Genomic DNA, 144179 nt, shown 5'->3' with positions numbered 1-144179 from the left:
GTGTATGTAAGCCGTGCATCAGAAACAACTTTGTTTTCAGTTTTTTATTTCAGTAATATTTCCTTAAGTTAACTCTTCAATATATTCATAAAATTAATAAAATCCATGTCTTAATGAAAACATTTAAAAGCATTTTGTAAAGCTTTTTCTTTTAGATTTTTTCTAATCTTTTCAAATCTTTTGAAAACAGTATATTTAACCTTTAAATTATTTTACATAAAATTTAATGGTGATATTTTGTTTGCCTTGATCAGGATCAGTTATATAAACCAAGTTGTAGTAGATTTTCTTGTTATGTATCTTTTTAAACGGAAACCCCCCTCGTGGTTATTGTGATCATAAAGAATGCATTTTCGAATATAAATATAAGAAAGCGTAAGTATATTTTATTTATCTTGATAATTTTATTCTGACATTCAGCCTAAGGGTTCAGTGATATAAAAATATTCTGTTATATTTTTTTATTTTTTTATTTTTTTTTGAGAATAGCGAAATATCTTTCACATATGAAGAATGTCTCTATACGAATGTCTCTATGTATGTGGACTATGGTCCACAGTAATTTAATAAAGCCAATATATGCACTTTAAAAAAAAAATCAAAGTAAACTATATTTTTTAAACTATGAAGTAGATAAAATACTGCTGATTTGTTTTAAGATAAACTTTGAACGTGGAATTCAATTTAAAATCGGATCATTTCTAACCGGTATGAAATTTAATACTTCGGATTAGAAAGAACCTTACTATTTCTTAAATTGATAAATAATGATTATTAAATAAATCTTTTCTTATCAAGTTATCAATTTTTTTGACAAAAATATATCACAAACAAATTATGTCATTCAAATAGAATAGCATATCAGTCATTGATAAAGTCATCCGCAAAATTTACTACATAAATTTCATTATTATTGAAATTCAAATCTATATACATACATATAATAATATTTTTTTTTTTTTTTGCGGAGGGAGGTGGAAATGTTTATGCACGGAGTTTCGGGCTCCCGCTGATGGTATTATCCAATCTCTATCAGCAGACTACCGAATAAAACTACCCCCCTTTCTACCAGGACTGGACCCGGAACCGTTTAACATATTACTTCCGAGCGAGTCCTCCTATACTAGGATGATTAGGTGCTACCTAATTTTCAGGACTATTTAGGTCAAACTTTTTGGCCCTGAGAATGTTGCCGACGAATCGGGCTACACTTTTCCAGCTGCTCTGGTCACGAAGCATCATCGCAACCACGTTGTGGGGACTCAGTGCTCCGATATCTGCCTCTAGTGTCCCTCGATCTACCGCCCACCGAACACATTTGAAAAAGGTGTGCTCAGCGTCGTCCCTTTCACCGTGGCAATATAGGCAGTCGGGGGACGGCGCTTTATGACATGTAGATAAGCGCGGAAGTACCCGTGTCCCGTTAAAAATTGGGTCATGTAGCACTCCACCTATCCGTGCCGTCGCTTTGTCTACGGTCTGACCAGAGGGATAAGCCTTGCGGTCCATCGTCCTCTGGTCTTGTGGTCCCAGGTCTCTTCCCATGCGAGGAACGTGCGAGTGCGTTCCTTGTTGGCAATGGTCTCCCGGTCTTCGCCTGCCCGTCGCATCCTGTAGATCACCTGGCGCTCCCTCGCCAAAATAGTAATGAGTATGACGCGACCACTAGTACTGAAGGCTCGGAGACCGTCCGATAAGCGGAAGCGACTCGCAAGGTTGCAGTGCGTTGCACCTGCGCGAGCCGGTTTCGGTTTCTTTCAACTCTTAATACCTGGGCCCACACTTCCGACCCGTATAACAGGATGGAATGGACCGTGGACATCAGCATATCGCCGTCTGCTGGCCCTCGGTCCGCCGACATTCGCCATGAGCCGGCTGAGAGAAGTTATGGCTCTCGCTGCTTTGTCGGCGGCTCAATAATAATAATAATGATAATAACCATAATAATAATAATAATAATAATAATAATAATAATAATAATAATAATATATAAATCCGAAAGTTTGTGGTAGGTTCTTTCTGCCTGACCGTTTGTAACAGCATCACGCGAGAACCGACCAACAGATTGCTTTTAAATTTTCAGGAGACATTTGTGTTATCGCATGAAAGGTTTTAAGCCATAGATCGAGGCCCTAGCCCCCTTGGAGGTAAAAGATCGAAGGTTTATATTTCTTTTTTGTTTTAGTCTCCAGGGACCATCGTTAGGTACTGTTTCAGAGAGGATGATGAAATAACAATTTGTATTCTTTAGTTAATTAGTTACCAATATTCAGTCTTTTGTAATTTATTTCCTTTTTCAGGTATTTGTAAAGTCTAATACTTTAATTATTAATTATCAGTGTTATTCTAATAACCCCCCAAGTCCAGGGGGTGGAGCCCTTTGGGTAGATGGAAATGGCGACTGAAGCAAGCTCTGGCTAAACTGGAAAGGCGAGTGAAGCAATTTTAAAGCGGCGAGTACATATATATGTTAATGTGAAAGACCAATATCTGGCAGACGTCAATAATCTTCGGTGAATCTCTACATATACCAAATACGTCGGTGAAAGACCAAAATATTTGTTTATTCAGACATTCGCCGGTATATGTTGACAAAAGCAGATAAGTTGTGGTGGGGATCGAAACAATAACTACAAGGAAATAAAATAAAAACCCGATACCAGTCTCTAAGGTAAATACATTACGAGAAACCCTCGTAAAAAAATGAAATTTAAATTTAAGCCAGACATAACCTACGCTCGCTAATCTGGGTTAATTAACGTTAAATATACAAATTATATATGTTATTCTCAAACATTGGAGGAGATTAATCAAATTCACCGCATTCAGCATGCATTGTTGGTGAAAGTTGAATAAAAATATTTTTTCTAAAAGAATTGAACAAAGGGCAAAGGTTTTGATCATTCATTTGTATCATTATCGTTCATCCATGCAGTTAACATATTCTGTACATCCTGATTGGACCTTTCAACTTATAAAACGCTGAAAATTTGATTAAATGTTTTATGCGGTTTTTTTAAATGCGGTGAATTTGATTAATCGCCTCCAATGTTGGAAAATAACGTGTATAATAAGAATATTTAACTTATATATTGTGCATATTTAAGGGAGCTTAAGTTATGTTTGGCTTAAATTTAAACTTCCTATTTTTTGCGAGGATTTATAGTAATTTATGTACCTTAGAGATTGGTATTGGGATTTTTTTTAAATTTCTAGTTATCGTTTCGATTCTCCCCCAGAGCTTATCTGTGTATGCCAACATATACCGGCGAAGGTCCGAATAAGTAAATATTTCGGTTTTTCACCGACGTATTTGGTATGTGTTGACATTCACCGGAGAATATAGACATTTGCCAGATATTGGTCTTTCACGGTAAAGTATAAATGTATATTATATAAAATACCCACACCTATTATCATTAATTTCTTTTGATAATTTGTTTGCCATAAAATATATTTTTCTTTAAAATCTATTTCATAAACAATATGTTATTAAACAAACTGCATTATCTTACTAATTATACAGGCTCGGTTTTAAGTAACGAGTAAAACGTTACAATTTACTAACTAAAAAATTTTATTTAGATTGTATAGTCTCTTTAAAAACAAAAAAAGTTTATTCACTAAAATCAAAGATTTTTGTCCCACCCTGATGTAAAATTAAAAAAGAAAAACAACATACTCGAGGAGCAGCAGAAATGTATCGCACAAACGCTCATAAATTGCAACTGAAAAGCTATAATCTAAATATTATAAACGACCATGCAGCTTTCTGGATTCATGGCCCATAGGCCACTACATCTTTTGTTCGTGATGTATGAGTGAGATGTAGTTTTGTACAGACTCAGACCAACCGTACCTGAGAAGAATGGTTAATTGAAACCCAACCACCAAAGAACAACGGTATTCAGGATGTAGTATTCAAACTCGAATAAAGCTATGGACATGGACACAAGACAAAACTTATCAACCAAAGCACACTCAAAAGTTAATTAAATTTCCACAATCTCATCCAGTGCACACACACACACACACACACGCACACACACACGCACACACACACATACACACACACACACACACACACACACACACACACATATATATATATATATATATATATATATACACACACACACACACACACACATCAACTCAACTACATACCAGTTGGTGGACATGTTCAGACCTGAGGATTTTCAGCAGATAATGCTTCAGAGTGTGAAGCAGTGGACTATTATTGCAAATTGTAATAGAAAAGTTTTAGTACTTAGCAACATAGAATAAACTCATAGGAAACGCCGAGCATTGGCGCGGCCTGTAAGGGAATGAGGCGTCGGAGGGACAGGGGCGGGACATAAGGGTGACAGATGTACGTTTTAAAGTTAGGAATAAAGAATTTAGACAGTACAGTTATTCTGCAGAATCCGTTGGGAAGTCTAATGCTTAAATGAGCCAATATACGCTCAGTTAAAATTCGCAGTTTATTATGCGTGATATCTTGTTCGTGAGTGTAAACTGTACAGTTCGTACTGTGGCAATAACGGAGGTATCAAATCTGCGTGAGGAAAGACTGTATTCCAACGATAACTACATACATCTTTCAGTTTCCTCAGTTTAATTTTCGCCCATTATCACAGTGAAAGAGGAAACATTCATTGATTTAGTTCAGTTTTTATTCTGTTAAACGGCGCAGTTTAAGTGAACTTGTAGACTGTTCTTTACTGAGCGAATAGTTAGTAACTGAGATCGTAAGGGTATCCCACCACGTTCATCCTCGAAGTCCCATTAGTTTGAAGCCGTTTTTAAACGTTAAATTGCCAATGAATTGTACTAATTGGATATCTTTTGAAATTCTTTAAATTCAACTGAATCAAAGAATTGGCCAATGCGGACTTAGAGTATTATTCGATAAAAGAATATTATACATTACATTACGTTATATTTTACTGCCACTTTTACTGTGTGGGAAATACATTACGAAATTATATTTCTTCACAGCAACCTGTAAGCTTAATTAACTTAAGTTGGTCTCAATCCTCAGGTAGTGGTGTTGTTAATATAATTCTAAAGGCAGAAGCATATTAATAAAAATGATAGTAGAATCAAAATAAAGTAATTTATCCGTAAACTGGGTTTCCATCTAATTCCTCCAGCATCACCGATCGGAGATGGTGGTAAGCCGTCAATCAGCTAACGGATAAAGTGATACAACCTTTTTGAAAAGAAAGATATATATTGATTATTTTCTTATCGTATTAAAAACACCTCATAAACTTTTGAAATCACGATTTCTCTTGTTTTCTTTCAAGAAAAAAAAAGATGTATAAGTTAAAAAACAAATTAAGAAGAAAATGATTGCACTTTCTATATCTTTTTTAACTTTATATCTTAGAAGGTACAAATACTTTTATATTTTGCAAGTTTTTTTTTTTACTCTACGTATGGATTCATGATAATACGTATGACTGTGGTTGCGGGTACGCGCTTTGGTTTGAGAGATATAAAAAGAAGAAGGAGAGGGAAGAAAAACACAGTGAGAATGAAAGTATGTGGTGAGCAAATGTAACAGAGATACAGCAAAGAGAGAAAGAATGATCGAATGACTGAATGTGTGTCTTTCAATATTTTTTTCCTTTTTCTTTTCCTTATAACTCGTTCATTTACTATTTCACATTTTCTTACTCTTTGTATTTCGAAACGATTTTATAAGGATATATTGAATAGAAGATTGTTTTTTTCTTTTGATGTTTCTTTTTTATTTTTTATTGTTCCCCATTTATTTTGTAAAATTACATTATGTTCGCTTATACCCTCACATATTCGTATAATTATTCATTTTATTTATTAAAAAATAAATAAATAAAAACCCCTAAATATGACAACTCATAAAGACTTATTAATATTCTAAGATAAAAAAAAACTAGGATGAAAAAAGAGTTATAAATGTCTCAATATATTTCAGTTACTAAATATATATCTTGTTTAACATTGTTTTTAAAACATTTGAGATTTAATTTGTTAAACTAAATTAGCGTACAATTTTTTAATTGTAAGCTAACAACAATAATAACACAGGAATTAAAGAAAAATATAAAATCTAAGAAAATGCTAGCTTTCGTTCCCAATTTCAAAGTTATCAAGGCCAGCTGCTTTATTATACACTTAAAATAGAGTTAAAATCTTGATGGCTAATAAACTTCAGACTAATTTACTCTAGGAATATATATATATATATATATATATATATATCTACGATCTTGTATATATACGTATACAAAAGAATATGTCATGAGTGATTCATAATCAAAGTCCAGTAAAAACCACTGAAGATAAATTTGTATACATCTTCTTGTTAAGGTAAAATACTACCTAAGTAAGAATTTTTTTTAAATTTCGAGTTGTGGGTTAAAATGGACTAATAATGAGATTTACTATTTTTTTTTTTTTTTTTTAATTTCTCGGTAACAATTGAAGATATCAAACTGATTTGTTGGTGTGTATTAATCATCGTATGAATATCTAAAAATCAATTTTTGTAGATTTATTTTAAATTTGAACTTGAAAGAAGTTAAAAAAAAAAATTTGTTTAATAATTGCAAATTTTTCCCGTTTCCGATTATAGTAAACTTGACATTTAGTAGATTTGGGCTTGCTGATATTCTTAAGATAAATATCTAAAAACCATTTACGGTTTTTTTTTAAATTCGATTTTTTAATGAGTGTAACGGTGGTATAAACGCGGGGGCTCAACCAACACAGCGACTGCCACTGTAATAGTAGTAGGAGCAGTGTTATGTTTGACCACTGGTTAAACTTACCTCCCTCCAGTTACTAAACTAAAAAACGTAAAATAAAAAATTTTTGATCGTGCCGGGAAACGGAAGTAATCACATATTGCGAGCGAAGCCGGGACGGGAATGCTAGTTTATATATATATATATTTTTTTTTTTTTTTGTGTATATTGCTTTATTTACAATCAGTTTCCTGAACAATGAAACTATAAGTAAATTGTATGATGTGAAAGGGAGGCACCTAAGACAATAAAAAGATTTAAACGAAGTATACTACAATAAAAAGTATAAGGTATAATAATATAACTAAGCGTAACAAAGTTCACACAATTCGACAATTAATTGTTAAAAAAAAGAAAAAAAGAGTTAAATAGTAACACAACTTAACATAACTATTGAGAACAATAAAATTAATTGGTTAACAATACAGAACATGCAACTGGGTATAAAAAAAACTTTCACAAATCATACATGAGAAAAAATGAAACATATGAAACAAAGTCAAAACCATAAAACTTAAATAATTCATAAACAACAAAACAACAAAATTCTTCATGTTACTAAATTAAAATATCTCATATAAAGTATCAGGAAAATTTCAGTAATAATAGGATGATATTCAATGTGCAACATACACGCAGCATCTTTGGTCGTCTCACAGCTTCACTACTATCGAAAAGGTTAACAGCCAGACAATTTTCATGCGCGTTAAGCTTAAGTACGTACTTTGAACGTAGCCGTATCGATATTTTTCTCATTTATTCTAACCTATGTTAGTGAATTGATTGGTTTGAATGATTTTGTCGTTTTTTATTCAATATGACTTCATAATTTTCCTTAAATCAGCCACGCACTAGTCAAACATTATTTCCAAATGTTAATATATTTTATTTTTGATTTCCACATTCCCTTTTTATAAACAGATGAAACGGTTATCAGGTAACAGTTTATTATCTGATAAAATAAAAAAAATTATCTTTATTAATGTTTTATTCTGTTCTTTTATTTTCCCGCTTAGCGCTATAGTAGAGGTCCAATTTGGACTTATGCGATTTTCACCGATTTGACGTTTTGACCCCTAAGGAATCCAAAAAACAGGATCGAAATCTTCCGGATGTTCATTTGTACGCGTGAGTTCGGTTTTTTTTATCGCACCGTAAATCACCTTACATCTCCAGAACTACTGGACCGATTTTGACCAAGTTTGGTCAGATTACTTCTATAATTATGTCGTTAATTTTCAACTTAAAAAGTCAAGGGAGGTTGTAGAGCAAAGTCACTTTCAGTATATCGAGATTTCGCCTAATTAAGGTCTTATTTTTCTGTCACATTTGTTAATGAAAAAATAATAATATTTCAAAAAAACGTTTTTGCAAAGTCGCATCCCTACCCCAAAAAATGCTCTAAATGAACTATTGGCTAAGTAGGTATAGTGTGTCATTAGTTCCCTCTCTCACCACAAGGAGCGCTAGTGTAGCACTGATGTACAGCTGCAGTAGTTGTCTCTCTCTTTTCTCTTTTTTTGTTTAGCCTCCGGAACCACCATAAGGTATTACTTCAGAGAATAGTATGTATGAATGTAAATGAAGTTTAGTCTTGTACAGTCTCAGGTCGACCATTCCTGAATAGTGTGGTTAATTGAAACCCAACCACCAAAGAAATCCGGTATCTACGATCTAGTAATCAAATCTGTATAATGCTATAGTCATATGATATATTGATACGTCACAGGTGAACGGTAGAATTAAATAAATGAATAATATTTAACGTGTAAAATAATAGTATTTAAAGTGGCCGCTACTACCGCCACACCCGCTCATGAAATAGGATATGCGCGGGCGCTTTAGTTAGAATCATTGAATAAAATTAACACAAAATATTGTATTTGAATAAAATGATAAATATTTTAAATTTAGTTTTGTGTGTAAGCCGTGCATCAGAAAAAAGCCGCTTGGAGTAAATGTCTTAAATTAAAAAACTGTATTTTTTATGATATTTCATTAAGGTAAATTTGTCCGAAAGTGTAAAACATTACGCTATCGATACTTTCCTCTGGCCATCACAACCTAATGCATAGCCCTTATTTAGGTAGGATAAGATAAAGAATTTATCTTAAGAAAAATAAAACTAGCACTAACCATGAAAAATTTATCCCCCTCACAAGAACGAGAAACGAGAACGAATAAGAATTTTTTGAACACTTATTGTTAGGCAATTATATTATTATTATTATTGCAGGTTCAATATTTATTTGTTGAACATAAAAAACGAAATATCAATTTTTAAAACATTTAAATTACAACGGCTGTATATTGGTCTGATTAAAATTTTTTTTCAATTTTTTTAAGAACATAATGAAGTGTAACAGAAAATTTTTACAGAAAAAGGGAATAAAAATAACTATTTTTTTGATGAGTACGTTCAAGAAATAAATAGCAGATCAGTGATCACTTTGGTTTATAGAAGTTCTTATACAGAAGGAGGCAAAATAAATGGAAAGCAGTAAAAAGTGGCTTAAGGAAAAGTAAGATACGTTTTTATTGGACGATTAATTCGTCGCACAGTCGAGGACGAGAAGTAAAGATCAGGTCAGTGTTGGATTAACGGCCCACGTGACTTGAAAACCAACGTACAACCGCTCAATTTTCTTTTCTTAATGTTGCCGCCATTACACTTAGAAGTCATTAATTTATTGGGAAACTTTTGTTACAAAAGAAAAAAAGTTGTGATTTTAATTTACCTCGAATAACTTTTTGGAATAAATGAAATCTTTCACAAAATAGCTTCAGCATATTTTATTCAGTATTTTCTTTTGTTAAACTAATGCCAAATGTAACATCATAGGAAATTTTTATAGTACGTATTAATTAGATAATGTTAAAATATTTTTAACATATTTTATATATATATATATAGATATATATTTTAAAATGATTTTACGAAAAAGATTCCGTTAGGAATAAATAATTGTTTCTGTGAAAAATAGGTTTCTAATATTCAGCATATCCGTAAAAGAATCACCCGATGTTAAAATTCATAACTATTCAGCTTTAATCCATTTTGAACGAGAAGAGTACTGTTAGAAAGAGGGAACTCTCGAGTTTTTTTTTCCAGCAGGCCGGAGCACTACCTGATTGGATTCTGTACGTTTGAGAATTCTAAATGATAGGATTCCTTAACGATGGATCGGCCGTTTGGGACTAACGATTCAGCTTTACATCACTTTCAAGACTGCCAGACCTCAACGTGCGCGATGTTTACTTGTGGGGATTTTCTAAATAATTCCGCCTATGTATCTCCTCTTCAAGCTACAGTGATGAAACTGCGGAACGCAATAACACCAGCCATGGCAGCAGAGAATAGAGAAACGCTTACTGAGGTGTGGGACAAATTTGACTACCGTGTGGACGTATGCCGTGCATCCCAGAATTGGAGTCCTGTTCTCTATGAGTTGGAGCGCCGCAATGTTCCCGTAGCCCTACAGGTGGTAGTATGTGACTACTTGTCTAACCGTACGGCTCTGTTTAGGGACGCGCACATAATTTTGGAAAATTCCGTCACCAGGGGAAACCCGCAGGGTTCCGTTCTCAGTTCCTTGCTGTGGATACTCGTATTTGACGGATTTCTGTGATTGACATTCCCAGAAGGGGTCACGACCCAGGCTTTTGCCGATAACTGTCTCCTGTTCGTGGTAATTTGTAGTAGTTCGTGGTAACCTCAGCTAGAAGATTGAGCGCAGGCGGTTTTGTCAACCGCAGAGGGCTGGATGGACTTTCAAAATTTAAAGATTTCTGTGTTCAAGAAGAAGTATATGCTTCTCAAGAGTGCAGAAGCCCCCACATTATCGTACAGTCGAAACACCCACATTAAGTATAAAGGCTGTGTAACCAGCCGAGTGAGAGTTCATAAGTACCTAGGTGTTTTCTTTGATGAGAAGTTGCTGTTTAGCAACCATATTAAGCAAGTAGCGGCGGACGCCGTCTCAGTGATACATAAACTTAGGAGTACTGCTCGAAAAGACTATGGGTTATCGGGCCGTTAAATGTCTTCGAGGTGTCTTCGAAAGCATGACCTCTTACGCAGCGTCGGCTTGGGCGCATAGGTTGAATATGAATTCACTGCTTCAAAATTTAAGAGTCCCGGCGCAGAGCCTTGATAGTATGCACTGGTGTTTTTAAAAAAACAAACTCCTACGAGGCTGCCACCGTGTTGGGAAAGGCTCTCCCAATCGATTTAGTGATGAAAGTTCGGGCAGCCATGTGAAGATTGCGAAGAGGTCGGAAGGCCGAGGCATTTGGGATACGATTTCGAGTCGGGCCAGTACCGGAGCGAAACGGTGATCACAATGCACCGGATCTAAATTTCGTTCAGTTGCCCATCTTCCGCATCCGGATGAGGCTGCAGAGCCTCGTGATGGAAGCATGTCTGTTGAAATGGCACACCACGTCTAAGAAGATCCTTGTATAAGTTTATACAGGATCTGGGGAGATTGTATACTTCGATCTCGTTTTTAAGGGCAACGGGTGCCAAGTTCCTCACCAACCACGTTAACTTGAACCAATTTCTGTTTCGGTATCGACTGTCTGTTGATGAGCTGTGCGTCTGCGGGGAGGTCCAGTCAAATGAACAGCTGATGTTTGACTGCCCTGCTCTTGGGGGGCCAGAGACTGGGCCAGCCTGGAACTTAGAGATCAAAGGGAAAATTGGTCACTCACAAGCGGTGAATCAATGTGGCGAGAGCCGCATTGTCGGACCGTGTGGGAGTTCCTACATGCGGTTGCTTTGTTTAACCGGCATCTATAGTTTACTTAAGGGAAAGACTCTTACCGCATTGCCGTGGGAAGCTAACCCTGAACACGGTTGACCACCAGCATGTTATTATGGCTTCAAGCGTTATAAAATGGAAAATGGTGGACAGGTACTTGCTGGCATTCAGCGACCTAGGAGTAGCAGCCAGTTCCTGCCTAGACGAAATAAATTTTATTTATGGATGTCATATATATTTTTAGTAGGTGAGGGGGTGCGCTTACCCATTTTAGCAAATATATGACAAGTGAGCGGTTGGGACACGTAAGCCGGGGATGTATGAGACCGCGCTTTTTCTGCTCACGCTGTTAGGTAAGCTCTAGGACCTATGTTAGGATACTAGTCGCTAAACTGTTCGAGGCTCAGTTGCCGTTTGTGGCATAGACATTCGGTCTTATGCTTTAGGGTGACCGAATGGAGTGGTGGCTGGAGAAATTCCAAGCAAACCAATTACCATATACATATATATAAAATCTTTTATAATTAACAAAACAATTACAAAAAAAAAAAAACAAAACATAATGAAATGCAATAAAACCTTTACATTAATAATAATCAAAATATCGATACGACAATGCCTAACGGCTTGACTTATCAGGGTTTTTCTATGCGCATTGGATTCTAAAATTTGTGCGATCTGAACATCTATATTTCTCTATGAAATTCCAACGAATTCCAATACTTTCCATTAACCATTAAGTTAGATCTTTCCTCTGAACTTCTGCATCATTACGGTTTTAGGGCCTGTATTACGCCATTATTGTACAAAGAGGTATAAAATGAATTGTATCTTCTTTTACCTTTAAACACATTAAGAATTCCAGTTGGGTGTCTTCCCGTCCCTCTCTTACGATTCAAATCTGACAAACCCCGTTTAGATTTAAAAATTATACTTTTCTTCACTGATTAATTCATTACGAAAATGTTTATTTTTTATCCTAAATCTAAATTTAAATCATTAAACAGTACATGAACATGGAGATTATTTAGTTTCTTTATACAATCCATTTTTAATTGGACATTCAAGTTTCATCATATGGTGCAGTTTCATCATATTTTTGTAAAGCCTCAACATTACACATCCTTCCAATTTGGAGTATTCTGCTAAGTCTCTCCATCTGGCACACCTACGCGAATCCATTCCTTTTCTATCTTAACTTTTTCTAATTACATGTTTTAGTAGAATTACTTTATATATTTCTTCCTCTACTGAAGAATGAATTACAAGGTAATTGATGACACATGGTCCAGCAGTTATCTATTTGTAAATAAATATAATACGTGAAAATAAATGATAAATCCTCACAAATATAAATACTTTTATTCATTTATTCAATTAATATATATTATTTTTTTTTAATAGTAAATGCATAAAGATAATAGTGCCGGCAGCAATTTATCATTTTTAAAAAAAATTATGTTTTGTTTTTGTTTAGATAGTATATTTTTAATAAAAGGTTTTTAAATTATTTTATCAGATTGAAAACAATATGTTTACTTGATTGATTGTTTCTTTGTACGATTTTATCTAAAAATATTTTATGAGTCATTAATATTCATAGTGGATAAAGAATATTAAAAATAATTTTACAGCTTAATAACATATATAATACGAATAGATTAAATTAATATTCATTATCCTTATTTAATTTTTCTACGTCAGTATTATATATAAAAAAAATTTTACGGATTAATTATAATTAATAACCAATGTTTAAAATATGGCCGTACCTCTTTGCACGGCTTGCATTTACAGAATTTTAATATCATTTTTCATTATCTATGACAAAATGAAGAGATTTTAATCGAATAATAAGACTTTTCTTTAAAAGATCCAAGTACTTTTTTGGTAAAAATGTATAAAAAAGTAGCAAAAGTATAGAAGCAGTAAAAAACGTGTTTCAATATAAAAATATTCTATACTAGAATTTTGATTTAAGAAAATTTTCATTGAATAATTCCCGGCATTTTTCTGGAAATTTTTATACGTTGAGCGTACATCCTGACCCGTAGGACAAGGCGCACCTGTCTTGTGACGATCCGGTCGCCATTCACCACCCCCTCTTTTCCTCTTTCCTAGCCCTAATGAGCTTTACCGGAGGTGGTCTTTTAAAACCTCTAAACTTGAAAATACATGGTGTGATCAAGACAGAAGGTAAAAAGATGAGAACCGGCAAAGACGGAGAAGATAAGGACGGGCAAGCGAGGGAGTGAAGGACAGCCTCCTGCAGAACCGTCGCGCGTCCGCGCTTGCGTGGTTGGACGCCGGTGATAAAGCACGGGGACTCTGAATCTCCCGAGCTCGAGACACCTCCCGGGGATGAGTAATCTTTAATTGCAGATCCAACCCCAGGAGGAGAATCCGGTGAGAGCGGAGGTTTAGTCGGTAGGGCGCAGGCATAAACACGCACTCTTGTTAACATCTTGCGGAACCTGTCAGCGATCCCGACTTTCTGCCCGTTAGTGGGGTTCCTCTGACTCACGGAGAACAAAAAAAAAAAAAAAATTTGATAACACAACACAGACATCAGTTTGGTCTATGTCAGGATGCTACCGATGCAAATGCCTCGGCAGACATTTTCATCAGTATATTTACACAACTTACTAAGACCTTCGTATGGCCTCTTCCAATCACCACCACCTACCATCCGACTGGAACGAACACATGATGTTCGACAACCCAGCTCTTGGTGGATGGGGGGGGCAGAACTCTAGCCACCCTGGAACTTAGAGATGAAGGGGAAAAATACTCATAAGCGACGAGTCAATGTGGCGAGAGCCGCATTTTCGGACCGTGTGGGAGTTCCTTGATGCGGTGGCTTTGTTCAACCGACATCAGTATTTTACGTAAGAGAAAAGACTCCTACCGCGATGCTGTAGGAAGCTAACCGAGAGATATAGCTGGCTACCAGCCAGATTAGGGCTCCAAGCGCTTTAATAGTGGATAGGCATGGCGTTCAGCGCCCTAGGCGTGACTCCAAATTGCTGTTTTTGACGAGATAAATTTAATTATTGATAGTAATATATGTTTTAGTCGTTGACGGGGTGCGCCTATTCATTTTAGTGATATATGAAAACTGGTCAGTGGGACACGCAAGCGAGTGGTGTATAGTACCACGCTTATTCTGCTCACGCTTTTAGGTTAGCTCTAGGAGCTAGTTAGGACATTGGTCGCTAAACTGTTTCGAGGCTCAGTAGCCTTTTGTGGCACAGACATTCGGTCTTATGCTTTAGGACGACTTATTAAGGTGGTGGCGGGAGCAATGCCAAGCAAACCAAACCACCTACCATAACTTACAACCTTCAACTATCAAATCCCCGTACCTTCTTCTAACACTGAAGGTTTCACACAAAAACTCTTCCTTTATCTAACTTTAATTAGTCTATGCGTTCAGATCATTACTTGATTTAGTAACACCACAAATAATATCCTTATCCCAAAAAACAAGTGTTAATCAGAAAATTAATAACTTTATTACGTAATTCTATAGAATACAAAGAGGATTCGCATATATTCTAGCCGTAAATAAGGTACCTGAGTTTGAGTGGTTAATAAACATTTAATTATATAGAGTGGTTAACGAAGAATGCGGATCTTCGTGGCGGGGTGGTAGCGTCTCGGTCTTTCATCTGGGAGTCCAGGGTTCGAATCCCTCAAACAGGCATGGAATTTTTCATACGCTACAAAATTCCATTTTCATTTCCCACACACAAGCTTCAAGTTTATGTGGCGATATTATTAAGCACAAAAAATATATGTAAAAAACTTTAAGGACGTAACATTTAATCATAAAAAAGGCATTTCAACATTTAGCAAATTAAAAATCGAAATTAGTATCATTTTTACGACAGAAAACTGTAACTTATTATAAAATTACATAGAATCATAAATATTAAAACAATTCGGAAAATACAACTTTTAAAGTTTATTTGTGTGACTTTTCATTTATTTTTCGTAAAGGGAAGTAACTTTGAAAAGAAATTAAATGAAGTAACTACACTACTACTCATACGGTAGTCTAGTAATACAACCGTTTTAAACCAATTAACGAATACCATTTGAAACACAAAATACTTTGTTCATAGAAAGGGGAGTGAGTAGCTTGGTCACATTTTGCAACTTTTACAAATACAAGGAATATATATAATTTCAGCAATACTAATGATTTATAATACGAGAAATGTGAAATATTTAAGTTAAAAAATTACTTTTGTATTAAAAAACCTTACATTATCTTTCTACAGTTTCCTGCAGGACAATTTGCTGTAGTAGATTTATGTAGGTAAATTGATTTAAATCATGTTATTTTTACAGTGATAAATAAATTATTTTTAACTGTAATTATTATAATTTTTATTATTATAACTATTTGTTGTATAAAAAGATTATCTTTTTTCAGTAAACATTTTTTTATTTCGATTGCAATGAATAATTAATATACGTAGTGCCTTACGAAGAAACGGAGAAACTTTCAGGACATGTTCTAGTGGTGAAAATAATGAATAAAGTACATATAAACCGATTTTTAAAAATTTTCATTTACTTTTTACTGTTTGTATTTACATTAATTTTCTCAGAATTAAATCTCTACAAGTCTTATTACTAAATCTTCCGCATTTATTAGTCATTTAACAAAACTATTCTGTTACAAACCTAAAAAAAATTGGTTTTCGACACCGATTTCTATTTTACGTCGGATATGTGAAAAACTACTGGAGTTACAATTTTGGGATCTGTTTATCCTATTTCCCAGCTCGAACTACATAAGAAACCACCATCTTTACTTCTTAATTTCGATTCCAAAAATTACAGTAGGACTTTTTTTTTTTTATACCGTAACAACCACGTGCAACATTTTTTTTTAAATGATGGTTGAAAAGAATAGCCTGCACGTCGCGGTCGTACATGGATGTTAAAATTACACATTGACGATGATGTAAAACTATTAAACTTATGTATATATATATATATATATATATATATATATATATATATATAATCATTCAACGAAAGATATGTAGATAGAACATAAACCTAAGTTTAATTACCGATATTAGAATTAAACATTAAAGATGAATTAAATATCGGTAGGGGTGAATTTAAGGCTAATATTATCTGTGTGAGCCGATTTCTTACTTCACATAGTTTTTTTATTCGAATGAGGACGACAATAGCTCAGCGATTACTAGAAGTATAAAAAGATAAACTGAGAAATTTTAAAAATATATAAATTTACAAAAAAGGAAAAATTATTCTTCAGATCAAATAATTAATGCGGACCAGATACCGGTGACTTTCGAAATTCCAACGATAACAACAGTTAAAAAATTAAGGTGCAAATTGTGTTCGGATACGAACTGCCGGTTTCGAAAAACAACGTTACTCGGTGATGTTGACAATACTTTCAGAAGGAGAAATATGACCACCCCCTTAGATAATTTTTTAAAAAGAAGACATCTACCGAACGGTGAGAAATTTCCACCCGATATTGTCGTATGAGCACAAGAAAAGATAATTTAAAAAAAATTATTTTCCTCCTACACCCCAGTACCGGTTCTGCAGTCAGACATGACTCAGTCCAGGGACGTGTCCTTCCGATTCTAGCGGGCCTCCCCGCCTGCCGGCAGTAGGTTCGGCATGGCAGGTCGGCCCGCCGGTTCTCAAAACTTCTTATTTTAATTTGCCTGTCTCTAACTTCAGTGGCGGGGTAACCGGGCTTGACTATGCCGTTTCCGGGACCCTGCCCCATCCGCCGGGACTCGATCGGTCTTTTCTCTAATTTTTTTCGGGGGTTGGGAGTCCCCGTGCCTCCTCACGGTGGTACTGGTGCGTCTTTAGAAAAGGGTACTGGACTGGATTAAATGCGTCTGGGAGAGTCGACCAGACGCTTTATTACGAAAACCTTCCGTACTTATAATGGAAGTTTTAACGATCACACGACCTATGATTAAAGCGAAGACTGTTAGAAGTGCGATTTAGTTGTAATATTACTCCTGTTGGAATGATATCCATTTTTCAACCTCTAGATATCTACGTAAACTGACCATTTAAAACCAAACTCCATAACTGGACGGCCATCAAATATAACATACGAGAAATTAGGAAACTGTCTTTGATACAGATTCGTTAGTGGATTAATGCAGCTCGGTCAGAAATACCGGATGATTTGATTGAAAAATTATTAAGAAAAGAATGTTGTATTTCGAACATTCTGGATGGAAGTGAGGATGGTTATTTGTGGTTAAGAGATTATGAACATAATTGCAATTCTACGGATGCCAGAAACTCGAGCATTGATAACAGTAATTTTTATATATACTTATTATAATTTCTATGCTTTTAATTAAATATTTACAATATAGACTGAATTACAGATATTAAGCAAATACCAAATATTGTTTTACGTTCAATCTTGTATGATAATTTTGTTAATAAAATGCAAAAATTAACAAAATTTTTTTGCTGTTTTAAATGTATACATTCCTGATAGTATTTAACCGAAAAGGGACAAAAATCAAATATTCTTGCCGTTCTCTTCCACTATCAATCGTCAATTGAGCAAGAAAAAAGCAACACCAACCGATTTCTACCTAAAATTATTTTGCCACGACTTTTTACACGTTGCGCTCTAATAGGTGGGGGTCTCGTTTGACAAGTAACTTTCTTTAAGAAATAATATTCTACATAGTACTACTGCTCGATTCTTTTCCTCCTTCCATCATCACGTACACTCTACCAGAATCTTTTAAACATTGCGAAATGAATCTACTATATATATATATATAGTTTTATTAAACGAGTAATTTGATAAATAATTATGGTACGTGTTGTTGGGTAAGCGCCTTTATCTTTATATACGAATAAACCTGTTATTCATAAATGGTATGTAATGTTTACAACAAGACACGTACAAGTCGTGATTGACTTCTGGTGTCGGTTGATAAGAAAGATTTTCTTTACATCAGAACTTCATTTCATTCCCCTCATGTATACATTTATTCCCTATCATATAAATTGATAACTCTAATGTAATTTTTTTTTATTTGATTGAAAAACTGGCTTTAAGAAATACACATTTAATTATAATACCTGTAAGAATTTAAAATATTATATTAAATGTAATTAATTGGATAAACTGAGTAAAAAAAATTTTTTTTTTAACTTACTAGAAAAAAAAAGATCAGTCTATAGTTAAATCTTGTAAAATAAAAATATATTATTCTTGTTAAAGCGTTAAAATTTAAGCTGAACTAAAAATAGAGAATCAATAAACTAAAAAATAATTTAGAATAAAACATTAAAAATGCCGATCTCTGTGGCGGAGTAGTAGCGTTACAGTCTTTTATCCGGAGGTCCTGCGTTCGAATTCCGGTCAGGCATGGCATTTTTCATACGCTAAAAATTTCCATTCCCATAGGGTTAAATGACTAAAGCAGTCAATGCTTGTCATCTGAAAAAAAACTAATTAATTGTAGTTCTTATAAAATGTAGGATACAAAAATAAAAATTTATGAAAAAAGAGAATGATTTTGTTACCTCATCAAATCAGACTTTTATGAATTAATTTATTAAATATAAATAATAGAAAGATAAGGGTTTTCATTTATATTCTTTTTGGAATTAATACTTTTAATTAATGGTGAAATAAGTAAACGTTATTTATTTTGGTCTAAACTTGTTCATGAATGTAATGTGTCTCTACAGATGACATTTGTATTTGAAATAAAGTATATTTCTAGAAATTACATTACATTTACAATTTTACGAGAGATATCAAATCTTGGTTAACTATTAGCAAAGAAAAATGTTATATTCTACCAGCATAAATATTCCAGTAATTGCAGCATTAAAATCGTTACGAAATGCATATTAAAACATGAGAGAAACATACCAACACTTATTTTGATAAAATGTTAGTTTTATATAATTTGCTTGTTTGTAGATAAGAGTTCATGAAGTACATATAATAAATTATAAAAAAATAATAATGAAATTATTATACAAAACAAACGCATAAAATAATTCTATAATTAAATATCAATTAAAATTAATTATGAATCTAGTCAAGTTTTAAGAATGAATATTTCTAGTTTGAACTTAATATTATTTAAAAATAAACTATGCTGAACGGTTGTTGAAATAATTAGAAAACGAGATTTAGATAAAAGAATCGTTCAAAATAATTTTACTTAAAATCAAAATTTTTAATATTTTAACCTTTTTACTGTTATTATTATTTGACGAATGTAACGCACATCCGTTGTCCAAAATCAGTAATTATTTTCAGAAAAATAATTACTGATTTAATTACTGATTATAATAATTATTATCAGAAAAATTATTTTTAAAAACACATACTTGTATTTGTTTGCAAAATTCGTGACCTTTCTGCAATTGCCCTGTAGTACATTTTAAATCCGAGCATAAGTATTTAGGCATTATTTTTTTTCTTCTCCCCCGGGCCGGATTCTGCAGTTAAGTATTACACAGCTCAGGGGAGTGTCCTTTACTCTAACGGGCCTCCACGTCTCGGCCCACTGGTCGGATTTCACTTTTCACAGCCCGGCCATGCCATCCCTGGGTACCAATCCGAGAGCCGGGACTCGGTCTTTGTGCCAATGCCTCTAACGGGGACACCCCGTGTGGGGAATCCCCGCCGGGACTTGGTCTTTTTCGCTCGGGAGTACGAGAGTCCCGTGCCACATCGCTACTGTCCACTCGTGGAAGCCCATGCGAACGGCAGCTACGCAGAGGACTGTCCCTCATCCCCGAGCTACCCGATCCTTCCCTTGAAGAACCCTCGCCACGAACCCTGCAATAGTGTCAAAACTCTTGGGGCTCCGCAACATGGTGGCGATGATTCATTCCATGCTGAGCGGTCCGGTAATCGCCGAAAAGTTAGGCGGTAATCATTCCTCTGCGGGTACCAGAACAACACGTGTTCTGGGATATCCGGGTCGTTGCAGTAAGGACAGTAGGGAATATCCGCTATCCTCCTACAACACACGTAGGCGCGGAAGACCCCACGGCCGGTCAGGAATTGAGTGAGCCAGTAGTTTAGCTCACCAAACCTCCGACTGGCCCGCGGGTCTATATCTGCGATAAGGCAGTGCGTCCACCTGCCCTTGGTGGACACATCCCACCTAGCTTACCAATCTCGAAACATTATTTAGGCATTATTATTGTTATTGATGAATTTTTTACTTAAGAAAATTAGTGTTATTTCTACTAATAACAATGCGTCGTATACAATATAAAATGTATCATCTACAGTTTCGTTTTCCCAATTATGTTTTAAAAATTGGGTATTAGACATTATTTGAGTTAATCTTTGATACGGTATTACTAGTTGGGGACATGATGATGATTGTTATTTAAATGTAATCTTTTCATTCAAAAATTAATCTAAAAGCCTGTAACAGTAGACATATTCCAACAAATACCCAAGATTTTCATATAATCAGCAGACTTTTATCACCCAGAGGTCTGCTGTATCAAAATATTATTATGAATAACCTTTTCTCATCAAACTTTTTAAAAATAAAAAATATGAATTATGAAACTCGTAACACACCTTATTTTATCCACCGGACTCATAATAAGTATTGCTATATTACGTTGTCATATATTGTCCAAAAACGTTTTTCACATTTGTCACAGGGCACATTAAATTTTATTTATATGAAGTTGAAGGATGACATTCCTAATTTTTGTTTAACTATTTAATTAATTTTAAGTAACGTGAAGGAAAGAATTGTAGAGCAGAATATTAATGTTTTTAAAGATAAGGAGATTTTTTGTTGTTTTGCTTATAAAAATTATCAAGTTATGAGTTTTGTTTTTCAATGGAATTGTTTCTGTTTTTTGTTTTACCTCTATATTTATTATTTATGTGAAATCTCCAGACAAACTGCTGAGTCAGTTTAGGGGATCCTATAAAAATGTAAATTGAATGAAATAAATAAATTAAAAAAAAAATTAATATTATTATTTTTTTGTTTTACTCAAACATTAGATTTTGTTTGGTGATATAGTTGGAGCAGATGTTTTTCGTCAAACAATCCAACTATTCATTGTAGAAATTTCCTAACTATGCTGTAGGCACCGATGATTACACTTTTCTGTAATTAAAAATAGATCTACGGATTAAGACGCAAGTTTTTGATGTTCGCAAGTAATTTTATCTTTACCACCCCGTAGTCAAGTGTATATCGGCACTATGTGAACACACTGTTGTTACATTTCCTTAATGTCCTGAGACAACGGTGTATATTTCTCTATTTTCTCGCTATGCGTTTTGTACAAATTGTTGCTGTTTGGTATCGAAATTTCAACCAGGAATGTTTCTTTCGTTGTTTTTTCGATTAGTGTCTGTCCAGTTTTTATTATTATTATTATTATTATTATTATTACTACAGGTCACATCGAATGCTAAACAATCATTATCAGTAACGCCACAGAACTCTCTCTCTCTCTCTATCTGTGCACGCGTGCGTGTGCGTGTATGGACGAAAACGTTAAACAAAAAAAAAAACACCATATGTAGTAATTACAATAATGAGCCGGCCTCCGTGGCGCGAGTGGTAGTATCTCGGCCTTTCATATAGAGGTCTCGGGTTCGAATCTTGGTCAGGCATGACATTTTCACACGATACAAAAATTATCATTCATCAAACAAATAACTGCTATCGTTCTAGCAATCCTAGTAGGAAGCGTAAAATTATGTTTAAAAACACTAATAAAGAGTGTCCTTCACAACTTAGTGTACGCCTTTTTTATAGGTTGGGTAGATAAATTTATTTCAAGAAAGATAAAGACAATACGAGGTTTAAATCAGTAAAAGATATACCCCAACTGTAAAAAAAAAAAACAATTATGGGAGGGAATTAATGTTTAAAGGACTTAAACTTAAAAATTTTCATAAGAAAAAGTTTAACAAATTTAAGCTTTAAACAGTTTATTAAAATTAGTCTTCTATTGTTGTTAAGCAGTGAAGTTTCTGGTTCACTACTGATAAATTTTCCCTGTTGTAAAATATTTTTTTTTTAATAAACTAATTTTTTGAACAGATTCCAGGAAATGCTGAATTATAGTTGGTTTTCTTTATTTATAATGAGCCAAATACTTCTTTATTTTAATTTTATTCTTTCTTTCAATTTATCCTACTTGTCCTAAATTAAAATTATTCTCTTTAAAATTAAATTTATAAATGTCTGCTCTTAATTAATAATTTGTTGAATTTTGAAGAAAAATGCAGTCAAATTATTTCTGATCCCGGTCACGCCAGAATTATATTGCCTCCCTTAAATAAATAAACCAGAAAATGAAATTTGATTATTATTTCCGGAATAAATAAATGATCCAATATATTATTTAGCAAAATAATAATTTATTAGTTAAAAGAATTTTATTACAGCATTGTTTAATTGTTAATTAATATTATTTATTTTAATTTCTTTGTGTTTTTTTTTTCATTTACCGTTTCAGATCTATTTTTTTTTTAATTTGTACTTTTTCCTATATGCCTGCTGATGATTGTTTAACAATTGAAATGGTCACCTATATCTAGATTTTAAATTCAGTTTTTATAAACGATTTATGAAGCGTTTTCCAATTTTAATTAATACTACACTCAAAGCAAATCAACTCGAAAACATTAATCTAGAAAAAAAGCTATTGCTTAACTTCCATAACATACAACGGAAAATGTATTTTTACTTCCTTGTACGGAGTAAAGGAAGTAATGTAATTAAGAAAAATTTCGGTTTTCAGATTTCATCGGAAATATCCATTTTGACCATCCCTGAATCCATTTTGCTAGTTTCCGTGTGACGTCTGTACGAATGTATCTCGTATAACTCAGAAACGATAAGCTATAGAATGTTTAAATTTTTGATTTAGAACTGTGCACCTAGTTGTGGACCTTCCCTTATTGTTGCAATCGATTGGACCAAAAGTGTTCAAAAAATTCCCAAAATTAAAAAAAAAATTGATTTTGGAGTTTTTCTTAACTGCAGCAATAAGCCCTCATTGAGAGCTTTTCAACGATATATCTATCATAAGTGGTACTTATTTTCATTGGTTCCAGAGTTATGGGCAAACGAAATTTGAATTAATCAAATATCTGGATCTTACAAGGGGAAGGCACAGCGGTTCGAATTCGATTTCACTTCCGAATTTTTTTAAATTTAAATATTGATTTATTAATAATTATTAACATCTGATTATCAAAAAAAATTCAATATATATATAATTCAATAATAATAAACAAAAATCGAAGTAATTAGTGAAGTAAAATTTTATATACTTTTCATTTTAATTAAAAAATGTTTTACAGAGGTTAATAAATCAATATATTTAAATTAAGTAAAAAAGGTTAAAAAAATCTATGTATACGACGTCAGATTCGAACCGATGTGTGCATTGTTTCGTTCTCATTTACACCACATAACTACTTCAGCGGCGTGAAACAAAATTAATATACAAACTAATATAAAATGCTGATACGGACACCACAAAAAAAATATGATGCAATGTGGTTCCCATCACAATGCAGTTGTGTAACTGTCTACTTTATTAAAGAATTGGAGGAGAGTATCTCATTTTCAAATGAAGTATGTATAAATGAAGTGGAGCAAAAAATGTGTGTATGTAATTTAATAGGCGTACAAGGAAGTCATATGATGTCCATATTAGATTTTTTCATGGCTAAGGAATGAGAAATTCAGACCCATACAACTTAGCAATGTAATTCAGGATCTCCTTAATCCAGATCGGGAGTTAACTGAAACATTGTACCACAGCCAAGACCATTATACAGAGTTATTTATTGAGATTATTTTTGCATTTATCTGTTTTCATATGTCTTATTTGTTTCATTAACTCTAAGTAACCATGGAAAGTCTGGTCACGGATTCCAGCTAGACGAAGGAACTGGGGGCGTCCCAGGCAAGAATGGATGAAAGGAACTGTGGAGGCCATGGATAGGTGAGACCTAGTGGACGATGATGAGTGCTTGACAGAGAAAAATGGCGTTTTGGGGTTACAGTAAATGGCCTTGTACTGTAAATAAAACCGTTAAGTAGAAATATAATTCTAAGCAATTTTACTTCCAATCAACGTGGATTTATAAATCTTTTTTCCTAAATGTTTATTAATCAGTAAATTTATCATTATCACATTTCATTTAAGGATAATACTGGCATAAAACATAATGAATGTATTATTCAAATGTTATATTTTATTTGTAATCAATCGGAAATGTGTATTTCCATATATAGTAGTTGTTAACGTTCGGAGAAGAAGAAGAAGTTTATGTATTGTTTGTAAGACGGGAAATGGCATTGAATGACTGTAACGCTAGCAAAATTAATACGAGTTAATGATGCGAATGTGAAAATCCCAGCTGCATTATAAAGTTGTTTTATTGAAATATAAAACATAAAATATTTAACCTAGATATTACATTTACCCTGAGAAAAATTGCATAGTTATACTGCTGGCGCATGATAAAACATATAATGTACACTGGCAATTAATTCTAGAAGTTTCTTTTAATAATAATATATAAAAAGAATTTAAAAAAATTACATTGAACGAACTGTAATTATAAATTCAGGAATTTATCTAACACTGAAAACAGTGTCATGAAATTTTTTTAAGTACAGAGTGACTACTACTACCTCCGAATAGGAAATGCATAAACGGTCACGGCATACGTTTAATGTAATTGACTTCGTGGTGTAGTGTTGCAAAAATACGTGTATTCCATACTATATCTGAAATGCGTGTACAAAATTGGATTCATAACTCATATAAAATTATATTTATGATTTTTTTTAAAGAAAAATACAGTAACTGATAATATTCCGTAGATACGTGATAATAATATATAAGGTAAGGTATAATAAAAATAAGTAGGCCTTACTACCAAAAGTTTTGTTTTATTACAAGACGTAGATAATATGTACATTATGAACACGTAATAGGCTTGACAAATTCTTTATACTTGCAGGTTGAACTACATATAAAAATTGTTTATTTTTATCTATCACTGCATGAAAGTTTTACATTACAAGGATGGAACTATGATCTAACTGCTTCACATACTAAATTTAACAGTTAGTATAAAGAATGATTTTTTAAAATTACAATTTTTAAAAATAATCTAATACAAGGGATGTTTAATAAATAAAGAGAAAATTAGCTGTAGACAAATATTACTAAATTACAATAAAACTAACGATACTTTTCAACATAATCTCCGGCTATATTTAGGTTCTTGTTCCGTCTTTCTATCTTTTTCTCTTTAGCCTCCGGAATCAGCGTAAGGGATTACTTTAGAGAATGAATGACGGTGATATGTATTAATTTTATTGAAGTGTAGTCTTGTACAATCTCAGGTCGACCATTTCTGAGATGTGTGGTTAATTGAAACCTAACCACCAAAGTGGAGGATCCTGATACCGGACCTGTGACTGTGGTGTTTAAGAAAGTATGGTAACCTCGACTACTACACTACACAATTGTTCACAGGCTATGGGAACTCTGGAAGCTATCTACACCGTATTGGGAGACGTGACACCCCCAACTGTATAGGATACGATGCTGTCGAACACACCTTGTTTCAGTGCCCTAAACGGGAGGAACATAGGGTTCGTGCAGGGATTACCGGCTTGACAACTGGATCCTTACTGACTCACATAATTGCTTTTGCAGCTCATTGAGATGCGTTCAGTCTCTTTTCCCGGACGGTTCTTCGAGCTAAAGATGATGAGAAGCGGAAAGGGGCTTTGGACATGCTCAGCTGTAAGGACTGGTAAGCCTTGGTGTGCCAGCTCCAATGATCAGTTGCGGACTCCGTACATGACGTGTACCGCTATGACAGTTCCCTATTGTGATGAAGATCTTCAGAACCGGACATTCAATAGGGGGGAGTTAATACCAGAGTCCCGGTGGGGGATCCTCTTGGGGACATCTCATTTGAGGCATAAAGCACAGACAAGACCCGTCCTTCTGCGAGGGGATAAAAATTGCAACATTGCTGGATTCGGGGTCTCCTTGCTGAGGGATAGAAGCTGGCACAATAAAAATCCAATAATCCAGCCGGCGGATCGACCTGCCTTAACGGACGTACAGCTGGTGGGCGAGAAGGCCCGTTAGAGTTAAAGGGCACTCCTCTGGACTGGGTTATACTTAGCTATAGGTCCGGCTCAGGAGAGGGAAAATAACCACCAAAGAACACCGGTATCTACGATCTAGTATTCAAATCCATTTAAAGCCTTTACTAGGATTTGAACCTTAGAACTCTCGACTTCGAAATCTGCTGATTTGCGATGACGAGTTCACCGCTGGACTAACCCAGTGTGTTCCATCTTTTATGAGTTTTCTGATTATATTCTTGACCACTCGTTCTTGCCGATCTCGGTGCCACGTAAAATTTCTTTAAGAAAACAAAAAAATAAAAATAATAATTTGATGATTTGATAATAAGCTAGATGCAGCTGTACCAACCTATCCAACTTTTGAATAGCTTTTGAGCGATATGGAGCACTTTATTTTCTAGCAAATTACAATATTACTCGCTATTGACTGTACGTTCTTCCAAATAATTGCAATAAATTGGGCCTTTATAGTGCCAAAACACTGTTAATATCACTTTACCGGTTACTCGTCGACTTTGAATTTTTTCCTGGTTGATGAACTCAGATGTTTCCATTAAATACTTTGACGTTTGGATTTTAGTTAAAAATTATGAATCCAACTTTCATCAAATTATTATACTATCTAAAAAAGCATTCACATCTGATCTGAAAAATCGTTGTTTAAGTTCCATACAATTGCGAATTCGATTGTCTTCGTAATTTTGAGTCCACTATCTTGGAACCAACCTGAGAAACATTTTGTTGTAATTTAGTTTATCCTGGATAATAGAATGGATAGGGCTGATACTTGTACCAGAAATTTCAACAATTTCTCTAATTTTTGTCCAATTTTGATCCAACTGCGAATCTCGCTGAATCCCCAGCCATATTGGAATTTCAGTTAATGAACGCGCTGATAGTACGGCAAATGAGGCTTGTTTCCAGCCTCCTTTCACCAATCGCGTTGTCTCAAACGATCTTATCTGTTTTCTGAAGAGGGTGGTTCGTGATAAGTGGTAAAGTGAACCCACCGGGTTGGTCTACTGGTGAACGCATCTTCCCAAATCAGCTGATTTGGAAGTCGAGAGTTCCAGCGTTCAAGTTCTAGTAAAGGCAGTTACTTTTATACGGATTTGAATACTAGATCGTAAATACCGGTGTTCATTGGTTTTCGATTTGTTTTTCAATTAACTACACATCTCAGGAATGGTCGAACTGGGAATGTACAAGACTACACTTCAAATACACTCATACATATCATCCTCATTCATCCTCTAAAGTAATATCTGAACGGTAATTCCCGGAGGCTAAACAGAAAAGAAAGTGGTAAAGTGATTGGACTGCTACAATCAACAATAAACTTCGTATAGTTAACAACACTGTTACCGTGGAGTTCTTTGTGCAAAAATAATCGTCGAGAAGAGTTTATTATTTGCCGTTTGCGTGTATATTTTAGACTCATTCATGGATATTTGTTAACACAAACAGATGCATCCGCTTGTGTTTTCTGCAACTGCCAACTAACTATGCAAAACATTCTTGTGGATTGTACCTGTTATGCGGCATTGTGTCGCAATTTTAAACTATGGACTGACATGCGAAGCACGTTGGGGAACAATGAAACAATGTTATCTAATCTCTTACGATTTCTCAGGGCCGTCTGTTTATATTCAAATATTTGAGTATTCAGGAGCAGCTTCTGCTATTTATACCATTTGGCGTATAGCAGATGATAATTTTATTGTTTTAATTTACATTACTGATGTAATATTTTATTGTGATTTTATTTTAATTTTTAATATTTATTTACGTACTATTTAATATCGTGTTCGGTCGCTGATAACGATACTTTGTTGTGCGTCCAGGAAAAAATCTATGAAGTAGAAACATCCAGGTTTGCCCTCCAGGAACAGATACGCGTCGGCCCATAAAGTGATGCTAACTGTATGCTTTTTATCTATAATGACCAGATTTATTGCGAATATTTGGAAGAAAAATCTATGTTATTGGAAGAAAATATGCATTGAGACATAAAAATATATAAATTATAATTCCGCTTACCAACCAATGTAATTAATTATATGTTCTAGCGCTTTCGGAACTTATTTTTCCATCTTCAGGAACACCTGATAAACTTGTATATAAATATTCTCTTCAGATATTAATTTGATGTAGATGAAAATAAAAATAAAATAAGTTTCCATAAATATAACAATCGATCGTCGTTATAAAATAAGTCATACATTTGTAAGTCTAGTCTATAAAAGCGTCTCAATTACTAAAGCGTCTCTATAACTAAATAAAATTATTGAGATATGCTAGAGAATAAAGTGAAACCTACAAAAGATCTCGGTTTTATCTCAACAGTTGTAATTCTTCTGGGTAACAACTACCGTCTCAAAAAAAGTTAAAATTTATTCAAAAGTTGAATAGTAGCGTTGGTTTATTGAAAATAAGTAAACAGTAATTTTTCTACTGTCATTTGTCTCTTTAATTATTAAATGACCCTCTTAAATAAGTTGCATTACCTTTAATTTTGCTTACTTGTAATATGCGTTATCTGTGATAAAACAAACAGTTTTTTTTGCACAATTTTATTTATAAACATATAAGTAATGTGTGGATATGTTAAATACTTATGATAATTTTTAATAAAGACGAAAATGAAACGATTTTGAAAATGAAATTTATATGCAACTTATAAGATATAAAATGTATTAGAAAATGGAACACTCAACGCATATACCTTTCGTAACCGACATGTAACGCAACGTAGTAAATAAAACAGTCATACAATTGACTTGGAAGTTAAACAGAACTGAAATGCGTTTTGAATTAATTGTGTATAGCAGATACCGGACTGCAACAGAATAACCGGATGAAACTTTTCACGGTGCATTTACGAAACAGTTACGGAGCCAATCGTGGAACGGGTGATCGATCAAGCGAAGCGCATTAAAATCCAACCCTCACCTTTTCACACTATAGTCTCTCTCACTCGTTCACTCTCTTTCTGTCTTCGTTGTTCGCTTCTATCTCATCAACGGATTGACCGTTATATCCTATTTAAAATACAACCATCCAGCAGATTGCATACTAATTGCATAAAAAATATTATACTGCTCAGCTATTTTATGAAAAACAAATGGGATGGTGGATTTTATAGGATTTTGTCAAGTGGATTATACCTACAAATTACCTTATCATAGATTTATTTGAAAGCTTTTAAAAGTTTTATTGTTTTATATGTATGTGAATGAATATATATATTATCTATAAATTTATAATTCCTGCCCATATGTATAATTTGTGTGTAGTATATTTAATCATGCTTGGTAAGGTGAGGTAATATCATATTAATGTAGCAGAAACTTTTATATATACATCTCTCTCTCTCTCTGAGTGTGTGTGTGTTTATAAAGTCCGTTTAACCAACCTTTTAAATATTTAAATTTAAAGTTTTCTTAGTAAGACATATCCAATACCTAATAATCAAGTTCTTATTTTTTTAGTTTATAAGATTTAATTTACAGAAATTTTGTGTGTTAGCAGCTGATTTTAATTATCAGTATGTTTTTTGTTTGAATCGGTTGATTAACAAAATATCTTAAATGTTGGAAACTTTTAAGAGCTCAGAGAGTTTGAAAATAAGTTACTAGTTTTCCTTTTAAACTTTTTTAAATCTACGTCAGTGTTAGTTCAAAATTTGACGCCTACCATTTTTTAACGGATGAATTTATCCTTTTTTCCTATAAATAGGCTTTTAAAAGGTGTTCCACATTAAATATTTTTGAGCACCTCCCTTAACTCCCCAGCCTTTTAAAACCCTTGGTAGTTGGAAATTTTTAAATTTTAATAAAAGTTAAAAAGACTTTTGAAGACTTTGTGTGTGTGTGTGTGTGTGTGTGTGTGTGTGTGTGTGTGTGTGTGTGTGTGTGTGTCTTATTGAAACATAAAAGTTATAATCAAGGACTACGACAATAAAATTTAAACTTAAATAGTAATGATAGTTATAAATATTCATAATCGGATGACTAAAATAATAACGAATAATATGTGGTTTATTATGACTCATGAAAAGTTGTATATAGACGTGCGAGCCATATCTGTAATGAACCAATCGTGAATAGTTTGCAATGAGTTTCATGGTTTCTTTTTCACAATGAAACGTCAGAGAGCCGAGCCAAGGATGGATGGTTGGCAACTTTTTTAACAAAAACCAGTTTTGATGTCGTTTCGAGAGGAAAAATTGGCTGTTTGTCACGAGTGGTGCGATGTTAATAACAGTTTATATGGAAAAAAAAAACAACCTAGACATTAGTAGAGAACTGAGCTGTTAAAAAATTTGTTGATCGTGGGAGGGGGGCGGTGTGGCGACCAGAACGTCACTAGGCGAGTGTCTACGGGGTTGGGATGATAAAAAAATTTGCTGCGGGGGAACTGATGTTTGACATGAATTCACAATGTATAAGTAATTACAAAAATTTTACACAACGTTGACTTCTGATTTTGAGGATCTATTGAGGAAAAATAGGAATTACAGCTTTCCTTCCACACGTCCTCTTTAAAATTGTTTTTAATGGTTTTTACATTTCGAATCCCATAACAGGAGTTTGCTTTTGTAAATTTCTACGAGCTGAAGATGGAATTTCTACGAGCTTGAAGTAGATTTCTCTAAATTTTCTACCAGTGATTCCTCTTCTGTCACTTTGACATAATTAATTTTGTAACAGGACCAGTATAACGGACTAGGGTAACGTATTTCTTTCAATTAAGAAGGAAGAAAGAAAGAAAGAGAAAATAATAATGAAAAGAAAAATCCAGAAGGAACTGAAAGGAATTTTTTCTCAGAGTAACAAATCCGTTTAACAATTTTTTATTTGTATTATAGACAGTGGTACCTTCAAAAAGCTGTTTTCAACCAGAAGGGTTATCGCACCGGAATAAGAATTTATAGAAAAATGTAAGAGCGCGACGCTGAAAATTATTACGTTTCAACAATTAAAGGGGTGAGGCGGGTGCTGGTAATCCGGCCAGGAGATATAAATGCTCCCAGGGACCAGCGAAGAGAATCAGTAGTTCTGCGAGGCCGTATTCGGCGTAGTCGTGATAACAAGCGATAACAGTTAGTAGTTCGCAAATCCGAGTTCGACGCGGTTGCGATGACGGCAATATCAGTAAGCGTGTGGTAACGACGAGTGAAGAGTACGTCACGAGTATTCCAGCGTAGACAGTGGGTGAATACAGGAAGTTGTTAGGTGAGTTATTTGTAAACAATAGTGAAATTGACAGTATTTGGTTTATTTTAAGATTTTTAGTAAATTGGACTGTATTTTGGATTTTATCATTTAACGGTCATTAAATAAATCTTGTCCTGTTTATTGAAATTACTATTTTGTATCTTATATATACTATTGTCATTATTATTGTTTTTGTAACTATTATTTTTATTATTTATTTTGTATATATGTCTCCAGAGTAATAAATTTTATTTATAAGAAATTTTTATTTTGTTAGTCTTTCAATATCTTGGTCGAACTGCAAACACGAGATAATATTAATAAACTGCAAAACATAAAGAAACACTTATTAACTGATAACTGTAATTAAACTGCACAGAACGGCTCGCGAACACTTGCATACTACGAACCTGCCACAACGGTATCCAAACTACAACTGATAATCTTTTTTATATTCGTTGTAAAAATCGTTCCAGACGGATCGGTTCGAACAGTTTGTTCGGCGCCCTAAATACTGTTACGCAAATTTGTTCACAAATAGATCATTACAGGATGTCTAAATTGGTGAAACCTGATGTCAAGTTAAATTTATTAAAAGCAATTGTCATTGCTTAACATTATATTAAATATAAACGTGTCACTGATCATTTAGATATATGCTATGATAAATTAAAATTATTATAAGATAAAAGTTATTTTTATAAATCTAAATATTAATTTAAAACCCACCAGGTTAGTCTAGTAGTGTAATCGTCATCACAAATCAGTTAATTTCGAAGTAGAGAATTGTCAGGTTCAAATCCGAGTAAAAGTAGTTACTTTTATTCAGATTTGAATACTAGATCGTGGATACCGGTGAAATAATACCTTACGGTGGTTCCGGAGGCTAGACAGAAAAATAAATAAAATAAAAAATATAAATGTAATATTATACCTGCCGATCTCCGTGGTGGAGTGGTAGCGGTCTCTCATCGGTAGGTCCCGGGTTCGAATCTCAATCAGATATGGCATTTTTCACACGCTACAAAATTCCTCACTATTCATCAGTAGCTGAAAGTTTACGTAAAACTTGTATTGTTGTATAAATAAATAGATATTAATAAGAGCCAGACAAGTTGGGAAAATGACTATCTATTACACTGGTTACATACAGATTGGCAGCATTACATTAGTCATAAACAAACTCAATCGTTATTTACGTAATCGGCTGATTATGATTGCTTTTAGCTATTTTAAGATTTAAGTTTTTATTCTGTTGGTGTAGTTCTCTAGTCATGATGTTATTTATTTTATATTAGATTTATTGTTTTACTTTTCCGGAGAATATAGAAAAGCTATACTAAGGGGAAAATAATAAAAGAGGATCGCGCCAAAAATGGGGTATTAAGATTTTTGCAAATTTTTATGTTTTAAGGTCCAACTAATCATCTAGACCAAAAAAATATATGTATGAATGTGTGTACGTTTGTGTCGCACTGATTTTGGCCTTATAGTTCTGGATTGAACAAACCGATTTTCTTAAAATTTAGCTGAAATGTTTCTATAAGTAGGGCACTGATCGTATTAAAAATATAAAAAGAAAATTCTTTAAAGGGAAGAGGCGATATCGCGAAAAAACCAATTTCGATTTTCTGCAGAGGCATTATAAGAAAAAAACTTTATTACATCATAATTGTTACCTACAATGAATATATAAATAATCTAAATTTTCTTTTTCTAAACATAACCCAAACTTCTTAAAATTGAAATCGCACAACAGCCAAACACTAAGCCGCTGGAACTGTGAAGCTCACAGTTCCATACAACGATTTTTGTATTTTTTTTAATAAACTGAGGTGGCTACTGAGATTACGCTTAAGGATTATATATTGTACAAATATAAAGAAAGAATTAAAGAAAAAAAATACTCATTATATTAAAATGTTATCGATGATATCAAGTGGTAATAGAGGTGCTGCAGTTCCACAGTGCATATACGCGAGCCGCCACTGCTGACATGTGTTTAAACATTAACTTATCCTGCGTTATTAACACGTTGTACCTCTCACCACCAAGCAACATTTCTATCTTTCTATGGAGTCGAAAAATCAGGGAACACTTTTTGAATTGATAAAAAAAAATTTATTATATTATTTTTCACTAATAAATCACCTTCTTTGGTGTTACGTTTCTGTCAGACTGACAAACAAAATGTTGAATTCGTCGTATATATCGATTGATTTGAGACAGTGCATACGACAAAATATTTTGTAAAAGAAAGGGCATTTAATTTGTTGTCTTACATTTTTCTAGTCTTTCGTATGAGCTTTATGAATGTAAAGAACATAAAATACAGGAGGCACCAGTTAGAGTTACTTTTAGCATTCCAATAATTTTCAATAAGCAGAATATTTATCTTACAAATAGAGTTAAAATTATCAATAGTTAGACTGATGATTATAATCTACATTTTTGGGTGATTGGCATATTGATGCGAATAGTATATTGGTTCAGCTAAGAAGGCAAAGGCATACCTCACATTCCCATTACGTTTAGGATTGAATGTTAGTTATTCTTGATAATCGATATACCGTTTTCAGAATCGATTTGTGACTCGTGACAGCTCTTCTACATTTAGCAGTTTATTGCCAAAGCGCTTAATTGGTTATTTATTTATTTTTTTATAGGAAAAACGTTTTTTCATTTTATAGAATTGGTTTAAAAGTCAATAATTACGTAAAAATGTATGACTGAATTAAATTATCTATGAGATAATATATATTTTAAATATATAATCATTTTTTTGCTGAATTTATTTCACGTAAGCCGTCCAAACTCATACAGAGAGAATTGACATATAATAGAGACATGTAAGATTATCAACAGGAGACATTGAGTTAATGAAAGAGTAATTAGGCGGTCCAGAGATTCAATTCATCCAAGTCTATCAAAAAGTCATTGTGCAACTCACTGCGCTCAGCAAAAAGCAAAAAAATGGAAATTGTCACCAATACTGGGGATGACTTTTTCATGATGAACTCAAAGGACTTTGTTTCTTGACAACGACAAATTAAAAAAATTCTGTGTGAGACGCCAAAAATCTATGTTGGTTAATTTAAAAATTGCCCAAAATTTTTCAAACAGATATTTACAATATACGGATATGTACGTACCACTGGTTTTTTTTTTCTACTATCGGACAAGGACTCTTGCAGTTATACCGAAATATTAAAGTCAACTGTCGCAAAGGGCGAATCGCATAATTAATCCGTTGATTCTGATTAAATGCTTATAGACTTCGAAACTGCAGTACATGGTGTTGCGAAAGTTGTTTGGCCTTCAATGAAGATCAAGAGTTGTCGTTTTCATCTAGGGTAAAACTGGTGGAAAAATAAATATTTAAACTCTCGGGTTATCATCTGAATATAAATCGAACAGGGAAACCAGCCGTTTTTTGAAATTATTTTTTGGTTTACTTATTTATTACAAGTCCCAACACATAGACGATTGTTTTACAGACAACAATGCGATAACAAATGACAGCTGGTAAACAAATCATAAAAATATTCACAGATTACGTATTCGATACTACATTTCCTAAAAAATATAGGCGGATTTCAGCGTTTCAACGAATCGTACGACGAATAAATGAGAATCTTTTCACGGTCGATTAAATGCGCACTTCTACACTTCTTATCCCAACTTATACAATGTTGTTAATGTTTTGAAAAATTTCCAGGCTAATACATTGATCAAATTAAGAAGCAAAGAAAATATAAGGAAATATAAACGGATAGAAAAAAAGGAAATATATCTTCGGGAACAAGTGAATAAATTCACCAGTAAAATTTGTTCTAGAATGCAGTATGTAAAGGCTGTCTATGAAATTTTTAACAATAAATTAAAGTAACATAGCAGATTGACAAAATTATTTTAAACAGCTGGACAAACCGCAGCAAAAAAAAATAAAATATATAGAAAAATAAATAATAAAATAAAAAATTAAAATTGCACAGAAAATTGAAAACAAAAAAATCCTTTTTAAGTAGTTAGAAAACATATACTGTAATTCCTTTCAATGGAAATCTACAGCTGATGATCACTAATAAGTGTGAAATATGTTTTTACTTTTCACTGGGATATTAGAACCATATATCCTTTAAAGGAAGATACATTAGTATCTATACTTATTATTATGACCATTTTTTTTGGAATAGCAAGGTATAATAATTTCCTACGAGGAACGGGAGTTGACAGGATAAAATCTCCTTTGAGGGACGGAATTGACAGGTTCTTTTTCAGGCTGACGTAACTCTTTCTTTTTCCGGTTTATCCTCCGGTAATTACCGTTCAGATATAACTTCAGGGGATGAATTAAAATGATACGTATGAATGTAAATGAAGTTTAATCTTGTACAGTCTCAGTTCGATCATTCCTGAGATGTGTGGTTAATTGAAACCCAACCACCAAAGGACACCAGTATCCACGATCTTACCTAACTAGCTAATTGGTTAGCTTTAAACTTTAATTAAAAAAGTTACTAATCAATAAATTTGTCTACTTACTTACTTTACGTTTCTTTATTTATTAATTTTTTGTCACTTTCACTTTTTAGATCAGTAATAAAAATGTTTTATTATAAAATTAACATTTTCAATAATATCTTTTTAATATTTGTTTATAATTTATAATATTTTAGACCCCTTTCACCTTAAAATCCCATGAGGTATGGCATTACCTACGGCGTAAGGTGATTTTTTTAATCATTCCACTCTTCATGTTTACGTAATAAACTTATAATCTGCATATGCTTCTGTAATTAATGTAACGTCACGAAAGGACAGACAAACATTTTGAGCGAGTCCGTAGGATCACCGTTTGACCTTCACTAGAACGTCCCTAACATTTGATTAACGTGAAATGGTAAATCGTACCGGCAAAGTTACGTTTAATGTAATAAAATATTTAAAGAATTACCATCGTCCTGTATGAAATTGGAAAATATTAAAAACATGTAATTATTAACCGTAACATTTTACCATTTCATATTAAAAATTATCGAAAAATTTCAATCAATATTGAATATACGTTATTTTATTTAAAAATTAAATAGATGGTGTCTGAACTACAATTCATTTTATTAACTAATTCAAATTTAGATATTCTAAATAAAATTTAAATCAGTTGATTCCTCCTAAGAAAGACTCATTAAAATTATTTTACACTCGGTGAAATAAATTATGTAATAAACACAATTTTTTAATTTGTTTAATTTTGAATTAACACAAGCACATTGTTTTTAATTAGTTAACGAGTTAATTAATTGATTAAATATACCATGTAATTATTAATCATTAATATTTTTATTAAGTAAAAGACATTACAATTACAATTACAGTTATTACACAGAAAAAATAATAAGATTTCCTGTCTATTTTTCATCTGTTTTGCTTCAATAAAAAAAATTCGATTTTTAAAAGTTTTTATTTTTTACTGCTTGAATTTACATTAATTTTCTCAAAATTAAATTCTCTACGAGTTTTGTTACTAAATCCGTATAAAAATAACCGACTTTACTAGGACCTGAACGCTGGAACTCTCGACTTCCAAATCAGCTGATTTGGGAAGACGCGTTCAGCACTAGACCAACCCGGTGGGTTTTCTTTTGCTTGTTTTACCTCCGGGTCCACAGTCAAGCAATTCATTCCACAGAGGATGAGATGATGAATGTTTTGTAGCGTGTGTGAAAAATGCCATGCCTGACCGGGATCCGAACCCGGGACCTTCGGGTGAAAGGCCTAACCCACCGGGTTAGGCGGACGTAACTGACCGACGTCCATTATAACGGTAGATTTAATAAAAAAACACCTTTTTGAAATCTATTTAAAAGAATTTTTATATTCTAAAAATGGCATGGGAGTATAAATAATGTAAAGAATAATTACTTTATTAAAATAAAAAATAAACTGTTATGAAATGTAATGTGAATTTTCAATTTAGTAAAGAGTTAGACCAATTAAACGAATTAGAACATTTAAAACACTTCAATTTAACTAATTAAGAGAGACAACTTTTTGGAGTTTAATCATAGGGTTATCTATAAAAGATGAAATAAAATTATGGTAATGTAGATAATTAATAAAGGACACTTAATTACTCAGATTATCCTGATGTTCTGGGTATGAGTCTCGTACGGAATTTGTTCACATGTTATAAAAAAATCATTATCATTCAGAAGCAGCTGTTACAGGATGCCAGCCAGAATAAAACAGAATATAAATTAGCTAATTTTTATTGGCCTTTCTCTCCTTTAAGCCAATTATATATATACAATGTATCTTTTCATTGTTCCGAGAGAAAAGAGGGTAGATATTAAATTGCATCAGAAATTTTAGAAATGGAAAAAACGTTACAAATAACTTAATAAAGGGTTTTATTAAGGCGCGAATAAAAATTCGTAATATTTTGATATTGTGATATAGTTATACGTATTATTTTTCCATACTATGTAGTGTAATCTAATGGATACATTATTCGTTACTATCACGCTAATGTAGCAAATTGTTGCGCCGTACGAATAAATGAAGTTCGAGTGGATTTACAATTCTGCATCCAACTGAGCTTCGATTGAGCTTTTAATTATGAAGTACGAATTTGCCAGAATGAGGAAGACGCTACTGAAGCAAGTATTAACTATTATCTATTGAATAATAAGTTTGTGTAAATTATTTGTAGATCCGATCATCAAAAGTACTTAAAAGATTACATCTACATCCATTTTGACATAAACTAAATTCGAAAACAGATATTTTATCTTTCTTTAAATCTTAAGAAAAATCTCTCTATTACAAAAAAAATACAGGATGAGCAAAATGGTTATGCAACCCATACTGAAAAAACATACATGTAAACTGCTGTGTGAAAAACGTTTATTCAATTTTAAGAGAAAAATAGATATTAAATTATTTCCTAACTTACCGAAATTTTGTTACAATAAATGTTTGAAATGACTTCCACTTCATACACTTCATATTAGCCCACGTTTTTTATTGGTTACAACACTGATGTGGGATGTTCCGACTTCAGTGTTCCGTTAGAATTTATAAACTTTGTAACGATTATTTTTGTAAATATTTTTTCTTTTAATTTACCTCAATGAAAAAAATCTGTGGGAAATAAATCTGATAGGCGTCCGTGGATTACAGAACATGATTCTCTCCCTAAAAAACTCCAGTAGCAAATTGTGTTATTCGTTGTGTGGGTTGTTGCAACGTCTTGTTGCAACCAGGAATCGCGTTCATCTTCTTACAGCAGCTCTATTAAGTCAATTATAATCTGCTAGCTTTCAGATGTTCTATTTCTGTGAAAAAATATTCTCTTTCGAAAAATTGCACATCTAACTCCGACTTTATCAGGTTGTAATCTTGCTTCGTGGAAAACACGAGAGTTTTCTGCAATCCAATATCGGTTTTTTTGGCTGTTTACACAGTCATTTATATGAAATCATGGCTCGTCACTAAAGAAAATATTATTCTAAATCCGAATATTGCCGCCGGCGTAATTTATTAATTTGTTAATATATAAGAGCAACAGGCTAACACCAATAATAGACATTATGATTGATGATAATGAATTCTGTACCGTATGAAAGATGCCATGTCTGACCAAAACTCGAACCCGGAACTTCTGGATGAAAGGAAGAAATACTACCACTCCATGGAGATTGACTGTGGCGTTTAAAATGGTACGGATATGAAATTAATGGTTGTAATATGAACTTTACAGCAATAAAAAAATACTTCCTAATTTAAATGAACATAATGATTTACACTGTTTTTGTGAACAACTTCCGACATTTATTTAAAAAATTACTTCGTTTTTTATTATTATTATTTAAGAATTTCTTTTAATAGACCATTTATCCTTTGTAGCTATGTTATCAAGTTTCAAGTACTTTATAACAGGAATACATAGCTCTGTGAACGGAATACATAATAACACCTCATTTTAGTTATCATAAACAATTTTTGTAATAATTTTCATACTTTTTATGTTTCTACTGAAGATTTAAGAAGCTGTGCCAAAATTTTACAGAATAAAATTATCATAAACAAATTTTTTTTTTTTAAGAAAGTAAAAGGATTCATAGACATATTGTACAAAAAGTTACATCGAAATAACTTTGTTGTATTAGAACTATAAATGAAATATATAAATAAAAATCGAATTAAAAATGCGATTAATTTCCGAATCCGGGATCCAGTCAAATATGAAGTTAGGATCTCGGATAACTGGGCTAATGTGGTCGATATTAATTTCTCATCGTATGAATCCAATTCAGATTAAAAATCATATTTATGGCGTATATAGTTATGAAAATTTAATAAAGCCAATTGATGAACTGTGCTATAATTTAGTACAGATTAATATAATTACAGATTTTTGTTAAATTTAGGTACGGAACGGAAAGTAAGAATGTCGGAGGGTGCAGTACTTTCCTGCCTACTTCAGAGTCAATTTTAGGATGGTCAGTCTAAAAAAAAAATGATTAAAATGTAAAAAAAAGGAAAAAATATTAGTAAGAAAAAGATATTTGTATCTTTTTGAAACCTATTGAATATTTGTTCTGTAAGTTTTATGATAGAATTGGTTACAAAAGAAAGAGAAAAGCTTTGCGCCCAAATTTGTACGAGTATAATAAAGTAGGTCAGATTAGCAGCTGGAAGGTAAAAAAAAAGAAGTAGTTCCATATATGCATAGAACGTATTTATGATGATAATAATTTATTGGTAAAAATAAATAAAAATAAAAAGCAAAACTTAAAAATATATGTCGCATATAAAAAACAAAACTCAGGTAAAACCTTATTTATCTAATGATATTTATAAATTTAAACACAAACCTTCAAAAAAAAAATATATATATACATTATGAATAATGTTTATTTAAATACTTAAATTAAACACAGTATTGGTTCACGTGTTATTTCTCTGCATTTCTTTTTATATTTTTACCAATATTCAGAATAAAATAATATGAAGGTAAAATAATACAGTCGAGAAAATTTCTATTTAGGCTCTTCTAATTGAGGTCCCTTAGCCCTCAAATTTGTTATACCTCGTCCACCTATCTATTCGTATATAATTTCTAACATTATCATCTTCTATGATATGTCAATATTAATTTTTTTTTAATTCAAATTTTTGTTGTCGATTACCGATGGTTGGATTTTGCAGAGTGACCAATGGAGTTCATATTGAAACATTCTAAGGTATTTAAAAGAAAACATTTTGAGTTAGTGAATTTTAAAAAAAAATACTCGTTGGATTATCTCTAGTAATTTCTGAGATACGATTTTTTTTAAATGCTGCAACCTTTTTCGATGGCCCTGAATATATTTCCTCATTCCAAACAGACTTATAGATAACAATCTCTTTTTTGCCGTTTCTCTGTATTCCTTTACTTATTTTTATTAAGATGAAAATATTTCCCTTTTGTGTTTCTTATTTTCGTCTTTTTGTATTGAAGCAAATTTTGATGGTCTAAAAAAATAAATTAATAAAAAGTTACATAACGAAGTATTCTGACTGATTGATTCATTAACGTTCCGTAAAAACCACTTAACCTAAGTAAGCAGGAGCAGATAAATGTGAAGAATACAGAACAATTAGCTTAACTAGTCATGCATCAAAAATCTTCACTAGAATTCTGTACAGAAAAACTGAGAGTAGAGTGGAGGAAGTGTTAGGAGAAGACCAATTTGGTTTCAGGAAAAGTATATGGACAAGGGAAGCAATTTTAGGTCTCAGATTAATAGTAGAAGGAAGATTAAAGAAAAACAAACCAACATACTTGGCGATTATAGACCTAGAAAAGGCTTTCGATAACGTAGACTGGAATAAAATGTTCAGCATTTTAAAAAAAATTAGGGTTCAAATAAAGAGATAGAAAAACAATTGCTAACATTTTCAGGAACCAAATAGCAACAGTAATAATTGAAGAACATAAGAAAGAAGCCGTAATAAGAAAGGAAGTCTCACAAGGATGTTCCCTATTTCTGTTACTTTTTAATCTTTACATAGAACTAGGAGTTAATGATGTTAAAGAACAATTTAGATTCGGAGTAACAGTATAAGGTGAAAAGATATAGATGCTACGATTTTCTGATGATATAGTAATTCTAGCTGAGAGTAAAAAGGATTACGAACAATGAACGGCATGGGTGAATTCCTACGCAAGAACTACCGCATGAAAATAAACAAGAACAAAACGAAAGTAATGAAATGTAGTAGAAATAACGAAGATGGATCACTGAATGTGAAAATAGGAGGAGAAAAGATTATGGAGGTAGAAGAATTTTTTTATTTGAGAAGTAGAATTACTAAAGATGGACGAAGAAGGAGCGATATAAAATGTTGAATATCACAGCCGAAACGAGCCTTCAGTCAGAAATATAATTTGTTTACATCAAAAATTAATTTGAATGTCAGGAAAAGATTTTTGAAAGTATATGTTTGGAGCTTCGCTTTATATGGAAGTGAAACTTGGACGATCGGAGTACCGAGAAGAAAAGATTAGAAGCTTTTGAAATGTGGTGCTATAGGAGAATGTTAAAAATCAGATGGGTGGATAAAGTGACATGAAGAGGTGTTGCGGCAAATAGATGAAGAAAGAAGCATTTGGGAAAATATAGTTAAAAGAAAAGACAGACTAATAGGCCACAAATTAAGGCATCCTGGAATAGTCGCTTAAATATTGGAGGGACAGGTAGAAGGAAAAAATTGTGCAGGCAAGCAATGTTTGGAATGTGTAAAACAAATTGTTAGGGATGTAGGATGTAGGTGGTATACCGAAATGAAACGACTAGCACTAGATAGGGAATCTTCGAGAGCTGCATCAAACCAGTCAAATGACTGAAGTAAAAAAAAACCTAGGTAACGTAATTTTGTTGGAAAGTATATTGTTTTTATAATGCAGGTAACCAATAAGGAAGAATTTTGGAAAACTCCGTCTATAAGGAGGTGAAAGAGGGAGCAAATTTTTTAACAAAAATTCGACATTTTAGAAATCGAAGGTATTACAGTCGAGAAGATTTATATTTAGACTCCTCTTAAAAACAGATTAACACTTATCCTTTTTATCATTTGTAAACAATCCAATTTGGGGTGGTAAAGGGGGGTTTAAGTCATGAGAACTGGTATTTAGACAATCCGTTCAACAAATAAAATTATACATATTTACATTTTTTAAAAGATTTGATTTGGGAACCAAAATTTTGTAAGAGGATTTTTATTCTCAACGATATGTAATTAATAATGTTCTTATTCCTTTTAGTTCTATAATGTTCTTTTATTTTTTCTAGGAGATGATGCCGGACGCCCAAAGCTAAATCGGTTTTAGCCAAGAGGAATCTGTGTTTACTTCATGAATATATTTTATGCTATCAGATTATCTTTTTGAACTCAAAAGACTTTATTTTCCCCTAAACCTGTGTTTTGCCATACCATAAACAAGTTCCAGAGGAAGAATCAGAAAGCGGCATTACTTGACTTACGGGAGGACTGCTCTCTCATGGACACTTTTTAATCTGTTCCACACTGAGCTCATCTAATTCTCTGGGAAAAGTGGTATTACAAAGAGATGCGCAAAAACGGTTTTTTGTTGTGCTTTCTACTTCTTTAAAAAACTTGTCGTTCGTAAAAGCTAAACTTCGCTAGCCAAGAAAGGTTGCAAAGTACGAACATTCCCAGGATAAAGCTAACAGCAGTAGAAACAATTTGATAAGACTACAATTTTTGCCGTAGATCAATTTGTCAATATAATCATCATTAAAATATCAACCATTAATCTGTAGTAGAATTTAAAGAAAAAAATTTAATATTTCTTTTGAAAACTCTTTCTAAGTATAAATCCAAAATCCACGTGGGCGAAGCCGCGGACAACATGGTATATAATGAAATATACTGTTATTTTCCCATCTAGATAGCGATGTAGCAGTGTTGTAGCTCTAGAAGGGAAAATATTGTAATCGGTCCAACTTGGGCATATGCGGTTTTCACTGGATCTTGACGTTTTGAACCTGAGGGACAGGTAAAACAGGATGGACATTTTTCGGCTTAATGTTTGTATGTACGTGTGAGTTTTTGGTGTTGGCCTCTAAATCACCTTATAAATCTCCAGAACTACTGGACCGATTTTGACCAAACTTGGTCAGATTACTTCTATATTGGGGCATTGATGCCATTAGATTTTCAACTTAAAAGGTCAAGAGGGTGAGGCTGTAGAGCAAGGTAACCCTAAGGATATCGAGGTTTCACCCGATTAAGGTCATATTTTTCTTAGGCACATTTGTTAATAATTAGAAAATAACAATGTCTGAAAAAAAATTTGCATAACCCCACCCCCACCACAAAAAATCCATCTAATTTTTGTGACGTCACAGATGAGCGGAGGAATTAAATAAATGAATAATATTTAAAGTGTAAAAAAACTAACTCGGTCTGGCTGGGTCTCGAATTCGATCGCCCGGTTGATACGGTACTTGGTGCGTTAAGTCTTGGGCTACACCAGTCTGCTGACAGCACAAGTAAAATTCGTTCTATGTATGTTGAGAAGTTTAGTTAGTGCCGACTGTCGCCGCTAGTACCGCCACGCCCGCGCAAATTAAATACGGTATGCGCGCTTTATCATTAAATTATGTAAACGAAAAAATATTATATTTAAATAAAATTATAAGTATTTTAAATTAAGTTGTGTGTGTAAGCTGTGCATTAGAAACAACCTGTAACGGGAAAGTCCTACAACTTTTTTATTGCGTTGTACAAAGTAAAGAAGTATTGCGTTAATGAAAAATTTCGGTTTTCAGATTTCAACGGAAATATTCACTTTGACCATCCCTGAATCCATTTTGACTAGTTTCGGCGTGACGTCTGTACGTACGTATGTATGCATGTGCGTACGTATATATCTCGCATAACTCAAAAACGATTAGCCGTAGGATGTTGAAATTTTGATTTAGGACTGTTGTAACATGTAGTTGTGCATCTCCCGTTTTGATTGCAATCGACTGAACCAAAAAAGTCCAAAATCCAATCAAATTTAGATTTTCGAGTTTTTCTTAACTGATAAGCCCTTATTGAGAACTTTTCAATATATATCATAGGTGGTACTTTCATTTGTTCCAGAGTTGTAGCCAAATGAAATTTTAATTAATGAAATATTTGGATCTTTGAAGAGGAAGGCACATCGGTTCGAAGCAGACTTCATCTCCTTTTTTTTAATTTAAATTTATTGATTTTCGTAATAATTATTAACCTCTGAATGTAAAAAAAAATTTACGATGAATAATAATTCAATAACAAAAAAAAGAAAAAGTTATGAAAAAATATCAGAAGTTATTAATAAAATAAAATTTTATGTACTTATCATTAAAAAAAAAAAAGTGATATGTAATTTAATACAATGAAGTCATGTGGTGTCAAAATCAAATTTTTTATTTTAAGACTAAACCTCATTTGAAAAATAAAACTTTCAAATCATAAAATAATACATTTTTTTTTTCATTTCAAATTCAAAGTTAGCATATCGGTTTTTACTTAGGCGTCGAATTTAAACAAAGGTTGAAGAATGTAAAAAGTATATTATGCTTTAATAAAAAGTTGATTTTTAAAAATTATATTTTCCTTTATGGTAATTATTATAAAACTCTGATTAATTAATAATAATCAATTTATTGTATTACATCGCAATAATTAATTTATTATTCGGTTTAATGTAAAATAACAGAATAATAATTTCGAATTCTGTTACTGTAACACTACAGTAAGTAAATAAAAAAAAACTATAATTATAAATTTATGATTTAAATTAAGTAATTAAATTTTAATACTAAAATAATTAATAATTATATATTTATTGATCAGTTCTTGTATAGTCAATTTACTATTTCTGTCTATTAATTTTTCGCTTTAAATGAAGTGAAAAATCACTACATTAATTCTTATTTACAATAAAATCCAAATTGTTTAATGATATTAAAAATATTTTTACAATAATTTAATTTAAAATAATTAGATTTTATATTGTTAATACCGATTTTAATTAATTTTTTTTTTAATATAAAAACGTATATTTAAATATTTATAGATACACTTGAAATCTACAGACATAAAATTGTCTGAAACGCCTTCAGTGTATCGCATATTTAGATATACTGTATATTATAAGAACAAAATCATTTATTTTTGATAAATTATCAACTGTATTAATAAAGAGAATGTTTTAGTTAACATCTTGATTTCATACAAAATTAATTTTACAACGCGAGTTTGGATTCTGTTGATATACTCATTCGTTCATACTTCAAGAAAAGAGAGAGAAACATGGGTTTCATATTACATATTTATCTGAAGGCAGAAAATATATTAAATTTGAAAACAATCCTTTTATGAATTTTTATTTATACTTGAGATTTAAAAATATATGAATTTAAAAAAAGAGTAGAGTTTAAAATATACGTCGACTAACCCGTCAAATATGAGTTTAATTTAAAAGATTAAAATAAATTTTGATTTTTATTAATAAATGAACTGATTATCTTACGAATTGCAATTTATATGTAAATTAAAATAATTATTTTTTAAAAATATTTTTTCAAACACACGTTGTTTATGAAGGTAACTGAAAAATGTACTCTGCTTGTAACGACATATAGGTATGTTTGTCCCAGTACTTACTATGAATTTTTATGTTAAGTAGTGAAGTTTACCTTTCTTAACATAACTCTTTATTCACTTGACGCGTTTCGGAACCACTCCATTGTCAAAACTTATTGTACTACAATAAGTTTTTTATTTTTTTCCTTGCCTCCCGGAACTGGACCACCAATTACACATGAACACGGTTCCGGAAGGTACCTTTGGCTCTAGTCGTCAGACGAGGGAAACGCCAGGTCCGACTATGTCGTTGAAGTCCCAGTTAGAGGCGTTAGTCAGTCTTTTAGCTCAGGGGTTCGAGAGTCCCCGCACTTCATCTCCACCGCCTCCCGTGCATACACGGGCGAACGGCAGCTCCGCACGGAGCTGTCCCTCATCCCTTCGCTTCCGATATTTCGTTTGCAGTATTCCCGACAAAAACCCCGTCACAGTGTCGAAGTCCACCGAATTGCATAACATCGTTCCAACGATGGTCCCCACTTCGATATGTTCAGTTCCGAAAATACAATCGCGGCGTTCCTCGTCCCACTGCGGGGACTGGAATATCACGTGCTCCGGCGTATCTAACTCCCGACAGTAGGGGCAGAAGGGGTCTTCAGCTCTTCTTTGTCCACACAGGTATGAACGAAAGATCCCCATAGCCGGTCATGAATTGTGTCAGCCAAACTTCCTCTCGGCCCTCGGCTTAATGTGCGTGATCAAACGATGTGTCCACCTCCCTTTTTAAACTTATAGTACCTCAGTAAGATTATTTTATTATTGGAGTACAACAAGTTTTAGCAATGGAGTGGTTCCGCAACGCATCAACAAATGATAAAAAATGAAGTTTTTTTTTCTTTTTCCTGTTTAGCCTCCGGTAACTACCGTTTAGATAATTCTTCAGAGGATGAATGAGGATGATATCTATGAGTGTAAATGAAGTGTAGTCGTGTACATTCTCAGTTCGACCGTTCCTGAGATGTGTGGTTAATTGAAACCCAACCACCAAAGAACACCAGTATCCACGATCTAGTATTCAAATCCATGTAAAAATAACTGGCTTTACTAGGACTTGAACGCTGTAACTCTCGACTTCCAAATCAGCTGATTTGGGAAGACGCGTTAACCACTAGACCAACCCGGTGGGTTAAAAATGAAGCTAAGAGAGGTAAACAGTACTCAACATGGAAACTATAGTGATTTTAGCAGAAAAGATAATACTAATTATTATCTTAATAACAACAATTTTTTCCTTGTTATAATTTTAATAAATTGACTGCTGGCTTTTCATCGGTGTATTGACTCTCCGTATTGAATTATTCTTTTTTGTTTTTAACTCACTGAAGCATGAAATCATCTGATTTCAGATATCGTCGGCATCCGTGGTGCAAGTGGGTAAAGTCTCGGCCTTTCATCCGGAGGTCCTGGGTTCGAATCCCGGTCAGGCATGGCATTTTCACACGCTAAAAAATTGCCATCTCATCTCATCCTCTAATGAAGTACCTAACGGTAGTACCGGAGGCTAAAAATGATGATTTCATGTATCATCTGACATAATTAGTTTTTACTTAAATTTCTCTGAAAGTTTTAGAATAGATCTAATAAAGAAGTAAAATAAATACTATTTATGTTTTAAACATACAATGAAATAATACATTGTATATTTTTATGTTTTTATTTAAAAGAATAATATATAATAAAATAAAAACATTTATGTAACTTCCATTTTATTATAAAGGAAATAAATAATCGCTTAAAGTTATTAATTTAAAATGAAAATAATAGTATCTACTCGTATATATAATTGTAAAATAGAAGTAAAACATTATTCTTTAATCAATACTAACTCAATACAAATAACTTATAAAATAAATCTCTTTATTATAAATCTATCCTCGTTCAAAATTCATGAAAGTTCACACAAATGTAAAATTTCACTAAAATAATCCGGTTCAATGCAACTACGAACGAACTGCACAGTAACAAAATATATACGTTTCTGATGTCATAACGTACGATACCTAGTCAATAGCAATATGATACTAATCAGTAGAAATGGAAAAGTGGATTACTATCACGCGGATATGCGTGGTCAGCAGATGGCATATATGCAAAGACCCAATATATATATATATATATATATATATATATATATATATATGCAAAGCCTGCAAGTGTTCAGCACTGAATGTTTAAATGTTAAAACCACTAAACGTAGAAGTAGCATTACTTAAAGTTATTTTACCTGTTCGTTTTATGAAAAAAAACTGAATTTTTTAATAATGGAACCAGATTTTAGCTTCATTTTGGTGGACTTGACATTATGATGCGGAATATGTTGGGTGTATTCTACTCAAAGAAGGAAGTAATTTGGGACTATTTTAATATTTTCTTTCAATGATGTATCTGGCATGGGTTGTGTATTGATCTTAAGGATGGCTCCAACACGTTCAGTAGTATTTTGATGTTTAAGTCAAGTTATATTACTTACTTTATGATTTTTTATGTAATATAACTGCTTTAAATTTATTGTTTAGGAATCTGATTCATGGGTTTGGTTAAAAAGTTAATGTACTTGGAATCAATAGGATGCAAAAGGTGTTACGGTTTTTTTAAATAAATTTCTGGCTTCGAATAGATTATTGTTTTAGAGTAGAGTAAGGAGTGTTCTAAGTGAACGAAAATATGTTGGAGGATTCATCATCAGAAATTAATATACATTACCGTTCCAATTTTCTTTTACTTTTCCTGTAATTTTGGCCAGATATATTCTCAAATATTTCAGTAATTTTGTGTCATCTCTATCCAAACAATTAAAAAATTAATCTAAAATCTTACTTTTTTAAGGTTTATCGTATATATGTTTTAAAATTAATAAATGTGATGGTATGACCGTTCATGTCTAGATGTATATGCATTTTAATGCGTACTAAATCTACTTCCCTAACACTTAAATTTTTAAAATAAATTACCAGAAAGAGAACTTATTTTGTCCAACTATGAACGATCGTTTTCGACTGATGTCAATGAATGCATTCAGATTATAGATGGAAGGTATCAAATATTTATCAGTAAAGAACAGAGAAATATTTATTATATTTGCATATTATTTTTTCATGTTTTGGAAATATATATTATAACACGTTGTATTGGCCTTAAATAGCAATAATAATAATAATAAAAATAATAAAATTTTATTTACTTTATTATCAATACAAAGATAATAATGTTATTAAATAAACAGAATTATAAGGAACCAAATTGGTTGTCTGAAACCAGGGTTGGTTTTTGTTAATCGCTAACAAGGAAGTCTACTATACAATTCTTAAATAAATAAAATAAATTTAAAAAAATATAAATTCTACATTACTGTACAAATATTCATGATAGAAGCTTCACCTGATAAGAAAATTAGGCAATACTGGAGACGTTTAAAGTAGCAGTAAGTATATATAAACCAAACATGAATTGAATTCTTAAAATAAAATAAAAACTGGTAATGGAATTAAATGAATGAGTTATCATGCGTAGGCAATTCCATATAATTCTCGTAAACAAACACATAGTCATAGATAAAAATGAATTTAGAATCATAAATAACGCGATCCAAAACACACGCATTAATTCGTGTAATATAAATCATATCCTTACACGATTTAGAAAAACAAAAGAATTATTCCTAAATATATTACTTCGAAATACATAAACCAGTCGGTTAATTCTAAATCAATCTAATTTTCTCATGGTATATGCCCCAGGTAGCAATTTTATTCATATAAATACTGTGTCTGCGTCGCATACATCGCTACCATTTGCACCTATTAGCTGGGACCCAGAATGAGTGCGCGCAGACACGCATACACATATACACACACGCGCGCGCTCGCGCGCATACAATAAAGCAAGACAGATGAACATTGTATTCTTTTTCGGAGAATTGTAAAATCTTTATTATTATATGAAAAGGAAGGGGGTTTTGATTTTCGGAATAAACAAAAAACTACCCTATCAATTGCAACCAAAGATTTATCCATGTTTCTTGGCATAACTAAGAAAGTTTTTAGATACATTTCATCTCGAAAAAAAAAAAAAAAAAAATATATATATATATATATATATATATATATACCTAGTAATGGAAATTTGTCGGTTGAAACACAAAATTTAATGTTCTATGAACTGTGAGTCTCTATCATTGCGTGAGCTGGATTTGAATTGAATGATTCGAATAAATATTACAAAAATAATAGAATTAAATTTACGTTAAATAAAATAATATTAAATAAATTCTGTTTAACAATAATGGGCTTCCCGTGGTGACTGCGTGTAAGGCTAGAGTGATACGTACACCTCGTGGGAAGGTAGACTAGTTATCACCATCAACTTATAACAAACAAGGTGCTTTGGAACGCTGTTTTAGGAGGTGCAATGGAGTGTTCTTATAATATCTCTGCAAACAATCGTCCGATTTTCAAAATTCATACTGGGTATTTGTTAGTAGGTTGAAGGCTAACTTTTGTCATACTCTCGGTCTAACAGATCACGGTGTATATATATATATATATATATATATATACACGAGGGTTATTTTTTCAAGGTCCAATCGGTTGCGAAATAAAAACCCGCGCAAAAATCGGATGAACCTTTGCGGCATATGTGTTGCATAGCGTCTCTAGTGTGGGCTTCAATCACGCCGCGTCACTTCGTTTAGTTCTGAATTTGCAGCTAGCAAATAGCATCTGTCATCAAATAGTTCTGAAATAGGATTTCCCGCCAAGCGTGAATTGCGCGCGGTAATTCGATTTCTTCAGGCTGAGGGGTGTAATGAAACTGAAATCCATCGACGAATAAGTAATGTATACGGTGAAACTTCAATGAGTGACAGCAAAGTGCGACAATGTTGCAGGAACTTTAAAGCAGGACGTACAGATGTTAATGATGCAGGCGGTCAGGGAAGGAAGCGAGTGTCAACCGATGATCTCGTTGAGCGAGTGGATGAGGCGATTCGAGAAAATCGTCGGTTCACAATTTCTGTATTGAGTGATTCGTTTCCTGTAATTTCAAGCTCAGCTCTCTACACCATTGTGAGTGAGAGACTTCAGTACCGCAAACTGTGTGCGAGATGGGTTCTCAAGATGCTGTCCGATCATCATAAAACACTGTGAATGGACGCCTCTCTACTTTCTCCAGCGCTACCACAATGAAGGGGAACATTTTTTGAACAAAATTGTCACAGGGGACGAGACATGGATTTCGAAACTGAAGAAACAAAAGAACAATCCAAACAATGGAAGCATTCTCAGTCTCCCAGTAAACCAAAGAAGTTCAAGCGAACCTTCTCCAACAGAAAGTGTATGGCTATTGTGTTCTGGGACCAGAATGGAGTTCTCTTGGTGAAATTCATGGAACGTGGCACGACCATCACTGCAGCTTCATACTGCGTGACCCTTCAACGTCTAGAAAGGCAATTCAGAATAAGCGGAGAGGAATGTCGTCATCAGGCATTGTCTTTCTCCATGACAATGCTCGGCCGCACACTGCAGCTGTAACGAAGAAGCTCCTGCAGCGTTTTCGTTGAGAAGTGTTTGATCACCCACCATACTGCCCGGACTTGGCTCCATCCGATTTTCACCTCTTTGCTCACACGAAACGCTGGCTAGGAGGATAACATTTTGGCACAGACATCGAGCTGCAGACCATCGTAGAAACATGGCTGAAAACACAGGCGGCTCCGTTCTATGACGAGGGTATTGGAAAGTTGGTACCACGCTACGAAAAATATCTAAATCGGAGTGGCGACTATGTAAAGAAATAGCGTAACTATGTAAGTACTTGTTACAAATAAAAACTTTTTTATTTTCACTGTGGTTTTAATTTCGTGACCGATCGGACCTTGAAAAAAAACTAACTCTCGTATATATAGTTTGTCGGTTACCGCATTACGTGAGAATCAAACGACCCTATTACTTTCAAATTTACTGGATATTCTTATTATCCCAGGGGAGGTTTTAATCGACCGAGGCCCTAGTTTCCTTGAACGTTAAGATATCAAAAATATTCATTACTTCTTCGCTTCCAAGGAGAGTGAAGTTGTGTATTAAAGATATTCATTAAGGAAAAATTGATTAATCCTTTCACTTATGTTATGAATTTTTTGTCGTCAAAGGTGTGTACTTTAGTTACCATAATTATTATTATTCTATCTTTTGTAATTAAGTTACTTTTTCAGGTTTCTATAGAGCCTGAATACTATAATTTTTATTTATCAGTATTATTCTGACAACCATGAGGATAACGTACAGTGCAGGAGTTCAGGAAGTGCAGTCCTATGGGTAGATGGGAATGGAGACTGAAGTAAGCTCTACGAGTGTCCAGGACGTCGATCCCTCTTTCAAATTGGAATGGAGAGAGAAGCAAACTCTGCGGCCACGGGGTAGAACCCTTGGCCCCGGAAGGCCTGAGGAGCCCCTGAGTTGGCTCCGGGATATTCCTGGGTTGACTGAGTTCCGAGGGACCAGGTTTCGACTAGACGGGCCGATTAGTAAGTTACAATATCCGATCTCATTAGTCGTATTTTCTTATTGTTGTGTTTCTAATTCTTTTCTTTATATTTCCTTATTCTACGTGTTATTTATCCATAATAGACATGTAGTTAGTACAACTGTAATGCTTTTTTCCAGTAATTCTATCAACATTCGGCGTGTGGGACCAACAACAAAGATCCTAAGCAAAGCAGCTGCCTTCTTCCTGAATTTACTGGTTTTGAATAAAAGGCGAGAGCATTAATTTTTTAAAAGTTTTGTATGAGCCTGTAAAAATTGAAGATGAAGTGACTAGATTGTAGACCCCCGAGGTCTCCGTCAACTCGAAAAATGATATTCCGTGAGGGATTACATACGTTAGTCATCAGAAATAAATTACCAGAATATAAAAAAAGAAAATGAAAATTTGTAATTTAATAAAAAAAATACATTTATTTAGTTGTTAATATATAATTATCTATAATTTAATTATCATGTGTTATTCTACCAATTATTATTTAATGTTCTATTAAGTTATATTAGATGAAAAAGTATAACGTCAATTAAGTTTGTTCTCAAAACGCTTTAGGTGTTAACTGTTCATGACCTTGACCTTTTTATAGTTTATAAAGAAAAATTTGTTCAGTATAGAAAAAGAAATTAAAATTTTTATGTTAATAAAAAAAAAATCTGATGTGGACACCACATGACTTTCTTGTACGCATATTAAATTACACATTTTTTCTGCAATTCATTTAAGCTTATTTAATTTGAAAATGAGATGCGAACCTGCAATTCTTTAATATAAGTGGACAGTTACACAATAGCTAAAATATTAGTTTTTATTAACATCAAATATTTCCAAAATTATTAATACAATAATCTTACATGAAATATTAGGAAAGAGTAAAACTCCATTTATTTTTCGTATTACTAGATCAGTATTATTCGTATTTCCGTGAGTAGCTGATTAACAAAAGTTTCAAATTTCTGGTGCGTCGTATAAATAAAAGTTAATAATAATTAAACTATTCCGTTTAGTGAGCTATACACATTTTTTTTAAATGAAAAGTTCATAAAACTTTATTTCGTTAATAACTTTTGCTATTTTTAACAATTTTTTATTGTTATTATTGAATTATTATTTATTGTACAATTTTTTTACAGTCAGAGGTTAATAAATCAATATATTTAAATTTAAAAAAAAGATTAAAAAACAGAGATAAAGTCGAATTTGAATCGATGTGCCTTCCCCTTGAAAGATCCAGGTATTTCATTAATTAAAATTTTATTTGGCTATAACTCTGTAATCAATGAAAATATGTACCGCCACATGATATATCACTAAAAAGGTCTCTATGAGGGATTATTACTGCTGTTAAGGAAAAATCCAAAATCCAACATTTTTTGACTTCGGCGTTTTTTGGAGACTTTTGGTCCAGTTGATTGCAATCAAAAGGGGAGGTACACAACTAGATGTTACAACAGTCATAAATCCAAAATTTCAATATCCTACGGCTAATCTTTTTGAGTTATTCGAGATATATACGTACGCACATACATACATCCGTACGTACAGACATCAAGCCGAAACTTTTCAAAATGAATTCAGGGATGTTCAAAAAATATATTTCCGTTGAAATCTGAAAACCGAAATTCTTCGCTATCACAATACTTCCTTCACTTCGTACAAGTAAAAAAAAAAAAAAATTTCATTCCAGGCACTTAAATGGAAAGCCTCCCGAAATACAAGTAATATTAAATCAATTTCCTTTCTATTTACTGAAGAGACTAAATGTATTAATAAAAATCATTACTTTCAAAGAAAGTAACTCGAGTATCTCAAGTAGTGATTGAAATGAAACAAACTAAGGACGACAAAATAATAAATTAATATATTCTTTTCTTTTAAGAAACAATACGTTGTACAGACCGCTGTAAAAAATAGGGAAAAGGTTATTCATCATTAACTGAATAGGAAGATTTAAAAGTAGTTAAAAATATTGACTCGTGAATATAAAATTATAATATCGATGCAGGTACATACTAGTACATATATTATTTATAAATAACTATATTCATTATTTATATTGAATAATTATTTTTAATTACCACCATTTATATGTGATACAGGAAGATTACTTAAGGAATTAATAAATAACAGAGGAAATGAGTTGCGAGTCGTATTTAAAGAATCAGCTATCATCACTGGCGCCTACACTTAATGTAACGTATTACATTAATAATGAGAAGAAATATAATCTAACAATAATACTGTTTCAAATGCGTATATAAGAAATTTAATATTTATTTTGTTTAATAGCTAAAAAAAAAACATGACAAGCTGTCATGATGTGAGATCATTTTAGTTGGATATTTTCGATTACTTTTTCATTACTCTGAGTTGAAAGGGGAAAAATGATAAAAAGTTGGGTTTGCGCCATTAAAAAAAAATAAAATATTTTTTTACTTCCTTGAACGAAGTAAAGGAAGTATTGCGATCGCAAAAAATTACGGTTTACAAATTTCAGATTTCAATGGGAATATCCATTTTGACTAGTTTCGGCGTGACGTTTGTACGTACGTATGTATCTCGTAAAACTCAAAAACGATTAGCCGTAGGATGTTGAAATTTTGGATTTAGGACTGTTGTAACATCTAGTTGTGCTCCTCCTTTTTTGATTACAATCGATTGAACCAAAAGTGTACAAAAAAGCCTCACCCCCAAAAATTTGGATTTTCTACTTTTTCTTAATTGCAGTCATAAATTCTGATTGAGAGTTTTCAACGATTTATCATAAGTGGTACTTACCTTCATTGGTTTCAGAGTTATAGCCAAATAAAAATGGTTAATTAATGAAATTTTGGATCTCACAAGGAGAAGGCATATCGGTTCGAATCCGTCTTTTATTTAGTTTAAATATGTTAATTTATTAATAATTATTAACCTCTGATTGTAAAAAAAAAAAAAAAAATAATATGAAACTGTATCAGAAGTTATTAATGAAATAAAATTTATGTACTTTTCATTTAAAAAAAAAAATTATGTAATTTAATAGGCGTACAAGGAAGACACGTGTCCACATTCTAAATTGTAATTTAGAATCGTATTATTTTTATTTTTGAATTTTTTTCAGTCTACTTGATAATAAATATCGCTATAAAATTTAATAACCTTGTCCTCTTTCGTTTATGTTTACATTTTGTTGATGAATAATTTAAAAAACATAGTATTAGATAGATATAAGACTGAGATTTATTTAAAGAGTAATCAAGGGACTTTTACTCTAACCTAATACTATTTCATGTAAGATTGTTGAAATAAACTGTAATAGATACAGAGCGTTTCATAATGTTCTTCGGAGTTTCGAAAATTCATTAACAAAAAACTATTTTACTCATAAGAATAAAACAAGTACTGTACGAAAGAGTACTTCAAATATTTTTCCCCATGTACTAGGCAGTAAACCATTTGTCCGCTAGGCGTCGACAGTAGAGAAAATGGCTGCCACGGGAAGCGAGAAGTCGTTTTGTGTGTTAGAATTTCACTTGTCAAAGTCAGTAATTTCTGTGCAACGTGCGTTTCGGTTGAAATTTCATAAGGAGCCACCAAGTGAAAATTCAGTTCGTGCACTGTATAAACAGTTCAGTGAAACCGGTTGCTTGTGCAAGCGAAAATCAACTGGTCATCCATCAACCTCAGAAGTCAATGTCGAACGTGTGCGTGCAAGTTTCATTCGCAGCCGTCAAAATCGACTGCGGCTGCAGGCAGAGAATTAGGAATTTGGAAAACAACAGTGTGGAGAGTTCTCCGTAAACGTTTATTATGCAAACCGTACCGTCTTCAATTAATCCAGCGTCTTTCTGATGGAGATAAAACACGTAGGCTCGATTTTTGTTTACAGTTACAGGAAAAGATGTCGTTAGATGAAGGTTTTCTAAACAAGATAATTTTCAGCGATGAAGCTATTTTCCATATTAGCGGCAAAGTAATCCGTCATAACGTGCGAGTTTTGGGAACTGAAAACCCACACGCTTATGTGGAACACATTCGGGATTCTCCGAAAGTAAACGTTTTTTGTACGATCTCTCGTGAGGCAGTGTATGTGCCGTTCTTTTTTATGGAAACGACAGTACCTGGATATGTTACAATTATGGCTTATGCCTCAGCTACTCAACGACTTTATTGTCCAGCAAGATGGTTGTCCTGCCCATTTTCATAAAGGGATTCGGTAGTACCTTAACACAACATTACCTCGGCGCTGGATAGGACGTGCGTCTGAAGAAGACCAACACATTATACTGTGGCCATCGAGATAACCAGACCTCACGCCATGTGATTTCTTTCTCTGGGGATACGTGAAAGATAAGGTGTTTATCCCACCAATTCCGGACGATATCGCTGAGCTAAAAGATCGCACAATCAATGCGATCAACTCTATCGAAAATGACATTTTAGAACGAGTTTGGCAACAGCTAGACTATCGTGTTGATGTGTGCCGTGTCACCAGAGGAGCACATATTGAACATTTATAGATTTTACCAAAAACTGTTTGAGTCCCTGCATCACCTCGTATAACTTTCATTTAGTTAAGTGAAATACTTTTTTTGTACTGAATTTTTGTAACTCTAAGAACATTATGAATCGCCCTGTATTTGATGGTAATAAAAACTTATATTTAAGCAATTGTGTAACTGTCCACTTTTATTAAAGAGTAGTAGGAACGTATCTCACTTTCAAATGAAATAAGTTTAAATGAAGTGCAGCAAAATAATGTACCACAGTACTTCCACGTGCCTACCATCCGGATGATTTGTCATATATACAGATTACCCTCGAAGCCGAAGATAGTTTCGATGACTGAAGTGTGTTTGAGATAAGGATGACATCAAAGGATTCGGTTAGGACCAGAACCTCTAATTCCTTTCACCGATGAGTTAGGCCATTGATGTTGTACGTAACAATTTTGAGAAATCTACCAATAAGAATATTTAATTCTTACACACACACACACACACACACACGCGCGCGCGCGCATTCTTAGTTTCTTTTGGTAGAATAAGAAGAACGTGAAAAAAACAATGGATAACGTTTTAGTCATGTTATATCTTTGACGATGAGTTTCAAGCTTAACAAATCGCTTTAGACATATAAAAATTCCTAACTATAGCATTATAGCATTAAATAAATGAAATAATGAAATAGCATTACTTGGGAAGTGGCTGATAAGTGAAAAAAGGATTCTCCTAAAAATATCGAAGTATTATAACGAGAAATGATTACTGAAGAATGGATAGGTCTTTTTTCAAACGACAGCGATATTCTAGAAATTAAAGGTACAAAAAATCGTGAATTATCATTTAAATTACAGGTTCCTCTAAAAAGATTTAAAAGCCACACATTTTACACTGGTGTAATTACGAGTTAACAAATAATCAAAAAGAATACTTTCTTTAGTTTTTTCTTCAATATTTTAAAGAAATTTTTAAGTAATGTAACAGAATTATACTTCAGGAAATAAAATAATTTCGTTATCGATCTATGATTATAAAGTAAATACGACATTGGCAAAAATAAAGCGTACGTAGTTTAATGTTAAATATTTATAAATTAAGCTTAACAGTTATAATGAAAAGATTTTTTTATAGTCGATTGTTTTCGAGTAAATTTGTATATTGTAATGAACGCTAAAAGATCAAATTAATCAAAATCATAATGCGTATTTGTTACATTAATGTTAGTAAATGAAATTTTGTCCAATTTGAATACCTGATAAAATTGAGTTGACCTTATTAAAAGATGGAAATTTTGAGTGCCGGTCGTTGCCAATATAAACAAAATTTTATCTACTAACGTAAATATTTGTTAGTCAACAAAATTCCCTAATCAAACTGCTACAGCAATTTATGTTCATTCATTCGGTCAGAACCGGTGGCATATTTGTTTGATCTGTATTGTGGGCAGATCAAATTTTCAATTTTATTTCGCTTTGAAAACGTTTGTTGTAGGATATGGTACTGCAGTATATATTCTAATAATCCTTTTGATAGAGTGTTACATGGTTTCAGAGAAAAGAGGATTTTAAAAGTCATCGCTGTGAAAAAACAAATGGCGTTGTAGCTAAAAAAAAAAGTGGAGATATGATACGCAAGGGATCAAAAGAATTTCATATTGACCAAAAGAGAAACCATCTAATACGTTCGTATATAAATTTTTTGTTATTAATTTTTAACTACAGGAAAAAAAGATTAACCTATTACATACATACCATAAAATAATAATTCATTCAAAATATTTTTTTTTCTCTGAAAAAATAAACTTGAAATAATATATTTTTAAAAACTGAATGTAATGAAATTTAAAAATTATTTAACTTATCATCTCGACTAAATTAAAATTTAAAAAAATATATTAATTTAATTATTCTACCGCTATGATGTTTCAACATAGCTGCTTTCGAAGTCGAGAGTTCTGAGACTCAAATTCCAATAAAGGCAGTTACTTTTAAACGGATTTGAATACTAGATCGTGGATACCGGTATCTTTGGTGGTTGGGTTTCAATTAACAACACATCTCACGAATGGTCGACCTGAGACTGTACAAGACTACACTTCATTCATACATATCATCCTCAATTATACTCTGAAGTAATACTTACCGTGGTTCCGGAGGCTAAACTGAAAGAGAGATAGAGAGAGAGAGAGAGAGAGAGAGAGAGAGAGAGAGAGAGAGAGAGAGAGAGAGAGAGAGAGAGAGAGAGTTACTATTGTTCTATCTTTTGTATTTTAGTTTTTTTTAAAGGTATTTATAAGATCTATATACTTTAATTATTATTTATCAGTATTATTCTCACAACCATGAGGATAACGAACACAGCGAGACTCCAGGGGATGGAGTTCTTGGATAGATGAAAAGGTTCGCTTCGTTTACCCTTTTTTTTTAAAAGAGGTGGAAGAACTCCATTTACGGGCGCCTAAGCAGTGTCGGGCTCGCTAACAGTTTCCGCCAGTTATAACCAAGGGCGTATGTAAACCTGCGCACTACCGACTAAACCTCGACCTCTGGCTTCCCCCTTCCTGGAACAGCTTGTAAAAACATTTCATCAGAAGAAGGGAGAACCGCCCACACATACAGTCATAACAATCCAACAATGTCACACACCACACAAACAACTCTACTGGAAGCAATACATAAAGGGCGTCAAATACATACGCCGACAACAACAACACACAAGAAGCTGCAGAAAGCAGGACACGCTACTAATATCCACAACATCAACGTGTTACACACTCACACAGCCGTTAAGACAGAAAACTTAAATAGTCACACCACTTACCAGCAGAAAACATCAGACGCACGAGCAGAGTGTCTCCGGCCTCATCGCACCCAGGCAACCACCACACGTACGGGGGGTCCCTAGGCACTCAGCCGAGGATCTGTCTGCTCCCGCGCCCTCCGGCGCCATTCTCCTCTGCGGGACTCCTCATATAATCGGAACTTCTTCATGATCGTACTGATGAATCTTTTCGCAGACTTCCACTGTGCCTCACCTTGTAATAGGACTCGTAGGGTATCTTCAGGGCGAAACATGTGTTCACGTCTCAGGTTGGCGAGCATCTCTCTACGCTCTATGGCGAATCACGGACATAAAAAGTAAACATGTTGGGGGGTCTCTTCCACCTCGCACTCCGGACAATTTTCAGATTGATCGAGCCCGAATCTATACAAATAAGACCTGAATCCCCCATGATCCGCCAGGAATTAACTCAACACTCAGCGTGCCATGGGTCCTCCGGCACCACTCCCTGATTTCCCCAATAAGGCGGTGGGTCCACCTACCCTTCCTGACCCGATCCCACCACTCCTGCCATGTTTGTACGATCTCTTCTTCTAGTTCTTCAGCAGAACGCTTCCTTTCCTCCAGTTCTTAGTTCCCTAGTTCTGCTACGCCGCATTATCATCAAGTCTACAGGCGAGAATCCAGGAATCACCTCAACCGCCTCCCTGGACAACGTCCTATAGGCGGCCGCTACTCTGATGCCACACCTCCTAATGGATTCCAATTTACCCCTGTACTTGGGCAACTCTAACAACGCCCGCCCACAACTCGGCGCCATAGAGCAGGGCTGAATAGACCACACCAGTAAGCAATTGCCTCCTATGTTGTGAGGACGCTTCGCTTGTCCTGACCGGCTCGTTGTTATATTTAGTCCTCAATGATTGGATGTCACATTATGTTTCCGTATTTATTCGACTGGAAATATTATTAATATATTTAGAGACTGTACAAGACTACATACACTTCATTTATATTCATACATATTATCATCTAAACTAATACCTTACTGTGGTTCCGGAGGCTAAACAGAAAAATATAAAGACGACTACAGCCGCTGTACGTCAGTGCTACACTAGCGCTCCTTGTGGTGAGAGGGGGTTCTAATGACGCAGTATACCGACTTAACCACTAGTTTATTTTGAGCATTTTTTGGGATGGTGGTGCGATTTGCAAAGTTTTTTTTTTGTTGAAAATATTATTATTTTTTAATTGTTAACAAATGTGCCTTAGAAAAATATGACCTTAATTAGGAAAGTCTCAGTTACTGAAAGTGACTTTGCTCTATAGCCTCACATATTAACCTTTTAAGTTGAAAATTTAAAGGTGTCAATGACCACTATGTGGAAGTAATCTGATGAAGTTTGGTCAAAATCGGTCGAATAGTTCTGAAAATACATGGTGATTTAGAGGGCGATACCGAACATTCACACGTATATACGAACATCCGGAAAATGTCCATCCGATTTTTGGGTATTTTGGGTTCCTTAGTTACCGTAAAGATCCGCAAAACGTAAAGATCCGGTGAAAATCGCATCTGTCCAAATTGAACCGATTATGATACTTTCCCTTTTAAAGCTCTGCTATAGCACTAGACGGGAAAGTAAAAATGTAATTTTTCCTAATAAAAAAAATTTGGTTTTTTTAATTTTAATCTTGATAATAATAATAATAATAATAATAATAATAATAATAATAATAATAATAATAATAATAATAATAATAATAATAGTAATCCTTTATAAAGATTAAAGGACAATTATATCTTAAAATAATTTTAATCCTCCTTTAACATGAAAACTATTAACAGAGTATAGATCTTAAGAAATTTAAAAAAGAGGGGTATTCCTATGCAGTAACTACTAACATACAATTTTTTAAGAAAAATTTAAGTTTGATTGACCATTTTAATAGAAGGAAAAAAATAATTAAAATTCCTGAACAGAAAAAAATTATTTTTTATCGATTGATATTAATCACAAAGATCAGGAAGGAAAGAGGGTAGAGGATCAACCCTCTATTAATATAAAAAAAAAAATATTTCAGCTAATATGAAACAAATGTCAGTCGTAATATGCAGTAGAAATATGGGTGCGATATTGAAAGAGCTGTACCGTAGAGAAATGTAGAGAATGTAAATAGGAAAGAAACATTTCCAATACAATTTAATATGTAATTTATATTTACTGAAAAAGAAAATACTTGTATTAACAGAATAAATACTACATAGACTGAATATACAGAGTGTATCACGAAGTTCTCCCGGGATTTTCATAACCTATTCTACTTGTGAAAATAATGTAAAACGTTTATAAAATCATATTTCCTAAAATATGCTCATTTTCTGAGCTTTACTTGCACTTACTTCAAAAAGAATTGGCGCAGCTGCTAGAAGTTATTTCTCTAGCGCTGAGACGCCACATATACTTCCAGCATGATGGCGTGCCTCCCCACTTCTCTTATGTCGTTTCTACTCACTTAAATTACATTATCATTTCCATGAGAAATGGATCGGTCGTGGAGGTCAGTAGTATAGAAACTTGAGGTTCAATCGGGATTTTGCTGTCTATTAAATTAATGATTCTTTGGCGATTGAACTTCAGGTCATGTTTTCCAGGATGAACATGTGTTTCTAGTTAAATTTACAAGCTGAAAGAGTGAATTTAATGCAAAATATGTAGCAAAACACGGGTTTGAGATGCGTTGCAAAATTACAACAAAGAACCAACAATCAAATAGCGCTTGAACATCAGGGTCTCTTTTCACGGGTTTATTCGAATACATTAAAGAACGGCTACTTTCAATGATGAATGTGTGTTCACGTTAAATTTACATGTTGAAACAGTTGATTTACTGAATAATTCATAGTAAAACATACGTTTTAACTGCAAACAACATGATTAATTTTAAATTTATGATAATGATCATTACTTTCATCGATATGGGTGTTATATCATTCATCATTATTTAATGTATACAATGATCATTATTTACGGTTCAAAATTCAAAATAATTTTTGGTTTTTATAATCTACCAGCTATTCAGTTAACGCTGTAAATTTATAATGATGTTTGGCATCAATCAGTCATCATTAATTTCAGAGAAACCGGGTGTTGTGGATTTTTAATTTTTTATAGTTGTGTTAGCTAATGATTGACGGCTGATGTTATTCTTATGATGTAATCATTATTAAATTTATTTATTGGTTATTTATTAGATATTTATATCATTTATTTTTTACTTTTCAATGCATTTTTATATTTGTTAATATATTATATTTTTTTGTTTAAAATTCTCAATTTGATTTAATTCTAATTTTTTACTTTTTACAGGGTTTTTCTAATTTGTTTCCTTTTTTTGTTAATGTTAATATTAGTTAAATAAAAGCTTTTTTAAAAAATCATTTTTTATATGTAATCAAATATATTTTTGTAATTTTTTTTGTATTTAAAAAAAAATAAAAATATCTATTTTTACACATCGAAGTTAGATACGTGTACTAAATTTCAATCATTTTCATACGATAGTTCATGAGAAACGAAAATTTTCAACTAAATGCATGAATTTAGCGTAGGGTAAGCGTGTGGTGGCGTGGGGGGTAGGTCACATCAAATTCCGACACCGTAGTGCTGTATTGTCATCGAAGTTACATACGTGTATCAAATTTCATTGATTTTCATATGATAGATCAAAAGATATAGTAGTTGCAAGATTTGATTATTCCTAAAGCGAGTTAAATAAAAGCTTTTAAAAAAGAGTCAGTCTTTACACTTGCCGTCAGAGATCTGAGTTTATTTGTTTAATGAGATTAGTATATGAAGTTATGAATTTAAAAAAAATATATTTTTAAATCGTTAATAAATTACACGAATATAAAATATTGCCTTCTTAATCCATTTTCTCCTACGCTAAATTCCGTCAGATTACAGAAACTCATTCCCTCCCATCTTCTCCTTTGTAATATTCAGGTCAAAAAAAAAAAATGAAACAGAATAACAAGCAGAAAAAATATTTCTTTTACTTTTTCCTTCTAGATAGCACTATTGCAGAGCTATAGCTTTAGAACGGAAAGTATTGTAATCAATTTGTACATATGCGGTTTTCACCGCATACTGACGTTTTGACACCTAAGGAACCCAAAAAACCGAATGGGAATTTTCCGATGTTATTGTTCATATGTACATATGTTCAGTGTTGGCCGCTAAACACACCAGTTTGGAGACCCACAAGTGAAATTTATTTTATGTAAATTGTGAAATTACATTAGTTTAATTAGTACCTACCGTCGCCGCTAGTACCGCCACACCCGCGCGAATTAAATACGGTATGCGCGCGCGTTTCAGTTAGAATCATTGAATTAAATAAACGAAAAAATACTATTTTTAAATAAAATGATAAATATTTTTAATTAAATTGTGTGTGTAAGCAGTGCATCAGAAACAACCCACAGTTGTCTGGAACGTTTCCTAAACGCGGCTTAGCTGCGTGACAAGTTTTTTTAATATTTAAATTGATATTTTTAAAATACCTAATTGATATTTTAATTAGTTAAATGTAAAAAACAAGAATTCTAAAAATGTATTTTTTTAATGTTATTTCTAGAAGTAAATATACAAAGAAAATTTACTTTTTTCTATATTATTATTTATATTTTTTAATAAAGTAGGAGAAATAAAGGTAGAAGAAAATTGTTTTTCTTTTTAATCTTGATCCAGAATATTCGTGTGTTTTGTTATATTATTTTTAAGCCGTTAAAAGGGAAAATCCTTAAATGTAAGAAAATTTTTGAATAAAAATGCGCCTCAAGCTTTTATTCGTATTACAATATAAAAATTTTTAGATAAAAGATTTATTTTGATTTTTTCAGCTTTATACATACGAAGGCATTTTAGATAAGAATTAAATATATTATCCATTTAAAAAATAAATAATTTAGATCAAATAAAATGGATTTTAAACGCGCAGGATGCTTTAAAAGTATAATTTTTAAATATAATTAGTTACAATTTAGTTAAATTATTATTTTAAAATAAAAAATTTGTAACAAGATCAAAAAAAAATAACTTTATTTCTATTTTTATGTAAAAATGGAAGATAAACAATAAATTTATATTTGGTAACATATTATGTAAGAATATTTTAATCATCTCATTCCGGACGTAAAATGAAGTAACATTATTATTTTTTTTATATTTTATTTATAGTCGCATTAACAATTAAAGTCATAAGCGACTTATCAGTGTAATGCAACTGTACCGGTATATGTGTAATCTTGAACAAACTCAGGCCGACCATTCCTGAGACATGTAGTTAACTGAACCTCAATCACCAGAGAACACCGGTATCCACAGTATATTATTTAAATCTAAATAAAATCAACTATCTTTGTTAGGATTTGAACCTAACAACTTCGACTTCGAAATCAGCTGATTTACAACTAGATCAACCCGGTGGGTTAGTGAGATCTTATTATAACCCATATTCTAATATGGCTACGGGATTAATGATTAGTGCTTCTCAGGTATATTTAAAATAGTCTACTGTAAGACAAGTTTATAGATATAACAATGATTTTAGATAGGAATGTGTGTGGGGGCGCTTACCCCCCCCCCCTCCTGAAGTAATTATTTATTAGCGGTTTCTCATGAGATGTGGTCGCCAGGGGTGGAGGTTTAGTCGGTAGTGCGCAGGAATATATACGGATTTTCTGTAACAGCTGGCGGAACCTGTTAGCGAGTCTGACACTGCTTTGGCGCCCATAAATGGGGTTCCTCCACCTCAAAAAAAAAAGGAGAAAAGGGTGGAACTAATACAACTGTACGTAATTTCAAACAAGAATCGATTAAAAATAAAAGAGACCGATGTGTTTAAATAAATATTATTACAAAATGTAAATATAAATAATAATAATTTTTTATTTCTAAATGAATTGTACACTAATTAGTAAGAATTAAAAGATTTACGCACGGGCGAACCTAGAGATCTACAAAAATAATTTGTTAAGATTTCTAAGTGCTTTAGATGTAGGCCTGTATTACTCATTATATAAAAGCCTATACCGCAACTAACCTCCCGGATGTTCTCTTTTATGTTTTAGAAAATTGGTTACCTGCTGCAACGGAAAAAGCATTACAACAGAGAGAAATCCAATAAAAGAAGGAAGTTCGAAACTAAGCATGTTTGAAAGTATTAGTTTTGAAATTTCTCTGTAGGATCTTACAAATTTTCTTCAGTTTCCATGTTTTTTTTTTTTTTTTTGTTTAAACCATAGTTGATGGTATATCAACATATCTTTTAAAAATAAATCCTAGCCTACTAAAGGGAATTTGTCCATTCCCTTTAAAGGGAGTGTGTCCATTCCCCTTAGTTTAGCACCGGAATTTACAAAATGATCTCTAGCGGAAAATCCCGATTCGTTAGTACATGTCTCGTGGTAGTCAAGTGTATACTTGTTATATTATTATACATCGATATGTATGCGAAATATTTATTAATAATATATTTATTTATGCGATTGTTTTCTTCATAAAATAATGAACTATAACCAAAATGTAGGCGCCGGAATGTACCGATCACTAGCGGAAAATCCCGATTTGTTAGTGTCAATTTCTAGAGTTAAATTTCTAATTTATCTTTCGTTATATCAATCTTTATCTTTGAAAAAGAAAATATTTTACACAAGAGGTAATCAAATTTGAACATCTAATAATCCCATTTCAAGACGCCGCCCACCAGGGCTACCCGCCCGGAGGGTCTGGCTGCGGAGGGTGTGCCTATGACATCCCTCTGCAGCTAGTATATATATTACAATGATAACAGATCCCTGAATAAATTTTACGACATTGAAAAAAATCCATCATTAAATAAATGATCTTCCTTAAGAATTTCTAGTTAAAATAATTTTAAAGAACTAGAAGATTAGAAACTCATCCTATGTCACAAGATATTATTTTTCGCAATAAAGCAGACCTATATGTAACGTATTAAGAAAGAGGCAGTGTTCCGCCTCGTAAATTGTCCATAGTCAAGGGATTCTGTTGTAGCACAGACCAATACACTTTACGATGACTTTTTTCTCCTTCTTGAATACTGACCTGATTACAGCTTAACTCCTCCAGTTTTAGAATCTGATTGAACGATTGTATTTCATTTTACTATATCCTTCAATGGTTTTAAATTCCTGGAGGAATAATAATTTTTATTATAGAGTATACTTACACTGATGAATGAGTACTCACTGATGAATAATAACCTAAATAGAAAAGCCCTAAACTCTCAAAAGACTGTTGATAAAACGGCGGTTCTCAGCCGGTTCGGAGAAGAAATGAGGTTCCTTTGGATGGGGTTTTCCCTGTTTCGTACGACAGTAAAAATGAGGAGATTCAACTACAATTTACACCGGGAGCAATGGTGTTACCAGAATCTACGATCCTTGAGGAAGAGAAAATTACTACTAATGCTACAAAATATGTGGTGATTTACGACTCCAGCGAGGGTGAGAAGGCTATGGCCTCTCACATCATAAAAGATCTTCGAAGAGTGGTGGGAAGGACTGAGTCAGCGGTTTTCGTCGTGCCCACTGGCCCGTCGGGTATTCTGGTTAGAAAAATTGTTATATAACTCATGAGGAAAAATAAGACACTACCTAGAATGATACTCCCTAATCTGGGAGATCACGGAAGAGCGAGGTCCAGGTCTGCTTCAGCGAGAAGGGGAACCCCACCGGTTATAGAAAGTAAATCCGTGATAGTTAAGGCTCCGGGAAAATCTTATGCTGACCTCCTGAAGACAATGAAAGAGAAGGTCAAGGCGGAGGAAGCTGGTGAAATATTGTCTATCAGGAAGGGTAGAGATCAGCAGCTTGAAGTCAGAATAAATGGATCGCAGAAAGCGGGGGAATTTACCTCCCTACTAAAAAATAGAGCAGAGGACCTACAAGTTAGTATTAGAACAAAGGGGGACCGCAGAACGGTGGTTCATGTAAAGGATATGCTGTGCGACACCAAGGAATGTGAGGTCAAGGAGGCAGTAGAAAAAGTATTGGGTACGGGGGAAAGTTTTCAGATTACATCTCTCAGGGAAGCGTATGGAAACACAATGAACGCCACGGTGGTTACCACACAAAAGAATGCAGTAAAACTTATTGCATCAAGGCTAAGAGTTGGCTGGGTGCACTGCCGCTCATACATCAGAACGGATCCTGTCAAATGTCATAAATATTGGGCGCTGGGACACACCAGTTTTGAGTGCAAGGTCCTGATAGGTCGGCTTTGTGCTACAACTGTGGGGGTACAGGCCACTTTATATGTGATTGTAAAGCGGCGTCCAAATGCCTCGATTGTAATGGGACTGACCATCGCACCGGAGGCGTAAAGTGCGGCAAAGCCAGAAATGATTAGTATAATATTGTCCAATGCCATCAGGAGTATTCTGTCCCATGATTTAGTGGGAGAGACCGCCAGGGAATTGAATGTTGACATCGTGATTACTACTGAGCCGAACTTGGGTACTGCTACTCGTCATGACTGGCTGGCTGATGCTGTTGGTGATGTCGCTATAACAAACATCAGTAATAGGATCGGATGGCAGTTGCATCATAGAGGAGAGGGGATTTTAGCGATTATTTTGCCGAATTTTGTCCTTGTGGCTGGATACGTGAGTCCTAATATTGGAATTTCTGAGTATGAACTTTACATTGACGAAATACAACGGGTCATCTTACAGTCACCGAAAAGAGCCGTGGTTATGGGTGATTTTAACTGCAAGGCCACGATTGCTGGTAGCAGTTATACTAACAGAAGAGGGCAAATCTTTACAGAAATGATGATGGCGACTGATATGATCTGTCTAAATGACGACTCTTATACATTTGAAGCCAGAGGTCATAGATCTGTATTAGACCTGACATTGGTTGACAATAGTTGGGATCCTTCGCTCTATCAATGGAGAGTTTTGAGGTCAGAAACTGGTAGTGATCACTTTGCCACGTTATTTTCTTTTGACGGTATACGACCGGTGATCGGGAGAACATCAAAGCCGCTGAGATTGACTAAAAGACAGGTAGAAGTAGTGGTTGACAAAGTTGCTCGCAAGCTCATGGATGGCAGAGAGGTTACGCCTTTTGTTCTGCAGGAATTAATAGTCACGGAGATGGCGAGGATTCCCCAAAATATCAGGGGGTATCAACCCGCTTACTGGTGGACTGCGGAGATTGCGGACCAAAGACGGATTCTGCAGTACTGGCGAAGGAGAAAATTTAGACTCCGTAGAAGAGGCGGTGCTGTGTATGAGCATGCTGTAAATATGTTTGCTGATGCCAGGCGGTTACTAAATTACCTAATAAAATCTAGCAAGAGAGCACGTTGGAAGGAGTTATGCTTGGAGCTGGACTCGGACCCGTGGGGACGTCCTTTTCAGATCGTCATGGGAAGACTGGGTAGACGTTTGCCTGTCCTTACAGCTGAGTCTGCTGGTATACAATTGAGAACACTTTTTCCGGTGGCTGAATCGGGTCTATCTGAGCTGGTTGAATGCGATGCAGGTCGATTCACACAATGTGAAGTCACCTTGGCGGTATCTAGACTCAGGAACAAAAAGAGTCCGGGTCCAGACTGTATTCCTGCTGCGATCCTCAAGGGACTTATGATGAAAGCCCCTTGGGAAATGACAGATGCGGTAAGTTATTGCTTGCAGAACAGGACCTTCCCTAACTGTTGGAGGGAGTCGCGCACTGTGTTCTTGCCCAAGAAGACTGCTAATGCAGAAGTGGTTGGTTACCGCCCGTTGAGCCTCATAAACAATATGGGGAAAGTGGCTGAGAGATTGATCGCAGAAAGGTTACTGTTTGAGTTAGAGTCAGGGGGGGTATTCATAACAACCAGTATGGGTTCAGGCGTGGCAAATCGACGCTTCAGGCGATTGAAAAGATAACTAGCTGGGCTATAACAGTCAAGGCTGGAACATGGCGCACCAGGAAGATTCCTTTACTGGTTATGCTCGACATTAGATATGCTTTTGGGACCGTCCAGTGGGACTCCATCATGGCGGCTTTAGTCAGAAGGCGAATAAGCCCTTACATTAGGAGACAGATCTCCGAATACCTGTCTGAAAGATGGACTACGGTTAGCACGCTTGATGGTGACATACGATACCAAGTTCATGGTGGTGTCCCCCAGGGGTCAGTACTGGTACTTTGGCTACTGGTCATTGACGATGTATTACGACTACAGCTACCTGAAGAGACGGAAATAGTGGCCTATGCTGATGATTTAGCGATACTCACCTCTGCGAGATCAGAAGATGTCCTCGAACAAAGGAGCAATGATACTCTAGAGATCGTAAATAACTGGCTAACCGACAAAGGATTAACACTTTCAGTAGATAAAAGTCAATATATTATGTTGGCGGGAAGGAGACGGCTGCGAGATCTTGAACTTAAGATAGGGGAACATAGGCTTGAACGTGTCAATCAGGCTAAATATCTGGGAGTGATAATTGATAAAACCTTGAGTTCTAGTGCTCATATAGTATATATATGCGAGAGAGTCGAAGGATTACTACAAGCCCTCATAAGGCTATTAGCTGGCCGAGATGCCCCAAGATCATCTAAACGTAGGGTTTTAGTCTCCGCATGCACCTCGGCTTTATTGTATGCTGCACCTGTTTGGTATAGAGCCATATTCACGCAAAGGAATGCTAAACGATTGAGGAGTCTACATAGACAGGCTCTAGTTGGGGTGATGTTCGGATACCGCACAATATCTTATGAGACGGTGTGCGTTCTGGCGTCCACAAAACCCATAGAACTCCAGGTCTTGGAACGCTGGCTTCGCTTTCAGGGCATGGAACGGGATGATGCTTCTGAAGTGGTTATGCAGGCATGGCAGCGTAGATGGAGTCAACATGAGGGAGCTATGTGGACAAAAAGGTTGATCTAAGACATTAGCCAATGGGTCAAACGAAAGCATGGCGAGGTCAGCTACTATGTCTCTCAGATGTTCTCTGGACATGGTAATTTCGAGCAATATTTATACCGCTTTGGCAAAAGAAGCTCTCCACGTTGTCGGTACTGTGAACGCGATGACACAGCTGAGCATACAATATTTGAATGCGATAAATGGACAGCACATAGGTTTCGCACGGGAATACAAAATCTCACACCCGAGGATCTAATCGGCTTCATATTGAGTTCTAGACAAAATTGGAATAATTTTGAAAAATTCTCGTTTTTAGTTTTAAAAGAGAAAAATGATACTGAAAGACGTATGGGGTACTAATAAAGACTGAAGTAATTGTAGAACTAGGATATTCATGAGTATTGTCTCTTTATGAAACCTACGACCGCGAGTAGGCGTTACGAGATCGGACTGGGAATGTAAAGACCGAGTCCCGGTTTCGTAGTTGGTGGTTGGGAACGACATAGTCGGGCCTGGCCTACCTCCTGCGGGGTTAGAGGCAGGCAACACCAAAAGACCGAGACCCGGTTCCCGGGGCTGGGGCTGGGGACGGCATAGTCGGACTCGGTTCCTGCCCTGGGGATTTGAGGCAGGCAATCTATAGAAAACAAAAAGAAAAGATCCGACCGGGGGGGCTGACCTATCGTGCCGGACATACAGTCGGTGGGTGGGGAGGCCTCCTTTGAGTAAAAGGACACTTCCTCGGGCTGCGTATACTTAAATGGATAACCGGCCCGAGGGAGTAGGGGAAAAAAACAAAAAAAAAAAAAAAAACAATTAGTGGTTTTCTTTGTCTTTTTTTAAACTATTATTATTCTTTTTGTTAATAAGAATAAAAACCGTTTATGAAGTATCTAGAAATAATGAAAAATTAATAAAAATATATTTTTAAAAAAATGGGTAAACTGCTAATCCGAAAAGAAGAAAAATTCGTAAAATACTTGGTTGAAAAAAAATAATTGTTGGGCGGAAAACGTACAGGATTAGTTTAAAAAGAAGATTCCGTTTTTTCCTTATATTTAAAGAGCGTTTCTTTTATTACTTTTATTTTTCTTGATGAAAGATTAAAGTGTTCTTTTAAAGTTTAAATTTTTGTTTCTTTTTAAACATATTTAAAAACTATGAAAATAATCTGTAATATTAAAAAATAAAATAATTGGTGTATACAATCAATCATTAATACAATCTTTAAATAATAATTTTTTTTTTAGGATGGCCTCTACATCACCTCTTATAGCCACCCCAAGCTATACGTAGAGTACTTACTCTACGCCGATTGACTTAACTAATGTAGTAAGAGCAATAGGAGATTTGAAAGCCTTAAAAGTATTACAGAAGACCCTCGGGAATGAAATATATGCAACAAAATTATTCTACAAAAAATAAAACTATTCTCAAAAAACTCACTAACTAAAATACATAGAAATAACGAAAAATAAATTATTCCGTGCAATTTCTATTTAATTTATTTATAAAATTTCGTCAAGCAGCCTCCTCTTTGGCATGAAGAAAAAGATAGTGCTGATAGTTGTCGAGGGCCATCGGAATGATTTCTAAGGACCAGGAATAAGGTTTGAAGGAAGTGCCAGGGAACTTAAGATTAGAGGACATTGATGACATAAATTTAATGGTACAGCTTACGTTCTGAGGAGAGCACTGAATTGAAAAATGCAATTTCTCCTTTCTGTCTGAATGTGTTTTATTGCGTTTGTGTGGTGGTGAAGTACAAGTACATTTATTAGCGTGTGTATGAGGTGTGATTTAACCATACAAGACGGAAGTATTAGCGCTTATTCCCCTAAGCGCGATATTTGCAGCCCCGAGCGTGACCGCCCCCTATCGGACTTAGTCTCTTCACAAATTCGTGAAATAATAATAATAATGCACTAAAGGTAGGGTATAACGTTAAAACAACTTAAATTTCAGTTTCAAATTAGTAAAGATTTTTACATTCATAAAAAAAGGATAATACAAACCAATTTTTAAATTAGATTTTTATTATTTGAGTAAATGAAGAATGAAAAATTTGAGTACGTAACATAAATAATTATATTTCCATTAGTTAATGAAAAATATATGACAGATCCACAGGGTAAAAGAACACAGAAGTGAAAGTTGACGAAAAAGGTATTATATTAAATATAAAAGCAGAGAAAAATAATTTGAAAATTTTTATTATACAGTATTTCCTGTTTTTGTTATAACCTGTAATTTAACTGAATAAATTTCATTATATTTAGTTTTTATTATTAAAAACGTACTATTTTCTGGTTCAGTACATTTAAACTGCTTCAACTTTTCTGTTTATGTAATTTTTCTATTGGAATTTGAGACGAATTATTATATCAGCCATACTTATTACGATTAAATGAGCAAGACTTATAAATTTTTATTTGATCATGATACAGAACAATAGAATTTTATTTTATTTATTTCAGCATAATGGGACATTAGTAAAACAAAACTACTGCAAACTGGAAACAAGTTTTTCAATCAAACGTTTATTTACTTTTTGCCTAAAATTTTATATGTATTCGTTTCTTTATTATATAAAACGTCTATGTAACGAAATCGAGAATCCCGGGGGGAAAATGTGTTAAATACAGGTTTTCATTAAACACATGTATAATGCTAATTTTTTCCGAAACTAAGGCACTTCCGTTTTGATACTGTATATAGCACACTAAAGAAACAGTACAGTACAAAACTGTATAACGCGAGTAACGTAATCCAAAGATAGAGACCAACTGATTAATCCCAGGAAAAATTATTACTGAACTGTATGTATGCACTGAACAATAGCGGGAGTATGAGTTACATATTTTCTAAGAATTCTATTTGTTATGTTTACTTTATGTAGATAAATGTCTCGTTTAGTTAAATGAATAAAAGTGCTAGTAGTTTAATGTAATTTTAGTGCGTTAGTTAATAGATTTCGGGAAATTCTGTTACTTAAATGTATAGGTAGACATCGACAACAGAACACGTGTTTAAATCTTTTGTTAGAATTTTATTGTTAATGGGTTATAACAGATTTTTGGGAATTTTCACTTAACCAGTTCAATAAAAATAATCTGTCACTCTTGACTGCTGTGAAGAATACTTTATGTTTGTAAACTGGTATTTAGGTACGGAAATCAAACGAATAACTACCTTAAACTCACACAGATGTCCAAAATACTAAATTTAATGACATTAATTAAAAAAAAAAAATTTCGTAAAAATTACTGTGTTACTGCATATTCTATTATGTTAACGCAATATTTCACAGTTTTGTTATATGTAGATTTAAATACAATAAAAATATAGATAAATTTATACGTAGTTAAATGTCACGGTGCAGTAAAAAAATTTGTAAAATCGAGGTGTTTGTAATATCGAGGTTCGACTGTATTTTTAAAAATTTAGTCTTACGACAACTCAAATTACATTAAGAATAGTTTATTTAAATCTTTTAGTGTTTAAAATAATTCTTTTAAAAATATAGCCAACAAAACGAATGCATATGTTGGAATATAAAACAAAAAAGCTTATTTCATTAAATTTAACTTATATTTTTACAAATTTTACTTTCTCTGATTCAATGCATCAAACTGTATATCACTAACATTTCAGCAAAAATCGGTAGATCGAAAATGTTTTAGAAAAACATGATTATAATGGTACAATGTACATGATATTAAGATTATTAGAAATTTGTACTTGAATCTAAATGCTTCTTTTAGGGTAGATAATGAAATGCTGTTCGAAAGCATTGAGATAAAAAGAGAAAGTTTTGTTTAAAAGTATCATGTTTATTATCCATTTAACAAAGTTATTGTACGTCAAACATAAAAAATCTGCCTGCCTCTGTGGCGCGAGAGGTAGCGTCTCGGGCCTTTCTTCTGGAGGTCCTGGGTTCGAATCCTGGTCGGCATGGCATTTTTACATACGTTTAAATCATTCATCTCAACCTGAATCTGAAGCAGTATCTAACGGTGGTCCCGTAGGTTAAACATTAAAAAAAACCATGATGGAACCTAAAAATATGATGTGGGGACTTCCTTGTATACCTATAAAACTAGATATCACATTTTTTTAAAATTAAAGATACATAAAATTTTATTTCATTAATAACTAAAGATATTTTTTCATTTTTTTTTATTGTTATTATTGAATTATTATTAATCTTAAAAATGTTTTTACAATCAGAGGTTAATAATTATTAAGAAATCAATATATTACATTAAAAAAAGTTAAAAAAAAGAAGATAAGTCTGATTCGAACCGATGTGCTTTCCTCTTCTAAGATCCAGATATGTCATTAATTAAAATTTCATTTAGCTACAACTCTGGAACCAATGAAACTAAGTACCACCTATGATATATCATTGAAAAGCTATATATCATTAATAAGGGCTTATTACTGCAGATAAGAAAAAGACAAAAATAATTTTATTTTTTATTTTGGGCTTTTTTGGACACTTTTCGTTCAGTCGGTTGCAATCAAAAAGGGAGGTGAGCAACTAGTTGTTACAACAGTCCTAAATGCAAAATTTCAACATCCTACGGCTAATAGTTTTTGAGTTATGAGAGACACATTCGTACGTACGTACAGACGTCACGCCGATACTAGTAAAAATGGATTCAAGGATGGTCAAAATGTATATTTCCGTTGAAATCTGAAAACCGAAATTGTTTGCTATCCCAATATGTCGTTTACTTCGTACAAAGATGTAAAAACAGCGGTTTTACCACAATTTATTGGTTTTCACACCAGATTTCTTTAAAAAAATACTGCAGATACAGTTTTGGAACTTAGTTTATTCAATTTTTCAGGTCAAACCATAAGAAATCACTAACTTTATCCCCCTTATTAACATCCTAAAAATTTCTGTTCGACTTCATTTCACCGGGAAATCCCAGCGAAATCTTTCACTAGCCGTAACTCGCAAACGGAGCATTTTAGGACGTATATTTTTATATACTTACATGAATGAAGTAGGTTACGAAAGTTCTCGGAGAACTCGTGATACGTGATACACTCTGTATAGATGAATGCTTCGATTATCATATATGTATGATACGATCATAAATGAAGAGTTTTTACGTAGACTCGATAAGGAAATGGAATCTCTTACGAAATTGTCTCGAAAGAATTTGTCATTTTATGAAAGGATGAAGATACCAGTTATTAGGTACAATTATTCAAGGCAAAATAGTGGAAAAAAGAGTGTAGGCAGAAGTCAATATCAAAGTACTAAAAATATGACAATTTTGTTTTTAGTCACATAAAAACAAAATTACCAGCAGACTCATTACACTATGAAGAAAACATAGTTTGTTTTTCTTTCGTAAAAAATGGTTGAATAGTTTTCGAAATATATACGATTTTGTTTTTAAATAATAAGTATTAATTGAAGGACAAAAGTGGATTTTTGGTGTTTGATTTTTGAAAGTAAGCCTAGTAAGATTTTTAGGAAAATCTATTTATACATTTCACATTAAAAGACATATCAGCGTGATTTCTTATTCACTGATTTTGGATCTCAAAGCCATAAAACCAAAGAGAAAAAAGATTCTTTAAAAAATAAATTCTACGGAAAATAATTCAAAGCCGGTGTACAAGCTGCTTTGATCATTCTACTTGGAGGGTCGTTTGGAAAGCTTTCACCTTGACAAAGAAAATTACGATTTTTCAGAAATTTTCATTTTTAACGCAATGATCTTGCAATTCTATTCATTTAGACAAACTTTTTAACAGTCTCAGTAAATGCGATTTGTCCAACTCTGCAAAGTAAGCAGTTGCTCAGCTTTGATCTCATAATTTGAAGTGATTCTTCCAAGGAGATACTTTTTCACGTTTCAGAACGGAAAGTAATCGCTGGAAACCAAATATGGCGAATAAAACACCCGTGGAAGAATTCAAAGCGTAGATCATGGCGCTTTGCACAAAAATTCTAGACGTGTGTATGGTCGCATTAATGTGGTGTAAGAGCCACCTTCTTTCTGGTCAAATGAAGACGATTAGTCTGAACAGCAACATTAGAACGGTCCAGTAGTAAAACGTAGTATTCTTACGGTTATGGTCCTGCCTTTATCCAGATAGTTTATGATTACCACATCACGAGAATCCAAGAAAAGCTGTAGCCATGACTTTTCCTGCAAATGGTACCCATTTTTTTACCCACTTTCACCTGTTCTCATCCACTGTATGGCCTCTGGAATGTAATGGTGAATCCATGTTTCATCTACTACGACGATATAAGTCAAATATTATCAGCGCAATCGCGTTTAAATAAGTTTTAAACAAGCTTGAGTAGCGTTCATTCGAATGGGTTTTCGATCGACTCTTAAAAAACGCGACATCCATCGAGCATAAAGCTTTTTCATATCCAAAACATCGTATATAATGTAAGGATAATATATCGAGATGTTTGAAGTGTCAGAAAGCTCTCAAAAATTCAGATGACGATCATTTAATTCGGCATTGTGAATTTTTGTAACGATTTCGTCGATGTAGCCATTTTAGGACGTGGTGCGGAACTTTATCACCTTGGATGGGTGTACGATCACGTTTAAATTCGGCAGCACATTTTCTTATTAACAAAAACTAATTGAAATAATCCTTTAAGTGAAATTTAATTCTTTTTGTATGTCTGTTGGGGATTAAACCTTTTAAAAAAATTACTTTATATCAGCTCGTATACAGTTTTATTATTTTTTAAGGAAGTCACAAATTCTTTGCTTTACTCGCCCTATAAAAACAAGCACGCGTTACACACACGCGACTGAAACTTTACAGTACGTCATCTAAAGGATCATACTTGACAAATATCATAATTATATTTTCAATTTTCATACTTCCATCCGTCATCACAGTATGAGGCGAGGAACTTTCCGAACAACGTATTGTACGAGTACATATATATATATATATACAATTCTATTTATTTTATGCAATACTTATTTGTATAAAATTATGTATTAGATCGAAGCGTATCCATTCCGACTAAACCCCCAATAAATTTGTTGAAAACTTGGAAAAACCAAAATAAAAATATTTCGCTTCCGTATTCTTTTATAAAGTGGTTTTACACGAAATGACACTTGTCGTTTCGTGTAAAACTGAAGGAATATTCTCGCTCCCGTTTAAAAATTCTATTTTCTACTTCAGTAAAAGGATATAACTTCAATAATGCAAATAGTTCTACTGTTTTATATACGTTTACAAAAATTGCGCTTGAGAAATTTTTGTACATTACAAAAATTGCTCATCCAACTAATTGCTCCACCTATTACAAAGTTTCAACGAATGACCATTAATTTTGAACTTTCTAAAAGTAAAGATAATGTGACCAGAGAGAGAAAATAAAAACAGAATGCCTGTTTTATTCGACGATTCATCTGCAAGAAAAAAAGAACAGATACTATAATAAAGGAAATGAAAATTAAAAGGAACATTTACGTAATAGGTGGAACTAGGTAATATCCTGTGGATTCCGATTCATTTTATATTAAGATAGCTTCGGAGCTCCTATCGTTATAAAAACTTTCAGATAATACGTTTTATAAAAAAAAAAAATAATTTGTAATAGTATTTAAAAATATAAATTTAAAAAATTGATTGAAATTAAATTTATCACTTTTTTTATAAAATGTCATTTATAACAAAGGTTGCATAAATCAGTAACAGAAAAATGTCAAAGGTTAATATTTTTTTAAATAAAACTGTTCATTTAATTCGCCCTACGTTATTACTGATTTAAATCTATTTAAATTTAAAATATGTCACACAATGTGTATAAATCAACATTTTATTAAACCGAGTTATAACGAGATAAACTGAGTAATGACATAGTTATAATATTAACGAGGAATATTATTATCATTTCATTATTAACTGAAATAATTACAATTGTAATGAAAATGTTTACCTATTTATTTATACTTTAATTAATACATTATTGAAAATGTTCTATTTACAACCATAATAACGAAGGTTATTTAATTAATAAACAGTAAAAAAAGCATCAAAATTGTACTTCACTGCTTAACTACATATTGCAGACTGATAAAGCAATTGGTATCACGTAAATTCAGTAAACTATACTAAAGGGAACCATCTTTGCCCTTTAAACTTAGAAAATAATGGAATTAGGGAAGCAATTAACGGTGATTGGAGGGACGATAGCTTGTCAGTTATTCTAATTAGGTTTATATTAATCTAATATACGATAAATAAAGTCACTGTATGGTAAATTAAAAAAAAAGTATTGATTAAATATTTTTTTTTTGCCATGGGTAATTTCTAGTTAAATCTTTATTTGTGCTTAAGTAATGAAGATAACAGCGGATGATGATAAAGCAACATCGCACTTAAATCCTGTATAAAAACTTAGAATTCTAGTCATCATCGGTTTTATGTAAGTAACAGAGTAGATTAATATTATTAATATGAGTGATTAAATAAAAAAATTATTAGTATTTAGTTCGGTTTTATTTTCTTAAAATAGAGAGGTTAACATCAGTAATATCAATCGTAAGGTAAAAACAAAAATTAAATTTGAATTGAATTAAAAAAGGGAGGAAAAGTTAAGTATGGTTTTTATACGTTTTTGATATATTTATTTTAAATTAGAATATTAAATTTTACGTTTTTTTAACACCAACAAATAATTTTCAAAAATCTTTTTCTGAGAAAAATAAAACAAAGGATCAGTTGCTATTTTAAAAATATTAACTGGAGGGATTTCATATTATAATACTAATTCTTATAATGAAAATCTATTAAAAAAGAACCGGCAATGCTTGGTCACTTGGGATAGACAAACTCTTAGGAGGAAAATTCAGAGAACTGTTAAAAAAAAGTTGACAATATTGTTGGCTAAGCCGCGTTCCGGGAAAGTCCTACAGCTGTGAATTATTTCTGATGCACAGCTTACACACACAACTTGATTAAAAATATTTATAATTCTATTTAAATATATTTTTTCGTTTATTTAATTCAATTATTCTTAGTAAAGCGCGTGTGCATACCGTATTTAATTCGCACGGGTGTCGTAGTACTAGCGGCGGCGGTCGGCACTAATTAAACTAATGTAATTTCACAACTTACATAAAATAAATTTCGCTTATACGGTCGAAAGACTAGTGTAGCCGCAAGGCTTACTGTACCAGGTACCGAGTCAACCGGCCGATGGAATTCTAGACCCAGCCAGACCGAGTTACTTTTTTTCACTTTTAATATTATTCATTTATTTAATTCTACCATCCACCTACGATGTCACAAAATAACTGTAATTTTATGGGGCGAGTGCGATCTTGAAATACTTTTTTTGCAAATATTGTTATTTTTTAATTGTTAACAAATGTGCCTAAGAAAAATATGACCTTAATTAGGCGAAATCTCGTGATACTGAGGGTGACCTTGCTCTACAGCCTTTCACCCTTGACCTATTAAGTTAAAAATTTAATGGCACTCATGCCCCATATATAGAAGTAATTTGACCACGTTTGGTTAAAATCGGTCTAGCAGTTCTAGAGATAAGGTAATTTAGAGGCCAACACCGAACACACACATACATACGAATATTAACATCCGGAAAATTTTCATCCGGTCTTTTGGTTTCTTGGGTTCCTTAGGTGTCAAAACGACATGAACCGGTGAAAACCAAATATACCCAAACTGGACCGATTACAATAATTACCCTTCTTGAGTTAAAGCTCTGCTGTAGCGTTATTTAGTCGGGAAAGTAAAAATGTTACGTATCATTTGATAAAACTTTTAACATACCGGACCCATAAATATCTTCCTTGAGTAATTGTGAATAAAATTAAAGAATATCAATGCGCCATAACAAAAATCATTGTATCAAATTTCATTTAAATTGATTTAATCTAGTCTGGAGATATCAAGCTAAAAACAGGCCAACATGCATATAAAATATTTTTTAGATTATAGGACTGTCAAGAAGTTAAAAACCCCGAGATGAAAAATTTACGATTGATTAGCATACTTTCCCTTACGTAATATGCTGTATAGATAAACAGTATAAATATTTAGTTCTGAAAATAAAAAGTAAAAGAATCGCCTTTGAGTGGATACGAAGATGTATGTTCAGATATTCGTACAGATTTTCCCAGTGCTATAAAATGATTCAGGTAATATTATGCTGTTTAAATTTAAAGAAAGTCGTATTAATTTACTAGGCAGTAAAATTAAAAATCAATTACGAGATAAACGTGAGATAAAAAAACGATAAAGACAAAGAGAAGCAAGATGAACTTTCGTGGCTTGAGAAGATTCTCGATACTGGATTGGCTGAATTATTCAGCTACTCCAAAAATATACTAAAGTGACTGTATTTGGCTGCTTTAATAATATAGTTTGGGTGATCTTAAGTAAGACGTTAATTCCTCACAACTTGATAGTAACATTTGGAATATTTCATGAAGTGACATCCTGAGAACAAGGTAAGGTAAATTTTCAGCAGTCAAAGCCATGTTCAATGAACCAGATCTCATTTATTTAGAAGATATATTATCTGAGTGTAGTTTACAGTATACTTTTGGTATTTTTTTTAACATTAATGCCATTTTAAAAGACCCAGTGGTAGTGTTATCATATCACTTGCAATTAAATTTATTATTTATAAATTATTTTATCGATGCAATTATTGTTTTGTAATTTTTAGAGCATGCCTAAGTGAAAGTATCCTGTCTAAGTTAATGCAGTAATAATTATTATTAAATCTATAAGCATATTTCAACATAGGTCGTTTGGGCTATTAAATATTTATAAATGATTTAGGTCAGATTTACACTGAACGATTGATAACGTTCGAAATTAATATATTTTAAGAAAAGGAAAAAATTATATCAAAATGTGTTAAAACGAAAAACGAAGTTAGTGTACCATACATTTACAGTTAGATAAAATAGTGAATGGAGATGACATCATAGAACTAACTGGTTTCTAATACACAATATTATGGTATCGGTACAAGTTACAACTAAGATCGCATAACAAATTCATAGATTTCAGTATTTATGCACACGATACGTAATTAAAAATTTTATTGAGGAAAGTTACATGAACGTAATTGTTCATGTATGCTTAACTATAAAAACCTAGCATTATCCCTTCTTTCACATCGTAGCGAGATATCGATCATGTTTAATCCCAGATTAATAAGATACAAGCAAAAGAATTAAAATTCCTGTTCCGACCATAAATGCGCAAGAGAAGATTAAATAAAAATTTATTTTTATACTCGGACCGGATTAAAAATCTTTTCTACCCAAAAAAATAAGCTTTTTGAGAACAAAAATAAGCTACTCTAGAATACTGGAAAGGTGGAAGAGAAAATTTTGGCGAAAGAGGCACGACATTATGAGTTGGTTTAGACAAAAGAACCGGGACACCCTAGGAGGAGGTGGAGTGTTTGTTGAACTTCGGAGAAGTAATGCCTATTTCACGGTAGAGAATAGCAAAAGAAAGTAGGGTTACGCAGTTTCATACTATACGATATATAAAGGTGTATTGAAAAATAGAACAGTACATATAAGAGACCAAGTTTAACATTTAGTAGATAGACAAAGATGTAGAGAAAAGTACATATTTTGCAATTAAAGCTTAAATGCAAAAAAAACAACGGCTTCAAGAAGTGCATAATCCTAACATTAGCGAACTTATCTGATGTCATAATCATGAAAGCACGAAGGCTTTTTGCATCATTAAAGTAAAATAATCAATCAAAAATATAATATTTTTGATTCTGAACTTTCCTTCTGCACATCCTGACCCTGGTAAGGAAAGACACCCGCCTTGTGACAATTCATGTCATCACACCCCACTCCGATCCTAGCTTTTAAAGGTTCTACCTGAGGTCATCTTTTAGACTTTCTAAACCTGATAACACATCACAGTCATCAGTTTGGCCTCTGTCAGGATACCAATGATGTAAATGCCTCGGGAGACATTTTCATCAGTATATTTACACAACTTACTTCTCCTTCTTATGGCTTCTTTCAAACAAGACCACCTACCGTAATTTACAACCCTCAACTTTCAAAATATCCGATTACCGGAAGGGCGATCCCCGTGTCTTCCTGCAATACCGAAGGTTTTACACAAAAACTCGCTTCTTATCTAACTTCACTTGTGAATTCAGATCATTATTTGATTGAGTCTTTTTAAACACCAAAAATACTATTCTCATACTATCAAAAAGGCGCAGATCATCAATAGCCCTACACTTTGGATACAAGCCTGAATTAATCAAACCAAATCTGGCCAACCTATCTCGAAAAGCACCATGTCCAGAAAGACACTGTGTAATGTGCCGATTGGGGGAAATCCATCTAACTACCAGCATATTTCTCACATCAGGAAAAAATATACCATGCGCGGACGATTCAGTCCATCTGATCGCCCATAAATGAAACCTTGATCATCATTTCTTTTATGCGCACAGAGGTAAGTTGCACTTACCTTCTTAGCATCATAACGTAATTGGCGCTTAGTCGCTAGAATAACAGTGGGCTTAATACTAGAAATATCAAGGACCGCTTCTAGAGAGACAGTCCTGTAGATACAAATCACAGATAGCAATAGGAAACGTTGGGCTCTCAACATAATATTCTTGTAACATTTGTACCTCATTCGATTAGCCCAGATTTTCTTCTGCACAGTATAGAGGATCCATATTTATTAGTATTGGATAATGATCAAATGTTTCTTTCTAATAACAATTCATAAAAATTGTAAATTATACAATTTCATATAAAGAACTTGATATTATGAAGTTTCTCCAATCAATTTCTCTAAAATGACAATCGATATCATAACATTTTTAAACTGAAAAGGAAATTCTTCAAAAAAGTTTTTTGGAAATTGTTTACAGATATTAAAAATGTAAATAAATATAATATTTAAAAAAATAAACATTCATGGCGCATCTGTACTTTGAAAATCTGCAATATAATGGTCGTACATAAGGTCGTGCATAATAATGTGCATAATAAGGTCGTATAATGGTCGTGCATAAGTTTTTAAGTTCAGCTTAAACCGCATACCGCATACAAACCGGTCAAGTGAAAACAAGTAATTTTTACTAATCAGACAGCACAACTAATTTTGATTAAGAAATTATTTTTATTAAGATCTTCAAGTAGTGATAGGAATTTAATAGAATATTTATAAACTTATTTTCGCCTTTATCATCATTTTAACCGGACAAACTGGTCGAATGAATAAATGTATCGAAGCATGTTTACTTTGATTAAATAATTAATTAATTACCTCTTTTATAGTTTGCTGACAACAAAGAGCTTTCGCTTCTGTGCTTAAATCGTTTTCTAATCTTTCTGTTATCTAATTATATTAAAAAAAAAACGGTTTATATATTTTCAAAGTTATACTGAAGAAAAATATAAAATGTGAAAAACAAAGAATTTATTCATAAAAGAAGCAGTTTTTCCTTTACATTGGACTGAGCAGAGTAAAGGCAAAAGCTCTTCTCGTCTATCGAACGCACGTGTCAAAATTTTTTTCAAATAAAAAATATTACGATAATCAGGTCATATTGAAATAATGATGTTGAATAAAAGTTTCATATATATATATATATATATATATATATATACTAGCAAACCCGACAGAGGTTGTCCTGACGCGGCATTATTCTGTAATAAATGAACACACATAAATATAAGTAACTTAATTAAGTTAAAATTAGCAGGAATGTGTTCTAAATTTCATTAAAATGACTATTAATATGATATTATCAGTTTGTGATTGTTGTATTATTGTAATGGGTTTATCGATTAATTATGTGTAGTATATGGTTAATATTTATTTTTTACTAAATATTGAGATGTCCGATGAAAATTGATATAAATTTATATCCACATTACTACTAATTTTCACTTAACATCATTCTAAAAAAGTACCTCCTACATATATTTTTTTTTATTTAATAATTTTGATGTATCATAACCATGTAACAGCTTAATTAATCAATTAATAAAAAAATTAAAGCACTGTAAAAAGCAACGTAGTTAAAATTTTAGTAGAAATTTTTCTCATTTTTTATTTTAACACCTATTTTACCAAATTTTAGATAATTGTAAATTAAAAAAAATTTTAGAAAACTTTTTATAAAATTAAGCAGCTAAAACATTATAAATTTAATTTTTTAAATATACTTTAAACTATATTATAAGTAACTTATATTTTAATTTTATAAATGTTATAATTTATTTTACAAACTTAAATTTTTTTCAATACTTCATACGTTGCATAGAATCAAATGAGAACTAACAATTTAAATTTTTAGGTTAAGTTGATTGTTATTGAATGCACGTGTATACACCATGAAAATTAATGATAAATCATGTAAAATACTCATTTCAATACTGCACCTTACAAATTTGCACAATGTACATTTTTTAATTAAACTTTAAAACGTTATTTCAATAAATAATAATATAATATAATATTCTCAATAAGCGCGCAATTCTAGCAGACTCGGCAATGCTTCGCAATTGCTAGATCTGAGTATACATACAGAATAAATGACAACAATTGAAAGTTTCATAAAATCTTAAAAAACTGGACATTAGCAATTTAACAAAATTTAACCTTTCACTTTATAAAAGTCAGAATGTAAATAAATCCAAATGGCAAAAGAACAGCACTACCTATCGGATTTAATTCACACCACTCTCTGATCACAGTATTCGGTGGAAAATAATTTTTTAACGAAATGTGTTGTGGCTGCAAAATCATTACAATTAATACTGAACATTAAGAAACTTACAAAACATTACGGAACCTTATAAAATTTCTCCTTTAACTTTATAAAATTCAGAATGTAAATAAATCAAATTGTCAGAACAGCACTACCTATCGGATTTAATTCGAACTATTCTCTAAATACGAATTTTAATGTAAGAACAACACTAAGCTACGATGCAAGTACCTGATATGCGAAAAAGCAACAAAATAAAAAAAATTCCTAGAATCCGATCGCAGCACCAACTACCGGGTTTGACTGATAAACCAAAAATTAAAAAAAAAAAAAACTTCTAAAACCCGATCGCAGCTCTGCCTACCGGACCCACACGCTGCCTACCAGACCTAATTATGAAACTTAACAATCCCAGGATCAACAACACATAAATAAATTAAAAAACCATTTGCACTTCAATACTGTACCTTACAAATTTGCACAATGTATATTTTTTAATACACTTTAAAACGTTATTTCAATAAATAATAATATAATATTTCTCAATACGTGCACAATTCTAAACGCGGTCGCAGTGCTGCCTACTTGTTACTTAATCAGTTGTTATTTTGTTTACATTGGTAACGGCCATACGGGCTCTTTGTGATGGGTCGTTGTGTTTGACAGCGGCCATATTGCATTGATCTGATTGGTTTACCTTTGTTTACATTTCCATCTGATTTATTAGCCTCTTATTTATTAAAAAACTGTTTTCTCGCGATTTTTTGTAACACAATAATAACACAAAATTACGAAATATTTTTCTCAATTTGATCGCAGCACCAACTGTCGGGACAAACTAAAATTAAAATAGAATATTATTGAATATTCGATACTGCGATGGTAGTGCAGTCTGCCGGATCCAATGTAAAACATTCCAAAATCAACAACTACTTATAAATAAAAAATTAATTAAAAAAAAATTTTCCAGTGGACCAAATTGTGAATCTAAATCATTCTGGAATTCCCTTGAACATACACACAAAATTTCATGAAAATCAGTTCAGCCGTTTAGGAGGAGTTCACTTTCATACACACGCACACAAGAAATATATATTTATAAAGATATATATATATATATATATATATAAAACACGTTGTCCGTGGGTGATTCATAATTAACGCCCAGTAAAAACGACATTGTTATCTAAATGTTTTTAATTTTTTGTATTTAATTTTAATTGGTAACACCCTTTGAGTAATAAATCATTTTAAGATAAATTGATGTCCTAGTAAAGTCAGTTATTTTTACACGAATTTGAATACTAGATCGTGGATACCGTTGTTCTTTGGTGGCTGGGTACAATTTCATTCCTGAGATGTATTAACCACACATCTCAGGAATGGTCGAACTGAGACTGTACAAGATTACACTTCATTTACACTCATACATATCATCCTCATTCATCCTGTGAAGTATTATCTAAAAGGTATTACCGGAGGCAAAACAGGAAAAGAAAGAAAGATAGATTGATGACAATTTTGATACACGTTCTACTTGCGGTATAAGTGTAAACTAAGAAAGGAGTTTATGAAATTCCGAGTTTAAAGGGTTAAAATGGATTACATTTTTTTTTTAAACCAACTATTTTTTTAATTTCTCGCTAACAGTTGAAAATATCAACTTGATTCTGGGGAACTGTAATCATCATGTGAATAGGTAAAAAAAAAATTATAGATTTTTCGGAATTCCACCTTGATAGGGTGAAAAAATGTAAAAAGATTTTGAAAAATGATTGCATATTTTTCCGCATTCCCGACTACACTAAAAGTAATATTCAGTAAATTTAGGCTTACAGATACTAAACCCACCGGGTTGTTCTAGTGGTTAACGCGTCTTCCCAAATCAGCTGATTTGGAAGTCGAGAGTTACAGCGCTCAAGTCCTAGTAAAGCCAGCTATTTTTACACGGACTTGAATACTAGATCGTGGATACCGGTGTTCTTTAGTGGTTGGGTTTCAATTAACCACACATCTCAGGTATGGTCGAACTGAGAATGTACAAGACTGACTACATACATATATTCACACTCATACATATCATCCTCATTCATCCTCTGAAGTATTATCTAAACGGTAGTTACAAGAGGCTAAACAGGAAAAAGAAAGAAAAGGCTTACAGATACTGTTCAGACAAATATTTAAAACCATTTTCGAGTTTTTTTAAATTCCATTTTTTAATCGAAAAAGGGATGTGGTGGCTCAATAACACAGCCCCTGGTACTGTTATTGTACGTGCGACGTGGCTGGCAGGATCTGCTTCCGATTATTTAACAAAAAAAAAAAAAAAAAAAAAAAAATTGACCGCGATGGGAACCATAAGTAAGTAAGTAGCACGGGTGCAGTCGCGCGGGGATGCTCTTATGTACAGAATGACTCAAAAGTATGGAAACCCCTCAACAACTTTAAAACTGTTACAAATAGAATACGGCAGCTTTTAGGATAAGGTATCGGTCAATTACTTTATCTTTTGATGAAAAATAGAATTTCAACCCCTTCTTTGGGAGGGTCGGCCCAGGGTTTGTTATTCAAATATTTTGATTGGTAACACCCTTTGTGTGATAAATAATTTTAAAGATCTTTTTAAGACAAGAAAAATTATATAAATAAAAGGTTGGTACGATGTGTGAACCCAAAATGGCTGCGAGGTAAAATATGGATTCTGAAAAAAATTATATTGTTAATTTAAGGAACTATTATGGCAAATTAATGAATAATTTTATCACAAAGTATATTTTCAAAGTTGCCAAATTTTTATCAGTTTTTATTTTCCTTGTTCATCCCGATTTGAATATGCTCAAAAGTACAAATCATTTGTGGACTTACCCTTTTACATTTCTGACAGAATTTGTGCTTACGTCACCGAAATTTATTTTAATCTCCTTATAAATTTGATTGTAATTTCAAAATTTAAAATTTAAAGGACTGAAAAAGTGGCATAATTAAATACGTGCTTCAATTTTTATGATTAAATATAAGAACTATTAGTTGATTGCATAGCAGTTAATTTTAAATAAACAAATACAAATTTAGAAATACCTTGGTATTGTTTATAATGTTCCTAAAACGATTTTAATGGAGTATTCATGTGGGCATTGTTAAAGGATTATAAGGGTTTGAAGAAAACAGAGGTTGACCTTCAGCAGTTATTGTTCCCTCTGAGTTATTTTGCTCACATTAAAATCGTGTTTAACCAGTATTATTATTATTATTATTAGTAACTTTTAGTCCATTTTTTGAACTCAGTTTTATATATATATATATATATATATATATATATGTATTTAAAACTTTCTTGTTTTATTTTTATTCAAAATATAAGTAGGCTGAACTTTGCCCGTATGAAAATAGCAGTTCATAAGAACTAAAAAGGCAAGACGTTTAGTCATGATAAAAATAAGAAAAGTAAGGTAAAGAAACGATGTAATGAAATCACTAACGAGCGTGAGTTAAGGCTTAATGAAATTTGGGATTTTTAATTATTGTTTTTCTTAATTTTATAAGCATTTATTTATATAAAATAAATTTACAGGATTTTTTTTTTTAATTTATTTAAAATAAAATGTACTTAGGGATTCAGTTATAATTTTCAAAGCAATTTTCTTGAAGTTTCTTATAAAAATATTTAGATTATCATTATTCTAAGACTAACCAGAACTAATCGTTGCTGACGAACAAAAAATAGCTTTAAATCAGTTGGATTACTTTTAGCTATTAGAAACTTATTTAACAAATACATATTCATTTAATATATATATATTTATCTAATTCGTTTGGAAGCTTATCACATAGAAAAAAATTTAATTTAAGATAAGCTGAACTTAGTAGTTTTACTGGAGAAACTGTTTACAAAAAACTATAGACAACAAATTTAGTAAAAATAACCTTAATCTTAATGAATAACCTTAATCATCTTAATCTTAACCTTAATAACAAATGAAGAGGTATTGCGACAAATAGATGAAGAAAGAAGCATTTGGAAAAATATAGTTAAAAGGAGAGACAGACTTATAGGCCACATACTAAGGCATCCTGGAATAGTCGCTTTAATATTGGAAGGACAGGTAGAAGGAAAAAATTGTGTAAGCAGGCCACGTTTGGAATATGTAAAACAAATTGTTAGGGATGTAGGATGTAGAGGGTATACTGAAATGAAACGACTAGCACTAGATAAGGAATCTTGGAGAGCTGCATCAAACCAGTCAAATGACTGAAGACAAAAAAAACCTTAATCTGAAATAATAAAGAAGAATCAAGATAAAGCGTTGAAAAATTGAAATTAACTTCTTTATAGTAACATAAGATTTCTTTAAAAAAAATGAAAAGAAAATAGTCTTTAATTTTTAAAAAAATACTTACTCTACTTCTTTATTTAATAGTAATAAGTCGGTTTTTCAATTAACTTAAAATTTTTCTATTGAATGTACGATAAAATTTATAAGAAAAAAAATTAATTATATAAAATTAGAATATGATTTTATAAAACAAGTAAAATGATTCCTCCGGGCCGGATTTGAACCAGCGACCTATGGATCTCTTCAAGGTTATAACCACACTACAGTCCACCGCTCTACCAACTGAGCTACCAGAGGATGCTACTAACACTACGATCGATATTTCATATATATATATTTTTTAATTTTTATTTATTTAAAACTGCATAAAAAAGAAAGTAAAGCAAATAAATTAGGTATCTTAAAAATACATCCGTTAAATATCATAATAAAAATAACATCTTTTCTTTAAAATTTTAACGAACTCGATTGTGGTATAGGTAAGACCATCCCATTGGTGAAACGTTACTATTATTGTCACTGATACATAACTAGATCACATTTATTATCTTGCATGATCTAGGTTCAAATCCGTGTAAAAATATAGGCTACTTATTTTTAGTAAAATTTAAATACACATTTATCGGATTATTTTGTTCAGTTGAGTTTTAGATTACTATATTACATCAGTACTTGTAATTGTATCAAGTCAAGATCTACAACTGCCGAGGTATAATTAGACTTGAATCTAGTTTATGAGACACTATAATCAGTTTCACAAATTTAATAAGCCTCTAATGATAACATACCCTATCTCTCAATGCTGTTGTCCGCTTTCGGAACCGAGGTCAATGCCTACACTCTCCCACACCGCAGCTCCGTCACAGTTCTTCTCACATCCATTCTTATCCTAACTGCAATATCGCAGATAACCGGGGCTCGATGCCAAAACGGTTATGTTGGCGAGGTAAGCATCTAGGCGGGCTTCTAACCACCCGGGTTGATATTCTATCTAATACCATTAGCAGGTGACCGTCTTCGTTTCTCACTTTTATTTAATTTTTTTTATTTTTGCCAAGTAACTGTAGGATGCTGGAGCCAGTCGCGTTGCACATACACTAACATTGGCAGCGACTATATTGGTTGAGCCGCCGCGATGTACATCGTCGTACCCCTTAAAAAATACAAAAAAAAAAAAAAAAATTACAAAAATATATTTGATTACATATAAAAAATTATTTAAAAAAAAATCTTTTATTTAACTAATATTAATATTAACATTAATAGAATGAAAATGAAGATTAATTGTTATAAAAATAAATGTTGTGTTGTTTTAAATAAATTATAAGAACTGCGCCACGATTTTATTTAACTAAATATTTTCATTACTTTTAATTTTAAAATCTAATAATTATTACGTTTATTTATCGGTTATTTATTAGATATTTATATAATTTATTTTTTACTTTTCAGTACATTTTTATATTTGTTAATATATTATATTTTTTTGTTTAAAATTCTCAATTTGATTTAATTCTTATTTTTTACTTTTTACAGGGTTTTTCTAATTTGTTTCCTTTTTTTATTAATGTTAATATTAATATTAGTTAAATAAACGCTTTTTTAAAAAATAATTTTTTATATGTAATCAAATATATTTCTGTATTTTTTTAAGGCTAAAAAAAAAGTTAAAACATTTATTTTTACACATCGAAGTTACATACGTGTATCAAATTTCAATCATTTTCATTCGATAGTTCATGAGAAATGAAAATTTTCAACTAAATGCATGAATTTAGCGTAGGGGTAGCGCGTGGTGGCGTGGGGGTGGGTAATATCAAATTCCGACACCGTAGTGCTGTATTGTCATCGAAGTTACATACGTGTATCAAATTTCATTGATTTTCATACGATAGATAAAAAAATATAGCAGTTGCAAGATTTGATTATTCCTAAAGCGAGTTAAATAAAAGCTTTTAAAAAATTAAAATTGAAAAAAATCCTGAAAATAGTTTTTAAATGTTTAGATTTAAAATTATTTAGATTTTTTTTTTGAAAATTATTTTCAAGTTCAAATAGAACGAATATCTTGTTTAGTAAAGTCGGAAAATTTGTAATCATTCTTCCAAAATTGTTTACCTTTTTTCAACCCTTTTAAGGTAGAATTTAAAAAAAATAGAAATTGATTTTTAGTTATTTACATGAAGATAACATACACCAAAAATCAAGTTTCAACCCAGAACTTAATAAAAAAAAATTAAAAATTAATGTCACCCATTTTAGCCTTTTAAACTCGAAATTTCAGAAACTCCTTTTTTAGTGTGCACTTGAACCATAAGAAAAACTTGTATACCTAATATTCATCAATTTATCTTCAGTAGTGTTTGCTGGGCATTGGTTATCAGTCAGTAAGGACATCTTGTTTTCCATATGTAAGATACGAGTAAGTGAACACAAATCAAGTAAACGTCTATCGTACTAGACAGCTTTCAAAATTAATGACTTACTAACATTCCTTTATTCCTTAGCATGAACTGTTGGAATGAAGACTTATTCAAATTTTTATAGTAAAACTATTTTAAATATATTGAGGATGAATGTGTAAATGATAAAAAATAATCGGTATTATAAGCGATGTCTGAATCAGATAGCATTACCTATTTTCATTGAAACATTAAACGAAATTTCTTTTTAGTGAGTCTAAGAAAGAAGAATGATCTGCATTTTAGAAGGCTAAGATTTAAATTAGAATTTAAATCTAAGCCTTTGTGGTAAAATAAGACAAATATTCCGAATTTAGTTCTTTATATTGGGGAAGTTAGAGACGTTAACTAATTAGTTCAAATTAATTTAATTGCTTTTGATTTTATTTACTTCTTTACTTCTAAAATAAAGAGAAATTAATTGGAACGGTTCATTTCATTTTTCTACTTTTCTATCAGAAAATTATTTATATTTTATAATAAAATCACATTTTCTTCTAAGTTTTATCATTTTTCCGATGAACATTGTAGTATCATATTGAACAAAATACGTATTATTAAAACGTTTTCTTTTTTATGTGTAGAATTAATGTTACTCACTAACACTGTTTTAGTATTCTTTTTAATAAACTCAGAATGAATGAGAAGCTATGCGATTATTATTGTTTTACTAAATGATGAATACAAATGATTTATATATGAGTACATCATTTATAAATGAAGTACTCATATACTATTTATGGATCGCACGATGTGATGTTGAAGTGTGCCTGTTTGTATGGGTGTGAGAAATCCATTTTCTCCCAGGATGTGCAGCTACCTTATATGTTTACTCTTCAAAGATATACAAACATTTTAGAAATTTAAATATTTAATTACCAAACCTTATACATTAAAAAGATTTCGTGTTTTATCTGTTCTCCAATTCTTTTTTTTACAAAAGTTGTATTGTCTATAAGGAATAAAATCAATAGACAAGTTTTCCCAAAGTGTGTCACCAAAAGGGAAATTTCAAATGTGTCATAGTTTTATTATTTATGATTATAATAACAGCAATAATCCTAACATAGAATCTCAGTTTTAAAATTGCTTGATGTGGGAATGTAAGTTCAAAATTTAAATTTTGATGGAGCTATTCCAAATATGTGCCGTAGAAGATTTTGGATGCATCTTTCCTGACAAAAGTTCATTCGAATCGACGGCATAAATCACCATATATTTCATCAATTGAATATTTAATGTTACATTAAACCCTCCTCAATCGCAAAAATTAAGCTGTCATGCTCTGTCAGGTGTGATAGTTATTAAATCCAAAAATCAACGCTAAATGACTTTCAAAAGGAACAAAGGCTAAAACTAGCTAATAGATTATTATCCGACAGTTTTGTAGAATATTTTGATTTTTATATTATTTTTGTACATATGTTCTGATTAATATTCTTGAGTATTGTAGCTTCTATGATTAATATCCTTATAGCTTAGTCGATAAATTGACGCCTTGGTTTAATACCTCGGTTGGGTCTAAACTATTATAAATATTCTATTCTTTGCTGGTTCATTGAAATATTCGTAAATAAAAGTTCTTGATTAGATTATATTCCAAATTAACTTTATTATAATATTCAAACTTATGCTTCATATTTGTAACATTGTTATAAATTAATTAATTATATATGACTATTAAATACGTGTTGAGTCTCTGAAGAATGGTATTTTTTTCTTCTTTCTTTTTCCCGTTTAGCCTCCAGTAATTACCGTTCAGACAATACTTCAGAGGATGAATGAGGATGATATGTGTGAGTGTAAATGAAGTGTAGTCTTCATAGTGTACAGCCTCAGTTTGATCATTCCTGAGATGTGTGGTTAATTGAAACCCAACCACCAAAGAACACCGGTATCCACGATCTAGTATTCAAATCCGTGTAAAAATAACTGACTTTACTAGGACTTGAGGGCTGGAACTCTCGACTTTCAAATCAGTTGATTTGAGAAGACGCGTTCACCACTAGACCAACCCGGTGGGTTCTGAAGGATGGTACTAGACTGACCACTCAAGTCAGAGCCAGCGTAAACTGAAGCTTTGGTTTAGCGTGGATGGAGCTGAGTGAGCCACCAGGAGCTGTGTGCAGCTGTCGACAGTACTTTTAAAAATTTAAAGTCCTTGAGTCTAAACATAATAAATAATTAATAATTCTTATCAACTAAACTAAATAATTAGCAATATTTCTTCATAGTAAATATGCATTCAATATTAACTTAAAATTCTAAACATATCAAAATCAGTACATTAATAATTCTAAACATCTTCATAATAATGTTATTATTGTGGACCTAATACCTATAATACATGTTTCCAGTCGTGGCTCGCGTATAGGCATTGTGGAACTGTAGCACCCCTATTTCCACTTGATATTATCGATAACATTTAATATAATGAGTCATTTTTTCTTTAATTCTTTCTTTATACTTGTACAATATATAATCGATCCTAAAGTTTAATGTTAGTAGCCATCCCCCAGTTTATAAAAAATATACAAAAATCTTTGTATGGAACTATGCGCTTCACAGTTCCAGCGGCGTGGTGTTTAGCTGTTGTGCGCATGCGCACGTAGGAAACTGTACGCGAGGCTGCGAAGGAGAGAGAGCACGTCGCTCTTGCAATGTCGATCCTGGCGTGCTGGTGAAGGTAGTTTTTTTTTTACTCTGCCTGTGTATGGAACGTTCCTTGTTCGTTCCCTTTTCTAGTTTAGTCGGTGGAAGGAATATGAAACTGGTTTAGTTGTTTTTTCAGTAGTGATTAGAAAATGGCGGGAAGCAAGCGCTATTTGATTGCCAAATCTGTCGAAAAACACGCTGGAAGGGCGAAAGAGAAGGTAATCAGTAAAAACTAATTATTTATTTATTTTTGTGTACATAGAAATTTAAATTAAGCATCATTGGACTATAGTGTTCTTAAGAGGACATTCTATTAAGTTATTACCTAATAATACTAAAAAATATTATCCCAATTGACATTTTATTATTTATTCCGTTAAACCGAATGCGGTTAAGCATAATGCGTTTAAAAACAGTGTACTATGTTCTTGAATATGATAAAGTGTAGAATTAGATTATTATCCTGCTTCCAGCTATTCTATTTGATTCATGTTTTTTCGATTCTTTTATTTTACAGAAAACTTTAACCATGGCCTTTAAGAGCCCTAGAAAAAATTTTCTGGAGCAGCACCCCCCCTACTTTTAGCTACGAACCACCACTGCATCTTTTTTCAACTCACAAATTAGATTACAGTTATTGCATTTATTACTAACATATTTGATAATATCATCTTTATTTTTCTTGTCCTTTTTACCTCTCCCTTTTCTACTCTTTCCTTTTCCTGTTTAGCCTCCGGTAATTACCGTTCAGATAATACTTCAGAGGATGAATGAGGATGATATGTATGAGTGTAGTCTTGTTCAGTCTCAGTTCGACCATTCCTGTGATGTGTGGTTAATTGAACCCAAACACCAAAGAACACCGGTATCCACGATCTAATATTCAAATCCGTGTAAAAATAACTGACTTTCCTAGGACTTGAGCGCTGGAACTCTCGACTTTCAAATCAGCTGATTTGGGAAGATGCATTCACCACTACACCAACCCGGTGGGTTCTCCCTTTTTTACTAGTGGTACCTTTATTATTTTTGCATTTTTCTTGTTTTTCGACGACTTGCTACTTATAACATTTTTATTTTTATAATCATAATTATTTGACAATCTACATTCACTATTTACACAATACTTATTATTTGTATCATTACTTCCTACACTACAATCAATAATATTTGGCAGATCACGCTCCTTATTCTTAATATCTTTATCATTATCATTAAATTATGACAATTTTAAACTAAAATTTGTTTTTATACTATCTTCATTAACATTTGATAATTGAGTACCATTGAATTCAGGTACTGGTTTAACATAAAATGGTTTTTAAAATTTAATTTTTTGTTTTCAGACGTGGAATTAGTTCCTGAACAGCTGGCTTCGCCGTCCTTAACCTTGACTGTGCACGGTTGTATCACAACTCTATTGATATTGTTATAACATAACACGCCTTCACCGTTTTTAATATTTTCTATCGGAATTTTAACACTACATCCTGTATGTGCGCTTATATTATTTGTAATTTTACTATCAACAGATAGTATCTGTAAGTACGCTCTGTCTGTAGGCTTTGTCCGGACATCTTGAATGTCCTACATCGTTTCCCTCTAAACTATTGACTTATATATTGAACTATTGACTATTGACGTATAGGATAAAAGGTATTTACAAGAAAAAATATTTGTTGGTTCGTCAGGAATTCCAAAATTCATGAATACCTGGGATCCCGTATGTTCGGGATGAGATTGACCATTTCAGTTCTAAATAAATGGTTAGACTAAATAGACCTGTAAATCCCCTTGCTTTGAATCTGCTAGACAATGGTAATCACATTAAACGATTGAAAATGATTCAGGTACTTGGGACCTTCGTCATTGAAGATACTTCATTCTCATATTTTTTTCCGGTACTATTTCTTATTACTATATTTTTACGATTAACAATTTTTCTTTGGCTATGGTTTCAATCATATGCTGTTTATCACTGGTTAATGCTGTTCTCATTAGTACGTTTATATAAATGTGTTTATGTGATAAGTCATGGCATAAGAACTGTGTTTGCCACATCGGTCAATAAATTGGACAAGTTGTAAAAGCCAGTAATGATAGTGCTTTTGACATGAGAAAAATACTATTATTTTTCTTGTTACTATAAGTATGTTTATTAACATTAGCTTTTTGTTTTCGTGGGGTTGTCATCATTGGATAAATTTATACTTAAGATTTTCCCCTCTTCCCCTGAACCCTCAAAAACTCCTGAAGAGGTTGAATATTGAGCAAAAAAATTAGTTATTATACCCTCATATGAAAATCAAAATTTTTCACTTTCAACCCATTAAAAGTTAAAGACAATTTTAGAACATTGTCTTGTAACACAAAATAAGTATGATTCATGAAATTTAGAATTTAGAAAAATAATTTTATCCATGTTAGTTTTTACTTCGATATCAATGGATTTCACTGTAAAAGAATCACTAAAGATATGATTAAGTATGATTATTTATATAATAATTTTTTAAAATAATAATTTCCTAAAAAAAAGTAATACTGGAAATATTAATTGATTTACCATCTGTATATAAGCCTATTTCATATACATTTTGAACAAAAAATTAGGCACAAATAATTTTATTTCTAATAACAAATTACCAGAACATATTTCATTAGTACGAAAGTGACGTCATAATTGGATACGGTGCAAGTCATTGCATATTAATGGATGTGACTCTGAATTCATTATTTTGGCTGCCGGTGTGGGAGATCGCTGTGATACGAGCAGTATTAAGATCGCTAGTATTAAGAGCAGTGGAGGGGATGCAATAGCGCACTACTGACGCGCCTCCAGATATCACATACACTATAGTTTTAAGATTACGTAATCAACAATCAGGAACACAATCCCATAATGTAAAAATATACAGACAGCTTACCTGATCCTTCTTGGGGATTAAGCTACAACTTGCTTCATTTATGTTTGAACTGATATAATCAAACCGTATCAGCGCAAGTTAATAGATTTGTAAATCCATTATCATTATTATTCCTACCGTAGCAGAAAGACTGTTTATATTTATCTCTGGAAACAAACAGGTGTCAGTAATGATGTAGATTGTTGGTTTGCTTGGTATTTCTCCCGCCACCACTCCATTCGGTCGCCCTAAAGCATAAGACCGAATGTCTGTGCCACAAACGGCTACTGAGCCTCGAACAGCTTAGCGACCAGTATCCTAAATAGCACTAAAGAGTTTACCTAAAAGCGTGAGCGGACTAAGCGCGGTGCCATTCACCACTAACTTATGTGTCCTAACTGCTCACTTGTCATATATTGGCTAAAATGGGTAGGCGCACCCCGTCAACTACTAAACATATATATGATATCCATAAATAGAAATTTATTTCATGTAGACAGGAATTCGCTGCACACCTAAATCGCTGAATGCCAGCAAGTACCGGTCCAACATATTAAAGCTCTTGGAGCCTTAACTGGCTGTTGATTAGCCATATATATCTCTAGGTTAGCTTCACACAGCAGTGTGGTGTAGGAGTCTTTTCTCTTAGGAAAACTACTGCTGTCGGTTGAACAAACCAACCGCATGAAGGGACTCCCACACGGTCCGACAATGCGGCTCTCGCCACATTGATTTCGGCGATGTGAGTGACCAATTTTCCCCTTGACCTCTAAGTTCCAGTAAGGCCCGGTCTCTGGTCCCCCCAAGAGCAGGGCAGTCAAACATCAGGTGTTCATTTGACTGGACCTCCCCGCAGACGCATAGTTGATCAGCTACCAGGCGGAACCGAAACAGATATAGGTTTAAATTAACGTGGTTGGTTAGCACCCGGGCACCCGTTGCCCTTAAAAACTAGCTCGAGGCTTACCACCCCCTCAGATCCTATATAATCTTATACAAGTATCTTCTCTTAGTATTAGTGTCCCATTCCAGCTGCCATGCTTTCTTCGCGAGGTTTTGCAGCCTCTTCCACAGGCGGGAGATAGGCAACTGAACGATATTTAGATCCGGTGTATTGTGATCACCGTTTCGATCCGGTACTGACCCGGCTCGAAACCGCATTCCAAATACCTCGGCCTCCTGACCTCTTCGCAATCTCCACGTGGCTGCCCGAACTTTCACCACTAAATCGAATGGGAGATAGACCGTATTTTCCAATACGGTTCAGTGATGATATAAAAATTAAATGTAACTAACAAATAAAACGTTAATATTATATGTCGTTTTTTATGTTAATAATATTTAAAAAAAATGGCCTATGCAGCACTCAGAATAGTAGCGAGTTCAAGGTCACCCAAACACTAAAAAATTTGTTAACATTAGCTCCAAACATAAATGGAAGATATTTTATACTGTTCCACTATTCTCTTGTTAGGCACATATTTATTTATTTGTATTCTCACATCTTTTAATGTTTTATTTAATTATTTTTCTAAGTAGTAATCAAATTAAAAGCGAAGCCCTCGTTAGACAGCTAGAGTTTTGCGACCTAGCCGAGACAGTTATACAACTCTACCAGATTGTTTTTTTTTAAAGAGAAAATTAGATTATAAAAAACATATGATAATTAAATTAAACTGAGATAAATTGGATAGATATTTCGAAATACGGTTATGATAAAAACATCAATTTTCCATTAAAATAATTGAGTTATGTAGAAAAATTCTAAAACAAAACGAAGTGTTTGAATCAATTTATTTTTAATATATATACATGTATATAAAACTGAATATTTGATCATAATTTACATACTCGTACGTATGTAAATATGTAACGGTTAATTTATTTTATTAGAGATATAATTACCCTTAGGCGTAAATGGTATAAGAATGTAGTTTAGTTATTACTTTAGAATATAAATAAATGATTATAAATGTCATAGATTTTCTGTAACTTGGAAAGCTCTATCTCATAAAGGATATATAAGGGTATGAGACACGTAGAGCCACTTCATTTCAAAACCATCGTTACGCAAAAGGGTGATCCGACTACCCAGAATGCTCAATCGCCTATAACTCCACTATAAATTAAGATTAATACCAATCACCGTCAAGCGGAGTGGAGAGTCATCCATTGATAAAATATTTCAACAGTCTTCAGCGGATTCAAACTTATGACCTTGGTATTATTAGTACCAGAAATAATAGTATTTAACTCTTATAAATTTGACCACGAAGGTTACTCATACAAGAACATTGTAATATTACCTCAGTTCATTAATTATTATTATTATTATATTCAATTTTTTTTTTCAGAAGCATCTTTTGTAATAATAAAAACGTTCGGTTTTGAAACTGTTTCTAACTCATAAATAGCTTCATGAAGCTTGAATAGTACTGGCTACGGTGCATATCTAATCATTATTTTAAAAATTAACAATTAATAAACCTTTTAATATATCAGGGTTATAACAAATAATCTTTCCTACTGTAAATTTGAATAACTAACGTTTAATAACACTCAGATACATGAAAGTATCATCAGTATAAAGGAAACTCAAACTTTTCAGTGGTTGGTACAGCTGTCATGTAGTTATTAATTTCGTCGCTAGGGCGAAAGGAGAGAAAATGGCTGCAAACGACAACAGGAAGGTTTTTTTTGTGTGCTGGATTTCCACGACTACCAGTACAACCGGTTTTACGGAAAGGCAGGCCAAACAAGTAAGAAGACCGAAAATGGATGGACTACTACGGATTGAACCCGTCCCAGCCTGAATCCGGCCGAGGCGTAATGATGAAGACAGCGCGAGTGAAGAAAAGCTTCCAGTTTTGTTTCGCCAACCAACCATTCTCCTTTCCTAACTCTTTCAATTATGTTACTGCCAGCACATGCGACTCCCTCCTACATGCAGGGGAGTGCATTGCATCCTCCAACAACTAGGGTCCTCAAGAGGCGCATTCCTGCAAGGCCGGAAGGCGTTAGAACGGATAGGACTTCAGGAGACGGTCTGAAAGGGAAACACGTCGGGAGAACGAAGCACTTAGCGACTAGTCTCCCAAGGTTTGCCACGGTAAATCTTTCAATCTGGACTAAAGGATTGGAACACAATACATAACTCCATCCATAAATAAATTAAAATATAACAGTCAAAAAAATAATTACCCGCCCGTTAAAAAAATGATAAAACAGCAAGGGATTTTTATAAAAGGGTCTGTGATTAGTAGGAGATATATAAATCTTCTCCTATCCTTCCGTTCCGGCCTGTTCCATCTGTTATCACTGTGCAGCGTGATTTTAAAAGGAAGTTTGGTGAAGATGCATGCAGTGAGTCTATTATCCGTAAGTATCCCTATTATTACTTTAAAGCAAAGAGATGCATCTGTAGGGTCAACCGGCCGGCGATTAGCGTGTATGTATATATTACAATTACAATCCAATATATATTTATTACAATATATATATTTTTTTATTTACAATACAATTATACATAGACTCTATCACCTTCGAAATAGTTTCCTTGGGAAGCCACGCAACGCTTCAAATGGTTTTCCCGCTTTTCATAGCAGTGTTGGAACTCGGAAACTGGAATATCCTTCAGATGGTCGGTCACATTTTTTTTCTTCTGTTTTCTACTGTTCCAAAATGTTATCCTATGAGGTGTTTTTTTTAAAGTCGGGAACAGGAAAAGGTCGCAGATACTCAAGCCAGGTGAATAAGGTGGTCGAAGAACTACAGAAATTTTTTTCTTTGCCAAAAACTCATTAATTGAGAGTGCAGTGTGACAAGATGCAGCATCCAGTTGTCTTTGACGGCTAGTCTCACGCGGACAACTCTTTTCTTCAGTCTTTCAATAATTTCTTGGTAAACATATTGATTTACAGTCTGTCCTGTAGGCAAAAACTCCTTATGGACAATGCCATTACTGTCGAAGAAACAAATTAGCATGGTTTTGATTTTCTCATTTTTGCTTTTTTGGGACGTAATTGATTTCCAGCCATCTGAAAATGTTTTAAACCGTCTAAAACCTTGAGTTCGTGATAGAGGGTCATTTCCATTCGGCCTTTTCAATTTTGAAAAGGTTTCAGTAGCATTCTCACCGAGTTTAACTCAAAACTTGATTGCACAACGTTGCTCATAATTAGTATCACTCATTTTGTAACGCACAACAAAAACTCGTTTCACGAAAGGTTTGTTTACGTCTTACGTGGCAATAATAAAATAAAAATATTAATTCGATATATATATATATATATATATATATATTACTCGTACGTAATATAAATCAGCTGTTCATATAAGTATATGTTTACTAATAACAGCGTTGCCACTTTATCTGCCAATAAAAAACTAGTCTCATTACTTTATTTACAAACCTCTATATTTAAATACCGCTGTATATATAAATATATGTAAAACCGCTGTTGCGGACAGATTTAAGTTATTCCTTTTCTCACTTCTACGATGTCCTCTGTCTCTTTTCCCAGATTGCACCAATTGCTCAGGTGGTAAAATAAATAATAATCCACGAATTTACAATGCTTTACAATGCTACCTTTAGATATAATAATGCGTGTATGCGTTCATGCCGCCGTATATGCTAGAATGAGGAGCGATTTCAGAGTAAAGTGTACGAATTATCCTCCTCCTCTATGTCATTCATTTCGTTCACGAGTCTGTAATTGCACATTACAACAATAAATCTGACAACATTGCTGTTCGTAAGGATCGATACTTTTTTATATCCTTTGCAAACAATATAAACTATAATGTTTAATTAACAAAACGGTAAAACGATTTTTAAATAAAAAAAATAAAAAATAGCAGTAAAATAAATAACTATTCATGTATCTTCCTAATTGAAATGGTATTAGATGAAAATAGAACAGTAATTGGAAAACGTTTGAAAATTTGAATTAGATTAAAAAATATGAAAAGGGTATTTTTATTTATTTACTATCTGACCCGGCAGTGCTTCGCTTTTGCTAGATTTGAGTATATATATAGATTAAACGAACACAAATGAAAGTTTGAAAAAACTGAACATCACAAAATTCAATCTTTACCTTTTTTCCTCTTCCTCCTTTCCTTCTTCCCTCTCATTATTTTCCCTTTTTCCTTTTTTACATTTTTGGTAAAAATATTTCTTTTCATGTAACTAATATATATTCTGAATATGAGCCAAATCGTATCATAAATACAATTTTCCGAAATATTTGCATCCTAGCGCCACTAGCGGGTCCAGTTTTTGCATAAATATCTCTTTTCATGTAACTAATACATATTCGAATATGAGACAAATCCGACTATAAATACAATTTTTTTAAATATCTCGATCCCAGCGCCACGTAGCCGGTCCGAACTAATTCAGAAACCATCGAGGGCGTGCGCACAATAACTTACGAAAGTTTCAACGCAGTTGGATGAATGGTATAGGTACGCATACGGGATAAACAAACAAACATTCATTTTTATATATACTCGTGTATATATATATATATATATATATATATATATATATAAATTTCTTATACATTGTTACCGCATATATGTCTAATTTAATATCGGCGGGCGATAACGGTACCAACGATGTGAGAGGAGCGCACAGTATATGGACGCGCGGATACAAGCATCATTCGCACCGCGCATATGACCGCGCAGTTCTCCCACCACTACGGCGGTGCAGCCCCTCCACTCACAGGCTCCAATAAAAGAGCGTGCATGAGAGTGAATTGTCACCACCTGTAGAAGACCAAGAAGAAGAAAAAGAAAAAGAAGATGGAAGAAGACAGAAGAAGTTCCCTGGCCGGCTCAACGTAGGACTTCCCGGCGGATGCCTACATCCCCGCCGGAGCAGCAAGCCTGGCCGGCCCGCCGTGGGAGTCGCTGGATGCGGACGCTACCTTCCCGCTCCAGCTCCAGCTCGCCAGGCTTCAATCGCCCTGGCCGGCGGACTCAGCCGCAGGAGCCGGCCCAGCGTGGGATCGTTTAGGGAGAACCGCCTCCGCCGCGCCGGCGAAGGGCGACCGACGTCGACCCGCCACTGCCACGCTATAGTGGGGACCCAACTGCCGCTGAAGGAAAGCCCGGTCGAACTCCAATGGACGAGCCGCAATTCCCCGACCTCGCCGGAAACCAGCTTCCGGACCCAACAGCTCTTCTCAGAGCTAACTCAAAAAACGGTCCTTTTCAGGGCCACCATGAGCTTAGTAAGTACCACAAGCCGTCGAAGCCATTCGGCGACAACATATATATATTTCTTATATATATAAATGATTACTATTTTTAAAGGCGTATTATTATTTTAAATGAAATTGTTTACTTTAATTCATAAAAGATACAATGCTGGATTTTTTTTACCGATACGGTGCAATTCATTTAATTTGAAACTCATTAGGAAAGGTAAAAAACAAATCCAACTAATTTTATTAATATATTATGATTACGCAATTTTTACTGTTTATAAGGTTACAATATTTATTTTATTGAGATATATCATAATCTACACCAACTATAAAAAAAAAAACTAAAAAGAAATTAAGTTAGCCTATAAAAAACGTTTCTAGAAATAGTATTAGAAATATAAAAAAAATAAATACTTTCTTTGTTTCTTCTTGCTCTTTTTCGAACTCTCTCCCTTTCTCGTAAAAAGTGTACTTTTTCCATTACAACATAATTTTATTGAAATGAAAAAAAGTGTAACATAATTTTATTGAAATGAAAAAGTAATCATTTCGGCCGATGATGGACGTTAATTTAAACTTTGTATGAATTGTTTTCTATTTATAATTTGTAGAAACTAAATTATTCTAGAGAATTTTAATAGGTTCAAACACTACTAATCAGCGATATAAAACCTATATAACATGCAACGTCACGAACAAACATTTGTTCTCTAATCATTTATTTGATGTTCAATGATTGTAAATCTATTTTTCTGAAACGTTATTTTTCACAAATTGTATTTTCTTTATCTATTTTTGAAGTAGCTGATAGATTATCTTCCCACGAGATTCAATCCAATCACTAGACGCTTTACTCAACTTTATCATGTTTCTGTTATTGTTATCTCCACCCTCGAAAATTGTTATTACAACATGAGGTATACAAGATTGAGCCTTTCAGGTATTTCTTGGAACCAGTATAACAATTTTTGTTCTAGACATGTTACTAATAGGACAGCAGTTAGTAATCGTTACGTACCCAAATACATGGTTAATAACTTAATTAACATGAATAAAGCAACTGGCATTACAAATTTGTATTTTAGATTGAGTTAACTAATAAAAAATTTTTTGAATACTGCTTTGTAACTTTTATTATAACACTATATTAATAGGTTCCATTAATTATTCATTCATTCCTGATGGAATGCAGCTTACGATTCCATTCAAAAATTCAAGTGACATTTTAGTATGATGAAATTGTGCGGCAGTTAACATACATTTAACATTTAACAAAGTTTGTTGTACGTCAAAACATAAAACAAAAAAAAAAATTTTATTGAATTAAAAAATTGGGGTCTATTCCAATTTTTTTGTATTTCAATCCAGATTTCTCAAAAACTACTACAGATACAGTTCTGACACCTATTTTATTCGATTTTTCAGGGGAAAACCCTTAAGAAATCTCTGTTCTTTAATTAACACCGCAAACATGAAACTTTATATGATAATTTTATTATTTAATTTAATAGATAAATGAATAAATATGTTATATTATTAATTTGTATTTCTTCTTTAAATAAGATAATTGGACTACACATTTATTCTTGTCCAGCTTGATATAATATCTATTTAATTTTATACGAAACAATTTGAAATATTTTTTTTTTATAATTATTTTATTTTTTTAAAAAAAGAACGAAAAGGAAACAACCGGCACTATTTTTAAGGGTTTACTTAACTAAAATAAACAGAGAAGGTACATAAGTGCTGTCACCCTTCACTGTTCAGAATTATCATTTTCTTTTATAGAGAAATACATTAAAAAAATGATTTATTGAACTTTATTATTTTAAAAATAATTTCTGCATATAAGGACGAATATAAATCAATCAATTTATGCCAACAAATTAAGCTGCGAATCCACATAGACGTAATTAATAAATTTTACTATTTAAAAAAACTTAAGTGCTAAGCAGCAGCGAGTATTTACTACTTATAACTAGATATTCTACGAATAGTTAATTATTCGTACTTTATGCTTAAGCTAAGCATAGAGTCGCATGTGTAATTTTTTAAAGTTATCATGGTAATTAATTTTTAAGCCCAGAGGATAAGTCCTTATATATTTCTTCATGAGATACCCTCGTTAAACTTAATTTGCGCTTAACAAAGGATCTTGTTATATTTCTTTTTTTCTATTTTTTTTACTATATTTTAACTTGATTTATTAAAGTATATTTTAATCATTTTTCACGCTTAATATTTCACAGACATGTTTCAGATACATATGTTAATGTCAATTACCTTTTGTACTTTGCATTTTTTATTCATTATTACAATAAAACACTAAAAAAAATTACTAATTGTATTAAGCATGTTTAAACAGTTTTAAATAAAAAATATCAAAGAAAAGTTTTTTTATTTTAATAATAATTATTATTAATCCTGAGACGATTGATATTAATTAATAAAGACATTTAATGTAAAAATATGGTGGAATACAGTTATTAGAAAGTATTCGTGTTTAAAGTTGTTTTGAAAGATTCGACGTTATAGATTTAATATTAAATTATTCGTTTCGAGATCTTTCTAAATGACATCTGGATTCCTAGTATATAAGCTTCGGCGATGTCTTGTGTGAAAATGACTGAGTTTATTGCTATAATTCAGTCATCCTCCACAGGACTCTTCGTCTCTCTCAGACTCTCACTTTCGATTCATCAATAATAATAGTGATAAATATCCTGAATGTTACTGAAATGTTCTAGTAATGAAATAATGATAAAATTTATTAATTTTTGGAATAATTTCAGTATGAAATTTCATATTGAAATAATTTATTTTATAAGGATATACATTAAATTTGATTTTGCTTTCTCTTTTTTATCTTACGTAACATTTCAGTAGATCCTCATCCCTTGTTAGAAAAAATAAATAAGGCACAAACTTCATCCCTCTTTCGGCTAAAGAGCTTAATACTTGAACGACAACTTCAGACACTTTTAAGTGAATCATAAAAAAAAAAAAAAAAATTGAATTTTTTCTTAGACAATTTTTAATTTAAAAAAATCATTTGTTAAAGTTATTTGGCGCAGCCTTACACCAAACTATACTCGAAAAAACTTACAAAGCACTTTATTGCAGACAAATTTCTCCTTTAGACCAAAGAAAGCGATTCTAGGAAACAGGACGTTTGTTCTTTGAACCAAAAAAAGATTTCCTACAAGATACATGCGTTTATTAATTAATTATTTATTAGCGTGTGGAAGTGAATACCGTACAAATAAATTTATTTATATATGTTGTGTTCCGGGACGTATTCCCCGAACTTCAGGTACTGATTCAGGTCACTAAAATGAGCAAAAAGGTTCATGTAGACTACATAAGTCCTATTTTGCTTTGTTTTCCTTCTGAAAAATAAGACATTAAGTTTAACTATTCCTGAGAAATAATTTTTTTTTGTTGAATATCACAAAATGGCGTCCAGAAGGAAAACAAAGCAAAATAGGACTTATATCGATATGATCTTATTTACTGATTTTGGTGTCCTGAATCAGTACCTGAAGTACGGGGAATAAGTCCCGGAACAATCTGATTTTATATCCTGATTTAAAAAAAATGTATGTTACCGAACTCCGTGGTAAAATGGGTGACGTCTACAAAAAATAAATAAATAAAACAAAATAATAATCATAAAAAACTCAGCATAAAAAACATCAACATATTTGGTTTAAAATAAGCCTTGGATATGAACAGTAAATAAATATACTTATATACTTACCAAAATAAGTATATTGTATAAAATTCGTATAATAAATATGCAATTGATGATGCTTAATCTTTATATATATATATATATATATATATATATATATATATATATATATATATATATATACACGTCTAAACGTATTTACATTAATAAAAACAGTAAATAAAGGTAAAATAGTTCATTAAACAAATAAACGAAATAAATTAAGTTAAATTTTGTATCTAAAAGGAATGAATACTTACCTACACTGATCAAAACCACCATGTCACTTTGAATGCCACTCTTACATTTAAATGTAAGTTAAATGTGTATTTAACGAACCTTGCAGGGAAAATCTACCTAAATTGTGGAAGTTAATACTAACACTTTTTAGTCTGTGAAACAAAATTACGTAACGTTGTTAGTATGCAAGAATAACATGAATATTTTATAATAACATTACAGTTATACTTTATTACGGTACATATGTATAAACTATTATTATTATTATTAAAAATATTTACATTTAATTAAAAGAAAAAAGTAAAAGAAAATAATTAATAAAATATTTTTTAAATATAAACAATATAATAAGTAAAAAAGGAAAATATACAAATTTGTAAAAAAGTACAATATAAGTAAAATAATATTCAAATAGGTCGGTTTTTTAACCTAAAGTTTCTAATATAAAGAATTTACGAACATTTCTTATGCTTTAATTAATTTAAAAAAAAAAATAAAATAATCTTTCAAAATAAACATACACTTTTAAAAAATACAGAAGTTAATTTATTTAATTTAATTTAAGTGATTTTTAAAAATTAAAAAACCTTTTTTAATTAAATTCTTTTTAACTTTAAGAAATTCTAAAAACGTTTTTAAAAAGGTTTGTAAATTTTAAAATTTACTTAAATTTTGTTAAATTTATTAAATTTAACAGATAAAATTTGTTAAATTTCCATTAATTTTTAGGAATGCATGAATGCATGAATTTTATTAATTTTTCCAGAACGCATTTTTAAGTTTTTGTTTTATTGGAAATATAACTTTACTGAAAATATAATAACTAAGATATTTATTTCAGAATATCGAAAAAAGAATATCAGAAAGTTTTCCTTTGCATTCTTTTATATAAATATTAAAAATAAAGAAAACAAACAGAAAAAATATTCTTTTTAGAAGCTCTTATTTTTAATATTCTTAGAGACAAAAAATATAATAATATATTAAGGTTACACAATTTTATGGAATTTGAAAATATATCTTTGCAATTGAAAATATATCAATTGGAATATATTTCCAATTTTCATTCATAATACTGCCTAAAAAATGGTCATTTTCTTTTTATTTGACCTAATTATACATATGTAGTGATGATATATCAGATCATATCAGCTATATCGAATCATTCTGTCTTAATTTTTGGTTAAACAATGTGTTTTCAAGCTAAATAGAAAAGTTAATAGAAAAAATAATTTATAATTTATAGAATAAATAAATAAATAAAACATTTAAGTTTGTAAAATATAAAATTATTTTAATTTTGAAGCAAATTGATTATATTTTAGTTATATTAGTATTTTTTAATTTTTTTTAATAAAGTTTGTTTGAGTTGCAATGTTCTGAAAACCAGAAAATTGATCTAAATCATGATTCTTTCTTTGTACACTTCTTTGATTGTTTAATGTGGTTTATTGAAAAATGTTAGTTAAAAAAAAATAATAAAAAAAATAAATTTTGAAATTATTACACTATTTATTGCTTTCATGGATTTATTTTTTGAATTTTAGTATACCATAAATTAGTGGTTAAAGATGTTTAGTGAACATATATATATATCCAAGTCGTTCAGAAAATTCTTAGCCTAAACAGAGAAAACACTAATTTTTTTAGAATTTTCTCAAAAAAACTATTTTTTAATAAGCTCAGTATTAAAAAGTCTCATCATTTGAACTGAATTTTCGTCTAGTGAGCCATTAACTCAAGTTTGTAAAGAGTAAATAATCGATGAGAGGTGAATATGGCGCATGTGAAGCACTACAAAGTATAGGTCATGGAGTTTTACACAACCAACTCTGAGACGTGTGTGCATTTACATTAACGAGTTGAGATAGCACTTTCTTTCTGGCCAAATGTGGAGGTTTAGTCTGAATGGTTCCCTTCAGAAGTGAAGCATCTCTGGGTATGAGCTGATAGTGATGCGGCTTCATCTGAGCAAGGACATCGCCGAAAAGGTAGGTGGCACCCTACGCCGTAGGGTACCATTACGGCTCTGACGGGAAGAGTCGGCCGGAGAGTCCGCTTTGTTTTAAGGACGACAGGTTACAGGGAAGTCGGCCTCACTAGATATACTATTCATGCGGCCATTATTTGGGGCGACGCAAGTGGTCCCCTTGGCATTCCACTTTGGTCACCTTGGCCGCCCTTCTTGCGGACAAGCTTCTGTCCGATGGGCGATTTTGAATTGGGTGGCTGGCCTGCCGGGCGATAAGGTGCACCTTTGATGAGTTATGTTTTCGGTGGAAGCCAGGCCACAGGACCAAACTGTGTCTTGGACCAGTACGCAGCGGTCACTGCTTTATCTGTGGCGAGCCCAGCCGCTTGCGAAAGGAATGTATGCAGGAGCCTTGGTATTTCATATGCAAATTGCATAGAAATTCACCTGGAGGCCGTGGATGTAAGGCGACTTCACCCACGCCATGAATCCGCTGGAGTTTGCACAACGAAGCTCCGAAATCTGTAGGGGACAGTCCCATCCGGAAGGGGTGGGAGGCTCCGGCGTCCCACCGCCAATGATTGGGTGGGAACTCCCTTGCAGACACCATTGGAGGGGAATGCAAGACCGTAGTCCCGGTGGGAGATCCCTCCGTGGGTTCTACATTAGAGACAGGGCGTCAAGACCGGAGTCTCGGCGGGGAAATCCTAGAGGCGTGGCATGTAACAAAAGACCGAGTCCTGGCTACCTATGTGCGGCCTAGCGCCCTATCGAGATAGTTTGAGGCAAAGGCAACCCTCGGAGCTGAGTTTATGCGTAATTGCGGATCCGGGTAATTATTACTTTGCACAGACATACGGGACTTGAATGTATTGTTATCAAATTTACATTCCGGACATAGACCTGAGCCAATCAAGTCAAATTTACCCAACTTATTCCTAAACGCATCATGTCTAGAAAGAAACTGACTGAGTAATCTGTAATTACTCGGGGAGAGTACCATGCGCGTAACGGCTATCAGAAGATTGTTTCATCTGATGTGCCATGAATGGAAACCTTGATCCTCTATTTCTCGCATGCGCTCGTAGGATAAGTTGAACTACCTTTTTAGCATTATATCGTAATTGGCGCTCAGGGGTGAGATTATCAATAGGCTTAACACCTGCAATAAGAACTGCTACGCGAGAGACAGTACTATAGCCATTGACAGAATTGTCTCTCATATGGCAGTTTTTATTGCAGGTGTTAAACCTACTAATACCCTAGCCACTGAGCGCCAAGTAATTGGCGCTAACAGTAGTAGTGATCTAAAATTTTATCTTTCACAAATATCAGAGTTGTTTAGTCATACTGTCATTATCTCTGTGTTAGGCCGGGAACTTTCCGAACTACCCCTATATATATATATATATATATATATATATATATAATAATGAATTATAATTTCAAAATACTAATTTTTTTATTATACTATATAAATAAATAAATAAATGTTAATTTTAATAATAGTTTAGCAACATAATTTAATCTTCCTCACCATATTGTTGTGTGGCTATTTGTCCTGAGATGGGCCCTTTTGTACCATGTCCGTTTCCAATTAGTACCTATTTTTTTATACTTTCCTCCACTAATCGTTACCATTGGGATATAGGCCTAATTATCAGTGGAGAAGCTGTAAAAAAAAACAGTCCCAAATTGGGTTTTTCACATTTTCAATATACTGTATAATACTCCTTAGTAATCTTAAAAGAAGCATTCATAAATATATAAAATAGCTGCATTCGTAAGTCTATTCTTCCTACTATGCATTTTTCCATCATCAAGAAATATTCGTTTACTTTTTTCAATTCGTTCAGTCTGGATTCCATCCTTTTCTGGATATGGCCTATGCGGTATAATTTTTCTATAACAAGTCCATTTCAAAAAGGCTTACTTTCGTAAATTACCCTTATCATCACTCCAAGAGTTTTAGAATATTTCACTGTGAAAATTTTTAATTTTTCGGTAATAGAAGCACGCATAATTTCCGTCAACAAAGAATTAAGAAGTGTTTAAAAATGTTAATATTTGGGAGAAATCATAACATAGAATAAAAACTGAAAAAAAAAATGGGATAAAGAATAGAGATCGAAAAATGGAAACTGCCTATCATTTCAAGAAGAATATTTACAATAAAACATCCCTGTCGCTTAACTCCAAATTGAGGCATTATAAACCATAGTCCTATCAGGAGCACTGTATGGGGCAAAATGTCTGCAATCTCTTTCAGAACAAGAAATAGCAAAAGTAGAAAAAAAAGGTTTTAGAAACGTTTATGAATCAAAATATGAAAATGGAATTTATTAATTGAAAAGTGAAAAAGAAGTTTAGAAACATGCAGAAAAAATAGGGAACTTAATCCGAAAAAGATTACAGTTGAGCATCTAACGAATATATAATTTCTACATAAACAGAGCTACGACTAACAGGTTTAAAGAAATAGAAACAGATCTAAAAACATTAAACTTTCGAGAATCTAAAATAAAATCTATCAAATCTATAGATTCGATAATCTAAGTTTCCAGAGAGAAAGTAAAACAAAGTTATAAATCCGAATACATGGACGGAAGAATGGTGACAACAGAGCAAAAGAATGAAAACCTTTTGGGAAAAGTTAAAACGATGGAAACGTTATTCGTAGTGGTCGGAACGAAAAGAAGCACGCATAAAAAATTAAAAAAAATAATATGTCAAATATTCAGTTTTCTACAAGTTATATATCATTTTAAAGAGGACGTTACAAAGAACTAAAAAAAAAATTGTATCGGTTTTCTTTAAAAACGAATGAATTAAAATCACATTTATCCAATCAGACAGCCGATTATCGTAAGATGTCCTACGGAGTGAAGAACAGTTGGATCTAGAGTAACTTGAAATCTATATTTGGACCGATGCTCTTTATACTCTTTGAAAATAATTTACCAAACGTTTAAAAGGTAGAGGTTACGGTATATAATGATGGTAACGTCATTCTATATTTTTCTACTACTAACGACTTAATTAAAATAGTTATACAGATGAGAACAGTTAGATGTAGTTTTAAAACAGTTTTAATTTTTCTATGGGATTAATTTTTTAGTTATGAAACCCAGAAAGAGCAAAGTTTTACAATCTTCGGAAAATCTAACCGTAAAATCAGTAGGTGATATGTGTAAGTGAATTCTGGTACGGAAAAATTGGTTAATCATATTAATTTTTCATGTCAATTATGGGAATTGATTAAATTTGTGAATTCTCTGGATAGGAATATCTGTTATAATTTAAAATGGGATATACATTCAAAATTACTTACAAATAAATTAGTAATTGAGGTTTTTCCTTTGGGTATATTGAGAAATACAGAAGTTACTACAAACATTAACCAATGTTTTAAGTGACATAAATTAAAATACATCTTCTTTTATTTCCTTGTACGATGTAAAGGAAGTATTATGATCGCGAAAAATTTCGGTTTTCAGATATCAACGGAATATAATTTAACCATTTTTAATCCATTTTTAATCCATTTTGTCCATCCCTGAATCCATTTTAACTAGTTTCGGCATGACGTCTGTACGTACGTACGTATCTCGCGTTAACTCAATACCGATTAGCCGTAGGATGCTGATTTTTGGATTTAGAACTGTTGTAACATCTGGATGTGCATCTCCCTTTTTGATTGCAATCGGCTGAACAAAAAGTGTTCAAGAAAGCCCAAAATCCAAAAAAATTTGATTTTTGATTTTTTGTTAACTGCAGTAATAAGCTCTCATTGAGAGGTTTTCAACGATATATCATAAGTGATACTTATTTTCATTGGTTCCAGAGTTATAACCAAATAAAATTTTAATTAATGGTGACAACTGAGCAAAAGAATGAAAACCTTTTGGGAAAAGTTAAAACGATGGAAACTTTATTCGTAGTGTTCGGAACGAAAAGAAGCACGCATAAAAAATTAAAAAAATAATATGTCAAATATTCAGTGTCAAATAATATGTCAATTTTTCAGATCCCTTTTTACAAGGGGATCTCCCCTTGTAAAAGTTTTGATCGTTTTACAATAAATAATAATTTAATAAAAACAGTAAAAAAAGAAAAATATCAGAAGTTATTAATGAAATAAAATTTTATGTACTTTTCATTTTAAAAAAAAATGTGTATATTTAATTTAACAGGCGTATAAGGAAGACATGTGTGCTCATATCATTTTTTTTATCAGTTATAAAGTAAGAGATAACTATTGAAAGCTGTAGGAAATGTTGTAGGTGTGTAAAAAAAACAGTATAAATCATCTCAAATAAATCTTAAAAAAAATATTGAGAAATATTTGAATATTTAATAGTTTAATATATTTCAGTTAATTTATCTTTGAACATGCATTCTATTAGACTTGTTTCGTAATAATATTAATAAACCAATGCAGCATACACTTACATAGTTCGACTTCTCTTCGCATTATAGGAAAATAAACATTTCATAATTTGCTATCAAACATATCTATAGTTGAAGACCTAAAAAAATATAATAATGCCCTTAAAAATGGATTTTAGGGCAGGGATAATACTTATTAAGTCGAATTCTACAGTAGTAACAGTCAATGTAAATAAATTTGAATTTGTAGGCTTGTATTACTTTCCCGTCTAGAAAATTGGGTAATTTAGAAATTGGGTAAGAAACCCAACAAACCAGATGGAAATTTTCCGGATGTTAATGTCATACGAACGTGTGTGTTCGGGGTTGGCCTCTAAATCAAATTGTATCTCCAGAACTATCGGACTGATTTTGACCAAATTTGGTCAGATTACTTCTATATATCGGACATTGATGCCATTAAATTTTCAACTTAAAAAGTCAAGGGGATGAGGCTGTAGAGCAAGGTATCTCCAGATCTCTTAGTATCTCAGTATCTCAGGTATCTCTTAGTATCTCCAGATTTCACCTAATTAAGGCCGTATTGTTCTTAGGCACATTTGTTAACGATTAGAAAATAACAATATTTGCAAAAAAAACGATTTTTCCAAAATCGCACCAAAAAAATCGGTCTCCAAAAAAAATACTGTTGTAGTCGTCTGCAATGTTGTGACGTCGCAGGTGAGCGGTAGAATTAAATAAATGAATAATATATTTTTAAAGTGTAAATAAGTAATTCGGTCTGGTGGGTCTCGAACTCGATCGCTCGATTGACTCGGTAGCTGGTGCGTTAAACAATGTGGCTACATCGTAGAAAGGAAATTTGTTTTATTTAAGTTGTGAAATTACATTAGTTTAGTTAGTGGCGAGCGTCAGCGTTAGTATCGCCACCCGTGCCAATTAAAGACGGTATGCGCGCGAACTTTAGTTAAAATCATTGAATTAAGTAAAATCTTAAATATTTTAAATTAGTTTGTGTGTTTACGCGTGTGTAAGCCGTGCACAGACTTTCCCGCATCGGTGTTGTTAGCTTTTTTTATTGTATAAGTTTGTTAATATTTATAGGCACGTATACAATTGTTTATACATCTTTACAGGTATGTAATTATTTTTTGATATATTGTTGAATTTTATTATATATTTTTTTTTGATCAGATAGTAATTAAAATTTGAAATACAAAATGTTTGTCGTGTATTTATTGGTTTATACTTTACTGATGCAACAGAAGTATTGTTTCTATTCGTTTTGAATGTAATAAAAAAACTATTTATTTACGGTAAACCATTTTAACAATTTATTCACATAAAACAAATACTGCCGGAGAACCAAGAACCGGAACCAATTAAAATTATTAATTTATTTTTGGGGATTGGGGAAAATACTATAGCAATCAAAATAGTAAATTTACTTAAAATTTCTGTGGAATTCTATTTAAAAGTCTATTTTTTTTTTTATTTACTAACAAACACGGCAATGCTTCGATATTCTTCTATTTGAGTATATATATATATATATAAATTAAATGAACACAATTGAAAGTTTGATAAAAAATTAAATAACTGAATATTATGGAACTCACAAAATTTAACCTTTCACTTCATAAAAGTCAGAATGTAAATAAATCCTAATGGCAAAACAACAGCAATATCTATCGGATTTAATTCAAACCATTCTTTAAATACAGTAGTCGGTGGAAAATAACTTTTTAATGAAAAGAGATATGGCTGCAAAATCAACACAATTAATACTGAACATTAAGAAACTTACAAAACATTACGGAACTACACAAAATTTAATCTTTCACTTAAATAAATCCAATTCTGAAAAAAAAACACCACCTATCGGATTTAATTCAAACTACTCTGTGAACATAGTAGTCGGTTCAAAATACCCCTAAATTTCTTTTACTGGTCAAATCGAGGATTTCAATAGTTTTAAACCTTCTCCGGACAACGAAAACCTTTTTGCAGAAACCGCGCGTAAATCTGTTCAGTAGTTATTTAATCTATAGTGGACATACATACGAACACTGCCATTTACATATATGGAAGAAGAAGAAAGTCTGTTTGTATATTTCTTTGTTTGTTTCGTAAATTTCGAATCCACTGGCATCTGAAATGGTCTCTTGAACCATATTTTTTTACGGCTTTTAAAATCTTTACTTCTAAGAATTCTTCTTGGTGCAGTTTTTTTGTTTCTAAGATCCAGTTTTCACTAACATGAAGCAAAAACAGGAAAGTCATTAAGAACATTTTAGAACATATTATTCTGGTCATCATACAATTTCAAAAATGTTGAAACAGATTACTTTAGTGATAGCTCTCGTTCATAGGAATTTTTTTTGTAACTATTGTGCAGTTTCTTCGTCAGTGATATTGTTTGTCATTGATCCTATTGTTAATGGCATACATCAAGAAGTGACTGCGCTGTAATGGATAATTAAATTATTCATTTCATTTATCTTAAGTTTGTATATTTAATATTAAATCAAATATTAAATATAAAACGGATATCATATTTACTAAATACGATATCTGTTTTTATCCGAAAGATCGCTAAACAAGAAAGACTCTTTTAGAAGGTTTACGGGATTGATGAACGAGTATTTTTAGTAGCTTACATGACACTTATAGTATCCTATATTCACAATACTTATGTAATATTTATCAGGATTTTTTTTCACCTATTTTACCTTAGTGCCACAGCATTAAAAAATTTACAGAATTACATTATTAATAACTCGTAAAAAACGAGGATACTTCGATTTAAACACAACATATTTAACCCACCTACTAATAAGTCGAATATTCTTAAGGAAAGGTTTGGATTTTTCAATCGAGGTTACGGGTTTTCGATACAGACATGTAAAAGAATAGGTGGTTGTTCACACACACATACCCGCGAGCGCGTTTTATTTTCGAGGCAAAAAAAAATAATACCCACATACAGCAGTTGCAAATCAACTCTACTAAAGTAAAAGAATGCAGTAAATGTGTAGATAACGTTTTTCTAAAGGTTACTGGAATTTTAGAAATTCCAGTACATTTAGTAACAATTTTATTTATAAAAATAAAAACCGTACAATAGAAAAAAAAACACACCCACATCCATTCCGTAGTTTACAATTGTAATTAGCTTAAAACAATAAAAGGATAACTCTACTTTATCTTTTATATAAAATTAAAACCAACACCTAATATCTCTTTTTTAAATTACTCTTACTTACATATAACAGATGCAAATATACGTGTGTTAATAATACAAATATACCCATGCATACGTATACACCGACACACACACACACACACACACACACACACACACACACGCACATTATTTTTTAATCTTTTATAAAACAAAAGTAATTATAGAGCAGTCATCCTTTGATAGCAAAACATAAAACGTTAAAAATTTATATTGACTATACTGTTTCTGCACCATTAGTAAAAAAAAATTATTTCTCATTGTAAAGTACCGAATTTTATTTTTATTTTTAACAAGAATTATATATAATCAGTAAATGAAAATGTTTATGCAACATCATGATTGTTTATTTTAAAAATTAATCCAAAATAAAATATATATAAAATAAATATCAGTATTTCAAAGTCAATCTTGAATATTACATGAAGTTTTTCTTTTTTATTACAATTCCATTTATTTGTTCACAGAATAGTAAAAAAATATTGGATTCGAATCTTCTTTCTGTAATTTTATTGATGGACTATCTTAATTACGTTAAAATTTCTTTTTAACCATAATTTATTTGGTTATGTAAACTATATTTATTTGTAGTTCTGTTTAAGATACGGTATGAATAAATATGGAAAAATACTAATTCCATTAACAAGGAAAGTTAAAGTGCTAGACAAAGAATGTTATTATTCATTCTTTGTCCAATACGATTAGATATATAATAAATATGAGTAATAGCATAATAAATCAATAATTCTATCACGGATAGTATTATACTCGTAATATACTACAAATTATGTATAGAATTAACTACATCTGTACTAGTATTCAGGAAACTTGACCTTAGTCAGAAAATTTTAAACATCTTATATGTATAAAAATCTCGTGCCACGATGTATGTTGGGGATAACCTCCGAAACTACCGAACCGATTTTGATCAAATTTCGTAACTATCTGTAATTTGTTCCAACTTAAAAGATAGGATAGTTTTTATTTATTGACCTCAATATTTGTTATTGCAAATTAAATGTTTATTACACGACAATAGTGTGTATTTATTGGTCAATTCTATGTATTCCTAATAGATGTAGGTGTAAGTTAATTCATCGATACAACTCTCTAACATCGTTTGACATTTAGGTTGCGTAGTAATTCAGCGATACAACTCTCTAACATCGTTTGGCATCTAGGTTGCGTAAACATCCGGTAGATGGCGTTGTTTCGATTTCTAGATAATACATTCTATTCTACGTCATATTTATTAATGTTCACGACATAACTAAACTATTTTAATTTTTCGCGAATGATTTTTATAATTATACTGTGTATTGTGTTATAATTGTGCAGTGTATCGTTTGGATATTATTATAATTTTGAACAGAAAAATAATAATAACATGAAAAAACTTTATAGATAACTTTTTTGTCTATTAATCTTCATTAAACCTCAAAAAAAGTGTAAGTATTTCTTGCTTGCTTTTTATTTTTTTGTATTTTATTTTGATTTTTTAATCTGTTAAAAAATTCATTTATTAATTTTGATCTAATTTATTTATTTAAATAATAAATATTATCTATTTTTTTTTCAATTTCAGTATAATGCCGCGGAAAAAATCTAACCTTAACAATGCGTGTAGCAAAGATGCACGACGCATGCGTGTTAAGAGAGCTCATGAATCGGAAGAACAAATTGCAGCAAGAAACGCAGCTCAACGAATCAGAACAGCAGAAATTCGTAGACAAGAATCTCGAGAACAGCGTGATGAACGTCTGCGACAAAATATCTAAAAACCATGTTCGGGTTTTACTGGGTTTTAATTTTTTAAGAAGTGAGATAATGACTCTACCAATACAGCCCCTGCAATTATTTCTGTATGTGTGACACGACTGGCTGCACCAACTTCTGGGTTACTTAACTAAAAAACATAAAATAAAAAAATAATTGACTATGACCGGAAAGGCAAGCAAACATATTTAGCGAGCGAAGCCGCGACGGGGATGCTAGTATTTGTATATATGTTACCGCGAAAGACCGAAATTAGAGAATGTCAGCAGTATCTTCCGGTGAATGTCGACACATACCAAATACGAGGGTGAAAGACCAAAATATTTACTTATTCGGATCTTCGTCTGTATACGTCAACAAACACAGCTAAACTCTGGTGGGGGTCGAAACGTTAAATAGAAATTAAAAAAATCACCCAATACCAATCTCTAAGGTAAATAGATTACGAGAAACCCTCGTAAAAAAGTAAGTTTAAATTTAAGCCAAATATAACCTACGCTTGCTTCGCTCGCTAACTTAGTTTAATTAACGTTAAGTATAATATATATGTTATTTTCCAACACTGGAGGCGATTAATCAAAATCACCGCATTCAGCACGCAGCTGATGGTGAAAGTTGAATAAATAAAATTGAACAAAGAACAAATCATTAGACTATTTATTTGCATCGTTATTGTTCATCCATGCAGTTAACATATTCTGTATATCCTGATCAGCCCTTTCAATTTGTAAAATGCTGAATATTTCATAAGATCTTTTTATAAATGTGGTGAATTTGATTAATCACCTCCAATGTTGGGGAATAACATATCTAATTTGTGTATTTAACGTTAATTAGATGAGGTTAGCAAAGGTGGCTACGTTTGGCTTAAATCTAAACTTCCTTTTTTTTTACGAGGGTTACTCGTAATTTATTAGAGAATGGTACTGGGTGATTTTTTTAAATTTCTAGTTATAGTTTTCACCCCCATTAGTACTTATCTGTGTTTGCCGACATATACCGGTGAAGGTCCGAATAAGCAAATATTTCTGTCTTTCACCTACGTATTTGTATATGTTGACATTCATCAGAGAATATCGACAATTTGTCAGGCATCGGTCTTTCACAGTAACAGAATCATTGCTTGGAGAGAAATTTAATTTAAAAATAAATAAGAATTAAAATAAACAAAATGGAACAATAATAGTTAACTAAAAAAGTAACATAAAAACACCTAAAACAGTAATTGAACGAATTTTTCTTAGTGTAATTTTCATAAATTTATATGATAAAATTAAGATATTAAAGCGGGTTTACACCGCTTTTACTGACAACAAGTCAGTAGAGATTTTACTGTGGAAAGACGTCCTTTAGGATTAAACCGAGATTTTTTAAATTTATTTATCGTGTAAAGTACGTGGGAAAAAATCTAGATCATTTGTTTACATGCTTAGTATAGGCTAAATGTAAATACTAAGTTAATAACTGTTATTTAAAAGTAAAATAAATCTTGAGGAACATTATTAAGAGGAAAATAAATTTTTTAAATGTTAAAAACAGAAAGATATTTTTAAATACTATTTCCGTACGGAATTTAATGATTAATGGCAGAAAAAATAAACAATAGGAAAGTCAGAAACTCAAACAATAAAGACTATAGAAATAATTTGTGGTAAGAAGATGGTTAAATATTAATTTAGTTCGATAAATCTCGAAATGAAGATGTACTTAGATAATTTGGAAAAAGAGCTACCAGAACTAGGTTAGTGGGTCATACGTTAAGGCAGGGGAGAGTTATTTAGCATAAAGAGCATGAGTGCAAGGTAAAATCTGTTAAAAACAAAAAAAAAAATGTGTGAAGAAAACAAATTATGGGATACAGAAAACATGCTTGTATTAAAAAAAAAAGTTAACGAGTTGCATAACTTTTCTCTCTTTGTAGTGGATCTCCTCGTTCCAAAAAATATTATCCTTAAAAAACCTTTATTAGCATCAGTGTTTCTCATATGCAGTAGTCAATTTTCTATTATGTTAACGTAGTTCGGTGGTGAAAAATATTTTTCCTTCTCAAAATTTTTTATGTGTTAAATTAATATTTTCGTACTCATAAATCATATTTTATACCAACAATTAAGCATTGAATTACGAAAAAATTTAGTAAGAAACGAATATTGATAAAATCCATATTTTTTAAATATTTGGGGAAAGGATGGTTTTCCTAAAACTTTTTTCGCATATATTAGTTATATAGAAATGGAATTAAATAAGTAGAAAAAATCATCTTTCCCTATGATATTTTTGAGAAAATACGATACCATAATATTTTTATTTGTCTCCTCAGCAAATTTTGTTAAAAATTTACTAACATTATGTCCCGCTAAACTAACATTATGTAGAAATAATCCCGCTAAATTTCAAATTTTTAAATTAACGAAATTCCGATGTATGAAATATCTACTGAATATTGTCACCCAATACATTTGTTTGAAAAATTCGTCAAAATGTTTTTGCTAATAATTACTCATCAATTTCAAATCGAATTCATAAATACAAACATGGATTGAAATTTATGTTGTTAGGAAAGGGTTGTTTTTAAAAAGAAAGTTTGCTTGAAGTATTAATAATCAAAAAGGCAATAAACGGTAAGCAAAAAATCTATCTATCCTTCAGATATATTTATCAAAGATTAATTCTTTGTACCACGTACGGTAATTAATAAAATCAATTCCCCAATATATATATATATAAAAAGTCATCTTGCCGAATATAAATTACCTACGACAAAGCGTTCCTGAACTATTAAGCGAAATAGAGGTTAAAAACACACACACACACACACACACACACACACACACACACACACACACACACACACACACACACACACACACACACACACGCACACGCACGCACGCACGCACGCCATATGAAAGACCGATAAATATGGCAAGTTTACTGGCATTCCTCCCGCCTCCACCCCATTCGGTCGCCCTAAAGCATAAGACCGAATATCTGTACCACGAACAGCTACTGAGACTCGAACAGTTTAAGCGACCAGTCTCCTAACTAGCTCCTAGAGATAACCTAACAGCACGTACGGAATAAGCGTAATGTAATACACCGCCCGTTTGTGTGTCTCACCGCTCACTTGTCATATGTTACGAAAATTGGGTAGGCGCAGCCAGTCTATAATAAAATGTATGACTTGTCAATAAATATAAGATTTATATTGTCAAGATTCAGCAATTCGCTGCCACGTCTAGGTCGCTGATTGCCAGCAAGTACCTGTCCACAATTTACAGATCTACAGATCTTGGAACTATAATTGGCTGATAGCCAGTCATTTCTCGACGATAGTTTTTCTGTTTCAATGCGGTAGGAATCTTTTTCTTAGAAAACTACAGATTACAGATCGGTTTAACAAAGCATCAGGGAACTTATAGTATATATAAGATCGAACTTATAGAGGATATATATATATAGTATATATGGCAAGTCCGATATAAAAATATATGAGATATATATTTTCACATATAATATATAAAATATATGACAAGTCCAATATATATGAAAGACCGATATCTGGCTAATGGCCGATATTCACCGGTGAATGTTGATGCATACCAAAGACGTCGGTGGAAGAACGAAATATCCACTTATTCGGACATTCGCCGGTATTATGTCGACAAACACAGATAATCTTTGGTGGGGGTCGAAACGATAGCTAGAAATAACAAAAAAATCATCCGATACCAATCTCTAAGGTAAATAATGAGAAACCCTCGTAAAAAGAAGGAAGTTTAAATTTAAGCCAAACATAAGCTATGCTCGCTTCATTCGCTAACCTAGTCTAATTAACGTTAAATATATAAGCTATATATGTTATTCTCCAGTAGTGGAGGCGATTAATCAAACGAAACGCATTTATAAAAAAATTTAATAAAATTTTCAGGATTTTATAAACTGAAAGGGCTAATCAGGATATACATAATATGCTAATTGAATGGATGAACGATAACGATTCAAATAAATAGTCTAATGGTTTGTACTTTGTTCAGTTTTATTTATTCAACTTTCACCATCAATGCAAGCTGAAAACGGTGAATTTGATTAATCACCTCCAGTGTTGGAGAATAACACATATAATTTGTATATTTAAGGTTAATTAGACGAGGTTAGCGAGCATAGGTTGTTTGGCTTAAATTTAAACTACCCTTTTTTTTTTTACGACGGTTTCTTGTAATCTATTTACCCTAGAGATTGGTATCGGGTGATTTTAAAAAAAAAATTTATTTCTAGTTATCGTTTCGACCCCCCCACCGCAGCTTATCTGTGTTTGTCGACATATACCAGCGAAGGTCCGAATAAGCGAATATTTCGGTCTTTCACCAACGTACTTGGTATGTGTTGATATTCACTGGAGAATATTGACATTTTCTAATTTCAATAGCAATTCACAATTTCACGGTAGTCATTTCGCGGTAGCATATACGTCTGTTTTCTTTCTTTGTAAGTGAAAGAATTACGTTTCATGATCTCCTGAGTAGGAAAATACGGTAACGTATTTCGTACGGTGATTTTTTTTTTGTTGATATTACAGCAATACTTTCTTCTGTTATATTCTATATTAGGCGCGACAAAATCGTACAGAATATTTAGGAATAGAAAAATGATTCAAACCATTAGTTTGACTGATGAAGACAATTAATTTCGTATTTCCAATTTTTTTTTAAACACTTCATGTTATTCTCACTCGGAAAATAAATTTAAATGGTCTTACGGAAAAAACAATTATATAAAAATTGTAAATTATTAAATAAAAAAATAAAAAATTAATATGATGCAATTATAATTATGATAATAATTATATGAACAATAAATTATTTATTTATCTATACCATTGTTGTTATAAGGAAATTACCACTTTATTGCTATATTTAATTGCATATGAATTCCAGTCGACTGTTAGGAAAACAATTTTCATAACCGATAAATTATTGTTAAGGTTTTAACTTCGTTCGTATCTTTGTTTTGCAATTTAACTTTTTATTAATTAATTTTATTGATAAAACCATTTGGAAATTAACGTTTTTAATTTTTAATTGAATAACTTTTGCGACCATTTTTTAAGATTTATTTAAAGTAAAATCTTCAGTATTAAAAAAAAATTTTAACATTATTTCGTCTTTATTAATTCACAAATTACAGATTTTGAGCTATTTTATTAAATGCTTCCGGTAATAAAAAAAACTCAAAAAAAGCTAAAATTTAACTGATATATTCAAAATATATTCGAATAAATATTTTCTAAAGGCCAAATTTTTTATGTTGAAAATTGCTCCTACTGCATGGTTTCAAAGAATACGAGATCTGTTCAGAAAGTAACTAAACTTTATCTTTTTAATCTTATTATTAATTTTACAGATTGGTCCTTGTCTGCTTCAAATCACTCCCGTCCCCTATTCACATAATTTTCCCAGCGGTGTTTCCAATTCGCGATGTAGTCCTGGATAGCTTTATTTGAAATGACCTTTAAGGTCTGTGATGAATTTGTTTTAATGCTATCATCAATAGTCTCAAAACGGGATCCTTTCATCTCTGATTTTAATTTAGAAAATAAGAAAAAAATCGCAAGGAGCCAGGTCTGGCGAGTAGTGAGGCTGAGGAAGGACAGTCATATGATTTTTAGCATAAAACTGACGAATTGAGAATGTTGAATATGCGGGTGCATTGTCGTGGTGAAGAAACCATGAGTTTGCTATATTTCGACAAATATAGCAAATTATTTTTCTTGAAATTAGGTGCTTTTTTTGGATTGCGTTTTAATTCAAACACTCGGTATAAATCCCTATTATTGTTTCCAGTTTTAATCTAATTATAACTAATTCTTAAGATCAAATTAAATTAAAAATCAAAAACGTATAAAAAAATTAAAAAATAGAAATTCTATATAAAATTGTACTTAATGTTGAAGCAAAAAAATACATTGTAACGGTAAATCAGTTTTCACTGAGTAATTCTGATTTCCTTAAAAGTCTTTAAACCTTTAATAATAAAATAACAGAAACTATCTGTATTAAAAAAAAAGAAAAATCTAGTTATAAACACAAAGTATATTGACTAGTTTGAAACGTATTTTAGCTTCAATGAATAATCATTTTAAAAAGTAATTAATTCGCTAAATAAAGCCGGAATTTCATTCCTATCGTAGATGTGGATTTTAATACAGTTTGTAAAATACAAGATGAGAGAATTAAATTAAAATCAGTTACATGCATTAAAGTACCAGCTGCCACATATTGATTTATTATCATTCAGTTTAACTACTTCCCTTAAGGGGTTATTAACCAAAATCACTTAATACAAATATAATTACCGAATCCCTATATGTAAATACTTATTACTGATAATTTTTCGGTAAGTAACAAATTATAAATGCCCGCATCAGAAGATAACGTTAAAATGGTACATGATTTTTTTAATAACAATTCCAATTAAATACGAGGTCTGTTCAGAAAATAAACGAACATTTTTAATTACGCGCCAACATCACTAAATAGTGACGTTGCATTAACGTACTGACGCGCGGTTGGCAGCATTGTTTCACGTAACCTCCTTTGTAACCACGTTCTTGGATTGCTGATATCTCGTTTAGTTTTCGTGTTATTGTTATTTGAGTGTAACGTATTTAAGTGTTAGTAGCTCCCGAAAAGTGTTGTTGCTCCCGAAAATCGTTGATTTTCGGGAGCAACCATACAACGTAAAATTTTGCGTGAAACTTGGGAAAACTTTCACAGAAACTTTTCAACTTTAGAGACAAGCTTACGGAGATACATCATCATCCAGAACATCTCTGGGTCCTATAAAATGTTACGAATGGTTATCACCATTCGAAAATATATATGTGTATGAACCGATATGATTCGAACCGATGAGCTTTCCCTTTATATGATCCAGATATTTCTTAATTAAAATTTCATTTGACTGTTAACTCTGGAACTGATAAAAATTAATACTACCTATGATATATCGTTGAAAAGTTCTCAGTGAGGGCTTATTACTGCAGTGAAGAAAAATTTGGTACATTTTTGGACACTTTTGGTCCAGCTGATTGCAATCAAAAGAGGAGGTACACAACCAGATGTTACAACAGTCCTAAATCCAAAATTTCAAAATTTTAAGCTGGCTGTTTTTGAGTTATGCGAGATACATACATACATACGTATAGACGTCACGCCGAAACTAGTCAAAATTGACTCAGGGATGATCAAAATGGATATTTCCGTTGAAATCTGAAAACCGAAAATTTTCGCGATCACAATACTTCCTTTACTTCGAACAAGGAAGTAAAAATATATTATTTAAGTTAAATCTCATTACAAGTATAAAAACTTATTTTTATATTTGAAAATTTTTAATTTTAATTTCACTTTATATAAAAAGATAAAAAAGATACAATTTTTTTTTTTTGATTTATTGTTATTATTATTACCTTGCGTATTGTACATATTAAAAAAAAAAACTTGTTAATAATTATACATTAATTTCTTATTTTATTATTACAATTATTATTAATAATAGATTAAAATTATTCGATTAAAACTTAAAATATCCTATATATGTTTTTATTTAATTTAAGTAACGTAATTGTTTTAATTTAGATGACAAGATTGTAATGAACCGTAGGTATCTTAAGTGAACTTTATTTCCCAAGGGATATTAGATGAATGAATAATTACTGTTATTCGTGTGTAGCACGTATTAAAGTAATGAATAATATAACAAAGGTGTATGTCATTCACAGATGATGAACGCGTGAAATCATGCGTAATACATTTTACCCAAGTATTAAACGCGGTTATTCTTGTGTCCGTAAACGTACTACTCATGTCCATTGAACTGAAATTAAAATACAAAGTAAAGTAATAACTAACTCATTGACGAGTTGAGGACGGTAAAGTAACAGGCTGAAAATTCGTCCGTTACACGTGTTTTGTGAGTGTATGTGTGTGTATACTATGCACACATACTCTGAAATTTTTATTTATGTACTCAAATATTCATTTTTACAAAAAAATTAAAATACTACAAATTGATTTTTCAGAAAATGTAATAAAACCTTTATATTAAATAATGTCGTTTTATATTTAACCAATAATCTATTTTTACAGCTGTTATTAAGCCCAAATAAATTGAAAATGGTTCAGCAAATATTCTTATCGAGTATTGCCGAGTCATCATTTTTCAGTAAATCATTTGTATATTGTATTATTATTTCATTCTATAAAAATATATTTTTTTAAATAATAATAGAAATTGTTTTTAGTGTAAAATTTAATGGGTTGTGATAATTTATATTTCATTACTAAAAACTGATGATTCCAAAAAAATAAAATTAGCTGATTTGTTAGGCTGGTCTGAACCATTAGAAAGTCATTTAAATTTCACAGCTCCTGAAAACAAGCATCTTTTGTTTACAATTGTAAAAAAAATGAAAAAAGCAGACAACACAGTTGTAGGACTTTCCCGCCACGCGGCTTTATTCTGATGCACGGCTTACACACACAACATAATTTACAATATTTATAATTTTATTTAAATATAATATTTTTTGTTTATTTAATTCAATGATTCTAACTAAAGCGCGCGCGCATTCCGTATTTCATTCGCGTCGGTGTGGCGGTACTAGCGGCCAATTTAAAAACATTTTTACACTTTAATTATTATTCATTTATTTAATTCAACCCATCACCTGTGACGTTACAAAATGGAAGACGACTACAGCAGCTTTACTTCCTTCATTGCATTATTAGCGCTCCTTGTGGTTAGAGGGGGTAGTATTGACACATTATATCAACTTAGCCATTAGATTATTTAGAACATTTTTTGGGGTGGGGTGCGATTTTGCTAAAGTATTTTTTTTTTGTTGAAATATTATTTCTTAATTGTTAACACATGTCCCTAACAAAAATAAGACCTTAATTGGGGAAATCTCGAGATACCGAGGGTTACCGCATTCGAGTAGTTTTGAAGATATAAGGTGATTTAGAGTGAGACATCTAACACCGAATACACACATAGATACGAGTATCCGGAAAATTTTCATCCGGTTTTAGAGTATTCTGGATTCCTTAGGTGCTAAAACGTAAAGATCCGGAAAAAACCGCATTTGTTTAAATTGAACAGATTTCCATACTTTCCCTCTAACTTAATTTCCGTAGAGCTATAGCTGTGCTATAGCGCTAGGTGGGAAAGTAAAATCTAGGGGCCTATTAGTACAGGCAATTTGTCATCAAAATAGGCTGTATTTGAAAATCCTTACCTACCAATTGATCTTTTGTCCATGCGTTAGGGGTGATGAGGGAAGCTTAATTCCAGATTTTTAGCATACCCCCTCCCATAGATTTTTGAAAAACTCAAAATGTTTTTGAAATGAGTTTTTCTCTGAATCTATGCATTTAAAAAAAAGTTTTTCAAACAAAAAATGTAGAGGACATTCTCCTATGCAATTAATGTCTTTGAAGTTATGCCGTATAATTTGAAATTGAAATACTAGGTGGCGCTGAAGTTGTAAAAAACGTGTTTTTTCGGTTTTTTCACCAGAAAAATTTGTTTTCGTCTGTATTGAATTTGGAAAAGTTGTTAATCTTAAAAAAACAGACAACTTTTATTCATACAATTTTCTTGTACGACTTAGAATTCCAGAGTTATAGCGGTATAATGGCAACGCAGCGGTCCTATTGTTACTGTAGCCGGGGAGATCGGCATTGTTCAGCAACTAGACCGGTTTCGAACACGTGCCCAAGTCACAACATTTTCAAAAGCTACAGCTCCAAAACGGTAAGTCGTACAAGAAAATTGTTTAAATAAAAGTTGTCTGTTTTTTTAAGATTAACAACTTTTCCAAATACAATACAGACGAAAAACAATTTTTTCCGGTGAAAAAACCGAAAAAACACGTTTTTTACAACTTCAGCGCCACCCAGTATTTCAATTTCAAATTATACGGCATAACTTTAAAAAAATTAATTGTAGAGGAGAATGTCCTTTACATTTTTTGTTTGTAAAACGTTTCTCTAAAATGCATAGATGCAGAGAAAAACGCATTTCATAAACTTTTTGAGATATTCAAAAATCTATGGGAGGGGGATGTTAAAAATCTGGAGTTAAGCTTCCCTCATTACCCCTAACATATGGAAGAAACATCAATCGGTAGGTAAGGATTTAAAAATACAAATTGACTGTACTATATGGGATTCTTACCCTCTGTCGCTTGAGTGGTCCCACAAAACAGCTGACTGCACATCCGAGAAGCACCTTCAGCAGATAAGACGGTTTCCGGTTTCCATAATCTCAATTCTTCAGGATAGTCCACGGCTCCCTAAAACATTAAAAAAAAGTCTAAAAAATTAATAATTTAATTAAACTATTAAACTTAATTAAAAGTTTAATTAATTATTAATTGTTTTAAACCAGTAAAAAGAAATAATAATAATAATTTTGATTTTGAAATATATAGAAAAGAAACCTATACAGATAGCATCTTAGTTTAGGATTCGAATCAACCAATTGATCATAAATTAGCGGCTTTTAGATACATGATAAATAGACAACATAGATTACCATTAAAGAAACCAGATTATAAAAAAGAGTTAAACACTATTTTTCAAATAGCAGAAAATAACGGGTATAAAAAAGAATTAATCAGAAGAATGAATAAAATTAGAAACAAATTATATGAAATAAAAACTACAAACGATAAAGAAACCTTTAAATGGAGTAAATTAACATTTACTGGGAAAGAATTTACCGAATTCAACAATTCTTTAGTAAATATATTATAAAAATGCAAATAAAACACTAAAAAAGATTTTTAATAGTAATATAGAAGAAAAAAATATTTACAACACTAATGGTATATACAAAATAAAATGTAAATGCAATGCAACATACATTGGACAAACGAGAAAAAATTAAAATTAAGATATAACGAACACATGAGATCTTTTAAAAGTAAAAAACTAGATTCTAATTATGCAATGCATTAAATATTAGAAAGAAATGCCCCAATGAAAATGGAAGAAATGATGAAATTAATTCCGAAATGTTTTAAAGGAAAAAGAATGAAAATTTTAGATAATTTAGAAATCTTCAAATTAGAAAGTAACAATAAAACGATCATAAATCCACTTTTGAGGACTATCTAAAATATTCAACGTCTACACAGTAAAGTTATACGCTATTCTGCAAGCTCTTTGTTTTGTTATATATTATAGTAAAGAGATATTGCTTGTCTGCTCTGATTCCTTAAATTCAATCATTAAATTAAGGATTAGGATCACTGCATTAAGCAACAGATTCACACCTGATGCACTTGTTCAAGATGTCTTAACGGCAATTAAGAATCTCAAAGAATATGAGGGAAACAATGTATCTTCATACGGATATCTGACCATAGGTGTTGTAAGGAATAAAGAAATTGATAAAAGCAGCCAAAGAAGCGACAAACAACAACGAAGTCGATTTACTTTAGTTAGATAGATGACTTTAAAAATTATGTCACGCAGACCATAAGAAAGGATACGCTTACAACGAAGCTTATAAGAATAATCCATTTTCCACTAAAACAAGAGACCCGTCGAGAACAAGTTGTTATTACAAGACTTCGAGTTGGTTATACATTTTTTCTGTTCTGTCTCCGAAACCACCGTAAGGTATTATTTCAGAGGATGATATATATGAATGTAAATGAAATATAGTCATGTACAGCCTCACGTCGACCATTCCTGAGATGTGTGGGGTAATTGAAACCCGACCAACAAAGAACACCGGTATCCACGATCTAGTATTCAAATCCGTATAAAAGCTTTTACTAGAATTTGAACCTTAGAACTCTCGATTTGGAAATCAGTCGACTGATCTGCGATGACAAGTTCACCCCTAGACCAACCCGCTGGGTTGATTTCGTCATACTAGGCTAACTTTATCTTACATGTTAGTAGAACAGAGACCAATATGTGGAAGCTGTGACTCATATCCCACGGTGAAACATATAGAGTGCACGTTATACAGATGCCTTAGAATGAGGCCTAAATTAAATGGAAATTTGGCGATAGATTTATCTTATAATGATAAAAAATATAAAAGTTACAAGTTGTTAAGAAAAAGTGGTCTGTTAGAGTGTTGTTTAACATATGAAACGTTTCATGTCAGGATGACTGTTTATTGATGTTCTTTTATCTGCGTTTTTTTACCTTTCTTTTCAATTCATGAATTTCTTTAAAACTGTATTGTTCTTAATAACTGAAGGCTCTAAACCCGGTTTTGATTGTTTTGACGACATTTCTTCAGGAATAGATTGTATGTTTTTAAATGGCAAGGGAAACTGTTTTATGACATATTTGTTTCATAAAACAGCTTGATGAGACTGGTCTTTTGATTTAGTCCTTATTTTAATGAGAATGAGAAAGTTTTAGCTTGTGACAAGGTCTAATGACTACAGTAGTCGATACTCACTAAATAGTATGAAGAAAATAATAATGTGAATATTGTATTCACAGCGGAAACTTCCTTTTACAAATACATCTCCCAAATAATCATTCTCCCTTTCAGTTAGGACACTTCTATTTGACATTACCTCTAGTAACCAAGTTTCATTGTAAAACAAATTGCCTGCACTATTAAAACTTATAATGGTCATTGTCGTAATGGGATAATTTGTAACAGTTTGCCCTGTAATTTAGAATACGGCCACTACTTTTCCAATTATCATGGCAATTACCTTATAATAATAGACATTTTTTACTTCAGTTTTTAACCTAAAATACCCGCCACTGTACCCCATCCCGTTTCTATATAAGTATATTGAAGCATTTTATATTATTTGAGCATATTTCGTCCACACAAACATAAAGGTAATAAATATTCTCGATAATATACCGTATTTATTCAGGTAATTTGAGCAATTTGTTTTCTTAAAACTACCTTAAAAATTAGGTAGGCTATTACATGAATATTTAGAATACTCAATTTTATAGGCGATTTTAACTTTAGAACTGATATCTGCAACTGCGATTGATAAACTGTGGAACAAGCGTAGATAAAATATTTTCAGTAATTTATAAGAAGCAACGATTTGGGCCTGGAAAATGGGGAAAATTACTGCTATACGTTATATTCAAAAGAAAAACATTTCAATGTTGAATTTGGTTAAGAAATAGGTAAAATATATCGAGTCTGCGCAAGATTTAGAATAAGCTGCGAAAAACAAATACAAACAGTTTTTGGGTCACTTAATCGAAGACATTAAATGACACTGAGGTTACAAATATAACTATGATTCATAAGCCATTATCCATGTTCGGGCAATCATGTGGAGATTGCGAAGAGGTCGGGAGGCCGATATATATGGGATGCGGTTTCGAGCAGGGCCAGTACCGGAACGGAACGGTGATCACAATTCGTCTGATCTAAATTTCCTAGTATCTCATCTCCCGCCTGCGGAAGAGGCTGCAGCCTCGCGATGGAAGCATGACAGCTGGAATGGGACACCACGACTAACGGGAAGATCCTTGTATAGGTTTATACAGGATCTGGGGGGGATGGTATACCTCGAGCTCGTTTTTAAGGACAACTGGTGCCCGGGTGCTCACCAACCATGTTAATTTAAATCAATATCTGTTTCGGTTCCGCCTTGCAGCTGATGGGCTGTGCGTCTACGGGGAGTTCCAGTCAAATGAACACCTGATGTTTGACTGCCCTGCTCTTGGGGGAGCCAGAGACCGGACCACCCTGGAACGTGAGGTCATGGGGAAAATTGGCCACTCACAAGCGGCGAGTCAATGTGGCGAGAGCCGCATTGTCGGACTGTCTGGAAGTTCCTTAATGCGGTTGCTTTGTTCAACCGACATCAGTAGTTTACTTAAGAGAAAGACCAACCATCCAGAAACATGATAAAGGGTTTTTTTTATGAAATGAATGATGAAAACACATTAACAATCCGAGAGTAGAATTTAAAAAATTGTTTATACTCTAAAAGTATAAGATGAAATTTATTAAAATTAGTTCAGATATTTTAATATGTATTTCATTAGAAATACATAATAATTAGAAGAATTATATTTTAGGTTACGTAATAATTGGCTGCGGTGATAATTCTCTTCGTTGGTATTACTGAAATGTCTGCATTCATCCGTTGTGGTCAAATATACTTAGTTATGAAGTAGGTTCAATCTCGCTCTTTATTCATATACTATGAAATTAAAACAAAAACTGTAATGTTTCTAATGTTAGGTATAACATTTTATAATACCAGATGTACAAAAAAGAATATCAGAGTTTTAATTTGTTCTAAAATCTCTTTAAACAGGTGCAGGTGACTAGAGAATTTTATTTGGCAAAAAGATGGTGCTCGTCCTTACTGCATAACTCTGTACGGGAATGAATGACGTTTGTTTTTGATGGTCTCCTAATTCACCTGATCCGATCCTGTGTGATTGTTTCTTTGGGGATTTGTAAAGTATCTTGCGTATGCGTCACCGCTACCTGTTGATTTACCTGATTTGAGGAACAGGATTGAATCAGCTGCCGCTTTCATTACTCCAGACATGCTCGTTGACTTATGAAACGAAAATTCCTATCAGATGGATGTGTGCCGCCTGACGAAAGACGGCACACACGAAACTATAAAACTGTCATAGTACGCAACTGTCAGTATACGGATATTTTACAGTCGAAAATGTTATACTTGTTACGAAGGAGAAAGTGGATAACAATGATCATAAATGCGATTAAAATAAACATATTGCAACAGGACCATTATATCGGACCAGGGTAACGGATTTCTTCCAATTAAGTAGAAAATAATAATGAAAAGAAGAATCCAGAAGGAATTAAAAGGGATTCTTTTTCTCAGAGTAACAGGTCCATTTAACAATATATTCTTTGTAATACATATAATGGCATCTCAAAAAACTGTTGTTCGATCAGAGGGGTTACCGGATCGGAATAAGAATTTATAAAAAAAACGTAAGGGAGCGGACGATGAAAATTATTACCTTTCAACAATTAAAGGGATGAGGTGGGTACTGATTCTGTAGGCCAGGGAATATAAATACTGCCAGGGACCAGAGGAGATAGTCAGTAGTTCTGCGAGGCCGTGTTCGGTGTAGTAGGGATAAAAAAGCGATAACAGTGAGTAGTTTCGCAAACCCGAGTTCTACACGGTTGTGTGACGGCGAAATCAGTAAGCGTATTGCAACAACAAGTGAAGTGTACGTCACGAGGAGTTAAGGTAATAATATTTGCAGGTAATTAAATTGTGTGACTTCTATTGTTAGCTTGTTGTTAATACGATATTTGTTTCTAAAAGTCATTGTAATGTTTTTAATAAATTGGACTATATTCTGGCTTTTATAATCTAACTGCCATTAAAGATCTTGTCTTTTTTTGTAAGTCTTATTGTATATACCTATTTTCATTATTATTATTAATATTTATTTTGTTTATATATCTTTAAAGTAATAAATTGTATTTATAAGAAACTTTTAGTTTATTAGTCTCTCAATATCCTGATTGAACCGCGAATATGCGACAACAAATACATATTTATTTAAAACATCCATAAATGATGTTTTTTACTTATAAATAAATATATATCTGTTTGAAATATCATTAAAATTACATTGCTAAATAATATTATTTCTGTTAAAATTTTAAAATTTAATTGTTCCTTTGTTCTCATGTAACCATTTAAAGATTTTTGATAGTTTTCTCGCACTAAAAACAGGGTGTACGCATTTTATGTGTAAATACAGTTTTTATTTTACAATAAAAACAGTCGCTTTAATATTGAAGGGACAGGTAGAAGGAAAAATTTGTGTAGGCAGGCAACGTTTGGAATATGTAAAACAAATTGTTAGGGATGTAGGATGTAAGGGGTATACCGAAATGAAACGATTAGCACTAGATTGGGAATCTTGGAGAGCTGCATCAAACCAGTCAAATAACTGAAGACAAAAAAAAAATTACAATTAATTTAAAATCAGTAGTAGTATACTGTTGTCCTTAAAACTACTTAAGAGCAAAGAAATAAATCGGTCATGGAATTTGTAAATACGAGTAACATATAAAAATAATAGCAATATTTTTATTTTTTAATCATGCGGAATCTAGCGTAGAAAAACAAAACTCTCAGATTTCAGTAACTCTTCATTTATATATATATATATATATATATATATATATATATATATATATATATATATATATATATATACACACACACACATACACAGACACACGAGTATTAAAATTAAAAAATAAACAGAACAAATATTTAACAACCGTAAATTAAAAAAAAAATATTTAATTTTTGTTTTGCGATTGTGGATAAGAGTTTGGTAAATTATTTATTGAAGTGGTTACACGAAGAATGAATATAGTTCAATGAGAATGAGAGTAAAAGAGAAGAGTAGAACCGAATAGAAGAGGGGGGAAGCTGAGTGTGCATGTAGTACTGGAATGATTCAGAGAGCAATCCTGCTGTAATAAATACAGAAAGGGAGGTTGCAACTGAAGTCAATAAGGGTCCGCAAAAATGGGAAATGGGCACCTTAACCTGATGAAGCCCCATTTACCCGTGGAAAATCGCTCTCTCGAGAACTCAGACAAATTGATAAAACTTACAACATTTCGGTTCTAGCTCGCTTCAATAGTTTTAACATTATTTCTGCCATATCGATTTAACCGATGCGTATTGTAGTCAATTTAGTTAAATATACTGGTTTTATTGCATATAAATGTAATATATAACATTGACTACGCGTTGAAAATGAAGCATAGTCCATTTCTGAGTACATTATTTAATTACAAATCATATTACCACCGTATTTTTGTTTCAGTTTTCATTTAAAATTCTAATACGTGGAACTTTAGGCATTTTAATCAATCAATGCGGTAATTATAATAACAATGACCTAGGTTTGTATAATTATGTTGTTATATTTATTATTATATTTCTGTTTGATTAATTATATTTTAATAATTTAGAACGTATTGTCTGTCAACGAAAGAAAACACTTGAGCTTGTTATGATTATGTAAAAATGAAAATTGTTTAAAAAAATTGTATAACTAATTAAAAACCTGTTCTGTTTTTTTTATTTTTATATTAAAAACCAAATTTGTTTTAATTTCTTTATAAAAATGAATATAAACATTATTTTTTTACACGACACTTTTGTACACACGATTTCCAAACACCATGATATCAGCAAAATATATATAGTAAATTCATGTTAAAATTCGGACTTCGTATAATTTTATACATTATTTTAACGCTGAAATTTTTTTCAAATTTGCTTCTTTCCCAGGTGTCATATCAAATCAATTATTGTTTTTTTTTCACAGGAATAAACAGTTTTATAAACAGCAATAAATAATAATTAATAAATCCATCAATTTATATTTTTAAAAAGGTAATTAAAAAGAAAAAAGTTAATGGAAAATATAAATTAATTTACAAACATTCAATCAACTGTCAGCTGCACCATAAAAGTATACAGTACTCCCATACCAGGTACAGTTTCTGTTCATGAAAAAAATATAGGGAATTATTTATAAACACAAAATAGCCTATTTCGTCTTCTGCCATTCACAGTTTAGGCCTTAGGCTGATCAGACATTGCTAATTCTCCTCCCATCTTTTCATTTGTCGATCCACACTTCGTCTGCCTAATGACTTATAATCCATGATCTTTTATTGGAATTCTACCACTTCCCATCCTTTGAACATGATTCTTCCATCTCTTTCGGTATTTTGATATTTTATCATAGATATTAGTTATACCCAACTAATTCGAATATCCACACTTCTAAGATGATCAATACGGGAAAAAATTCTCTTAAAAATCTCATTTCTGCAGCTTAAACATTTTTCTTGTGGCTTTTATCGGTATCATATAGCAATATTCGGTACGGCCATAACATTATGTAATTTCAACTGAGTATCCCTTTTGGTCTTATTTCATAGGACTCTTCTTATTGTGTTACATATTTTCTGTTATCTACATAGCTTCCTTGTAATATCTGTCTCTGCATTCACGTTGATTTCACACCCTAAATAATTAAACTTGTTAACTTGTTCTGAACTCTTCCATTCATTACTACCTACGACCTCACAGGATCCATTTACCAAAATGCTAGCACTTTAGTTTTCTCTAAATATAGAAATTTAGTTATATTAAGATTGCATTTCTTACACAATGGTTAAATTCTTCGCAGATTATCCTCAGATTCCGCAATCAGGAACTGGTCGTTTGCGAACATGATTGCACTAATAATAAAATTTTTGTTTACTGGAATACCGGTTGTTATCTTTGTTTTCTACTCTCTTAAAATATCATCAATATATAAATTAAAAAGTATTGGAGACATACTGCAACCTTGCCTAACTCGTTGGGTTATTTCATTGTCTTCCAGCAACTTCTTAACCGTGTTTATCACAATTTTTTTCTTATATACATGCTGCGGACCGTTGCATGGATTGTTTTGGAAAGCCTCTTTTATTCAACATTTTTCATATAAGGGTTTTAGTAACCCTATCAAAGATTTTTCGAAATCCAAAAACGCTATGTGGGTTTCTAAATTAAATTCACGTCTTTTTTCGACTAACAATTTCAGTGGAAAAACATCATCTATGGGAGACCTCGCAGATCTAACACCACGTTTTTCTTCGCCTGGAACTGCATCAGCAGTACTTGTTGATCTTTTGTTTAAAATGTAAGAATAGAACGATATTCACTATCAATATTCCTTTACAACTTTTTCTGTTACCTTTCTTGAAAATATTTTTTACGATGGTTTGTCTCTATTCCACTGGTTCAAACGTTGTTCGCAACATCGATTTAAAAATCTGCATAGTCAATTTACAAACATTAACCTATTTTAAAAGGAATTTATTCTTGGAATCTTTAAAGTTCTACAATGGTATAATTTTAAAATTTACTTATTTTGTAGAAAATTTTCCTTGATATATGTAAACGTAATTTTGTTAAAATGTTTCTATCTGTACTTTAAGATATATATTTTAAATGCAAAAACACAAAACTACGAACAGAGGAAAAATGAAGCGTCTACCCCGCTTCATTTATCCATATCAATTTTTTTATTTATTTTGATGTTCTGAATCAGTCCCTTAATAGCGAGTCAACGGAGATTCAAAAAGGTCTTAACCTCAAAAAAATTCACTACAGCAAATAAATTATTGGAATGGGTTCGGAAAATTATGTAGAATAGAATCCTATCCTAGCGGACATCAGCGAATAACTAATAATTTAATTTGTTTATTAACAATTTAGCGAAATCTTTAGTTTTCGCCAATAACAGCTTTATTTTTAATTGCATGTAAAAGTAAAAGGCACCATTAGATATTTGAGGAAATGTCGCATAAAAAATCACGCGGATACTTCTTTCTACGAGCAAACCTATGGGCGCTAGCGAATTTTACAAGTCCGAGATACTATTAAGTTTGGCTAACACCTTCTGGTACACACTCAGTATATTCAGAAAAATGAAGGCCATTAAATATGAATATACGAAGTCCAAAATAATGGTCATTATAAATTAAAATTTAAGAAAAGCCCAAATCACGGTTTAAAGTAGAAAATATTCTCATGGATCTAAAATTGAATAATATATAAAAAACCTGGCGAAGATATCAAATTTGAAATATTTGGGTTCTGATCTATATTTAAGATTTGAAAATCATGAGAACGAAAAAAGTAAAAACGTTTAAAAATATCTGCATAATTTATAAATAATTTAAAAGGGTCAATTTATAGAAATATAAAAAATAAAACTAGAAAAGAAACAAGATTATAAATTTTATAAAACGATGTTCATTCCTTGTTGAAATATAGAAGTGAAATTTTAGTCCTTTTTAGAAAATAATTAAAATTACAGCAGTAAAAATGTCATTTTTAAAATCTGTGAAATACTACATGAATTACTTTATTATAAGATGATTATTTGTAAAGATTTTGAAATTTTCAGTTTGAAATTAATTGGGGGCCAAAATTTGAGAAACTAGGTAATTTTTTCAACAATAAAAAAGTAGAAATAAAATTTCAAGCTAATAAAAATTAAATATATTTAGCTTATCTAACACGTTTATGAGAATATAATTTTTGAAGCTTTCTAATGAAAATATATATATCTGTTTAAGGATTTAAGGTTCCTAATAAACGGTTAAAAACTAGATTAAAAGAAACAAATAACTGATTAAGGATTATCTAATTCATTTATAGGAAATGAACTCTATCACGCTTATTTTTATTATACTAATTATTGTAATATTCAAAGTTATTGAATAAAACTCAGTCATTCGATAAAATGAGTTAGAAAAGAATTTTTTTAAAAATTACTTAAATTTTCCGAAAATTAAATTACATATTTATTTCCAGCTTATTGCATTTTCAGATTTTTTTTATACGGGTTGACTAAAATACTCTTCAATAATAATATATCTGCTATACTGAAGTACATTAAATAAATTATTTACAATCGTTCATAATTTGCATACATCATTACTCCTATAAATTAGATGTATATAATTTTTAATTTTATACTTTTTTTTAATAAGTTAATTTTATATTTTCAGGAGTATGTAAAATATTTTAAAATAAAAACAAAATAGATAACCAATAAATTAATTTCTATATAACAAGAGCCAACTCTTTGAAGTGGAACTGTAATTCTAGTTTTTTTAACTGTGTCTTAGCATTAGTTTAAAAACTCCTTATGTATATTAGATTACTTTTAAGCAGTAAAAAACTGCACAAGTTTGATACAATTAATTTTTACTTATCTATTTGGAAAATCATCAACATATAAATAATCACTAATATATACAGTCAAATTCCTGTAACTTGAATACCTATAACTCGAAAATTTCTAAAATTCGAAATCTATTCTAATTCCCGGACGTATTGTATTACGTTATAAGGAAATATAAACCCTTTAACTCGAACAAAAATCCTATAAGTCGAAGTAAAAAATTTGATTAGTTTATTACAAAAAATAAAAACACTCGTTTTACATTAGGACTATAATACTGATCTTCATTTTCAGTTCAGAAATATGAAACAAGAATAACTCACTTTCGTAATATGCGATAACAATAAAGGAGAATTAACATTATACAGTAAAGAGGGAATTGGTTTGCTTCGCATTTCTCACGCCACTTAAGCATTTTCATTTGGTCGCCCTTAAGCATACGACCAAATGTCTGTGCCACAAACGGCTACTGAGCTTTGAAAAGTTTAACGGGCAGTATCCTAAATATCTCTTAGAGCTTACCTAACAGCGTGAGCGGACTAAGCGTGGTGCCCATACACCACCGGCTTACTTGTCCCAACCGCTCACTTGTCATATATTTGCTAAAATGGGTAGGCCCACCCCGTCAGCTACTAAAAATATATATATATGACATTGATAAATTAAATAATTTATTTCCTCGAGGCAGCGATTCGCTGCCACATCTAGGTCGCTGAATACCAGCAAGTACCACCTGTCCACCGTATTAAAACGTTTGGAGCCTTAATTGGCAGGTAGTCAGCCATGTTTATCTTTAGATTAGCTTCCCACAGCAGTGCGGTAACTACCTTAGGTTGTACAAAGCAACCGCATCAAGAAACTCCCACATGATCCCACAATGCGGCTCTCGCCACAGACTCACCACTTGTGAGTGGCCAATTTTTTTCCCCCTTGACCTCCAACTTTCCAGTTGGAAAGGTCCCCCCAAGAGCAGGGCAGTCAAATATCAGATGTTCATTTGACTGGACCTCCCCGCAGACGCACAGCTCATCAGCTGCCAGGCGGAACCGACCAGATATTGGTTTAAATTAACATGGTTGGTGAGCACCTGGGCACCCGTTGCCCTTAAAAACGAGCTCGAGGCGTACCATCACCCCAGATCCCGTATAAACTTATACAAGGATCTTCTCTTAGTCGTGGTGTCCCATTCCAGCTGCTATGTATCCATCGCGAGGCTCTGCAGCCTCTTCCGCAGGCGGGAAATGGGCAACTGAACGAAATTTAGATCCGGTGCATTGTGATCACCGTTCCGCTCCGGTACTGGCCCGGTTCGAAATCGCATCCCAAATACCTCGGCCAGTAAAGAGAGAAGCGAAGTCTTATATATCAGCGTCAGTATTCACCGGAACGCGTTTGTCGTAGAAGTGTCGGTCAATGTGTCTTTATAACCATCTCGCCTCGTATGCATAGTTTTCTTATGTCTGCTTAGGTTTGCATGCTACTCTAAACAAGGGTGTTCTTATTTTGTTTTAGAGAGGTTTAAAAACAGTCACGATCAAAATCTATTTACCAGTAGACCAAATTTACGCCGAGTAATTTGCGAGGACAGTTTAATCGTACGGATTTCAAAGCTAGTGTGGGTTGGCTTAATAAGTTTAGATAAGCGTGGAATAATTTTTAAAAATGTTTGTGGTGAAAGTACCAGTATAAATGAAGAAGTTTCTAATACGTATATAAACAGTACGTTAAAAGAAATTACGATCACATGCAACGAATCGGACATTTTTAGCGCTGACGAAACTAGACTGTTTTAAAAATGTTTACCTGACAAAACTTTAACTTTTAAAAGTGATAAATTCCACGGTGGGAGACAAAGTAAAGACCGCGTCACAGTTCTTTTAGATGCGAACATATCGCGGATAGAAAGGTTGAAACCTCTCTTAAATGGTAAATCGAAAAATCCACATTGTTTCGCTAATGTTACATCTTTGCCTATCCTGTACGAAGCCAATAGAAAAATGTGGGTTACTAGGGAAATCTTCGAAAAATGTTTATTCAAATTGAATCATTATTATCATTCGAATATAGAAAAATTGTTCTATTTATTGACAACTGCCCGGCGTATCCAAAATCTTTTCCTCAGGAATTATTATCGATAAAAGGAATTTCCTTTCCGCCAAATGTTACCTCCAAACTCCAACCAATGGATCGAGGCATTATACAAAATATTAAGAAAATGTATAGGAAAAGGATTATAATGGAAACATTACCAAAAATTAATCTTCTTCATTGTCTATGGGAAGTTAAAAAATCTTGGAATGATATGACTGACCTAACAATTTTTAACTGTTTTAAAAGAGCTAGATTGAAAATCCCACAACCCGTTGTTTTTTTTGGAATTTGAACAAATAAGCAGTGAAAATTTTTGTTCTAGCAACAATAATGGTGATGCTGATAATGATCACGATGATAATGAATGGCAATCAGCTATGTTTTGAAAGTACCCAGCGACGTAACTTTTCGGGATTATGTTTCTGTAGACGAAAATTTGATAGCCGAAAACCTTACTAACGAAGATATTGTAATTAATATGATTAACGCAAAGGCAAATGAGGATGACACCATAAAGACTGATTCGGGTAACGACAATGATGAACTACCCTGCGTACCGCCCCCATCTTTAATTGGAGTTACGGATAACATTGACTCTGTTCGACGATTCGTTGAGTCAAAAGATGATATACCAGAATCGGTTTCCGCTGCGGCAGATATAGAAAAAGTGGTCGACTACACTGCATCAGAATTAAATTAACATACTTTAATCGATTTTAATTAAATTCTGTTTTTTTTTTTTTTTTTTACGAAAGAACCAATTATTCTTCACTTTTTATTTTAATTTTTATAATTTTAATATTGTTTTTAATTTATCTGCAAAACTTTTAATAACACAATCCCTTGAATATAAAACTAAAAACGTGTTTTATATACAACGATTATATGTTTTATTATTCATATTACGAGTAAGTTATAATCTTTTGTAGTTTGCATTCATTAACAATTTTTGTGAAATAAATTAATTATCAGTGAGAAAAATGTGATTAATGTACAGTATTTTCGTGTATATTTATTATCTTACATTTTGTTTAGTGTCTTCCGCGGTAATTAATACTCTTTAGGTAAGTTAACTTACTAACTACATAGATACCATTTTATACTATATTTATAATGCTGAATCATATAATGTAATAA

At 32.3% G+C, this 144179-nt stretch overlaps 1 non-coding gene across 1 annotated transcript; it reads right to left on the bottom strand.

Annotated features, from left to right (window-relative positions):
* Positions 1 to 90743: 90743 nt before the first annotated feature.
* TRNAY-GUA (transfer RNA tyrosine (anticodon GUA)) lies at positions 90744 to 90837 on the bottom strand. Its single transcript has 2 exons — positions 90801 to 90837; positions 90744 to 90779 (listed from the first exon to the last, which is right to left on the bottom strand). It is a non-coding gene; the product is annotated as a tRNA-Tyr (tRNA).
* Positions 90838 to 144179: the final 53342 nt, after the last annotated feature.

Source organism: Lycorma delicatula, chromosome 5 (genome assembly GCF_047948215.1).
Source record: "Lycorma delicatula isolate Av1 chromosome 5, ASM4794821v1, whole genome shotgun sequence".
In the NCBI taxonomy this organism is placed as follows: domain Eukaryota; kingdom Metazoa; phylum Arthropoda; class Insecta; order Hemiptera; family Fulgoridae; genus Lycorma; species Lycorma delicatula.
The sequence above is the reverse complement of the archived record's forward strand: the minus strand, read 5'-3'. Positions and strand labels throughout refer to the sequence as shown.